Source organism: Corvus moneduloides, chromosome 1, assembly GCF_009650955.1.
Source record: "Corvus moneduloides isolate bCorMon1 chromosome 1, bCorMon1.pri, whole genome shotgun sequence".
In the NCBI taxonomy this organism is placed as follows: domain Eukaryota; kingdom Metazoa; phylum Chordata; class Aves; order Passeriformes; family Corvidae; genus Corvus; species Corvus moneduloides.
The window spans coordinates 24,414,899-24,520,461 of record NC_045476.1 but is presented as its reverse complement, the minus strand read 5'-3'; the positions used below and the strand labels follow the sequence as shown (position 1 = coordinate 24,520,461).

General features: G+C 39.4%; 1 protein-coding gene across 3 annotated transcripts; it reads right to left on the bottom strand.

The window, feature by feature from the left end:
• Positions 1-10,668: 10,668 nt before the first annotated feature.
• On the bottom strand, positions 10,669-98,711 carry TPPP (tubulin polymerization promoting protein). Of its 3 annotated transcripts, XR_004238815.1 has the most exons (6): positions 98,604-98,711; positions 85,532-85,762; positions 55,026-55,179; positions 42,523-42,713; positions 18,290-18,420; positions 10,669-15,483 (listed from the first exon to the last, which is right to left on the bottom strand). XR_004238815.1 is itself a non-coding variant. In XM_032102326.1 (5 exons), exons 2-5 carry the CDS (start codon positions 85,756-85,758, stop codon positions 18,408-18,410), a joined length of 585 nt encoding a protein of 194 aa, XP_031958217.1. In that variant the 5' UTR covers positions 85,759-85,762; positions 98,604-98,711; the 3' UTR covers positions 10,669-18,407. The 3 variants fall into 3 exon arrangements, 2 of the variants coding, with proteins under 2 accessions (XP_031958217.1, XP_031958208.1); XM_032102326.1 differs by having other exon boundaries at positions 10,669-18,420; XM_032102317.1 differs by lacking the exons at positions 10,669-15,483; positions 18,290-18,420 and adding an exon at positions 24,189-24,321.
• Positions 98,712-105,563: the final 6,852 nt, after the last annotated feature.

The following is a 105,563-nucleotide window of genomic DNA, read 5'->3' as shown; positions in this document are numbered from 1 at the left end:
GTTTGTTTGACTGGTTATACACATATAGATATATAATAGTAAAGAACTGTTATTCCTATTTCCCACATCTTTGCCTAAAAGCCCCTTGATTTCAAAATTATAATAACTCGGAGGGAAGGCGGGTCACATCTGCCATTCCAAGGGAGGCTCCTGCCTTCCTTAGCAGACACCTGTCTTTCAAACCAAGACAACTTGCAGTTTACTTGTATAGCTAAATATGGGTTTTTATTACAGGGAGCCAAATTAATATTTTTTCAGCACTCAAAAAGAGAGATCCCACTTCCTCTTTCCTCCATCTTCCTTGTCTAATCAAACACTGTTTTCACCTTCTGTTAACTCTGGCACTTGTCTGCTTGCATTGTGAACTTACTCAAGCTAAACACACAGATATTTTTGCTCGGTTAGTGAATTGAGTCATCTTAGCATGTGACCAAAGAAGTAGTGCCAAGCTGGGAAAAGGCAACTACACAATTGAGAGTACAGAGACAGAGATCTCAGCTGCAAGGTGACACCAATTTACACGCACACATATACTCACACTCTCTCCACAAAACCTTACTATTACTGAACTTTTTATTGTAGGCAAAGTTATTACTGGAGCGAGGCACTGTGTTGCTGTTGATTTTATTATCACACATTATGGCTACACAGTTTTTGTATTAAAAAAATCTTGTCTAGATTTGGATAGAATTTGTTTAGTTTTATTTTATCGCAAGTGATAACAGCATGCAAGTCAATCATTGCCGGTTTATTTTTAAATACACTTCATGTAATCCAGGACTGTATCGGTAACTTTTTCCTGAAAAATGGGAAAAAACTTGCAGTCATTTGTGCTGACTATAAAGAGCTTAGGTGAGAAAAAGCAGAGGGAAAGAGGTTTTATTGTTAATGGGAGACACTGTCAAAATAAATATTCAATACAGAGAAGCAGAGTTACACAAAACCATCAAAGCACCCATCGGCTCCCTTGGCTTATTAAATAAAATACGCACATAAAATACAACAGTTAGAAAGATATTCAGTAAGTGTGTCCCCTGAAATATTGATAAAAAATTTTCAAAAATAAGATAATGGGAAAAAATTCTTCTTTTACCTTCCCCTTAGGTGACTTCTTAAAGCTCAATTCCCTCTAAGGGCTTGAGGTCAAGGTCAACCCTTTATATCTTTTAAGTGCTATATATGTCAGAGTATAGCACAACTACAGTACTGTTTTCAGGGCAAAGAGCAGAGAACAGACCTGTGCTGAGCACTGACGAGATAGCAGGTTGCAACCTTAATAAAATTAAGCCAGGCTCCGCCCTTCCAGGATTGTGATACCTACTCCGTGCTGTTTCTGGGGAAGAAGAATAATTACTTATTTATCAGCACTGAAATGAAGCAGCATGCTCCTTAAGAGATGCATTCCAGGAAATATTTGAAGTCTGAAATTACAAGCAGATTTGGATTAGTTAGGGAAGTTTTACACTTTTATCCCAAATCCTTCTATGCTCAAAAATCCAAGATGATACAATATATGAGCATTGCAGTATAAAATACCTCTCTGCAGCACAGGGCACAGACTTTCCAAGATATTTATTCTAACTGAAAACCAGCTAGCCAAGGGTCAGCATTGTGGCTACCTCAGTGCAAAGCTCTGTTGTTGTGCAGTTATTCTAACTGGGAAGCAGGGTATGCTACTGAAAGTTAAGTCTGAGCTGGTATCAGTCAAGGCTCATATTTTCATATGGCACTGAGCTGCCCTCTGTAGACACACCAGCTTACTCAGAACTTGCTCCAGCTTTATGTGTAAAGCTGCCCTCTGTGATGGAGACATAGCCAAAGTTTCAGGCTTTGGACAGAAGGATCTGCTTTACAGTCCAAGTAAGGTTCCATTGTCCTGCACCATTATCTGGGTGAGTCTATTGCTCATGTAATGAGCCATTTATTAATCACACCATGGAAAGCACCATGTTGCAAGTTCATCACTGTTTGCTGTTTGAAGCAGTATAACCCAAGCACTTAGAAGAGTCCCAAGGGAGTCAGGGACTCTGAAGCCGTGAGAGAGGTCATGTTGCACGTATTTACTGGTAGTACCCAATTATTCAGTCAGCATTAACTTACTCGTAATTGAGATAAAGCAGATAAGTGGATGGGCACAGCATTTCAAAGGAGTTCTAACAGTCCACTAGCTCAGCACATTATTTGGTTTTGGTAAAATACATGAACCATCAGTCCAGTGGAAATACGAGAGATATGGACTATAATCAAGAAACTGATAAACAGAGAAGCAAAAGGAGAAAGGTGATTTTAAAGCAGCCACGCTACCATTAAAGCTCACAGAATTGTTAAATAAAATCTTAAAAAAGGGACCCACTGCTCATTGAAAAAAACACTTGGAAGCTTTGATAGAATATCTAGCAAAGGATATTTCACTGTGTCCAACTGGAGAGAAATCTTGATAATCCGTGGTGCACAAAAGCATAATGTACAGGATACAAAACTCACAACAAGTTGAAAACAGAGATACTGTTATTACTTTTACTGCATGTTAAACATGTGTATTAGCAGGAATTAGTAGGAACACTAAGAACTTTCAAAATGTATGCACAGAACAGGTAGCTAACCCCAATACCTATTTTATTTCTTTTCAGAAGGCATTATCCTATGAAGTCCTATAACGTGGACTTTCAGGTCTATGGAATTCCAGTCCATCAATATCATCATATTCAGATGTGTAAAGTGACTTGTAGGGTTTTAAACACCTGATAACAGAATACTTCCATGTGAAATCACCAAGTTAATACAGGTTTACATCTCTTCACTACTGTTTAGTATTGTTGCAAACTTTGTGATGAAGAATTGAAAAGACAACAGAAACACCAGGAAAACCACACCAGACCCAGATTTTGGGTCTATCAAGCACACTTAGGGGATGCTACACAAGAGGAAAAATAATGTGTCAGAAACAACAGACCTGATTCAAAATCAGTTAAGACGTACTCAAACCCCCATAATATCAAAAAGGATCAAATAAAAAAATCAGAAAGGAAATCCATCAACAAAGGAAGAATGCTTGCCAAGCACTAACACACAAGCAAAGACATAACTCAGCAGCAGCATTTACTATGTTATTGGTTTATGCAGAAGAAATAATGTATATTATGTTCAATGTATTTTAAATACCATCTCTCAGAAGGATGTTTTTCCCTCATAACTGAACTGAACTACAAGCAAAAGACATGGGTCATCTTTACACGTTTGCTGCCCAGCTACTTCTTTGGACTTTCCTAGAAAGTACATGAGTTACCTTCTAGTAAGAACCAATAGTTTAGAAAGTTTTTAAGATCACTTTCCATTTTCCTAGATGAATTGCACAATACTGCTCACCAACACATGAATGAACAAGAATCTGAAGTTCTGTTTCATGATTCAGGTTCTAACACTACACATATAATTACTGGCAATAAATAATTTTTTTAAACTTGAACAAATTATTTCTTGCAAGGTTATATGTATGCCATGACTTGTAAATGTTCTTGTATAAATGATAAGCTCTTCTGAATAGAAGCATTTTCCCATTCATCATCTGTACACATCACATCATCTTTTAGCCAAATTCACATTACAATCGAATTAAAAATAAAAATTTTAAAAAGTGATCAATAAAGAATCTAGGTGTCTGAGTGATATGTTTCTGTCTCTACCTATGTGTATATTTTATTTAACATAAAGTCCCTGGGATAAAAAATGTCTGTAATTGCCATGAGGAGGCTACTTAGATTCTGGGTTTTTATAAAAAGAGAAACTGAACAACATTCTTACAATAATTCTTACACAGAATTTTTTAATATGCTGTGGAAATAGGTCTAAATCATTATCATTTGCAAATCAAGATACAATGACATAAAGAAGATTGCCTAAATTCACTGGCTACATCAAAAACCGAGCTGAGAGCAGACCAGCCCTGCTCCCTGTCCCCGACATTTCTTATGAAACTACAGGTCCTAAGGAGGGATGGCTGCAATCAGGCTGTGTCTGTGGTCTTAAGCAATGTGCTACCAATGCAGAAGCATTTCCCTGTCATTTAACTTAATGCAGGACATGTGACAGGAAACCCTGTCACCAAATGCAAGTGAAACCACATCCCTCTGCCATTACTATGCACCTTAGCAAAGCAAGCCAGGGTATTTTGGTAAAGTTACATCAGCTAGAACAGGAAATTGTTTTTTACTTCTTCTATATAAATGCAGTGCTTCAGCCAGCTTTAAGAACTGGATGAATCCTTTGAAGTCTGACCTAAAGTATGGAAGCAGAGGTGCTCTGTTACAGTACACACAACTGGGAAAAGCTAAACTATCTAAGTGACCTAGTGACAGCAGAGCTGTGGGACCTCTAACAATTCCAAGAGATAAAAAGAATTTTTAAAAAGCCACCATTGTTCTCAGTTTGCATGATGTAAACATAAAAATCCCCATCTGTAAACACAGAGAAAGGATTTCCCGCAAGTTAGGTGGGGTATTCAAAGCTTGTATCTGAAACAAATTGAGCCAAAAATGCAAGAATTCTTAGGACATTTAAACTCTTATACAAGGGTATGTGCCTGTGTCTGTATGTGCACATGTGAGTAAAATCCTAAGTGCTTCCTATCTCTTAATTGTTGCAGAGGTTATAACAGTGTTTGTACAACAGCAGTTTCCTTCTACTAATATTTATGTATTTTCTTTTTGAAAGTATTAAACTCTGGAGCAGGGACAATCTTGGTTTTGCTGTCTGAATCACTGAATGTGCTGTCAATTGTCTTACTAGACATCAGTAAATTATATTTCTGATACTAGAATGAATAGAACATATTCGTTTTAATATTTTAATCAACATACACTGTGGTCTCAAGAGAATATCCTGTAACAATTCATGCAGCTTGCAATGAAACCCTCAGATCGGCAGGAGCTGGTCTGTGCAGACTGGCAATGATTAGATGCAGTTCATATGGAAGTTTAAAAATGCATTATTTTTCCAGCTAGCTAAACACATTTTAAATGGAACTGAATTATGTACTGACCAACAAATCTCCAGCACTGCGATTAATCAAATCTCATTGTGGGTGAAATGTTTCCATTAGGATCCCAAGTTTCTACAAGGAGAGATGTCTGGATCTCTTCTGCTCAGAGTACCAAATCAAGAAGATCTGATTCAAAACCAGACATCTGACACAAAGAAATGCTCATAAGGCTTTGCCTCTTGTTGAAGGATGGAAAAATATAGGTCAAAATCTCAAGTTCTCATGAAAAACTCTGATACCAGCTTTGTTCAGCATTTCTGTAATTATGATCTTGCTAAAAAAAAAATATTTTGCTAAACAAAGATCTTTGGTTACACCAAACTAAAAATATTACATTTCACATCCACATAGAGAAGGCGAGAGACTGTCTTTAAACTCTAATGTAGTTCCAGTCAGTGTTGCACCATTGTGAACATGTCAATCTTACAATTAAAGAAAAGCCCTAGTTTATTGCTCCAGCAGAAGTCCTTGGCTGCTTTTTGATTTCACAAACTAAGTGAATTAGTCAACTAGTTGAGTTGAACACTGGTTCAATGGGTTTTTTTCCTTTTAAATAAAATAACTTTTTGCTATACTGGTGAAAAAACAAAAGCAGGAATTTTCCTTAACTCCTGAAAGGATGCAAGTTAGTGACTTGTCTACATACCTGAAATATCTATTTTTTCAAGAGTCAGCATTTGCCTGAAACTTATCTCAGTTTTTTCTTTGCTGACAAAAGACCATACCCTCACAGTTATGTTAGCTGATTAGTGAAATACATTTTTTAACTGAGGCAAATGCTCCTTTTTCCCACCTGTCATTTCATTAAGTCTGCAACTGCTGTCAGCTGAGCTGTTTTCACTTGTTTAGCACCTGCTGAATCTGCATTCAAATTGAATGGCACAGTCCCGAAAGACGATGATGTCTCAACGATCCCAAGTGAATTTTCTGTGGTCAAGAAAAAAATGTGATTAGATAGGCTCCAGATTCATTTGCAAGGACTACAGGAACAAAACAGCTACTCTGCCTTAGAAATTATCAGTTTCCTGGCCCAACCTCAAGCACCTCCAGAGTTCATGACAATGAAGGCGGAACAATACCATCTTAATTACTCTTCACACTGGTCTCAATGTGTCTGACTGGGTTTTTAAAGAACTGTGTGACAGTAAATAGCACAATTAACACATATATGGCGTTCAATACTGAGTGCTTCCATCTACTGAGACATGCTATAGCAGGGAGCAGCAGACTACAGTGAAAATCTGGGTTCATCACAGGACCCTTGTCCTCCTCACAATCACTCACAGATCACAAATATTTGCTAGTTATGCTCCATAGCACTCTGGTATGTTCATGACCTTTCCTCATCTTAAAATACATTAAAGAAAAATGCTGTAAAGACTTTTGCTGCTAGAGCTGTTCATGTTTCCACACCTTGGGGCTAGGTGGATACACAGAATGACAGAAATAACTTAGAATCATAATGACAGAATACGCTGAGTTGGAAGGCAACCATCAGGGTCATTGAGTCCAACTCATGGCCCATGTTGAAGACAGAGGCAAAGAACGCATTATACACTTCTGTTTATCCTTGTTTGTGAGATGACCATCCTCATTCTGTAATGGGCTGTAACTGTCTTTTACCATTAACTTTTTTGAAAAAACTCTTTCTATTGCTCCTCCAAAGTTCTTGCCAGCTTCATCTCTAACCAAGCCTTGGCCACACTAATTTTCTCCCTACACTGGCAAATAATATCTCTGTATTCTTCCCATGTCACCTGACCTTGGTTCCACTGGACATAACCTTCCTTTTCTGTCCTTTTTCCAAGATCCACATACAGCCAAGCTGTCCTTCTGCCTTGTCTGCTTGACTTGGGACATTCAGGAATAACCCTTCTTTTTATAGCATAAAACTACTCAGAGATGCCATAAAATGAATTTTTTTTGAGAGCAAAGAAAAAGAACCAGAATGAATTCTTCAAATTACTGTATAATGAAACACTTTTATGGCACTTCTGCATTTACACCATTCCTGCACTAAGGCAGAATTTTTAATTCTGATTCAAACTAAGTGATCTTTATCACACAGCCAGTCTTTGGAAAATAAGAAATTCTGTTTTCCCTGGAGCGGTACGTTTGTTCATATACTCCACATTGAGTGTAAAGCTCACAGTAAAACAAGCTCAGATGGGATCAGGATAAAAAGTATGAATGAAAAGAATAGGGAGTGTTCATGCAAACAGCTCTGTAAATAGATTTTAGAGGCTGTAAATAGCAACAGGAGCTAGCTGACCACTAGGAGCCAACTATTCCTGTTTTGGAGTAGTAACCTACTTGCTTATCTCAGCAGCTAAGTGACTTACACATAAATCATGGATTTATACACCTAGAGAAATGCTATCATCTCCAGAACAAGCAGTACATTCCAACGAAGTTTACATGTATTCTAAATACTCCTTCCAGGAAATCAAGACGTGTATGCACATGAGATAAACACTTACCTAGAGTGGGAAAGGTCAGTCTGTTGTGGCAGTGGATAACTTCTTGGTGTCTGCCAAAGTTTAAGTTTTCTTTGTGTTTCAGAAACTTGACACTACCAGTGTCAGGAAGGTCAGACAGCCAACTGTAGAATTTGTGTGAAAGAGCTAGTCTAGAAGCCAATGACCTGTCATATTTTTAGTCCAACAACAAGTTGATAGATACAGGGTTCACTAGAAATATGTCATTGACACTGCAATATTCATCCAGACTGGCCAGTTGCACAGGACCTAGTACTGATTGAGTTGTCACAGAGCAGGGTCACAGCAAATCATTTTGACATCTTGGGCAGCTTGCCAGGTCTTGCCTAGGAGAACTTTTGCTTCCTTTGTTTTGAGCAGGTGAGAGGAGAGTTTGAGGTGAGGCCAGCACAATTTTTCTACCTCCTCTCTCTCCACTCAGAGAAGCAAATCTTCAACAGTGTGCCTGAAATAGTAGGAGTGATCCATGTTTTCTGGGGATGTGAAAGATACTTATGAGAGTGGGACAGCTGGTCACTGCTCAGGAGTCAAAGGTATCTAACTGATCCAAGGCCAGACTTTGTCCACATGGAAATGACCTATTACAGGATGCTGCACATCAGTGACCCACCTTGCCTCTACCGTACTTACCACAGCAGATGGAGCAGGACACTGTGTGATAGGTCTGTGACCATTGTGCTGGACTCTACTCATTTTTTGTTGTCTGACTTGGTTTATACAAAGCTTGTTTATCACACAGCCAATCTCACTGCCCAGCAGGCCCAACCAACTCCTACAAATTCATTCAACCTTGAAGCTCCTCTGTCATTAGCAAAGTTTCCCTTCTATTGGTCTTATTGCCATCTTGGTTCTATTACCCTATCTCATTTTCATAGTGAAGTCAGGCAGTCAGGAGCAAATTATGATGAACACAGGTAGTTGTTGCAAACATATACAAAACTGGAGAGAAACTTGTGAATCAGGATGATCCGCAAAGGAACGGAGTAGCTTCAGGCTCAATAAAAACCAAATCATTTTACAGAGCTGACATTCTCTAAATCAAAGAAGTCTATTGATTGTCAAAATGTTTGGGTTTTTTTTTAACTCTATACCCCAAGGTTCATAAACAGAGAAAAATCTTCCTCTGTGGTATACCAGTGTTTAGTCTGCATATGCAAAAATTCACCTACAGTAATGAGATAGATAGCAAAAACCAAGACATAATACAGTGCCACAGCTACAAGACTGAAAGACCAAGATTCCAGAAGTGAAAAAAAAACCCAAACATGTTCCCTTTGATTGCTGCTGGATGAGTTTTGCAGAAGCTCAGGAGGGCAAGTAAGAAGGGAGTGCAAAGGGAGTAGGAGAAAAGCAAGCTTGGTAAGTCAGAAAGGAAGAACTCAGTAAAATGAGACAAAATCAAACAATGAGGAATGTTTTGTACTCACTGATACTAATTTCAGCTTTTCCTCAGTATACATTTTTTTCATAGAAGACGTTTTAGAAATGCTACATGTCTTCTTAGCTCAGTGTAGTTTATCATAGTTTAATCAGATTTGATAAGTGTTACCACATTCAGTGTTACTTTTCTGCACATTCATGCATAGTTTGTAATACAGATCTTGCAACGAAGTTGAAGTTCCCATGTTATTTCACAGTCTTTGAATATGTTACGATGATGAAATAAAAGGAGGATCAATGATCCAAAACAGTAAGAAGAAAATGTCAAGTCTTTTATTCGTGAGAAAACAATACCAAAAAATTACCTTATCTTATAAAAATCTTGTCCTAGGCTTTCATAGCACTATGCAGATTCAAGTGACTACTTTGGTATGTATGTTAAGAAGTTGTTTGCCTTCTCATCACCATTCATTACCCCTTCCCTCTCCCCATCCTTTCTTTTTCACGGCATTAGAGCTATAAGGCAAAAAGGAGAAAATGTTACCTTCCTCACATGCATAGCTACTCCCCAGGTGGGATATGAAGCTTCGCAGTAAAAACTGGTTGTCCTGCCAACCCAGAGAAATGAACGACCACTGATAAACTGGATGTTCCTGTGAATATTGTAAAGACACATATTGACAGTGTATTAGTGAAAAGCTGAGAGTTATGTGTGCTCTTTGATCCTCTCAAAGATATCACTCACCCTTCCCTGTACGTCTGTCTTCAAAACTGTCACCTGAATAACACCCTTCTCAGAGAATCAGAGTCAGCTTGGCAGAAAGGAAGAGATGATGCACCATAACCCCAGACAGAGTGGGACACTGTGCTTACAGGTGGTGTGCAGGACAGCTGAACAGAAGCCAGGATGCAGGCAAGGTAGTAGGAAAGGCAGTTAATCCACAAAACAAAAAAGGCTCGAAAAATGTGTTTGTGCCATTAAGCTATTTAAACCTCCCTACCCTCCTACACTGAAGTTGAATACCACTGTATCAATTTCTATTTACTGGATTTGGCCCTATGCATTCATTTTGTCCTCTGCTTGTGGTTCAGGTCGATTCTTCAGTGTTTTCCAGGGTCTTCTAGTTCCCCATTTCTCTTTAGGGGTTTCTGAGATCCAGTGTGTCTGACATTCTTGTGTTTGTGTTACTGAGACTGCCAAAGCCCACTTAGCAAGGTATCATCAAACTTTCTGAAAAAAACACCAGATCACTGTAATTCTTATCCAAAATCTACTTAGGAGATATTTGGCAAAACCAGATTTAATCCCAGGTATTCCTTCATCTGTATAATGGTGACTGTTTATACAACTGCAGATCAGTTAAAATAACACAGGTCACTCTGGTGAAAAAAAGTCTTCTTTCCAAGCTTCTCAGAATATGACTCCATCCACCATCATATATGGCAGATGAAGCACCAAGAGCTTTGGTTTGTGAACTCCTTATGAATTAGGCACAAACACTTAAAAGTCTTCAGATCAGCATTTAAACAGCACAGCAACAATTTCTGTACCATGCCTTGAGGACAGAAAAGGCTACATGGATGGACAGAAAGCCTAGAAGCAGCAAAACAAAATAGAAAAACAGTGGTAGGTTTTGAAAGTCTTGCAACATGACATGTTTTGCAATGCAGAATAACCCATACTGATTTTGGCACATGAAAACCTGTAATATTATTTAAGTAAAATTTCAATCACAAAAGCACAATTTAATGTCAGATAATTTACAATAAAGCATTTTAATCTGAATGTAAGACATTGTAAAATTCATCAACTCAGAGTAACCCACAACAGTTTTCAGATGTATGCATACTCGAATAACTTCAGAACTATGCATGCTTTGAGATATATTTGTCCTTAACCCTTAGTAGCGTTCTAACAGCTTTATTAGTTTTACACTATCAGATATTTCTAAGCAAACCAACAGACTCAAAAGGAAAATATTCAGAAAAGATTTCATGCTCAGTTATGTCAAAGAGGTGACAGACTTGTAACAGACACAATTATAGATTGGTTGTGTATTAAGTACTTACATAGGAACATATTTGGATTTTACTGTTGTATGTTCATATAATGCACTCTGATGGTGTTATTTTATCAGCCAATAAGTGGCTACTGCCATCTACTGGAAAAATTATTAAAATACAGAAATTACATTATACTGCCAGCAAGGGACCTGGAGTACAATATCCTTTCTGGAAATAAATTCTCAATAGTTTATCAGATATAAAAACTGCTACAAGAATATTATCAGGGGCTGTTAGCTTAGATACAGATACATTGCAGATATGAAAGTATAAGTGAAAGAAATTTAGCTTAGCTCCATTTCAGAACTGCTGTTAAAAGTTTGCTTCTAAAATTCCAAGTGATTGTAACTGCTTTCATGCTCATACTCGGCACCACACAGCTCTGCTGACTGCTACTCTGTTGCCTTTCATCCCTGTTTCCACTTGACCTGTGATACTCAGAATCTAAATTCATACACTAAATGCTGCAGTATCTCAAGTATCTCATGTTACAGTATTCCCACAGAAATCAAGTTCTTAATTTACAGGTTGCATGACACTCATAAATTGGTTTCTTTTTTGGCTTTAAGTGGAAATTTTCCAGTTGTCAGTCTTACACATAAGGATCTAACTTTTAAAATTATTTTTAAATTTTTTTTTCAAGATACACTTTCCATTCTCTGATCAGATTTTTAACCAGGACCTTGGTTTTGCTTGAGGAAAAAAAACAGCAACCAAGTGTCCTGACATGGCACTGTCTGATAACTAACTGGAACAGAAGAGCAGCATCTGCTGAGTAACCACCTCTGCTCGCTACAACACTTAAGGATGTTTGGAGATTTCCTCACAAAGGTCCAATCCTGCCTGATCTTTATTCATTATCCCAATAAACCAAAAACACCGTAAGGTTAAATGCACTGGTATGAAATGATTTCATTTGCAAAACAAAAGACACTGAATTCAGCATGCCACTCAGAGTTCAGATTACAGATTTAATGCTGCACAGCTTCAGTTAAGGCAGTGCTGACAGGCAAAGTGTATTAACACTTCTGGTAATGATGTCAACACTGAGCTAAACATGGTGTCTTGTCGGCTTGGATGTGAGCACATGACTTGAGCAGACGTCAGAAAAACACCTCTCTCACATGGATGATGAGACTGTCACTACTCACAAATCACTGTATCTGTGTTCACTGGTTGGTAGGCGCAGCAGTTCTGCAGAGTAGAATGGTGAAACTTGCATGAAGAAACAGAAATGACAAACATTTATTTGTACCTACTTTGGATTCTTGATTGTTGCACACCACAGGATACCTGTAAAACCTTATTACTGAGAATTAAGAAATAAAAGAACAGATGTGACTTTATTTTTCAAATGCCACAATTTTTCTAAAGAAGAATAGTGGTCATCAAGTCCAGATTCCTACATTTGCAACAGAAAATCCTTGCCACAAGGACCACATGATGCAAGCATTTTTATAGTAACTGATTCTAGGGTGACACCTGTTTCTAACCACCTATTTCGCAATTTCAGTAAGAAATACTTTTCCTTCCCATTGTATCTTGAAGCAATATGGGACAACATGTTTTATGACCTGCTTTAGTTTCTTATAAATAGCCTTAATCTGCCTACAGCTTCTGTCAAATAACTTCAAAAAGGGAGTAAAAACTGTGGTATGCTGCTCATTTGGATAACCAGCTCCTTTGAGCTTTTATCTACTAGAAATATTTAGAAAAAACATGTTAAAATACTCCAGTTATACCACTGCTTTTTGGTTATTTACACTTCACTCTTCAAAATGTATTCAGTCCTTTAATCAATTTAATCAATTCTGACTTCATATTCATCAAAGTATATAGAATTTCATTAGTTATCAAAGCAAAGTATTATCTCTGGTAGACAATTGAAATTACCAAATAATTCAAAAGAGAAAATAACAATTAAAAAATATAACAGTTTTATTGATTTATATTTACGTACATCTACACATAAAGTATATATATGTACATACTAGAACTGAAGTCAGATTTAAATGGAAATTGGTGAGTACTAATTTACTGTACAATTTCAATCATGAAATTCAGATTTTTAAGAGCTTTTTAGAGGAATTGGGCACACAAAATTTACAGAAATTAAAAAAAAATTAGAAAAAGAAAGGAAAAAAAACCCCAACTTTGATTTTTGACTCATTCTTCACCACAATAGAGAATACAGATCTGAACTGAGAATTAGTCCCCAACATTCCAGATTTATTTTCTCTCTAGACACCAAACACAACACAGTAAGCTATACACTTGGCTTTGCAACTGGAAGAAGATTACAGAATTCTGAAAAAACTTCTCAAGTCTCTAAATTATTTTTGGTACTGTATCATTGACCTGCAAAACCATCCTTTTTTATTGAAATGAAGGCTTGTATCGGTTGAGTCAGGGAAATATATTGATACTTAAATGAGGAAGGACCAAGAGGGTTGGGGTTTAGTTTAGTAGAGAAGGCTCAAAGGTGATCTTGTCAAGTGTTTATGTTATCTGAATGTTGTATACAATTACAGAATCACAGAATGGTTTGGGTTGGCTGGGACCTCAAAGACCACCTGGTTCCACTCCCCCTTCCCGCCATGGGCAGGGATACCACCCACTAGATCAGGTTTCACAGGGCCCCACCCAATCTGGCCTCAAACACTTCCAGCAATGGGGCATTCATAACTTCTGTGAGCAACCTACTCTAGTGCTTTACCACTCTTTGAGTAAAGAATTTCTTCCTAACATCTAGTCTAACATCTAAACCTGCCCTCTTTCAGTCTAAAGCCATTGCCCCCTGTCCTGTTACTGCCTGCCTGTTTAGAACCACAGAACCATAAAATGATTTGGGTTGAATGGAACCTTCAGAGATCCAACACCACCCTGCCAATGGAAGGGTCTCTCACCAGATCTGGTTGCTCAAAGTCTTGTCTTTCTCTATCTTTCTCATTAGCCCCCTTTATACATTGAAAGGCAACAATAAGGTTTCCCTGGAGCGTTTTCTTCTGCAAGCTGAGCAACTTCTTTCAGCCCTTTTTTTTTTCCACAGGAGAGGTGTTCCATCCTCACTCTGATAATTTTCATGCCCTCTTCTGGACCTGCTCAAACAGATCCATGTCTTTCTTGTATTGAGGGCTCCAGAAGTGGGTGCCGTACTCAAGTGCGGTCTTATGAGACCAGAGCAGAGGGGCAGAATCACCCCCTCAACCTGCTGGCCATGCTGCTTTTGATGCAGACAAAGATATGGTTGGCTTTCTGGCCTGCAAGTGCACATTGCTGGGTCATGTCTGATTTTTCATCTACCAGTATCTATCCTCAAATCCTTCTCCACAGACCGGCTCTCAATCCCTTCATTCTCCAGTCTGTATGGATACTGGGGAATGCCCACACCAAGTCGTAGGACTTGGCCTTGTTGAATTTCATGAGGTTCACACAGTCCCACTGCTCAAGCCTGTCAGGATAGCTTTGGATGGCATCCCTTCCCTGCTGCATCAACTGCGCCACTCAGCTTGGTGCCATCTGCAAACCTGGTGAGTGAGAATCCCACTGTATAAAGATGCAGTCAGACTCTTCTCAGTGGTATCCAGTGGATGGACAACAGGCAAAAGGCATAAACTGAAATTCAGGAAATACCATTTAAACATAAGAAGAAAAAAACATTGTTATGGTAAGGTCAAACACTGGATCTGGTTGCATAGAGAGGCTACAGAGTTTCCATCCTTGGAGATGTTCAGAAATTACCAGACAAGGTATTAAGGAACTTGCTTTAGCCAACCATGCCTTGAACTGGTGGGGGATGGGGATTGGGCACATGGCCTCAAGAGATCCCTTCCATGACACCAAGAAACAGCCTCACACAGAGCAACAGCTGGCTCCTAGTCTGGTATGGCAAACCTCAGAAATAGACACAAGAGTGAATTCCATTCACTTACACAATCCTCAAAGTTGTTACCCTTTGTAGCATGATTTTATGATTATGTAGTGTCAGATATTTTTAGGTGTCCTTAATCTTTCTGCCTTTCTTTTAGCAACCCATACTGGTAATTGTTTACTGGAACATGGAAAATCTGATCAAAAATATTTTAATGAGTTTGAAATTGAGGTAACACATTTATAGCTGTTTTAATGCCAGTATTTTCAATCCACAGATTTTTTCAAAAACATTTTGTAGACTTTTTAACCTTACCCAATATCTTCCAATTCTCTCTTTTTCACCTGGCCAATAAATCTGGGGTTAGGATCTTCTTAATTTTCCCCCTAAATTAGACTCTTAAGAGAAATCTAGTCTTTTATCTTGAACACAATGTATCCTTCTAGCTTTACTATCACTGCATTCGGAATCGTTTTCTTGTAGGTCTTGCACAGGAAGAAATTCTCTGGGGCACATTTTTCAAAGGCAAAAACAGCAGGTAAGAAATCAATCATCAAGAAAAAATATTGTCCATTGGGTCCCACTTTCCAGCAATGCCTTTTGAAATCTCCTTGCATACACTTGAATGAGAGCTGCAAATGAATGTTAGAATAACAGACAGAGATTAATTTTTAATAGTTATGCATCATTCTTGACAGCTGAACAAAAACTTAAGCACACAGGAAATTAGCGCTTCATAAACAGCAGCTGCCCTGAGCAGAGGGAACGTGAGCACAACCAACAGCCAGTTGTTTTGGGGTGAAGATAACTGGCATTAGAATGAGATGTTCAGATGGTGAAAATTCTGGTACCTAGTACTGTGTTTGAGTCTCTTCACTGGCAATATTATGAATCTGTTCCTTTTTTTGCCTTACTTTATTTTAAGTAGATAATATGTTGACTGCAATAAAAATTTCTGAGACAAACTGCCTATACTGCTCTGAAAAATCCAGCATTTAGCACCTGGTTCAGAACTGTGTATGCTTGCAAAAACACATCTCCACTATGAAAAAATAACCTTCCCAATGCACGGAAATACTTGACAATATCTGTTTTAACATAATGAGTTCTCCTTGGCTGGTATGTATTTGTTGGAGAAATCCTACTAAAGATAATATAAACAGTTCCAGACATTATCATCTTAAAACCAGAATTAAAGAGAAACTTTTGAACACTGGCAGAACATCAAAATACTTTCTCCTCTGCTTCCTTCACAGAATAACAATAATTAATTTCTTTTAAAATCTGCATTATTTGTACAACTATGATTAATGGAAAAAATCCACTGAACAGAACATGGATTAGCCACATTAACCCTTCAGCGTATGAGCAGAATGCAATTTCTACACAAATGCAGGAGACTTATTTTTCTGAGTCAAACAAAAAAAAAAAAAAAACCTGCATAAACCCACTTTCTTTTCTTGTGAATCTTGTTTTTTCTAACTGCAACTTTCAACAGCTACTCAAAATCCTCTTTTGACTGTTTTATTGCAGGGACTTCTTGGCAGCTTTATATGGAGTCGGGTTTGTTTTTAATAGGAATGTAAAGGATTTGGATGCCAAAAAGATTTGGGGACAGTAACATTTCATTTTCCCCTGGTTAATGTCCAGTTGAAGGCACTCTGGGAACTAACTACACTATTTTAAACTTGTGAGAGTAGTTTTTGTTTCAACAAACTTGTATTGCAAAATTCTGTAATGGTAGATGTAAGTTATTATTCTCTCTATGTCTAAACAATATTAATTTTTAAAATATTAATGATCTGCAAATTTCTTAGTCTTCATATCCATTAATACGATGAACCATGGAAACATTGAACATGAAAAAAAATTATTGGATTAGCATTTCCACTGATGAAAAATAGTCCAGATGGGCTACATTACATGATCAAGCACTGCTGAAAATCAGGAGATCTGCAGAGGAAAATGGTACTGAATACCATATTCAATATACTTGGTATAATCACTTATAGTCATTACCTTATAGAACCTTTTCCTCTCATTCCTGTCAAAATTCATATGGTTAGAATAAAATGGCAACAAAATACACCTGAATTTAGGGTGAATGGGTAATGTACATAGTAAATACACTCTCTCTATTTTATCCACTTTAATACTTACAGAACTTGACTTGAGAATAGCATTAGACTAAAATCTGAACAAAACTTTGATAGATCTATGCCAAAAGCCTCCTGCCTGGCTTAGGTGGGATAGAGAGTGGTCTAAAACTGTCATCCAATCTCTGAAAGTTTTCCCTGGCCATAAGAAAAGAGAAGAAATCCTTCCCAGACTTACTAGCAAAAAAGTGTCAGATTGGTTGCTTTGAAGATGGTAACATGAAAAAAACCTGACTCTACTTTTAGAAGTTATTTTAAAGGCAATTATATTTATTTGACCCTGCTGCTTTTCAAGTTTCACTTTTGAGCTTTTGTCTTGCACCCTACTGTAAATAAAGACATTACATGTTAATCTCAAAGTAACTGATAATGGCTTTAATAGATTGATGAGTGTATTCTGTTAGCAATAAAATACTATCCAATTTCCAAAAACTGAAAAAGAATTTTAAAAAGCTTACATGGACAATCAGCCATATATTGTAATGGCGACAAAATTAGGCCCTAAACAGCTAACATAAAGAATGGCAGGTAGCCTAAAGTAGATCAAATTGAAAAGGTAAGATGTTTGAGCTAAAAAAAGTCTAATATTATAGGGAACAAGTATGTTTACTATAAAAAATTAAATTAAGGAAAAAATCTTTAAAAAACATCTCCTACTAAGCAGAAAGAACACTAGGAAACTGAGACAGGATGCGAGGAAATGGCATAAAGCTCTGTCAGTGGACACAGATCGGGTATTAGAAAAGAGATTGTCACTGCAAGAGTGGCCAAGCAGTGGCACAGGCTCCCCAGGGAAGTGGTCATGGGCCCAAGCCTGTCAGTGCTCAACAAGGGTTTGGACAGCACCCTGACATGCTGTTCAACTTTTAGGCTGCTCTGTGTGGAGTCGGGAGCTGGACTTGACGATCATTGCGGGTTCCTTCCAACTCAAGATATCCAGTGATTCTGTGGGTTTGGATTCACTATACAGGTATTTCAAGTGACATGAGTATAATCTAAATAAAGGTGCTATCTAATGTATAGGAATTAAGAGAAAAAAAGCACACAAGTCAGATGTTTAACACAATGATAGATACGAATGCCGCAACTACTTTGCCCTTTGAGTCTCTTTTCTTCCTTCTCCCAAACATCCCTTAAACCACAAACAGCCAAAGATACACTATATAACCTGCACTTCAAGTTACAGAGGAATATAGTAATAACCCATCTGCACATTAACATAACTACATACGTCCTGGCCCTCTGTCCCAATTCACAGTACCTGCACAGATTTTACACTTACCAGCTCTTAAGGCAGGAGATAATGTGAGAAGATCAGATCTTGTGAGGAGATTTGGTTTCTTTTCTCTTTAAGAAATTCACCACTACTCAGAATCAGGCTTTTTATCTGTTCTGTATCATTAATCCAGTTCCCTTGAAACCAACAAAAAGACTCCCTATTAATACTGAAAGGAAATACATCAGATTCATAGTAAACATAATGTAAATATTCTGGGAAGATCAAGAGAAATAAAACCAGTTAGACAATCAGTGCTCAAGAGAGTTTGTCTTTATATCAGTTTTTTAAAAAGCTGGCAGTACAGGCAGGAAAAAAGACAAGACACTTTCAAGGCTGAAGACTAAAATGCGACATGGTAACAGTTCAAAGGACTTTAAGGACTAGTTCACTAAACCTGAGTATAAGTTTGCTGTTTTAAACTGAAACTTGGTAAAAACTGATCGGCTGCATTCACAGACCATACACATATTACAGCTCAGAATGTCCCCACAGCAGTTTAAAAAATTCAGGAAAGCCATCATGTTAAAACGTATTTTATTTTCTGTCATAATGCAATTTTACACGAGAATACGATTACTTTCTCATCACCAATGAATAAAATATTTCAAGTGAACAGTTGACGAGGGGTAGCAGTGCTGCACGTACATGTGCCGAAGGGGGCCAGGCGCAGGGATTCCGCACCGGCTGGCAGCCGGCCGCAGTTGCTGGCGGGCCCGGCAGCCCCAAGGCCGCTGCTCCCAAGGCGCAGCCCGGATCGGTGACGTTTCCCGCCCGCTCTCCCGCCCGGCCCGGCCCCGGCCCCGCACTCCCCCCGGAGCACACAGGCTTCCCCCGCCCCGCACGGAGCAGAAGCCCCGCCGCCAGCCCGGAGAGCGGTAGGAGAGGAGCCCGCGCAGCGCCGCGGCTCCCGGGGCCCGCGGAGGGCGGATGCGCGCAGGGCTGGGCGGTGTCTCCGGCCGGGAGCGCCCGGGGAGTGGGCGGGACGGGGAGGCAGGGAAGGAAGGACCGGCCGCGGCTGATCGTGCCCCGCCCGTAGCCCCTCGCAGCGGGCGGAGTCAGAGACGAGTACGTGCTACCCCCAGTGCTCCCTCGGCTCTCCATCGCTGCAAACCTGAGCGATCGCAGTTACTGTAACATGGGAAAATTTAACTGGTGTCGCTTTTCCCCGACCAACAATTCATGCATTGATAAAATGACACCGCAGTGGTTCATGTCAGCAGACCATTTAACCCAGGATTGGGGTTTGGCACCACAGATAACTGTCCTCTCTGAATATTTAATCATAAGCACTGTTCTGTGTTTTGCCTACGAATGCAGCCAGTAAAAAAACCCAACCACACCATAAGAACACACTGATTTTTAGTTGCTGTGTACAAAATACACCAGAATAGCTATAGTGTTTCATTAAGTCCCTTGTCATCTTGCATTTTAGGTCGTAGTTTGCTTTCTGTGTTCAAGGGATGTAAATCTCTGCAAAATCAGAATGTGTAACTTCTTATTCAGATGTCTGTATATCACATAAAAGTACTGGAAGAGAGAAACATCCTCTTAAATTTGATTTCTTAATACAGTAATTAATAAGTAGTTGATTTTTGGGGGTGTTTTGTTTTTGTTGTCTTTCCTCACTGCTCTTCTTTCTCTTTTCCTCATTTGTAGTGCTATATCTTTCTACTTTGCACCATCTCTGGTGTTTATTATGTTGTGCAGTACAACAATTCAACTTGGTAACCCAGCAAAAAGTTCTTGCATAATTCTGGTTTTGTTATCTGTTATTCCGTGAAAGTTCATTAAATTACTACCAGAGTCAATGCAGAATAAAGCATCAGGAGAACATATCTGGAAGGAAGGTCAATATGGGAGGAGTGGGACCTAAATGTTTTCCAGCTTTAGGCAGTGGGTAAAAAACCCTCATGTTGCCTTATCTTTCTTCTTAAATTTGGCAGAAGGCTTGGAATTCCTGCATAAGAATTTCTATTGTTTCCCATCCCCTTTTAATCTGTTTCCAGGTACTGGCAGCAGCTGTTATTATTGGTTTCGGCTGAGCTGACATTAGTAACCCTTTACCTCTATTAGTAGATTATGGATCACAGAATCGTCATCGTTTGGCCTCTAAAGGATGACCTTTAAAGCTCATCTAGTCCTATCCCCCCACAATGAACAATGAACATCTTCAACTTTAGCAGGTTGCTCTGAGCCCTGCCCAACCTGGCCTTGAATATTATCAGGGATGGGACATCTACCACCTTTCTGGGCAACCTATTCCAGTGTTTTGCCACCCTCATGATAAAAAAATTCTTGCTTGTATGTAGTCTGAACCTACCCTCTTTTAGTTTAAAACTGTCCCCCCTTCCCTATCACAGAAGGCCCTGCTAAAAAGTCTGTCCCCATTTTTCTTATGAGCCCCCTTTAAGTACAGAAAGGCCACAAAAAACTCTCCCCAGAGCCTTCTCTTCTCCAGTTGAACAACCCCAACTCTCAGTATTTCTTCAGAGGAGAGATGTTCCAACCCTCTAATAATTTTTATGGCCTTTCTCTGGAATCACTCCCACAGGTCCATGTCTGTTCGTTGCTGGGGACCCCAGAGCTGGATGCAGCACTTCAGGTGGGATCTCACCAGAGCAAAGCATGTGAATCACCCCCCTTTACCTGCTGGCCATGCCGCTTTTGATGCAGCCCAGGATGCAGCTGGCTTTAAGAGCTAACTTAATTTAGATGTGCCATTGACATACTTCAGTCAATTTTTAATTGTTTCTTGAACTTTGAGTAATGTGAAATACAAAGGGTTTTTCATAATTCAATGCTTGAAAACCAAAAGTTTTCGAAAATGATGTAATGCTCTAACATCCCAGGGTACTTGGAAATAGCATTCCTAGATACGGAAACTACGCTCATTAAGGCTTATAAATCCTTCACAAAAGAAAATGTTACATGTGGAGTTAAATCATGGGAGGGGTAAAGGTCATGCCCGATACACAGACTGAGAGTAGGAGCTCCCAGTTTAGAAATATATACTTTGTTTCTTGTATCCTGGCTAGATTTTACTCTGAAAGCCTCCTGCACTGTATTAATACCCTTTCTTCACAGTTGTTCCTACAGAAATACTGTCATAGAGTTCAGCAGAGATAGGCCCAAGACTACCACAAAACTCAGGGAACACACAAACCACCTTCTCTCTCATAAACTACCTCTACATTAAAAAAAAAAAGAAATTGTATTTATGACTCATATGACACATGTTCTTTGTGGACAAAACCCTCATATATTTAGAAACTGAGTTTTTATTGTTCCGTAGCTTCTTTCCTAAGGAAGATCAAGCACAGGTCTGTGTACCTGATGTGTGTTTTCCTTGTACATGAGAGTGATTTGCATAATATGCACCTGCTATAAATACTTGTTTTCAAGGAAAAGTTGGAAGCATAGAGGTTATTTTATCCTGGAGAGTGGGTATGCAGGGTATTGAGCAAGTGTTGGCTTTATATTAAGTAGCATTTGAAAGACGTAATAGCTCTTTCTAGCATCTTTTTGCAATGGTTACCATATTATTAGTATTACCAGCTCTACCATTAAAAAAACACCAAAAAGCCCCTCAAACAGCAGCAAGAAATTAAAGCCTCCTATTTTTGTTTAATACTGAAAATGTTGTCCAAATTTTTGACATTCTGTAGAATAGTTTCATCATGCATTTTGTATTAGCCCTATTAAGCATTAAAATACGTAGAAGATGTTACCTGCCTTTCTTATAAATATGCTGAGGTTATGGATGTTCCCAGTCATGCCCCCACCCTGCCTGCCCTTTTTCTCTGAAGTAGGTGATGTGCCATCCTTGCTCCTTTCTGACAGGAGAAAATTACTCCTTTTTGAAATTCTCTGAAAAAAATAGTCACCTGAAATCCCTAGATCTCTCTCATAATGCAGTGGTTATTCTGGAGGTAAGAACTTTGGTTGGTTGGTTGGTTGGTTGGTTGATTGGAGTTTTCTTAACAACTAAGGTTAAGAAAGATGTAACCAATACCCACAAAATCTTAAAAGCCTATAGAAGACAAGGTTCCAACAGTGTCAGCTGTGCAGAGCAACATTGCAACAGTTACATTTGTGAAATGCGGGACTTTCAGTCCCTAAGTCAGTTGCAACATACCACTGTAAATAAGGCGGTGATTCCTGAGACATGTATCCTAAGAAGTGGGTAGGTTGCATGCAGAGGTGGTAACTTTACTTCTGCACTTGATCATCAGCATCTAAAACATATTTTCCTGAAGCTATTCAAAAGACCCTTTAGAAAGCATGCATGGATTTAGTCTATTTCAAAGTGAGCACTCGGAACAAACCAACCTTTGGCAGTGACCTGAGTGAAGTAGACTTAGAGCTTGGAAATGCATTTCAAACTTCTTGTCTTTCACAAAGACTACATTACACCAGTGGGTGAGTATGTAGAAGAACATATTGCCTCTGCATGTTGAACTGACAACACTTGAAGGAACTTCTCTTTAATAGCAACTGATTTCACAGGAACTCACAAACACAGCAAATCGCAGAACTCTTGGCAGCATCATGGGAATCCAAGGTGCTTCACATGGGGATCCTGAATAGTTGTTTCTGTTCCAGAGGTACTTTAGCTACTTACAGTTTTTTATTGAAAAATGGCATCAGTATATTATTACTTTTGAAGTTTTTCTGACTCAGGTGGGATAGCAATTAAGTCTATATGTGAACTGAAGCTGAGCAGTAGTGTTGCTGAAACAAATGTATCTGCTGCTTCCTATCACAAACACTAAGACGTTTGTACGGCCGAATGTCGAAATAAATCTAAAAAAACTTATATATATATTTGAACACTAAAAAATACCCCAGTTGGTAATCTTTCAGCTGGATCAGCTTCCCAGTTTGGTTAACTGTAGAGATTTAACACCTGTTATAGTCAAAAGATACAATGCAGAAAATGGTGTGAGAACTTGAAAAAGTGACTGTAAGTGGCAAAGGAGAAATAGCACTTAGGTTTCACATGCTGCTTTAAAAGCTGGTTGTCATGCATTACACTAAGATTTTTTTTGGGGGGGGGGTAATTAAAATGAAATTTGTGAGTTTTACTTTTTGTAACTTTTTGCGATGGTAATACAAAAATAAAATCACTATTTTTCCAGGTTTGTAACCAAGAGAGTATTTTCATGAAAAAAAAATTTGAGTGAATGAATGCCTTGCTGATGCAGCAAGGCTTTTGTTCCTGTATCCTTCCTTGTCATGGCAGAGATCCCAACTCACTCCTTGGTCCATGGCTCCTGGCCACTTAGTCCTGCACATTCCTTTGCTTTCCCTCTGGCACTCATCAGACAACTCTTCAAGTTCATTAATCTAGCAAAGAAGAGAGTCTTCTTTTTCCTGAAAGACTTGTTTTTTGGCAAGTTGACATATGACATGAGCTCACAGAGGAATCCAGAGAACACAAGAGTTTGTGCACGGCAAAAACTATGTGCATTGGCAACTCCTGATAGGAAGCATGGAGAATGAAAAAAACGGGAAAAGGACTGTCATCTCCCTCTCTTTCAGGGTACGTGAGCTTTTACATCAGGTCATCTTGACATGTAACAATCCCAGGTTGATGAATGCCAAGATTAAAGAGCAGAATTTGTAATTCAGTCTTGTTTATTTTCTAACTTTATGCTCATCTAAATTAAAAGGTTCTTTTGGACTACTCTGGCTTCTTTTCTATCAGTCTGGAAATATAAAATTATTTCCGACTAAGGTTGTTTTGAAGTAAGGATCAAAGTAAAACCCAGGAAATACAAAACAGTACTATATTTTGTATTTAAGCTTTTATATTACTGTCCTATCAGGATATGACATGATTCATTTTCAGATATTCACAGGTATTCACAAACCCCACTTAGAAATTGACGATACACACAAATGTTTTTGCCAAGATAGCTTTATTTCCTTTTCCTTGGAAATGTTGTCTTATCTTGTGCTCACAGTAGCATCAGGGAAGAAAACTAGATTCTGTTTCCCCTGGGAAGCTGTGCTGTTTCTAATTGCCTTTGGAGCTGCAAAACAAATCGCCATATTATTGCTTTGTAAACTTCCATCTGTCATCCATATTGTAGTTTATTGCTTCACCACTGATACAAAGGCCACAGTGAAGATAGCTACTTCTATTAATAGTTACTAGTGTAACTAACACTATTAACTGATTAGTTAACACTGTTAACTAACTAGCAAGAGGTATATTGGGAGTGGAAGTTAACTGTGAGACCTTCCTATGTTTTCTGTGACTTTTGTAGAGTTATTTCTGTACTATTTTTTGCAAGTAAAGTTATTTTTTCAATTTTCCCTGCTACCAAATTTCAAAGCAGACAGTTTGCATGCTTACCTTTGTGTGATTGAAATCACATAGTTTCATGTGTAAGACTAAGTTAAGGAATAGTCATCATATTCAAACAAAGTATTCGGAAGCTTTCCTAGTTGTACATGAAGTCCCAATGCTACTGACATCAGTCATCAACTTCGGCCCCAGAACCTATTGCCAAAAATTCTCATTGTTCAATACCAACCTGAATTTTCTACATGTCTTGCTCTTGCATGTTGCTGCTCTATATTTGTCATGCTTTCTTTATATTTCTAGATATTCTAAAGTATCATCAAAATAAAGTCAGCAAGTTTGTTCCTAATGCTTCCTTTATAGCTCTAACATATGCTGTCAATGGGAGATGAATTTTAGCAACTTACATAATAAAATAGATTTTTCAAAATGACCATCACAAAGCAATCTTTTCCTGACATATGAGTTTAAAAAAATTAAAATATTCTTTTCTCTGAAAAATGGCTAAATTTACATGACTTATCAAGGTTTTGTGTACAGTTACTATGTCGGCATCAATGTCGTGTCCTACAATGCTATCTTGAGTGCACTTACTTTTATCAACAACATTTTTTACCCACCTCAGTATTGATTCATGACATTACTGAAATAAAAGTTCATCAATCAAATCTGAAAGATTTCGTGGCATTGCTCAAACTTCCTGACTTAAACACTTGTACAAGTCCTAATTAAATCAATTCCTTTTGTAGATGATTGTCCAGTGAGTGATAAGTGAGTGAAATGCATCTCTGGTGCAATTTAGTACAGATAATGCATTAAAATTAGGTCTTCCTCAGCAACAGAATTGAACAATCAAAGGAACAAATGCATTAATTGAATTGTGATATTGCAATGCTGTCACACAAGTTTGAGCTTCATTCGAAAGTGAATAGTACAGTTAGATGAGATCAGGAAAAAAATGTAGGGAAACACGTAAAAAAACCTACAAGACTTCACTCACCATTTAAATTTTGCCTAAGTATTAGGAAGGATAATTACACATATAGTACTGCAGCCTCGCAGTGTGGTGAACTGGTTACATACAGCTTCATGGTTCAGCGCCTGGAATGTTTCTGGTACATCACATGTCTCATTTAAAAATAGCTGTCTTGCAGCACATTCAGCAGCACAGATGCAGCAGAGACATCTAACAAGTCTTGTCAGTTTCTTGTGCATTAATTCACTTTTGAAGGCACCTTTTCAGCTGGCATCCCATGTAATCAATTAGTCTCTTGACATTCACACATCGTTTGTGGACTCATTAAGACATTAATTTTCAACACCAGCATCCTATGTTCCTGCTAGCTTGTTTCTAAATCTGGAATGGGTTTGCAAGCATTTTGGGAACTGAGTATCACTAGTTAGCATAGGGGAAAAAGAATTTCTGATGTGCTCAGAATGGGTTTGCTGTTTTGAAATACCTGGTTTGTGCGTGGTTTGGCTGCATTTAAATTTCCATTCTGTTGGTTCTTTGTGTTTATATAACTGCATATTGTGCCTTTAAGTACCCCTCTGGCAATAAAAAACAAATTTATGTTTTGAATGCTAGCTTTGGCTCTATTATTTTGTTATGCCCAGATATAGTATTAGAATATAGTAATTACAATTAATTTTAGTATTCTGTTTTTAATATATTTCTGTGAATTTTTTTTATAACTTTCTATTTTTTTATATGTATGCTCACATAAATAGAGGCACAATATAATTTTTAGCTTGCCCAGTGTTTTCCAGTTCAGCAGTACTCCATTGTCTCCTCCTTACCTAGAAGATTGCGGCCTTCTGAGCTGCTCTCAGGCAAACCACCCTGCCATTAACTGGTCTAAATTAGCAGACTTATTTTAGCCATCTGATTTTAATTGTGGAGATCGTTAACTCATCAGGCTTTTAGTCCTACATTTTAAAAGCTCTCACAATGATTTACTTGTAATGTATTTACTTGTAAATAAAATAAAGGCTTTACATTTTTACCAGACCTATCACTGTCTGGAATACTTTTATAAGTCTCCTTTCTGTAAAGCTATGGGTAGCATGTAGAAGGTTAAGCAATATAAACTTCTAACAAGAAGTTGTGTTGTCTAGTTTCTATTCAGCTGAAATGACTCTGCAGCATGTGTTGTCTGTAGAACTTGCTCACATGGAGAATCCATACACTCTAGTATCTCTATTCTTGCTCCTCTTAACTTGTTTTATTTACATAACTTCCTTGGCATGCTCAAACTTAGGTGTCTAAGGTGGACCCATCAACTTATATTCAGGGCCGTCACCTTCAGTTATAACTGCTTTTTTTATATGAGCATGTGATTCTATAGGTATCTTTAAAAAGGTGAGTCAATAGAGCAAGTTATTCTGAATAAATGTATTCTGGGTAAACTTACATTACTTTTCCTATTCCCACCCAAAAGCAACAAGATAATTTCTAAATTACATTAAGTTTCATGTTTACAAATGTATAGCAAAGAGCAAACTAGACTTGGTTTACTGTTAAGAAGGAACTTAACCAAGCTTGAGAAGTTGGCAGACATAACTGAGTTCTGCAAAGACAAATGCAATGTGTGGTACCTTGGGTAGAACAAACCCCTGCATCAGGTACAGGATCTGACAGGTTATGTACCAGCTCTGAAGAAAATTTGGGTTTTTTCCAGGTACTGAGCTGAACGTGACTGCAATGCAAGTTGGGCTTTATTAATGAGAGCAGATTAAGAGAATAAATTATTTCTGTCTACTCAACACTTATGAGGCAGTGGTGTATCCCACTTTGGGGTTCCCCACGTAAAAAAGAGGTTATAAAACATAAGAGTCCAGAGAAAATGGTATAGGCTGGAACATACACTAGGAACAGGCTGAGAGATACAGTTTTGTTTACCCTGGAGGAAAATTGGGGAAAAGGGAGCAGGACGAAAATCTTAAATGCTATCTTCCACATGGGGGCATATGGAGAAGATTAAGCCAGATTTTCACAAATACACACAGTAAAATGACAAGAGGCAGCTAACATTTCCATGGCAACAAAGACAATTCCAGCTGGATGTAAAAGGATTTTTTCCACTGGTCAAGCACCTAGGATGACTTTTGAAATAAGACTCAACAGAACACCATGCAGCAGCTTTGTTGACACTGAAGTTAGAGAGCTCAGTTAAGCAAAAGTTGGACAATTGAGAACATGGAGAGGTCCCTTACAGCCTGAGTGATTTTATGATTCTAATTAAGATACAAGTAAGTTACATACAACATAGCATTTTAGATTTGATTTCTTCTCTAAAGATGGTGTTGGAAAATTTTCAAATTCATAACTGTCTTTCACTGAAACCCTGTTCTGAAGCTGTAATGTGAATTAGTGGAGTCACATGCAGAAATGTGGTGAAAAATTACACAGACAGTAAGTCAGGAAAAATTATGATTGACATCTCCATTTTATAAAATGGAAGTTGGAACACAAAGGAGATGACCAACACAACAAAAGTCATAGAAATTTCTGATAGTGTCTTTACTGAAGAAAAGGCTGCAGTCTTTAGTCATTTGTGTATACCTGTGGTGGGTGGCTGGCTGAGTTTTGTGTACTCTGGCCAAAAATTGCCTCTTGCTTATTAGCAGGCAGTGTATGTGAGAGTGCTTCAGGGGCACAGGGAGGTAACGGCTTAGGTAAACATAAGGGAATTCGGCTAACAACTGGAGGTAGTGCTGTGGAGGAAGACATGCACATGGGCTGTACTGAAGAGTTTCTTGAGCTAACACTGGACATAATGGACACATATCCTGCAGTGGAAATGACAGGGGACTGATCCACAAGCCCTTGTGCTTCCATCCTCCTGTGTGATAGGAGAAATGGATGTGACCTTTGGGTTTCAGCTCAAGGTCATGCACTAGGTATGGTTCACAGTTGCCCTGCTCTACTCTAGCAATATCATATTGTGCAGGCTTTGGGACAAAAGGTTTTGTCTTTTTAGCAGTAAGATCTGTTTTTTTTCCAGATGTAGTCATTGAATCTGCATAGAAGTGCAAGGAGACTTTCATTGGCAAAGTTAAATTTGCTTGTATCCTGGACTTCTCATTGAGGTGTTTCATCAATGATTTTCAACTTTGATTTTTAAGTTACTTTTAATTCTTTGTGATGACTTCTTTTTTTAATTGAAAACAGTTTCCAGGTGGCAGTTAGATCTCCTGAGCACTGCCCGTCTCCCCTAAGCCTTGTGCACCACCTACTGGATTCTTTTTAATATCCTGCCGAAGATTTAGCCTTTCACAGGTCCATGAAATACAGGATTTACTTGTTTCCAAAAGGAAAGTCACAACCCCATTACTTTGGTGAAAAAATATGTCTTAATTCATCACAAATATGGCTTAATTCGTGCCTTCTGTTCAACATCCAGTTGTATTTAGCAACATCATAAAGTGTTCTTACTTTAACATTTGGCATCAATAATCATAATTAATGGCATTCTGTTTGGCGCAAAATATCTGAGGGAAACAGCCACTTATTTAATAATTAAAATGGGAGTTGTTATATGGTCTGCCTTCTGAGAGAAGTAAAACTTTAGGTTAAAATGAAATTTTAAAGACAATCTCATAGTACTTCTAAAAAGAATTAGAAACGCCACTTGGTCCAAAATTATCTCAGGTAATGTTTAAATGAGATCAAGCTATAGCCCAAGAGTATGTAGAAGCCCAGACAGTAAGGGGCTAATGTGTACGTCTCAAACACGAATAACCAGACAGCCATGGAGCCAGCCAAGGGGGTTTGTCCAAGAACAAGATTTGATTGGAGAAGAGGATCATGTGGAGGTAGAGCAGGGACAAACATCATTGTTCTAGTCCCTGGAGGGACAATAAACAAAAGACGGCATCAGTGAAGAAACAGGCACGAACTGTGAACCAAGGGCCAATCCAGCAGGAGGATATGAGACCACCCAAGACCCCTGTGACCCTCCAACCCATGTCCAGACAGGTCTGGAAGAACGGACTGCAAATGGTAACTAATTTGCATAGAAAGCAAGAAACCTGTCCTCAGGGCAGGCAAAACTGATCTGTAAAAAGGTACTCCCATCAAGCCCAGGCATGCACTCCCAGGACTCTGCACATCCCATCGGCCAGACAGATGATGTCTCTCTTTCTCTTCCCCTCTTTAATTCATCTCTTCCTTTCTTCTCTTCCTTCTGATCCTACCCCTTTACCCAAAAGCCACTGCTGGCTTACAGCGTAGGTCAGGAACTAACATACCAATTTCCATGCTAAGTGTGTAATTCACTAATAGAACTTTGTGGGGCCTCTGACTTTTGTCATTCCTTTCGACCACGAGCCATTTACAAATCTTGGGTGCTTCCTTCCCCATAGGGTGGGACAGACAAGAAACTGAGAAGAGCAGAACGAGACACAGCTCAGCATGAAAGCCATTGTCAAGTGCTGTTTATGAGGATGATGAGAATGAGAAGGCGGTAACAAGCAAAGATTGCACATAGGACAAAATTATGTCATGCTGCTTTAAGGCAGGCAAGATTTACTTAAGTAAAAGAAGATTACATCCTTCAGGATGTCTGTGTCATGGCAATTAGCTAAAGCAGGATCCCAAAATCAACATACAATATCACTTCACACTGGTGACAGTGCCTAGGAACAGAGATGGAATTTCAAATAATGGGAAACATTTTATACCAATTATATATATATATATATATATGTATGTTTTACATATAAAGATACAAGAAATTTTAATCTTATTGACACTGAACCATGCCATAAATCAAATCCCTCCTGATGGGAGAGAATTTTCTAGAAGTCCTTGCAAGGAGTTTCAAAGATAAACCGAGACTTTTCCTTGAGTTTCAATGCTTCCAGATAGTTGTTTATTAAGTCTTATCAGAGGAACAGAGCCACTAGCGTGACCCAGGTACAGCATAGAGCACAGAAAGCAGGACTGAAGTCTCTAATTAACACGATTTACACAGCCTTTTAAACATAATGTAACAATGGTTACTAAAAACGTACATTATTTTCACTTTCCTACCAATTATTCAGTAACACGGGCAGGAACTGCGGAATTCTCTATCCAATCATTCCAAACTACTTTTACTGCAGAACATGGAGTAGTAGAAGAAGGAGAAGAAGGTTTAGAGAACAACAACAATCCTCCATTTTTATATTTTTTACTCTTATCTATTTACTACAAAGAGAAGCCCAAAACCTCTAAATTTTTCACCCTGTGACAATCTTACATAGTAATCTATCACCTAATTCACACCACTGTATTTTCTAATTCCTGTCTGATCGTTGGTAATTTTTTCCAAGGTTGGAGGTCAAAACTGTTGTTCAGGGGGGTAAGAACCCTTAAAAACAGGCAGAGAAATATTCTCAGCACTCTGGGTTTCTACACTTATATTTAAAAAACTGTATTTATACTTTTCATATTTTATACTCCATCTGGTCCAGTGACGTCAACACATGAAACTTACTCTCACTGAATAAATGTCAGTGTATAACTACAAGAATTTTTTCCATTAAGAAACTTATAAGAAATGTTCCTTTAAAGAGTTTGCTTTGCAGTAAAAGTTCAAATTAGTAGTACTAAAATAGAATAAACCCACCAAAATACTACTGAAAGGAAACATTTAAAAAATAATTTAAATTAGCTGGGGAAATGAACAAAATTGGTTGCCTGAACTGTTTAATGTAAAGAACTTTAATTTCTATCAAGAATTAGCAGACATGCACATGCCTTGAGACTCATTTCGAGCAGTTTAACGGGAGCTATTATCAGTTAAGAAACACAACAAATCAACGTTTTTGTAACAATACAGACAACAACAGATGTTAGGACCATTGCAAAGAAGGCAAAGTTGTTTCATGATGGTAGTGTTGGTGGACACAGCGAGAAATCTTGCAAATTTAAAAAAACAAAGCCAGCACCACCAACAAAACCAAAATCAGTTCCAACAACCTGTCTATGGCTGACCAGGATGAAGGGCTGCTATTAGGAAACATGCATATATTTAATGTGATACCCTGCAAGACAGCCTATCCAATGTCCAGTGCCTGGATCCCTATTTTCCCCTGCTGCTGGAATCTGGATATGCAAGTCTGTGAAGATCACAGCTATACTTCATCTGCTGGGACAGTCCCATGTCATCATTCCCTTCCCACCCAATGCAGACCAACACATACTGGATCCCTTGACTAACTGGGATGAGATGTGCAGCCAGCTGAGTAACTATCCTGCAGATTCTATCATCTCCTGCGTAGAGAGACACATCATCAGACCTTGTAGCCTCCCCAGCAGCTGTTACAGACTGCCTGGTCCCTTTGGTATGTGCTTCCAGCTGTCTCAGAGACATACATGTATCTGGCCCAGTCTTATGAATGCTTTGCTAACTGATGCTAAAGCCCCTGCTTGCAGTCTAGGTTCAGCTCAGTATCTGCTGGCAGCCAAATGGTGCTAGACAAGCCCTCATCTGGCCCAGCTGCTGGCACCACAAGCACATGGGTTCCTGGCACCCACAGCCTCCACTCTAGTTACTGGCACCACAGGTAACACTGGCTATTGTGACCCACGGTATGACTCCAGCTGGTAGCAATTAGACTTCCATAAGCACATACGTACACAGAACAGATAATCCCCTCACCCAAGAAAAGTTAGAAATTAAATGTAATAAGACAGGGCAGCTGGCACTGAGGAGGTCCAGGGCATCACCAAATAACTGCATGGACCAGGGACTACCCCCTTATCCCTCTATTTTCCTGTGCTTGTTCCTCCCCAGACCACCTACATCCCTGCCTTTGGTTCCTTCCATATATATTCACTATTGCTGTGGAGAAGAGATCACTGAGAGGGGATCTAATGAATAATTATCAATAAGTACGTGAACTTTCAATGTGCTTGTGTTAGTTTACATTATTAGTAAATCAGTGCAGTGAGTTAAATAGAAAGCTGAGTAAATTAAAAAAAAGGCTAACTAGAAGACCAGGTTAAGTCCCCTGAAGACTCAGATTTGGCAGAGGTAGCCTTTGCCTCCACACTTTCCTCTGTGCAGTCCTGGTTGTGGTAGAACAGCTGACAGAAGCAGGAAAGATCAGCCTGCACAGCACATACGGACACGAGAGCAGGAGTGCATAGTTATTGCAACAGTAGCTACACAGACTGAAAACTAGCCCAAATAATTGTATTCCTGGAGTAAAGAGAACACATCCTTGCAGAGGGGGGTTATTTTTCATTTTAAAGTCATGACGTGTAAGTGGTGTGTAGGGGTGAATGGGCATTTCTAGAGGCCTGACAGGAAAATAATAAAAAATCCCTAACTCTTTTGAAAATACAGATCTTCGTGTCTTACATTCTCATAGGGCAGAAGAGTACTATCTTCCCCTATCTTAAAGGCTTTTTGAATGGTAAAGAAAAATACTGATTTTTCTACAGGGTCTGCTTCACTATGTTTTTTACAGTTTTTCAGTAACCATACCTACTAAGAGTTAAAAGGAGTACAGGAGGGGGCAGTCCATGGTCTCGATGCAGGAAGAAAAGCTATATCAGGACACAGCTGTATTAGATTTCACTTAAAAGGCAGTTCTAAAGAAGGTTGTCTAGTGTGTGAGAACAAGGAATACCATTTCCAGTTTGAGAACAACTGGAGAAGAGACAGGGTAGCTGTAAACTGTTTAGTTATGTTTCCTTGCAGTTGCTCATCACTGGATTAGCAACTGACTGCTCATTTTGTTGATTAACAATTGACAAATTGTCAATTGACTGCTGCATTTCTAGAGCAGCACTGTGACTTGGTTTTTTATTGTCACATTATTAATTATGCTGTTACAATGTTCTGAATTAAATTAAATACTTCAGTCTTCCGCTTCTTGAATAAAATCATGGTATTTTTGCTACTGGAAAGCTGAGTAATATTGTTATTTATAAACAAAAGGTCCACATTTCCTTTTGGATGTAACATCATTAAAACAATGCTCTATGTAGCAAATTACTTTCCTTACAAGTAAAGTGTTTTCAACACCACTTAAAGAAGGTGAGAGCAGTAACTCAGGCTTTTGCACTGAGGATCAAGCTATCTTAGGTAGCTAGTCAAGAACAAATGGCTTAATCCTTGTCAGATCTCATTTGGTGGATCACCATTATCATGGCTATTCAAGCATCATATTAGAATTCTCAAAATATTAATGGTCAGCTTTAGTCATTATTCAAACTGTGAAAATAAATGGTAAAGAAGAAATAGATTCTGCTCAGAACCAGACAGCTGGATGTTCAGAGAGTACTTTGATGTAATTTATAAATTCATCAGCAATTAAATTAACATATAAACTGTAAAATAACTGTTGCTTACAAAGTTTATCAGCAAATACGATTTACTTCAATAAATCCCAGAACTGACATAGTAACACATTTATTGATCACTTTACCAACTAAAAATACAATTTTATACAGTCAGTCAACAGCAGTAACGTACTTTATGAGAAGCTATGCTTTAAAGAAATGGTGTTTAAAATATGGATTTCACTATAACTTTTCAAGCCAAGCTTTTACAGTGCTAATCAAAACAACTGCTGCACTTGAACTTTTCCCCTAAAACATCAACAATAATGTTGCAGACAAAGTAGCTTTTCCATTGTTAATGTGGGTTTAGAATTTAACAAGACAACTTCAAAAGGCTTAAAACATCCATAACATTGTCATTACTTTAACATTCACACAGATAAAGTGATACATTTAATACTTTCTAGCATTAATAAACAGTGTAAAAATATATTGCATATATATATATATATATAAATTTGTTTCCTTTTCCTGAAAAAACCTAGTACAAACTAGTAGTATATGATTCCCCCCTTCAAGTTTCTTTTACTTGTTTTAAAGATTGAAGAGTAGTAGTTTTAAATTAACAGAAACAAAAGACATGGAAATAGAGAATCACTGTTGTGCTCCCCCACAACCTCTTGTCATGGTTACTAAGCCTATTAACCCCTTGGTAATGGTGGTTCTATTTTTGCTAATACCAGGTAGAATTTTGGAACTGGCTGCAGTGGGGATAAGATTTTGCCCAGCGTGCTTTGCACTGAATGGTGCCTGGCCCCCTTCATCAAGTGGTTAAAAATCTTTGCTTAGGACATGTTTATCTACTATAGTTAAGATTAAGAAATGCTACGCTCAAGTTGTTCATTTGCAATAATGAAGATTCAGTGTTAAATTGATGAGAAAAAGTAAACTTGTAAGGTTAAATGATCATGTAAAATTTTTACCATGTTGAAAATTTCACAGTGAACACAGTAGGCTAATACAGCTGCATGTTAATATTTGCAAAGCCTGCAATTAGAAATATTGCAGGTAATTATTAGCACACAGCACCTTCCTGGTTGATGAGAGACAAGTGAAAATAAGAACAAAAACTAGTAAGCTTCACTGGAAGTTTTTATCATGGTGTACAGTGCTCCAAGGAAGACTATGTCAAGACCTATCTCCATATCCCAGCTGCGTAACGATTAAATTTTAACTAGTGCTCTAGGTAATCATAGACAAAACAGTTTTGCCTCCACCCTTTATGATCAGGTCCTGACAGCATGCACATCCAGATTTGTGCAAACAAAGAATCAAAACATCTAATTGAATTAGAAATGGATGTTAGAACAGCATGGACTGATAAACAACCTAGCAAAGGAATAAAGCATAATGTGGATAAATAAATTGTTCATGACTGAAGAAAATCAATCTCATTCAAAAATTATACTTCTGTATAAATATATATTTCCCCTCTAATATTTAAATCTGTGAAACATAACACCTTGCTAAGAATAAACTTCAATATACTTATCCAACATTGACCATTTCTCTGCTTTACAGAATGTAAAGACATATTACTTTGTATTATAAGCATTATACAAAAAAATTTCCCTGCTGCAAGAATTTGCCAAAGCCGATATATTCTGAAGCCAGTACAAAGATTAAAAACAAACACACTTTTTTGCACCCTATAACTTGTTTTTGTCTATGATCTTACCTTTTCATACACTACAGTGTTCATACACAAAAGTAGTTTGCCAACACGATTTTACACAGGACATCAGTTTGTAGGTTAACTGACTTTACACAAAGCCTTTGTAAAGATCTATTACATATTTAGCATGAATATTACAGACATACACAGCATTTCAGTTGCATTAATAGAACCCTATTTAACAGAGCCCAGGCTGTATTATTTCACATTATTTAATTACTTTGTTTAAAAATAGCATTTGAGCAAATGTAAGCATACAGAAACTCATCTGATGTAAACTGGAACTTAAAATAATTTACCACTGTAGGGATTCAGACTGCCATCTTTTTTCATTTTGTTGCTGATCTATAATGTAGCTCCTGATCAAAACGCAAAGATGGATGAACTGAGTGTACTTTTAGGGCCACATTTTTAATTTACTTGACTGTAACTTTATTCATGTTTCTGATCTTTTCTGAAAAATATGCGAAATAGTAGAAAAATTTTGCATGAAGATAACTGGAGGTAAGGGCAAATTATCATGAGCATTAAGACCTTTACAAATGTTGACATCAAAACTCACTTTGTACAGTGCCATAAGCTTTACAGTAACTCACAAAAAAGAGATGCTGTATAACTGTATTTGAAAATTAATTCATTGGCTATTTAGCTGCAATGGAATATGATAGTAGCTTAGCATTTTTTCCAAATCAGGTTAGTCAGTTCGGCATTTCAATGTCAATTTCTAAATGAAAGGTTTAAAGAGAAAAAAAAAAAGCCTCTTCTGTAGTTTTGCCTTCATGTATATCTGTGCATGAATACAAAAGATAACTTCTTTTTTAAAAAATTGTTTCAGACTACCAGAACTGCAAATATCTGGAAGAATGCTCAGCAAAGAGGCTGGATTTTTCCCCTTTTTATTTATGATCAGGCTTACTCTTGCCAAAGTCTACCTTGAGTGGATGATCAATTAGTTTGAATGAAATAAGCCAATTCAAATATTTTCTGACAACAAAGCCAAGAGCTGTATCTTAAACTTGTGTTGAAATCCACCTTCTCCATAGGGTTTTTGAAGCAATATACCAAGGTTAATATACTGAAAAACATGAAAAAATACTGAATATATTAATAGATTTTTCTCCCTGCAAAAATAAATTACATGGACAACTAAGATGTGGAGGTTCTATCTGCAACATTCTTTTACTTCCAGAAGCATTACTCTTAGCTGGGACATCATTCAAAGCATTGGTTTTGAGTTTAATGAGCAAGCACAAATGCAACTACAGGTTTCTTAGTAGTTCTAGGATTCTGAAGACTTAAAAAGAACAACCCTGACCATCACTTCCAGCTCATATTAAGTAAGCCAAATGGGCACTTTGGGGTTGCACAAAATGAGCAACTGACTGATTAAATGATATTTTATGGGCGAACACTCCAAATACAGGAGGTACACATATCAATTTGAGGTACTCCAGACTTTAAGAATTTCACACAAGTTTAAGAGCTGTCATTATGCTTCTGGTATTTAATTTTATAAAGGTCCAAGCAAGACTTGACTCCATAAGCAACGTATGACACTCCTGTTTCCTGTTCCCAACTCATTATACCACAGCTTTATACTTACTAATGGATGATGAACAACTGTTTACACTGTTTACACAGTCAGTGTCAGCTTGCTTCACAAAGCTGGGGCAAAGGAAAATATAGGGCCCATGGAGAGTATAGTTTTAAATGGTTTCTTGAGAGCACTCAGAGGAAAGCTTGCTTTCACCCTAACTCTCTCTCTCCTACTTCCTTACCATGGAGAAACTTCCCTTGTCACACCAAGTCTATGTTAGAATTGCTGAAGTGATTTCTCTCAGAACAGGGTAGACAGGTAAAACTGTAAAGGCCTCCTTAGATCGTTACCTTTGTGCTATGAAGGGAGAATGACAGTGTCCCCAACTGGCCAAGCTGAACAGCACTGGCTGCAGAACTAGAGCTTAGCCTTCATAAGATTTAAGGTTTTCATCAATATTTATACAGTTTAATCACTTAAGCTGGATCCAAAGAGTATGTGTACACACACACAAACCTACACAAGTCTTGTGCATTACATTACTTAATACCAACTAAGTGACAAGCCAAGAACATAATATTCACACTACAAACAACGTACACAAAGGTGTCGTTATTTTGGCACACACGCAAGGCTGACAGTCAGTTAAGAGGACACATACCAGTGCAACATGTTACATTTGCTCTATCATGAAGGTAAAAGGTTTGCTCTCGGCCAGTGCAAACAGAGAATTCTTATTCACAGATGACAGGCATGTGCCCCCAGAATACATGCATCACTGAAGGCAAGGTTATGTTTTGACTGTCATACATGCAGGCACAAAGAATTGAAATTCATTTTATAACTATGAAAAGCCTTACAGAAAAAACCTATCAATTACAACTTTGAAGTTTTGGTTTGGAGGAATATACATGAGGATTTTCTCTACAGATGGTTACAGATGGCTGGGATACCTATCACTCGCAAGCCAACCCATAGTAGTCATTTGCCTTTTTGTTCTGCCTAATTCCAGCTACCATAAATAATATTAATCGAGATAACAGAAGTGAAGATATGGATGTCTGAAATGGTAATGTGTGAAGAAAGCTTTTTGTAATGCTCAAAAATTGTCAGACGAAATTTTAATTTAGGTAAGGTCAGTAACACACATACTTCAAAGTATCTTTGAAAGACAATCTCTGTGCTGATGAAACACACAAGCTGTGACATGTGAGTAGTTTGGAAATCTCCCTTTCCCTCCCCTAAATGAAAAGGAGGTAAGAAGTATTATAGGTTTAAAAAAAAGGGGGCTAAATTCTGGCTACAGTCTAATATTCAACATTTCCCTTGGGATTCCAAATATTCGATTACAATTAATGACAACTGTTCATATAGGACTCATGAAACTATGTGTGTGTTGAATGTCTGCTTCTCAGTAATACTGTTGTGATAGCTTTGATAACCACGAAGAGCAGGACAACCATTTTTGGTTTTAATATTTCCATAATGATGGTTGCAAAACTTTCAACTAAAGCTCATGGAGTGACTAAAGGGAATTAGTAAGCAAGCACTTGTAAGAAAATCCCTTTTGACTGCTGCGTATTTTACTTAAAAACTAAGTTATTTTTAAAAAATTATTTGTAAGGACTATTTATTTGCCTCAGTAAGGATTTTTATTTCTTGTTCTTGTAAAGGTTTTGATGGTCAGGTAAAGCTTCTGTAGACATACTGGTAAGGATTGTGTACTGCCACAGCATTTAAATAAAATTTGAGTTTGTTCTTTAAGGCGGTTATTTCTAAAAGCCATCTGAACTTTCTGAGCACATTTCTTTTGGTAGCATCTTCTGTAATAATGAAAGCAAAGATAATTAGGAACAACAAGGTTTTATAGAAGATGTCACATAACACAGTGCTATGTAGTGTAAGATGCTGAAAATCAGGCTGGAAATTTAGATAGAATGAATTGAGATGCCCCTGCAAAAAGAGAGGACAGTAAACCTTATTAGGTTCCCATGTCCTTACTTCAGGCATGAATTTAGTTACAGTCTGCAGCATGGTGCATCGGAAGAGAATATGCTCTAAAACACTCTAAGGGCTGAAAATGGGGCACCTCCTGCACCTCCTCAGCTATCCCTTCCTGTCATCTTTGAGGTATAAGCTGTACTTACTGTCCTGAGAGTTGAGGGAATAGCAGAATAAGAAAATGTACTTTGCCTCATTCCCAAGCAGGCCTGAAACTTAAGAGCTAATAATCAAGCAAGTATTTACACTTTTAATTTCCTACCAATATTAGTGGAATAGTAAGAGTTAAGTAGGTAGTGAACCCCTAATACACAGCTGCATAAGATGCTTTTATTCATAGCCATTATCTTTCACACCAAGCATAGTAAAAGAGAAAAACCTTTACTAAGTACTATCTTCCCAGCCACAACTTTCCTTTGTAACTGTCATATCAGAATGACTTCTTTTCATGCACCACTTTGAGGTTTAAAACTATCAGACTGTAGAAACAAAGAAGAAACAAAGGAGTGTGTTCCTCAAAATACTGCCATCTGAACCATCTTCTCAGGTTCCGATCCCAAGCTTAACCATGCCATTGAAAGAATTTCAAAGTTTGCATCAAGTCCATATAAAGTGCTTTTGGTTCACGGCAGGGATTTTATACTGCACAAGCAGTGCAAAGTAAACTCTGGCAGAACCTCAGCTCATTCCATCAGCCTCTTATAACAGAATAGAGTAGCTCAATTTCTAGCCAGTGCCAGCTTGGATCTGTCCGCGCTCTCAATTCCCTTGCATGCCTCCTGTCTTGTGAGTGTGCTGATCTCTCTCACTTTGAACAACTTCAAACCTAATTATACCTTAAAATCTTCCTAACCAATCACTCCTCCTGTATGGAATCATGGCATTACTGACACTCTGTATTTGGGTACCTGAGAAAGCCTGTCCGTTGTGCACCTAAGACCTGATGTGCCAGACAAGGCAGACAGCTAGCAATAAACAGCCAGGTCAAAAGTGTGCCGGCAGGACTCTGCAGTAGACTGGACTTCACCTTTTAGTGAGGCTTGTCCATTACCAGTGAGTTATTAGTCAAGTCTTAAAGTCAAAAGGAAAAACAGGGACACTGATTTTGCCTGTAACTTACTGAACGATTCATCAAGGTTGGAGGCTCAGCTTTTTTATTCATAAAAAACCAGGACTATCCTGGAGCCATCTTCAGGTGCACAGGCACCAGTAATGAAGAAGGTTCTTTAGATTTAGACAGTTTACTCCCATGCCAGAATAATTTAGCCGCTGTTGGTGTCAAGTATCCTATTTTCTGCTTTGGAGTGTGACAGGTCCCCATTGGCTGCACAGGAGTGGATAACCCTTCATTCTTCAAGAACACTGGGTAACTCTTGGAAAGGGTTCACAAAGCTGAACACTTTGCATCCTGAGCATCTTTACACACATCTAAAATCTACCCAGGTAACCAAAGCCATCCGTGCGAAAAGCCATTTAAATCTTTACGACAGTGTGTGCTGAGTTTTGTCAAACTTCCCTCCCCCTTAAAAACAAACACCAAAATAGACTATAAACAAACAAAAGGATGTCCAAGTCCACAAGGAAGCCCTTAACTTTCGTTTGGCATTGTTTTGGTTTTAGGCTGATGTATGGGCTCAAAGGGTCACTGAGGGCAAAGTTACGAGACAGGATACCACACAATGTCAGTAGAACAAAACATGAACAGTTTAAGGGCTGAAAAACAGTGCTCCCTTTTCCATACATTGGCCAAATTGAGACTATTCACCTGCATGGCACATAACAGCACACACTGCTCACCTACATTTTATGTACTCTGAGTGGAATGCTGATAGGGGTGGGGAGAGAGCAATACATCTATTAAGCTTTATTCAGAGTTGAATGCGAAAATCAGTGCACAAGCTCTTTTTGAAAGAAAGCAAGGAAGAACTGCAAAGAGCTGGTTTTGAATACTGAACATCCTATCTTTCATAACTTTAGAGAATCAGAATAATACATCAGGGTACTTGTTCAGCTCTTGCAGAAAATTAGAATGGCCTTTTCTCTCCTTTTCAACCCATACTTTAAAAAAAGTTATTTTTATTCCAATTAATTTCTTTTGGCATTCTGGACCCCAGCTAGGTCACACTCAGCTGTCTGTACCTTAAACCTGTGGGACTGGTTCTCCTGGTAACAGTGGAAAGCCATTCCCAGAAATACTATTACTCCCAAGTCTGGCAGCAAGAGTGAACAGAGAATCAAAGCCCTTGGCTTCAAATGAATCTAACATAAAATGTAGCCCAGTTATAATGGTTTAAGGGTTTTTTGTGGGTAGATGCACCTAATTACATAGATATTAATTGTAAATGTCCTTACTCCAAGGGGCCATAAGCTTTCCTTACGTATGTTAGAGCTTAAAGGGACTACGTGCGAACACATGTGCAAAGTAACGTTCATTTAATAGCAATCTGATTGGCAGTGTTCAGTCATAAACAATATTTTAAAGCATTATTAGCTTAATGCTCCCTTCACTTCCAATGCGAGGCAGTGCAAACTTGAAAACAGACTGTGAAAATCCTTTACTAAACTTTCTTAGTAATGTCTTGTTCTTTACCTCTCAGGTTAGTACAATAGCTCCATCCAAATCCAGCCAGTCAGAACCGTGCTACAGTACACACAATAACAAGCACAAAGTATAGACAGGAGGGAAGTTAAGGGCTGGTATTTTCCAACTCTTTCTGTTGACATAAAATACTTTAGGAGCCTATACTGTCCTAGAAATAGCTTTTTTTTCAGTTTTTCCATGAGTGGTATATGACAATCACAGGCTAGCACCTAGTATATTACTACCATTTACTTCCCAATAGTATATTGTTGAATGGTTTAAGAAAAGTGCCAGATCCCATATAAGACATTTAAAGAAAAACCCCAAAACAGTAGTCAAATAAAACTGCATTAAGTAATGGGATATTCTTCAGACAGACTGCTACAAAAGATCCTCTTTTCAAGAGGTTCTCTTTGACATAATCAGGGCAACTGAACATTAGGAATGTTTGAGATATTTTGCTTGAATTTACAAAGTGTGGTATAACTGCTCTTGACTTTGGCTTTGCTGTTTTTTCGTTTGGGTTTTTTCTTCTAAAGCTCAACAAAATGATATATTTTTTTTATACCTACATATTTATTTATTTTTGCCAATATATGCATGAGGAATGTAATGAAGTGGCATTGTGCTGCATGTAGCTCAGCAGATGTTGAAATCAGTTCCAGTTCCTGAAGACAACTTCTTGACAACATAGTCTCAACATTCACAAAAACCGAAACATGTGGGATTCATAACGTCATCCTTACAAATATATACTCTATCCCCCTCTGTGTTGTAAACCCTCAGCCTTACTTGTTTCCTTGTACTTTATGATCGTATGTGCCTGCATGCTTATAACCAGATACATATCCTGAGTTATCCACCAGATCTTCTCGGCCAGCTCTGCCTTTTCCTTTCCCACTGGCATCAAACCTCTCTTTGTGAGAACCTGTGAATTTTGAAGTGTCTGTAAGGCGTGAAACAGTTGGAGATGCAACGGTTTTCTATTGGAAGAAAGAAAAGAAACAAAACAAAAAGACACATCAGAAATCAGTTACTCTTAATACAGATACTTTTACATGCTACCAAGATTTAAATCTTTGCTAATGACAAAGACTATGCAAATACCTACTCATTTCCAGGATAAAAAAGATGTGTGTTTCTTGCCATTACATACAGTGACAATAATAATATAGCAGAAAAGGAAATAGCGCAAATTACGTCAAAACCTTTTGGAAGAGACCTTCAGTATGAGATACTTCTGATTAATAATCAAGTTCTAAGTACCAAAGATACAAAGAAGTCATATCCTGATTCCACATTTTGAACCATGTTCAAAATCCATTATGTCACCATCAAAGCATAAAAGCCTGGCTCCACCAATATAGAAAAAGTATTCCAATACAACTAGAATTCATTTCTTCGAAAGACAATTTTATTCTAAACTCTAGGATTCATGAGTGAAGTAACCAACTGCAAGGACTGAAAGTGACTTCTAATGTCAGCAAATTAGCAGTCTATGAAATGGCATTGAGCAAAGACTTTCCTTCCACTGAGTTATATCAAGCTCCTCAAAAATCAGTTTTGTTGTCATCAAGACAAAATTTGACTACACAAACAGAAAAAAAATGTATTTCACAACAACATAGAAGCATGCTAACTTGTGTGCTTGGACTAGGAGCAGCCTCTTTGATCCTTAAATCTGTATTTTAAAACCAGGGGAAGAAAAAACACACAAGACTTTTGAGCTAAAATGAATAAAGACTGCTAAAATCTGGGCATCTTTTTTATGTGCACCACCTGTCACTGTCTGAAAGAAAATGACCCCTGGAGCATTCTTTCCTCAAAACAGCATTGCTAAACGCTCTTTAGGGACTTCTGCCTTGTAGACTTAAGAATACAATTTGCAGAAGTGGTTATTTTTCTATACTGAACAAATAGATATCAAGACAATGCTTAGGAAGAAGTATTGGTCTAATATATACAGTTTACTTGTTCAAAATGACCTGGTAGCACCTTATAACCAGGAAAATTCCAAATGCAAGACAAGGGCAGTATTCAATATGGAATTAATTAAACTTAAAACATACTTACTTTCCTTGCACTTAAAAACCACTACCTTACAGAAAAACAGTTTTATCTAGATGTGCATACACTCTCTACTGTCACATCCACAGAGAACTCTCAGAAACTCTAGCTGACTGCCTTTTCCTTTACCAAATTCATTCTCAGGACGCGCTTCTATTCTGAGAATTTGTAATGGTAAACTTAATCACTATTTGAAAAAGAAAGACTACAGGTTCTGCTCCTATGTTTCGAAGGTGTGGCATGAAATATATGAAATTTTCCTCAATACATAAACTACAATAAAAATACATGAGAATTTTTGTACAGTAACATATTTAGTAACATACATACTAAAACTTGTGTGAGTGGATGGAAATGCACACATGTTAACATGAAAGAAGAAACAGTAAAATGAGGATTAATAGAATGGCTCATGTCAATAATGAAGGATATTCCCAGAAAACTATTCCCAGCAGTAAACTTGAGAAATCTGGTGTTTATATCAAGACACCTGCATTCTGGTAAGACCACAACACAGATGACTTATCAGAAAATCAAGTTGGATCTTTACAACAAGATGATAGCAGCATGCCACACAAGCCCTTCCTTTTCCTACTAGTCTGTAGGGAAAACAGCAACATGTTTCAAACCAACAAGAAAACTGAGGATGGGCAACAGCTTGGTAGGTTAAAAAATAGGACCTTTTTATCCCAAAAAAACAAACAAAACCTAAAACCCCAGCACAACGAACATACAAAACCAGAGCAAGAACAGTGATCCCACATCCTGTGGTCTTTCAGACTGAGATGGATCAGGCGGCTTCCTGCATCACATGACTCACGATATGTGAAATGAACACTAAGGCAGTAGCTGCAAGGCGAATATTTTTTCTCCAAATTGCTTTCTACTGAGTAAGAACTGCAGCCGTTTCCTAAGTTGCATGTAAAGTCACTGGTGTGCCCCTTCCAACACGTGACAGACTATTACAACTGAAGTCCTGTTGATTTGCTGTTGGCAAAATTTCTATGAAATGGGAGGCTCACTTTGTATCCAACAAAATTCAAGCAATGTTAACTCCTTGTACATTATGCTCTCACTCCCTGAAATGATATATTTATATAAAAGATCAGAGATGAGATGCCACCTCATTTCTCCTTTTTTATTTCTTTTCCATCATTCTTACGATGAATGCGTATACATTAAAAAGAAAATACTCCTTTCTTTTTAAGGTTGTGTAAACATTTTTAAGGCTGTGCTAAGACGCTTTCATTCAAAAAAGCCTTTGTAAATACAGAGTAGAATATACAACAACTTCATATCCACCTTGGGCTCCTCAACCAGAAGCAGCTAGTGGTACTATATATCACAGAATCATAGAAAAGTCCGCTGACTGAGCACTACTGAAAAAAGCCTTGCTCCACCATCTTTGCACCCTCCCTTCAGGTATTTATACACATGGATGGGATTCACCCTTGAGCCTTCTCTTCCCCAGGTTAAACAGTCCCAGCTCCCTCAGCCTTTCCTCATAGGAGAGACAGTCCAGTCCCTCCATCATCTTTATGGTCCATTGCTGGACTTCTTCCAGCAGCTCCATATCATTCTTCTCCTGGGAAGCCTAGAGCTGAATGCAGCACTCCAGATGAGACTTCACCAGGGCTGAGCAGAGGGGAAGGAACACCCTGTTTGCAGCCAAGATACCAGCAGCATTCCATACAGCAACAACACCACTCAGATTCATGTTCAACTTGGTGTCCACATTAACTCCCAGGTCCATTTCAACCAATCTCCTTTCTATCTGCACAGCCCCCTGCATGTACTGGTGTGTGGGGCTCTGTAGGCACCTCATTCAAGAGATGGGACCATCACGGTTATCACAATTTATTACTTGAAAAATCAACAAGGCATCAGTCTCAGAGTCCATAGATTTAGTAACAAGTCGCCATAACTGCAGACAGTCACGAGTTTCAAAGTTACATGGCAATTCATAACTTTCTGGTCCAATAAGCAATTAACACAAAGCTTCATTTTGACTTTGTAACCTATCACCTTTGGTATTTTTTACTGCATTGTGTCTGTTTCTCAACCAATAACTTGCTAGCTCACGTACACACATGTACTTCTATTATAACATCTAAATTCTTAACTTAAACTATAAAATCACATTACTATACTTAAAAACCCTTCACCATATCACCCAATACATATTCTTACTTATAACTATAGAAACACAGATTTATAATTCTTCTGCTTAAAGTCTGTGTAGCTTTGCCACTACACCAACCCAAGCTCTTTCCAGGGGTGTAAATCAAACTCATTAGTCCCTGTGGAAGTTTCTGCTCTTCTGTTTCCCACAGGGCTCTTCCTCGCCAATTGCAGGACTTTGCACTGCTTGCTGAGCTGGCAGAAGTTCCTGTCAGCCCGTATCTCCCACATGTCCCTCTGGATGGCAACCATCCCATCTGGATGACCTATTAGCCACTCCTCCCAGTTCTATGTCATCAGCAAACTCACTGAGAGTATACCACACCCTGTCATGAAGATGATTAATGGACTCAGTGGACCCCTGGGGTACACCACTGTTTTCCAGCCTCCAACTGGACTTTGCACTGTTCACCACCACCCTCAGGGCCCAACTATTCACCCTGTTTTCAGTCCACCTCAGTGTCTCCCCTTCCAGCCCCTACAGCAACAGCTTGAGGGGCTGTGAGGCTCTTGTAAGAGACCACATCAAAGGCCTTACTGAAGCCCAGGTAGACACTATACCACTCTCTTCTTCCCCTATCTCCTGGGGCAGTAATTTAATTGTAGAAATTTACAGGTCAGTCAAGCATGACTCTCCTTTGGTGATCAGCCATGCTGATTACTCCTGATGACTTTCTTGTCCTTCATGTGCCTGGATGTGATTTCTAGGATTAGCTGTACCATTACTTTCAGTGTCTTAACGTGAAAGGTTTATCCATAAAGATTCCTCTATGAGCTGATGACTTATTTTTAGTGAACGGCCTTCATGAACTGAATGTGCAACCAACTGTTTTTATCAAAATGTTTTTTTCTGTTTCTGAACAACAAAACCAACTATGCAGATTAAAGTGGATATTGAGCAAAAGGCAGAAACAATTGAAAGGGTAGCTGTGAGCTCATTCTTCTCTACAACCCATCTTCTCATTAATTCTACAAGGGTATTGGGAGACAAATAAAAAAGGTGGGGGGTGGGGGGAGAAAGCTGACCATCCTTCTTAAGTGAAGAAAAATGTAGGAAGAAATCTAGTGAAGAGCACAAAGGGCTGGATGAGGACAGTTTCCACATTAGTGAGTTACTACTCCCCTTTCTTTTTCACAATTAATCACATACAAATGATTCTGTCCTTTATAAAGCAATTCTGCTTGAAGTGTTTACTATCTAGAGTAAGTTACATAATGTCTCTAGTTACATTATTCTAAAGGCAATAAATTCCTTGGAGCCAACCTCCTCCCTTTTCTTTCTGTGAGACCATAGAAGCCTTCCTTTTCCAGCTCTTACTTGAACATACGATTAACCATAAAGTTGGCATATCACAGAAGGTGCCCATGGACTTTAATTTTTTATTTAAAAAAAACTTTCTCATAGGGAGAAAGTTTTACTTAGCACAACAGAATCAATCATTTAGTGCTCCAAATTGAGTTTATTCATTTTTTGTGCATTTTTTGTTAGCAATTCAGTATATTTCCTCGCTTTGTGTTAGTGTTGACTGAGAAGTGCTGCTAAGAGAGCAAGGGGCTTGGAGCATGTGACATACATAGAAAAGATGACGGGAATGTGTTTATCAAGACTCAGAACAAAAAAAAAGGAGAGACAAATCTTATTCCCGTCCTCAACAGAGTGATTATATTAGAAACAGAGACAGTTCAGGAGTAAACAGTAACAGACATGATTTGGAAGACACGAAATTCCAACTAGACACATAAGAATTTTTCACCACTGTGGTTGGTCAAGCCTGGAAAGAGTGGGGGATTCTCTGTCCTTGAGGAGTATCAGAACTTAAAATTACCAAGTCACAGAACAATTTAGGTTGGGAAGAACCTTTGAATATGAGTCTTTATCTAGATAAAGCCCTGCTTACAGCAAGGCTCAAACAGGCTTACACAGAAACTTCTCCAGTCGAGTCCTGAAACCCTCCGAAGTTCCACAGCCTCCATGGGCAACTTATTCCAGTGTTTGACCACACTGCAGGTAAGTAAACAAAACAAAACAATCCAACATCTCATCCAAATTACACATTACCAATATTCCAACTTCTGTCTCTCGGAAACAGCCCTCATACCAAAGACAGGAAGTGAAAGCTGTAGTCTTTGAACCCTGGAAACCTTAACAAATACCACATTCCTCCCTTGCCCTTTCTTGAGAAAGACAACTCTGTAAACTTACACAGATTTTGTCTTCTACTTGAAGATAACTAATGAATCAAGAAGCAGTTTACAGAGCAAGCAACACAACCCATTTCATCAATTTGAGAATTTGAACTAGTTTCAGAAATGTATTATCAGTCCTTAGGAAACTGAAATGAACTACAGTAAAGAGGAAATGAGAGCACAGAAGTCAAGAACATGTATTTTATCTACAGTAGTACAGAAGTATATAGCAGTTTGCTGAAGGAAAATATATCCACTGAAAGTTCTGCAGCTGCACTGGATTGGCTTGTTTGCAGCAGGAAAACTGCATGAATTTTATGGACTCAAAAGACCCCATAAAATCAACTTTTGTATTAAAAGGCTAGAAGCATCATATGAATCTAGTGCCACAGTCAAGAAAATAGGGTAACAGTGTGAGACTGAAAGATTTCCCGCACTTTCAGGACTTTTCCTTCCAGAACAAAGTTGAGGCAAAGAAGAAGAAAGACGATTCAGTGCTGCCAAGGTAGCGTTCCTCATTTTCTGTCAGCACACAGTACCACCCCTTCTAAAAAGCTCACAGTTCTCATCCCAAGCAAATGCCACAAAAGCTTTGCACCTGGCACAGTGCAGTGGGCTCCACGAGCAGGGCACTGCAGTGCAGCACCACGCACTTGCAGCTGCACGGGGCTCACTTCTGCAGCACCACACCCCTGGCAAGCTCACGGGAACTCTGTGCCAGGCGGCTCTGCACACAGCATGGCACCATTCCCAAAAGGCTCTCCACAACCAATTCCTGGGAAGGAAAAGCACCGAGAAAACCTACTGGACTTCAGGAATATCATATATTCAAAACAGACACCGAGTGCCCTCACTTTCACAACAAACTCTTGGCTCCACTGAAACAACTTTGCCTGAAGACGTTTTCCACCGCTTGCCACCACTGACAAAGATGCAGGTTTGATTTAAAGCTGTTCCACAGCTTAGGCAGAAACTTAATGATGCAACACCCTGCAGCAGGGTTTTCTGGTTGGTTTTCTTTCCTGAATTACAAATGTCCAGATAGTACAGAAACAGTCCCTGCCTGCCTGAGGGACTGACTGTGCCTTTTCAGCAATCAGTGCCGGGACTGCCTGCACTGCCAAGAAGGATGGTGACAGGCAGTAGGTGAGCTGCTCATTACTCCTCACCACAACATCTTAGCCACAGCACTTCTGGCTACACTGTCACCTGCAGTCAGCTTTCCTCACTGAAACTGAGTGCTTTCCTACATCTGCTCCTTCAACCATAACAATTCAGTATCTAACACCACATCTTCCTAGAAAAAAGTTGCCATGGAGATTTCTTTATGGAATTAAAATGTTCTGGGAGCCTGCAGAATCAGCACCACCATTCACAGTCTCAGCAAGGCTTAGAAAATTATTGGTCTGCTGGTAATATCCACAACCTTCGTAAAAATGAGAAACAAAAAATGACTGTAACATGGAAAAAAAAGTTCAAAGGGAAAGTTTGCCCTTTTTTGGGGGGGAAATTGTACCAGAACTCCCTACCAAAATTGTATTTACTTGGTTTTTACATTCATGGGAATACATGCACATTCATTAAAAGTCTGCACAAAGTCAGAAACCGAGATCAAGCTTCAAATAAAATTTGCATTTTGTTCGTGTTCCTTCAGTTTAGTGTGTGCACAGACACACTCACACAAAAAAACCCAATAAGCAACTCCAATAATGCCAGAAAGTGACACCATTTTAACTAATCCTGGTGAGGACTTTCAATTGAGTGGTTCCCAGTAACGCCACTCAGGTGATATAATATTCCAAGTCCAAACTCTATATACTGTACATAAACCTTCTTACCAACTAGGAGTCCAGCCAGAGCTAGAGCAAAAGACATCAAAAAGGTGCCTTACATAGGCACTTCTATGTAAGACTCACTTCTAGCAATAAATTTACATTAATCTCTCAAATCTGCCTGACTCAGGTGTAGCTCCAAGAGAAGACCATGTAATGTCCAGCCGTAAGGGCAGATCAGGTGTTGCCCATTTGGCACCTACAAGAGACCCTGTCCTTTCCTCCTCTGTAAGATTAGCCCCTTAACTCCAGTTCTCCAGCATTTCAACAGTGCAAGTCATTACATGGTCTCAACTCGTGGGATCTAGCAGCCTGATTAACATGACCTTCCACAAAGCTAAAAACAGTGTGCCAACACTTCCCTGAGGAGGAGTTTTTCATTCATATTGATGCGAAGACAAAACAGAAAGGGAAGTATATTATTACAGAGTTACTTTTTTATTTTAAGTGAGGGTGTTGCTGAATCCTTCTTACAACCAGTCTTTAATGAGACTTGTTCCAAAGCTAGATGCTGTCAAAATAGACTACAATCCTTCATAGACTACAATCCTTCTTCCTCATTTTTTTTCATGTATTTCCTGAAGAGCCTCTATTCATCCAGTGCAGCCCTCCAGTCAGAAGAGCTGTGTTAACACACCTGCATAATCCCAATGAATCACATCTCTGTGACTAATTTGCCCTGCTTTCCCCATACTATATGCTTTTGTGTGCAGACATAAGAGATGGACCATGTCCTGCTGCATTTACAGAAGGGCAAGAGCCTCCCTTGTCAGGCTTGTCACCCAGACATATCTGCTCTGCCCCTTATGATCTTTCATCTTCAGGTTATGGTAACCTTCCATACCCAGTCTAACAGTCTCCTCAGCAGATCAGTAAGCTTAGTTTGTAAAGTTACTCTTGTTCCACTTTGTTAAATTTATTCCATCCCTGCTGAGTAGCCCTCATTTCTCTGGTCCCAGAAGCCAAAGCCCCATCTTCAACAGAAGCCATACAGTCCATGTCTGCCCAATCTTTCCTCCTCCCTGGATTGGGAAGACAAAATCTGAGCTCCATACCCATCAGCCTCACTTCTAGACCTCTGTAGTTCCTCTTTATATGTTCCAGGTTAACTCCAGAGCAGTACTCTTGGTACCCACAAGGAAGAGGAAGAAGAGGTCCATGTTAGGAGGCTGGACAAATATTGTCCAAGCATCTGCAACAATCCCAGATCCCGGCACCTACCAAGCAGTAAAACTCCTGAGACATCGGGTGAGATCAGAAAATACATGCCTTAATCATCCATGAGAAGAATCTTCAGTGATCTGTGATTGGTACCCATTACTCCTGACTCCAGGTACAGCACTGTTGCTAGAGTATAGTGTCACCCATTTCGGAACAGGGAAGTGTAATAACACATGAGATATTGGGGATGGCAAAATCTTCTGTGACTGTTCACTCAACTCGTTTCCAGATTTTCACTAACACACAGCTCATGCTAAGGCCTGATGTAACCACAAATCTGTGGCCAGCTCTCATTCAACCAAGGATCCTTAAAAGAATCTGTCTGTCCCCACAGCGTGAGACCATGCTGGTCACCACTACCACTCATTTTCCCTCTTTTGTGTGAGCACTAAATTCAGGCTCAGCTGACTCTGATCGGTCTTGTTGATCCTCACCAGTGCTCAGGATACTGTATGTATTCTGAAATTGAAGAACTGCAGGTGGAGCGTATCTATGACTTTTTGCTGCCAGACGCCACAAGCTTTCAGCCTTCTCTATCTCAATAGTCTCTGTCCACTTGGTCTCCAGCTGTCACTCCCTCCTGACCTTGTGTAGCTTGGGTTTTCCACAAATACCACATCAGTCTCCTCTTCATCTTCTCCCGCCATCTGGAATCTCAGGACCTTGACCACAGCACGTCTCCCACAAGAGTGGCCACCACTGCCCTGACCTCCATGAAGACAGAGGAGCTCTTTGAAGCATGCAACATGGATATAGGACTTCTTCCTAACGGAGCCAAGGACTCTGATGTGCTAACAGCAGTCCTGCAGACTTCTTCTACATCTTAATGGATGTCCATGTGCTGGACAGTATGTCCTGCAGCTTTTTCAGAATACTACTGTATAGTCCTCAAGCAGATCCACATAGTCTTAAGTGGAATTTCTAGGCCTCTTTGCACTTCTGCTGCAACAACTCTTTTGTCTCATTTACCACACTCTGTGGGCTGCACTCTGGCTTCCTTGCTCTTGCCCTAACAGGTACATTTTGGTGAGAATGTGATCTTGCCCACATCAACATCTCCCTGAGCACCTATCACCCAGCTTTTAAAGTGCTGCTGCTGCTGTACTGCCCTGCCACCCATACTCCTCTCACGGTGAATCTGACTGGACTGAGCCCTAAACAACCTGATCTGGCTTTAAGTAAGCCCTCTTATGAACAGAAGGTTTGAATGAGATCATTCCAGATCCCTTGCACTTGAAATTGTTCTGCATTTCTATGTCAAGGACCCTGATGAATATACACTGAAGTTCAACTGGTTTTATTTTAACAGCAAGCAATGAACAAAGCAAGGATCTGTTACCCTGGAGATGTAGAAATGCATTCAGCATTGTTATGGCACACAGCTTTTGGAACAGGAAAAGAAAGAACCTCAGTTTTGCTCTTTGCAACCTTTGTGTAGGAATGAGGCCAATTAAAAGGCCCTAGACATCATTTACATGACTGTTTACAAGATGTCCAAGTTACATGGCCTGCACTGTATATTCTATTGACAGATCACTACCAAGGGAGCTAATAAAGCCACTGGCTTCATTAAACCTTATCACTTTTCTGTTGTTTTTCTTCCTGTGTGACAAAGTCAATCATACATGTTCTGTTGCAAGATTAGAAAGTGGCCTAAAATTCACTCAGTTTCAATGTCTGGCTGCTGAGCCTTCTCAACCACATCAACCACAAGCAGGGATTTTTGTAATTCTACAACATTCTGTAGGAGAAGAAAAAATAAACAGAAAAAGATAAAAAATCTTCTATCACTTCTATCACAACAACATGCACTAAAATCCTGACTGTCCAATGTGAAGGTAAACTTTCCAACTGTCCTTTTGCAGGAGTGCTTTCTCCAGGCTGACATTTAGTCCAGACATACTGCCCCTGCCGCCTGCCTCCCCAAAATACCCAACACAGAACATAAGGAGCTAAGACTCAAAAATCCCCACATGCTGCTGAAGTATTCTTATTCACAAGCTTCACTTAATCACATTTCCAGCTCGTTCCCTAATATGTTTAGAGTAATGTGTCAGTAATCACATAAAGTTTTCTGTCTGAAACCTGAACCAAATCTACATGACCTATAGCAGAGTTTTACAGAGCAGGGCACACACTACATGGCATGACTGAATTACCCTAGAACTTCTACGAAAAGCTTAATGTAATTTTGTCTAACCATACAGAAAGCAGCACAAACTAAAATTTCCACAATATCGACTTCCCAAAGTAAACAAAGCATTAGAAAGCTTGTACAGAGATTTCACATATGCACTCCTGGGTTGCAGAAGGAGAGTGGCCATCTATTCATTTACTTACTTTAATGTCTTTAATTGCCAAGTTTGTGGGTCACTTTTACCATCCAGGAACTAAATTAGCATGACAAAACAAACATGAAGCTTGGTTTTACATACACACACACACATGCTCCCAGCCTGCAATCTCCCTCCTTTTTAAACTCTGCCTCCTGCCCCTTACTTTTCAAGATAGCAGAAGATATTCTGATCCCCCTTTCTTCACTTTAACTCTCCCCAGAACTGCACATATTGAACAGTCAAGCTTCACATTGCTGGCTCATACTCCCCCTTCACTCTTTTCCGCCTGCTGCTTGCACATACTTATACCTCTGCAGAGCCTATATGACACTACTCTGCATCTGCAAAGCTCTCTCATCCATGTCCCCCACACAGAAAGAGGCTGTTCCCTTAGTGGTAGACACAAACCATTTCAATGTCTGCCTGCTGAAATACCAAAAATGGAATCAGGAGTGAGGCCTAGAATAATGTACACAATTCAAACCAAGAATCCCTGAACAGATGAAGCTGTTATTCAAATTTACTAGAGTAAGTGAAGAAAAAAAAAGAAGGTTCAATATTTTAAGTCTGTATCAAAATTACCACTTGTTTTAAATGAGAGTACAAGAGTAATAAAATAAAATCTTGTAAAAAGCTGACTATTTTACAACTCAAAAGAGATCTTTCCACTTGATACTTACACTGATCATTTGCAGAGAACCAGTTTCTGAAAAGATTGTATTTTTGTTCACAGCTTTACAGGCAAAATTCAGAAGCATCACAAATTTTAAGCAGATGAACTAAACCAACAGAACTATTCAAGTATAGTACTGAGTATCTCCTAAAATACTGGAAAAAAGCTTGCCTAGCCTGGTCACCTAAAAGGACAACCAAGCTTATGTACAGCATGCTTTATAGCTTCCTTTTCACATACAAAGCTTAATACCAATATTTTAAAATTAAAAAGAAAGAATATTATAGCTCTGACAGACTTGGAACAAACAAGAAACAAAGACCAGACCACATGATAATTATTCCCAGATTTCCAGTGTTCTGGGATTCACATGGTGTAATTAAACGCATTTTAAGATGCCTTTGCTTTAGTCTTTTTGGTATGTCACAAAACATCTTAGAACTTTTTTATCAAGGCTCTAAACTTAATGTCCTTCTACACTTTTTGATTTGGATACACCACTCTTCATTAATGTTTCATTGTTCTAAGCATACACAAGAGCTCAGGATATTCCTGAGGTGCTACTAGGTGGTAGTACAATTCCTAGAAGGAGCAATGACAGTGCCACACAAGAATACACAGTAGTGCAATACTCAGCTGTTGCATAGTCTTTGCTCCCATTCTGCTTAGCAGTTGCTGCCTTCGGGCTCACGGAGAAATTGGATTTGTGGATTGTAAAGGGAAGCAGGTGAACATAACAACACTGCAGTAGAACAAAGGACAGGTAGAAACAATCTGTCCATTAGACCAGTAACATACCGTTACTCCAGTTAAACCTGGGCCTTTTCCTTCAATTAGTTTATATATTTCTTGAAGTGCTTCCTCATCACTTTTGCCTTTAAATCGCTTCTTGGAGAGTTCTTGAAGAGCTTCCTTAAACTGTTCAAAAGTAATAGTTCTTACAGACTTTCCCCTGTTGAAACACACAGCAATTGAAAGAAATTACAAGACAGTACAAAAAGCATTCCAAGAATAGCAGAATGGTTTCAGTTTACCACAGTGAACAACAGAAAACTGCAACAGAACAGGAAGACCCATGCAGCCAATTTATGGTGTCAAATAGAACATATCCCAGGAATATCACTTTTTTTATATGTACATCAGTAGACAGCACTTCATAGACTTCCCTTGATGAATGTTCAGAAATAAAAAGGAAATAAAGGGACTGGGTCTACTGTCAAAATGCCTGCAGCTCATCAAATTAAATACAGTCTCATTTGGTTGATCACTTATAAAGCCTGCATGTATAAGACAAGAACTGAAGCATCTTAGGTAAGTCTTTTTATTTACTACTTTTTTATTCCACTTTGAATAACTGGTTATCATATTATTTACAAGTCACCATGTATTCACAAGTAAATTAATTCTACTATTGCATAAAGCAAACAATTGAAAAGCATTTAAAAACTTGAAATTCCTCCTCAATCGAAGACTGACAAATTTTCAACTGACACATTTGAATTCAACACCTGTTTTCCTTCGTAGACCATCACCTTCAAAAAACATTCACAGATACACAGAAAATACAATACAGTAGACCAGTGAACTCATGAATCTCCCAGAAATCTGGAGCTGAATACTTGCTGTAGTTTTCACTAATAGGAAGACCATATTTTCACATTAGTAAATTACTTACCTATATTTACTTTTAACTGAGAGGATTTTGCTGTACAAGTGTGTGGTGCAAAATCTGACTAATGGGAAATTCACACTTTACGAACACCAATTTATACCATCATTCCTGCAGATCTTTTTTGGTCCATCACACCAAAGGGTTCAGTTGATAGAACTCTTACAAAGCATTCACTACAGAGATGTGTTTAACCAAAATGAGGTTAATGCATGTTTTTTTTCTAGCATTTTAAAATATTTAGTTCAGGCAGGAGATAATGTTGTGGAGTATACACTGTTCTACTCAATTCCCTAATATTAAACAAGTTTTAGTGTTCCTCATTTTAAAATCCATTTTAAAATTTTAAACTCACAGCATTAGTGAGTTTACTCACCATTTAAAAAAACCCAACTATTTTAGTTTTTATGAATTACAGCAGACACAAACCACACCTTTCCCTGTATTAGTAAATTACATATTCTCTGATCTTTTGAACAAGAATTTACACCCCAAAATTTAGCAGATCAAAACAGAACCATTTTGAAAAAGATGTTTTGATACTTATGTTGATATAATCTTAAATAGTACCATCTTCAAAAGCAGAAAATGTTTACAACATTACAAAACTCTCAAAGTTAAAGTAATATTTGAGAGTCCACGTTGCTGGGAAACATGCTACTACACAAGCTTTGTTTGCTGCTTGAGCATTTCTTTTTATGCCAATTTAGAGAACATTTCAAGCAAATCAGGGGAAAAAAATAACCAAGCACCACCACACAACCCAGACCAGTCCTTTCAACAGAGACAGCTGTTTATATAGGAATAAACAGTAGATGCTAGGATAGTGTGTGCTTGCAACAGAAATCTCAGGCTAGAAAAGCAGTATATAGAAATCTAATTTAAATTCAAGTGTCAAAAAGACCATTATGAAGGGAATTTCAGTGATATGTCATGGATTTATCTTTGATCTTCTCTTACACACCTTCAGTGGTCAAATCCCTCTCAGCTGGAGGATGCCTCCACTAATGAGAAGGGGAAGGGAGATTTCTGGTTTAGCAACCAACAACTATAAAGGGATTCCGACTCAATTAACTAAACAAAAAATGAAATTTTATCCCAGGCTTTTAAAACAAGGAGAAAATGGCTATTCAAAACAAAATTCTAAGGGAAACACTTTACATAATTGCAAACACTAAGGGAACCCTTTATATAATTGTTCATTACTAATAATTCTTTATTTTCAATGCAGCCCAACATACGTAGCAAACATCAGCAACCCCCACAAAATAAACTTGATGTGTTTTTTGACCAAACATTGCTGTTTGCAACTACTTGTCTGCTTTAGGTAAAGCATGTGCTGGAGTATCTCACAGGATTAGCTAGTAAAAGAACATCATGACACTAGAAATGAAGAATATAATCCAGCATTTCATTAATCAGAAAGACACGTGGAATAAACTGCAATTAGCTACCTGGAATTTCTCCAGGATTCTCATTAATAGGATTAACATCCCTCTTCTGATTAAACATGTCCAAGAACTTTTAAGTAGCTCAAGAGGTCAAGACTTCATTTTGTTTTGCCTCTCATATAAAAAAAGAAAGCATTGGCAATCGCTGCAAAGCTTCAGCACAACAACACCCTAAGGCCCTAAATTCTCTACAGACTCACAGCCAAGTCTAGCCACACAGGCCTTGCAAAGGCAGTTTTCTGCAGCACATAGGTTTAGTTTGGATCATCAGTCAGGATCATCGCAATGGGAAAGAGAACGAACACTTTTCAGCAAAACCAGCAGAAATTCGTGTTGACTTGTTTATTTTTCACAGAATATTCTGAGCTGGAAGGGACCCACAAGGATCATCGAGTCCAATTCTTATGTGATCAAACTCATGACCTTGTCACTATTAGCACCATGCTCTAACCAAATCAACTGATCTCAGAGTTTTAGTAACACATGAAGATTTTTTTGGTTCACATGCATTAAATAGAACAGCATAACTTTTTTTGTGTGTGAATTAAAAGGAAAAATACATAAATATGGCTGTCAAAGGGAACAAAGAACACTTGGTCTAAGATACAGGTATACCTACTGCTCACATTTGGTCTTTTCCCTGTCACTTACACGGGGCAAAGAAATGAGTGGATTTTTCCCCTTCAGCTTAAGGTATAAGGCCAAACTGGACACATATAGACAAATGTAGTATTGCAGCTAAAAGAGAAACAAATGGGCATTGTAGCTGATATTCTCTACCAGGAGCAACATTAATTGGAGTGATGTTAAAAATAGGATTGAGAGTAAAGGACTTTTACAACTGTATCCCCAGTTTTTTAAATAAAAGAGCTTTAATTTTGAAATGTGTTATCTTTTTCTACACTCCAAAAATACCCCCTCTCACTCCCCCATCTATTACAATATTATCAAATCCACTTGTATAGCATCGTAATTAACTCCAAAACTGTACAGTTGCAACATATGTCAAGTCTTGTGGAAAACCCCAAGAACACAACGTGCTCTGGCACTTTTGGTATGTGAGGTATGGTACATGTATGCCATGTACCAGCATCTAAATTACCTAGCAGCAATCCTACACCCCTCCTGTCTCTAGAGACAGTCTTGAAGAGCTCTGAGCAGTTGCTGTCATCATGACTACTAACTACTACAGCATGCTCCCCTCGCTTCTGTTTGTACAGTCATGGGTTGAATGTATAGGAGACCACTGATGGAGTAGGTAGAAATGACAGAGGAAAAGTCTTTCAACCAACCTTGATTTACACTCTCTCCAATCCAGGTCCACAAAAACACCCTAGGGATAATTACTTGGGAGTACTATTGGATGGAAAATTGGACATGAGCCAGCAACATGCACTCACATCCCAGAAAGCCAACAACCATGTCCTGGGCTGCATCAAAAGCAGCATGGGCAGCAGGGCGAGGGAGGGGATTCTGCTCCTCTACTCTGTTCTGGTGAGAACACTGGAACACTGCATCCAGCTCTGGGGTCCCCAGCACAGGAAGAACATTGACCTGTTGGAGCAAGTCCAGAGGAGGGCCACAGAGTTGACCAGACAGAAGGAACACCTCTGCCATGAAAAAAAGTTGGGAGAATTGAGGTTCTTCAATCTGTTGGAGACATGGATCCAGGAGACCTTACTGCGGCTTTTAGGGGGCTTACAAGAAAGGATGGGGGCAGGCTTTTTAGCAGAGCTGTTGTGATATGACAAGGTAATGGCTGTAAACCAAAATAGGGTAGAGTCACACTAGATATAAAGAAGACATTTTCAGGAGGGTGGTGAAACACTGGAAGAGGTTGTCCAGAGAAATGGTAGATGGCCCATCCCTGGTCAGGTTGGATGGGGGTACGAGCAACCTGATCTCATGCAATATGTCCCTGCTCACTGGGGGAAGGGCGAGGTGGTGGTGTTCACCTAGACGATCTGTAAAAGGCTCCCTCCAACTCAAACTATTGTATGAAAAATTATAATCCTATGAACACTGCATAACACACAAGGCTGTCCCCAGTTAATTTTCACCTGTTCACATTCAGGATACCCCTTCCTTATACCAGCTTTTCGGACCTCATGAACTAAAGAAAAAAACCCCAACCCATAACCCCCCAAATAAACTAATTCCTTTCTATTAAGCAACTGCTACAAAGAATCAGCTTCTTTGTCTATATTTGTAACTTTTTTTAGAAGCTCATTATAAATACCTCGTTTCCATGGGAATAGCAAAACAAATATATTCAGTTCCATTTTCCAAGTGTTACAAGTTCAAACAACTTGTCGACAATTAAGTATGCCAAGGGTGATCGCTCAGCTCTTAACACTCATCTCTTAGGTTTAGCATTCCAGAGAGTTAGCATAGAAACAAGAGAAAAAACTGTACATTAAAAAAAAAAAAAAAAAAAAAACTAAAAAATCAGACATCGGAACGAAAATTAAAACTGACCAGAAAATAAAACAAAATGGAAAATAGCAACAAACAAGGGAAGGAAGGAGGGAAAAAAGGTTTTTACAAATCTAGGTGTCATAAGGTTGGCCACATCAATGAAAAGAACAAAATATATGATGGACATTAATACTAAAATATTTTAAAGCCCTATACTTCATTATGACACAAAGAAACCTTTACGTTTAGAAAGGATACATTCTTACATACCATTCTATTTTAAGCTTTGCTTCTTACAACAAACAGAATTACTCTAATGCATCATCCTTCAGTGGTGGAAACTGCGTTCATGGCACACTAATGACAACCTCCTGTATCTATGCCTACACTTGGGAACAGAATGAACATACTCAGAAGAATTTTAGGAAGCTTCCCATCACTTCCCCTTCCTTGGTAAGTCTCTCCACATGTGGCCACTACATATTGGGAGATTCTGAAGTTTGAAATCCTCAGTTTGCTCTTGGGAGCCCAAGCTCACCTATACAAAAGCATCAGTTCTGTGTCTAGACATTAGCAGAGTAAACAAAGTGCGAAGTATCAAACATTGACCCAAAGTAGATTGGAACAGCAAGTGATGCAGTTTTCATTTGCAAATATTACTACTAACAGTGCCTTGAGTTCTTAAGTGTGAAAGTGTACTGCTGCAAATGGATACTTGAATACTACTTGGATTAACAGTTGTCCACAACTTCAGCTGAAAAGCTACACAATTACACTCCACACACCCAATACACAAAATTCTTGGCTAGTATTAGAGACCTTCATCTCCAAAGCACTAAAACAGCTCAGTACTAATACAACAGTCTACAACTTAATAGGTCCTGATGTAATTTCCAAGCTACCCAAAGTCATCCTAAACTCCCATCACAATAGGACGTTTTTCTATTTTCTTACATTGAAGATAGGAAGGAAGATGTAGAATTACTGAGAGAAGCTTCTATTTTTGTTAGCATGCCAGGGAGGATTACGGCAGGATACAATAATCAGGACTGTTCTGCTGTGGAAATTGTCATCCACTCACAAAGGTCTAAGGAGTATAGTAGGTCTGACAAGGCTCTAAAAACACCATAACTAGAGGTGGGAGCCCAACAAATGTTTTTCCATAAACTCTAACAGAAGGAGTTTTGTTTGTAAGGTTTATTTATTCTAAATTCACCAGGGACTTGGGTGTCTTGATCAACTGAGCAGTCAAGTAAAACTCAACAGCATCTTTTCTTGTAAAGCAGAACAGGACTTTGAGTACTTCCTGTATTTATTCTCTTACCAAGGCAGTCTCATTCATTCAGAAAACAGAATGAAGGACCAGGCTGGCAAGAGAATGCATGAGCAGCTTATTTATCACAGTTTCTGACTTACTGGCACAATAAGACTGATCAGGCTATTTCTGATTTGCCACTATTGCTCCCACATCTACACAGGCAACTGCTAACCAATATTAAACATTTCTAAATTATCAGAAGTAATCATTGAAAATTATTCAAATTAATGATATAAAGGCATCATCACTGAGAACAAGACCATTAGTCAGGCGTTTCGTCCTAAGGGGGGTAACCAAAGGCGTATTTCATAATGATATTCAGCCCTGACTTCAAACTTCAGCTGTTTCTCTTTTATCTTAACAAGCCATACTAAAAAACTCACTACAGCTGAAACTTACTGATTTTCACACAAAGACTTTTCTTATTGTAGTGGTTTGGTCTAAAATACTCATTACTGTTTATCTGCTGTGAGATAAGAATTAGGAGAAATGCAAAACAGGCACCGAACTTGAAAGAATATAAAGAAGTTTATTAACAGACCTAAAAGAGAAAAAAAATTATACCACCTTCAGAACTCTCCTCCTCCTCCCACCTTCCTCCCTTCTCCCACTGACAATGTGAAAAGACAACCCTTAAGATGTTCAGTCTGTTTACCACTTCCATAATAACCTTGTTCAGTCCATTTAGAAAGAGAAGTCTCTTCTTGCTCATGCTATGAAAACATTATCACAACGAGACAGCCGCCCACTTCCAAATATTGTTCAGTCCATTTAGGAAGAGGAGTCTCTCTGCCTGCGTGTGAGTCCTTTCCCCCGACTTGCAGCTTTTCCCGCAACTGCTTCCGAGGGTCCACTCTTGAAGTTTTTTGGGGTACAATTTTAAGGTTGAGCCGTTCAGAAACAAAAACAGAGGCCCTTCTCCTTCCCTGGGAGCAAAGGGTCTTCATCATCTTCATCGTTAGGACTATCTCTGGGAGCATCTCTAGGAACTGAGGTTTTCTCCTTTCCCATTTGGAGCAAAAGTCCTCATCTGGTTCATCTCTACGGACTGAGGTTTTCTCCTTTCCCGTTTGGAGCAAAAGTCCTCATCTCTCCCTGTCCAAACTTCTCATGAAATTACAGCTGCGTCAGCATCTGCCTATCTCAGCACAGGTGCTTTTGCTTACGAGTTGAACACTCCACCCCCCAGATCTTCATGAAATTACAACAGGATACTCTGATATATCATAGCTTCACAACAGAATTTCAGCTTTAAGCATCTCCTCTCTCTCTTCCCTCAGGTTTTCAGCTCTTCACAGCAATAAAAGGGTTACTCTCACCTCGGCCTTGCAGCTTTGCAGCTGGAATGTTGAATGTTTCTTATCGAAGTGGAGAGGGGGGAGAGCCGAGCCGCTCTGGCTGCCCACGGCAAGGCAGTGGGGGGGGGGTTCCATGGCTGGAACAGGTCCATCGACCCAGGATGGCCGTGGCCCGGCCCGACCTGGCCCAAGCAGGGCCTGGCCGGGCCCGCTGGCCCCCACACGGGGCCCGCAGCCACCTGTGCCAGCACTGGAAACGAGAGAGAGCTTGGAGGGGGAGTTTGCCTATTCTTAAATGTGGATCACAGAGGTGATCACAACTTTAAGTGGCTTAGAGAATTGTCCATATTCAAACTGGCCAGCTGATAGGTTCTATCAGTTCCCAGAGGAAACTGTAAGCACCCCTTAGCAAGGACGTCCCTTCCGGGACTATGCTTGCTAACCTATGACACTTATTTACCACTTTACAGCAGCAACTTTATTATTATTACTGTTACAGCCCAGAGCATTCACCCCTCTTTGTTTAGTAGAACAGATATTTTCTCTTACTTGCTACTTGTAAAAACACCAAATCTTCATGATATGGTCTATAAACATAATGTATGTCAATAACAATTGCTAGTGGTATTTGTACTGTACACTTTGACAATCATAAGGTACCACAGACAAATTCAAATTCCTTGAAGCAAAATAGGTTTGTACTGGTCTCTGCAAAATACAACACTCATCTAACAGATGTATATTTTTCCAAAAATGTCTGCTGTAACACTATAATCACAAAGTTCAAGGCTGTTTAACCAAGAAGCAGATTATGCTGCAGTGCTGGTGGTTTATTTTTTTCTGTTTGTGGTTTACAATTTTCATTTTCTCCTCTCTTATACAGCTCTGAATTTTTGCTGGCTATTAGCATGATAATTCATAGCCAAGAAGCCCTGAACTAAAGATAGGTCCCTAAGTAGCTAACCAGCCTGGTAGAACCTTGCAATCTAATGGAGTATTTAAGATATCCTGTGAAGGTCTGGTTTTTGCTACGTATCAGTCAAGAATAAAATAAAAAACCTGCTAGATATATAGTGCAAAAAAAACCTTAAAAATGAAAAAGAGAACATTTTCTTGGATTAAACTGAAAAATGTATGATTAACCCAAAGCACAGGCTTGTGTATAAATTTTACAAATACAGCTGAAGACAGATGAGCAAACGAAGAAAGCTACTTTAATACTGTCAGGGTATTTGCACTGCACTAACAGCTCTAAAGAGACGTGGCTAATAAAACAAAATTAAGGTAACAAAACTTCGGATATCACCTCACATCAGACTTCTGCCCCAATTAATGGGTAGAACTGGGATACTGAAATTAGACATCTGTGTGTTGGTTCAAGCAGGAGTAATTTGGCAAATTGTGAGGAAAGAGGCATAGAAGATACCTTCAAAAAAATCATCCTAGGAAGAAGCTACAACAGATCTTCAGCTGAAATAGTGGTCACTTTTGAATGCAGGGCTATTTAACACTAGCGGATTCTTCGGAAGAGTACAACTGACAACAAAGACATCCAGATGACCTTCACAATTAGTCTCTCTAAGATAGACAGCATCTCAGCCAAGTCACACTACAGGATTTGGACTAGACGGCTTCATTTACCATGACCACAGGGGAATGCCATTATCAGTTTTTCAAGAAAGAAAAACAAGGCAAGCACAATGCAGTACAGAATTCTCTCACTATATCACTGCAAATAGTCATGACTTACAGAAACCTCTCTGGGAGTGGGCTACAAGGGCAGAACACCTCAGATCATTCACTCAGAAACTGAACCTGGAATGGCCAGTTTTTCCTCCAGGTGCTTTTGTCTCATTAATGAGCAAGGGTAAAGCAGCATATGCCCAGTTTATTCTAAGTATCCAAAACTGGGACAGCTGCTACACTATGAAAATCTGAAGCAAGAGGATGTCAATGGCTCACTAAACCAGCAGTTGATACCTTTATTAGACTTCACTGCAACTTAAATATTTTAGGCTTCTCTTATGAAAACAATTTCCTGAGACTTAAGCCAACATTTCTCTCCTCTTGACTTTTTTTTCTATCCTATGTGCTTCCTATGTGCTTCACTCATGGCGAAAATTCATTTCCTTTAAAATAAAACCTGAAATTTAAGAAAAGACAAGCCCAACAGCTATGACCCTATCAGAAAAAATAGTACTGGGAAGGGAACGAAGGGGGACTGGAGAAAGAATATGATTTGGCAAAAACATTAATAAGTAAAAGCTTCCAAAAGAAAGCAAATCCCAAAATGAGTTAAAGGGGTTGAAGAGATTTAGGGGGATTTGCAAAGGATGAGGAAAAGAGAAAGTCCAAGCAGACAGCAGGTCTGATAGTTATATACGGCTTAGATTAAAAGATTAAATTAGATTAAAGAGAGTAGCAGAATCCAATTATTTCACATTTGTTTGAGGTTTTTTTCAGTTTAAGAGAACAAAAATAATGTTACATTTGAATATTTAATAATGAAGATTCATTTAATGGTTAGCTACTGATAAAAAGCTGTATTAGGAAAACTCTGTGAAGCCTGAAGAAAGCACATACCCCAACTTACATCAAAGGAGTTTGCAAGTGTATCTGGCATGACAGGCATGGACCAGAGTTTGGAAAGAGAAACGTGCTACCAAGTAGTCTGAGAGTACTTCAGCTTTTCCTTGTTACAGAAGAGAGATCATCCATCTTCTGGCTGTCAATCCTGTGGACCCTACACAAAGCATGTAAAAACTGTATACACACAACAGATAAAAGACAATAATCTTATCACTCCTTAGAATGCTGTCTACTCCTGTGAAAGAATCCAATAAATGACATAAAACTTGCAGGTAATGTTGTTCAGTAACATAGAAATCCATCCCTTGGGTGTATGAAGGACTGATACCATTTGACAGCACAATTTGGGTGGAAGTTAAGACAGTAAAGGACATGGCAGGGGTGAGTGAAACTAGCACGAATATTAGCCAAAGTACAGAAAGATGTAGGAAATTAGGAGCAATTTAAAAAAGAAGGCAGCAGATAGGTCTTCGACATATGGTAGGGGACAAACTAGTGCTGAAGCAGAAAGACAATGCCTCAAAATCAGGCTGCCGGCATATATGCTGGTTTCTTCTCTAGAAGGCTCAATTTATTTGCTGTTCTCTTTGGTTCTTGTCATCTTAAGGATATGCACTAGGCTAGGCATACACACAGACCATAGGGAAAGGGAGCAGAAACTAAGCACAGTGTAATAACCCAATACAGTGCACAGCTGCCAGAGACACTGCTGAGCACATCCAAAATACAAAAATCCAAGAGGATGATCTCATAGTGCTCATTAAGTCAGCCTCAAACAAAATAAATTAATGCAGTTAAGAACAGTTGAAGATTTACTAATCAGTCTTAACAGCCAATCACTTCGTCTCTTCCCCAGGCTCAGCTTACCACACAAGCTAGTGGTAAGAAGCTATTTTCATATAATAATACTTACCATTTTATCTTCAGAGAGCTGAAAAAGCTGATAGAACCACTGCAGTTTCAAAAGCTCTTTCTGCTGTTGAAGTGCAGGGGCTTAGGGCAAAGGCATAACAGCTGAGAGGACAGGGCGAAGAACCAACATCACCTGTACTTCCTCCACCAGTTAAAGAAGTGCACATAAACACACTGCCTGATAACCCAGGGAAAGAAAAGTAGGATACACAGATAAGGCATCCTCCTACAGGTCGGCAGCAATCCCATGTGAGCTGACATGTCTCATTCATGTCCCAGAACAAAAAAAAAAAAAAAAAAAAAAAGAAACAGCACAAAAAACCCCAGCATTTGGGTTTATTTTGATTTTCTCTCTTGATTTCACACTTAGTGTTAAAATATTTGGTTAAAAATGAGACCAATCAAAGTATAAGAAACAACATCCAACACAAACACTGTTGAAAGAAAACTAGAACATTGTGACAAGCCATGACCAAGAGTAAGGTCAATGCTGCATGGCCAAACATCCTCTAAGCACAAAGCGCATGCATTTGATCCCAAGCAGTTAATCCACAGAAACTATACAAAATTGTTTATAAGTATGACTAGAAAAAGATTCGCAAGGACAGCTTTCAGATTACTAGCTATTTTTCAGGACTTCATTTGTATTACTAACCTGAATTTATATAAATACATGACACTCAGAGATAGGAAAAGAGACACAACCTAATGAACTTCCATGTTAGCACCCTCAGGCTATTGGTAACCTTACTGCTTTCTCTCTACATACAGCATCAATATTTTGACTGAGTTGACATTCAGGGAAGACATTACCTTTTTTCATGAATCAGTTAACCAAGGACAGGATATGACATTTGACAGGGGAATAAAAAGCAGAACTTTTACAATAGAAAACAGAGTTGCATAAGACAGTGCTGGTTTTATTAATGAGACCCAGAACAGAAAAGCTTCATATCTAAGAACTAGATATTGAATGGTTATATGGTATGACATCCTACTCAATTTAAAGAAAATTCAAAGTCAAGGGGATAAAGAACAATGGCATTATTAAATAGGACTGGACATAGTAAGTAACACCTTAACTCTTAAGTCTCAAGATACTAGAGCTTAAATTATGCTTTCATTAAGAACTGAATTGGACTTTGAAAGTAAACCATTGCACAAGGGACAGAATAATAACTGAAGCCAACTCTTTATCATGGAACAAGTAAGCATCCAAGCTTCTTTCTAGCAACATACTACCCAAAATTTTTTCTCCTCTCAGTTTTTCCTTAAAATTACATTAAAACAAAAACCCTAATTTTATGTGCTACTAACTTTCCTGGAATTTCTTTCTTATTTTCCTCCCCAGATTTTGTGATGCTTCAGTAAAAAGCCTGCTGTGTATCCTTACAATGTCTAATATTATGAGGGATTTTTAATTTCCAGACAGGAATTTAATAACTACCAAAATTTTGAGCCATTTTTCCTACACTGAACCAACCCACATCAGAGCAGCATGCAAAGTACAATGCAAAATGGTGGCAAGGCAAAGGGTGAGTATTGCGAGGACAAGTTTTTAAATCACTATGAAGCTCAGGTAAAACCACAAGTACAATTTGAACATTTTATGGCTTGTTCTTATGGAGAAAGATGTCTGGATCACTGTTTCAGTGAGGCCTCTAACAAAACTCCCATCCTAATTCAGAAATTACACTGGTCAATATAAAGAAAAGAGGTCCCTGGCTGATGACAAGAGAAATGAAGGAAAAGGGATGAATAACACAACCTTGAATTCATATAGAGCATATTCACTCTACTGTTCAGGCATGGCAGCTGTTTGTTAACCACCATACTGTGCCAGCATACAGCAAGGTTACTTGTGTTTCTTGGCCAAGAAATTCAGAAAGCGGAGTCTGATAGCTGAGGTACCCAGCTCCAAGACATTCCTCCCTACCTTCCAAGTAAATATTTCCAGTTGCAGACTGGTTTTCAGTGAGTTTTTTGTGAGAAAAGTACAATACCATTTAATGCTATGCATAAGAAATACTATACATATTTTTCAAAAATAGCTTTGCATAGTTATTTCTGAAACATAATTTAAACATTAAGCAACACAGCTTGATCTATTTGGGAACTGCAGCCAGCTCAGCAGACAAGCTCAGCAGTAAGCAACTCATTGCTTACTAAAATGCTACTATGGAAGCCAGAGCAGCAGTTCAAGGTGGAATTTTCCTTTAGAGTTTAATACACAGAATTTAAAACCAAAAGTTTTATCAGATTGTCTCAATAAGAAAATATCATTGTCAGATGGTTTTACAACAGCAACATTCCAGTTTTTCAAAGGATTTTACAGAGCTGGATTGTTTTCCACATCAAATCACATCTAACCACAAAGGCAATTTCTGAACCCAGTGACAGCTCACTGATAGTGAACTCTCTAAGTGAAAAAGTGTGTGTTTGTGGGAGAGGTTGTTCCAGTGATTCTGATGACAGGGAGAAAACACAGATGTGTATCTGCTAACATTTTTTGCTGGCAATATGAGAAGGTGACAGCATTAAAAATAGACAGCTGGCGTTAACTGATGCCAGCATGATCTCAGTCTGTAAGAGTCATGGACCATGGTTGGAGATAGAAAGGTGTGAAACCAAGAATGATACACCAAGTGAAAAAAGAGAAACTAACTACAGTGTTAGTCCATATCCATAGGTCACATGCAGAGAAAGCCACAAAACTGTTTGCCATAACCAAAAGCCAAGGACCAAATCACGACCTTCAAGAAAGAAGAATCCAGACTGCAGATATGCAGAGAGAGATTTTCCCTTTCAAAGAAAACAAGAAATATAATAGAAATAACGAAGAAACTGCATATTTCTCCCCTACTGGAAGATTGCCTTCCCATATGAAAGGGAAAATTGGATTGTCACAGCAAAGCTCTAAATATACAGTCCCCAATCTTGGAGAATTTCCCATTCTATGTCTGTTTCTTGCAAAGGAGATTTCACTCTTTGTTAAACCTACAACTTCCACAATTATGTCCTGCTCCCCATGTCCTTCTTATCTTCATGTCTTCTGAAACAGCAGTTAGAGATGTAATTGTCTGCACTGGCAGCATTCTCATTTTACAAAACAAAAAGCAAGACAGAAGAATAGGTAGACTGTGGCCAAAACAGTCTCCCAATCAGTTTACAAACGAGAGTAGGAGAGTATTTGAAGAGGTATCCTCTTGAAGAGAACAATATTATCTTTAAAAAGTGTAGATGGGCAATATTAAGGCTAAATTATAGAGCAGCAAAACCCATGTAACACTTGCACATGAGAGCACCTCGTTTCTTCTACAGATCCACAAGTCTAAAGCCAATTACATATGTCTACCATTGCCAATGCAGAGAATATTCTTTAGTAAGTTCCTCTGCTATGCCTTTATCATTTCTCCTTACCAGATCTTGTGGAGACAGACATCTACCCTTGCACAGCTTAGGGAAAAAATAGCTAATGCATCTGACCACTTATCTTGTATACCTCAAGAGCCATCTCTAGGCATTTTCCATCTCAACACAAGGTTGCTGCAATTGACAATGCAACCCTCAATCTGAATGAAGACCCCCCTACTAATCAAAACCAAGAACAACTGTAGGAAGCCCAAACATACCTCACAAGTAATGAAGGCACGCCTGTGAGCTCAGAGACCTAAATAATTCAACATAGGCAAAGCACTGATTGAAGAGAAAAAAATACAGATTTTGCAAAGCACAGAGTTTTATCCATCTCCTGACAAAAAAAAACCCCAACTCCAGAGAAAGAGAAAGCCTGCCAAACAAGTAGTTACAATAAAGCTACATTCAGCTTCAGAAAGAAGCCATTTTGATTCCTTGGATGAGAGAGACTGATCCTCCCTCTCTGTGTCCAAAGCGGGGAACACATTTTCCAGATGGAACACTCAGTTGTGCCACAGAATCTGTAGAACAGTCCATGCCAATAATGCCTTGGCACTTTGTGAAAGCTATAAACAGAGAGTGACCAAATTCTCTATGGGGATCTATCACCTCCCCTGGATTAAAGATCTATATATCGGTCTTTACAGTGCTGACTCATGTGCATTTGAAACCAATCCAAAAGAAAGGCAGAAAATTATGACGGTTGATACCAATACAGATATTCTCTCATTTACATCACACTTCTCTATTCAAAACATGCAAAAGTTCACAATAAATGGAGGTTTACCCACATAGTTGCAGACATCATCATCACAAACCAAAATGATAGGAAACGATTGGGAAAACTCCAGGACGTTGGAATTAATTGTGGAAGCAGAGAGGAGACTATAAAAGAGCAAGCTTTTGGAAAACTGTGACTTATTTAGACCAACAGCTACTGAAGGAAGGTATCAAGCCAGAGCTGGGTAAAATGTGCTGCCCTCTTGATTTTTGCTATGTACAAAAGGGTACTTTCTGTTCATCTTACAAACATCAGTACATTCTTACACCAGCAATCTCCAGCAGCTCTCAGTTACTTACATTCAGAAAATGCGGCTTCACATCCATTTTTCTTGGATTACTATATCAATTCTGAAACTAGTATTATTCTGAAACTAGTATTTTCTTCAAAGCCTCTGATTTCACCAGCAGAAGCAACAAAGTATTACTCCAAACTGTCATCCACTGGCATGTTGGTGGAAGAATATTTAATGTATCTATTCGCACAATGTTTTGTATAGAAGGGCAAGTTTTCTAAATAGTGGGCATTTAATGGTGCAACTAGTATTAGACTTCTGTGCTCTTATTCCAATGAATGTCAGAAAACTGTCTTACTTTCCAGGTATATACTAACTTATCTGTGGTACAAAATCTTCTGAATGAGGACCAGTGATGAATTTCCAGGGGATCTAACTCAACATATGGGGTCTCACCCTCCACCAGCAGTGCCAATAGGGTAGATGCTGTTCATAAGCAAATCAAGTATATCCTCACAACCTATAAAGCACAACTGCAAACTGGTTCTTGCGAGAAAATAAGATGGTACGAAACCAACAGATTAACACAATGCCATGTATATATACACAGTTCAGCTCTATGTTTTGTGTTGCATATACCAGCCTGTGCAGGTCTACTCTGAGACCTCCCAAAACACACAAGTGACAAACATCTTTGCAAGGTTACATATTGGTCATTTTTATTACAGAACTTCTACATTAAGAATGTTTATACAAGTAGTCAATTTAAACTACCTTAAGTACTTGATGAATGTATTTATGGTTATTTAATGTCTCATAGTAAGGACAGCAAAGCCAGTAGGAATTCAACAGCAAATGTTTCAGGCTAATGCTCTCCTTCAATTACTTAGCAAAGTTTGACAGGGCAGAACACAACCAAAGCAAGCTTTATTCACTCCTGAACATCTTATCCTACACCTACAGAGTACCCTATACCTACACGCCAACAAAGCCCTGAGATCGCAGCTACAAAAACTACTATATGTCTTTATATCTTTCTAATCCACAGCACTTACAGGATGTCCACCCCTTTAGAGGCATTAGAAGCCAAATCCTCTCACACTTCAAAGCTCAAAAAACCCTCCAGGTTTTCAAATGGAGCTCAACAAAGATGACAAGCAGAAATTCTAGCCAGAAATCTTCTGAGTACATGCAAATCAGGTACACTCTATGCTTCATTTTCTTAAACAACAGCATATGACAATTAATAATGCTGTTGAGAGGTTAGTCAATAATATAACTCCTTTAAAAACCACTATATATGCTGCAGAAGCTGTGCTCTTCAGCAAATGACTTCCTCTAAGATTAAGAGATCACACCTGGGGCAAGCACATATAGGAATCTAATCAACACTTGGCCTAAGTTATTTGGGTAACTGGTCAGAAAGTATGTCTTGTCACCTTCTTTATCTCAAAGCTTTGACAAATGGAGTTGAACAACCTCCAAAAAGAGCAAATGTCGTGTTAGATAACATCAAGTCAGTGCCCCTAACATTAAAGAAGTCCAGTTCTCTAAGGGTAGTCCTTAAGTCTGACTGCTCTTTTACACCTCTCATGTTTACCACAGGTTACCATCACTTCACTGTCCACCTGGACTATGGCTATCACAGATTAGTACTCAAAGACAATGACTGGGTGACACAGTATAGCATCTAAAAGGGAAATAAAAGGAACCATCTTCCAAGCATGGATGAGATACTGTATTGTTGGGCAAAGAACACAAAACTGTATCAGGAAAGGAATTATCAAAATTGTCCAAAATGGCCAATGTTGACTGAAGCTGCAGGCAGCTGGATTTGCAGGTCAAACTCAAAACCAGAATGTTTAATCAGCACACAGAGGTCATCCTATTCAGTACAGAAATCGGAAAACCAAGCAGCTTACTTAACTGCCTAGTACCCTCTCTATAGCTTTCTCCATCTGGTTAGAGGAGTCCCAATAGGCCACAGTCTTTTGTCTTGGGGGGAAAAAAAAAAATCAAGCTAGTTCTGTGCATTTTAGATCAAGAGATTTCCCAGCCATGACATTCACTTCAGCATAATGTAAAGCTCTCCCATTACTCTCATCTGAGGAAGTGATGAAAAAAAAGCAACCTGTCTGGAAGAAGACAGCACAGTTCCATCTTTTCTGTAAAGGTAAGGAAATTATTTCTATTTGATTTCCCAACAAAGTCTTGGAAAACAAAGTCATGCTATTTATGTATTTTTAATAAAGGATGAACTGCTGAAACACATGGCAAATGCACTGGCTCTCTCAAGGATCTACTAAACTGAATACTCTTCATTGTTCTTTTTAAACTAGTACCAGGACTTACTGGGAACAAGAAACATTTAATCAGATTATAGTCGTTAATTTTAGATTTGCATTCACACCATTCATTAATTCTAATTATTAGCATTAAAAATATCCTGAACTCAAATCTCAGACATTCAGTTCACTACCATTTTCATCTGACATCTAAAATTAAAATTCTTTATTTCTGCATATACATAGGACAATCACCTAATAGAGTGGCTATCAGTTACCATATGAGGTATATATTTTCTTTTACTGCAACTACCTTTCAGTACCTTCTCATATTGTTCTGTTAGATTTGAAACCTATGTCTCAACCTACAAATCTCTTTAGACTAAAAAAAGGCAGAACTTATAAATGCCAAATTATTCCCTTTTTCTTATTTTTCCTATTTATAGGCTCTTTTAAGAATGCCAGCTCACCTGTTAAATTTTTTTGCTGAAAACAAAAAGGTGCCAAAAAAACCCAAATAAAACATCCTCCCTAGAAACGCTCTTGTAGAGCTGAAAACACTTATCAATGCATACTGCTTAGAAACCTACAAAACTTTCCATTGACACCATGCTAAATGAGAACAGTCTGACACATGCTCATCTCCACTTGGATTACAAATGCCCCAGGCATCTTTTTTCTTACAGCATCCATGACAGGAAGAAAATGTAAACAGCCTAAATTTGGAAGAAAGGTTGCTTACTACCTGTTTCAAATTGCAACACAGGAAGAGAGCCCACAAGGAGTATCAATATAGGGCTCCTTGTATTCCCCTAGTGACATGAACTCTCTTAGTGTGCAGCAGCAGTAGCTGCTGTGCACAGGAAGTCATGGGAGAGGTGATGGTAAATACTGCAGTCATCACTTTTAAGGCAGCCCATACCACAGAGGCTTGTTCTAGCAGAAGCAAACACACAACACCTTTTTGTGAAATACAGACTGCATATGATGATGAATAAGAACTGCCCACCATCTACTCCATGATCCTCTCATCAGTAGCTTCTCATATTACTCCCACACCGGTCTGGGTCACATAAACCCTCCATTCTCAGCACGATCAGTTCCATTCAGAAGTTTAACAAACACCACCCCACAATGAGTAACAAACACCTCAAATATCACAAAGCAGCTAAATCCATGGTTAATTGGTACTGCATTGGGAATTGTAATGAGTATATCTGGAGATCCTGTATAACTGAGATAGATTCCAGACAATAAGTACAGACCCATTTTGTTTTCTCATACTGCTGTAATGAACTACTATTGCATTACAGTATCACTGTATTATCTGTTGTTAACTGAAAGAAAAACAACTTACCTTGTACACAATTATAATGATATAAAAGCTATCAGCTGCATCTTTTAATACCATTAAAAATGTCATATTGAGAGTACAATAACTACTTGTTAGCTTATTTTCACTTTTAAACAATATTTGCAACTGAAGAGCATATACTAAAGATCCAAGACATCTGGGCAATGAAGCAAGTGCTGTCATGAGTCATGAGAGTCACAGCCTGGTGCCAAAGATCACCAGTGTTCTGCAGCTGCCGATGCCCATGACCACAAATGGCACTAAGCGGTACAATGCTCTGCTGTACCAGCAGAGACAAACAGATGAACTAGCTCCTGCTCACCAGATGATGGTAGTGGCTTATTCTTTTCTTTAGAGTCTTCTATGTTTCTGCCTAGAAAACGAGCACTCTAGAAATCTTTTTGCTTTTCTGAGCGTCCTAGTGCCACAATCTGAAAGATCTCCCACACTTTCAGGACTTTTCCTTCCAGAACAAAGTTGAGGCAAAGAAGAAGAAAGACGATTCAGTGCTGCCAAGGTAGCGTTCCTCATTTTCTGTCAGCACACAGTACCACCCCTTCTAAAAAGCTCACAGTTCTCATCCCAAGCAAATGCCACAAAAGCTTTGCACCTGGCACAGTGCAGTGGGCTCCACGAGCAGGGCACTGCAGTGCAGCACCACGCACTTGCAGCTGCACAGGGCTCACTTCTGCAGCACCACACCCCTGGCAAGCTCGCGGGAACTCTGTGCCAGGCGGCTCTGCACACAGCATGGCACCATTCCCAAAAGGCTCTCCACAACCAATTCCTGGGAAGGAAAAGCACCGAGAAAACCTACTGGACTTCAGGAATATCACATATTCAAAACAGACACCGAGTGCCCTCGCTTTCACAACAAACTCTTGGCTCCACTGAAACAACTTTGCCTGAAGACGTTTTCCACCGCTTGCCACCACTGACAAAGATGCAGGTTTGATTTAAAGCTGTTCCACAGCTTAGGCAGAAACTTAATGATGCAACACCCTGCAGCAGGGTTTTCTGGTTGGTTTTCTTTCCTGAATTACAAATGTCCAGATAGTACAGAAACAGTCCCTGCCTGCCTGAGGGACTGACTGTGCCTTTTCAGCAATCAGTGCCGGGACTGCGTGCACTGCCAAGAAGGATGGTGACAGGCAGTAGGTGAGCTGCTCATTACTCCTCACCACAACATCTTAGCCACAGCACTTCTGGCTACACTGTCACCTGCAGTCAGCTTTCCTCACTGAAACTGAGTGCTTTCCTACATCTGCTCCTTCAACCATAACAATTCAGTATCTAACACCACATCTTCCTAGAAAAAGTTGCCATGGAGATTTCTTTATGGAATTAAAATGTTCTGGGAGCCTGCAGAATCAGCACCACCATTCACAGTCTCAGCAAGGCTTAGAAAATTATTGGTCTGCTGGTAATATCCACAACCTTCGTAAAAATGAGAAACAAAAAATGACTGTAACATGGAAAAAAAAGTTCAAAGGGAAAGTTTGCCCTTTTTTGGGGGGGAAATTGTACCAGAACTCCCTACCAAAATTGTATTTACTTGGTTTTTACATTCATGGGAATACATGCACATTCATTAAAAGTCTGCACAAAGTCAGAAACCGAGATCAAGCTTCAAATAAAATTTGCATTTTGTTCGTGTTCCTTCAGTTTAGTGTGTGCACAGACACACTCACACAAAAAAACCCAATAAGCAACTCCACTTCAATAATGCCAGAAAGTGACACCATTTTAACTAATCCTGGTGAGGATTTAATGTCCAGTCTTTAATGAGACTTGTTCCAATTCAGTTGTAAAAAAGTCCTCCTCAACTTCTAGATAATGGGAAGGACACATCAAGTAGGCTCTCCCAAGTCAACCCATTGTTGTTTTTTTAAGGAAAGACAAACAAAAAGATTGAAGAAAGATAAAAACCACATCAGATGGAGCACACTTCCATTCATAAACATCACATCTCAAGCAGACCACATCTAAATTTTTGGTAGTTTTACGCACACAGGCAGATTAAATATATCTAATTGCAACATATATAGTATATTAATTATGAGATGAGGGATTTCAAGGTCATGTTGACATTTTAGGAGTAAACAACATACATACACACACACTTTTTCCCTATAAAATTTCCACTCTAATTTCAGAACAAGAAGTTAATTTCTACTGCCTATACAGGAGCACAAAGAAATTTATTTTTATCCCACAGGTCACCATGTACCACAATCAGCCCTGTGACCATCCTGGTGGCCCTGCACCAGGCCTGTTCCAGCTTATCAATCTCTTTCCTACACAGGGGAGCCCCAGACTGGGCACTGAGACACAGTCTCAGGAGCCCAAGCTGAAGGCAAGGATCACCTCCCCAGACCTGCTGACCACACACTGACTCACGCAGCCCAGGATGTCGCTACCCTTCCTTGCTGCCACAACTCACTCTCACTGCAAGGACTGCTGTCACCTCACCTTCAGAAGTTTCCCATCTGTGCTAGTTTTGGCTGGAGTAGAGTTAATTTCCTTCACAGTGACTAGTATGAAGTGGTAGTTTGGATTTGTGGAAAACAGTGTTGATAACATAGAGATGTTTTTGTTATTGCTGAGCAGCATTTACACAGTTTCAAGGCTTCTGCTTCTCCTATTGCTCCTCCAGCAAAGAGGTTGGGGGTATGCAAGGAGCTGGGAAGGGACACAGGCAGGACAGCTGACCCGAACTGACCTATGGTATATTCCATACCATACGGCATCATGCTCAGCATAGAAGCTTCAGGAAGGAGGAAGTGGGGGATATTCAGAGTGATGGTCTTTTACTACTTTGCATGATGGAGCCCTGCTTTTTTGGGGACGGCTGAACACCTGCCTGCCCATGGGAAGGGATGAATGACTTCCTTGGTGTGCTTTGCTTGTGTGAGCAGTTTTTGCTTTTCCTATTGAACTGTCTTTACTCAACTCATGAGTTTTCGCACTCCTCTGATTCTCTTCCCCATCCCACTGGTGGGGGAAACAGAGCGGCTGCATGGGGCTAATTTTCCAGCTCAGGTTAAACCACAACACTGACACCACCACCACCTCCAGAGCTGCCTCCTAGACTGCTGGCCCACTCTCCAGCCCATACCTCAACAATTTGGTGATGATGTGACTGGGGTCAAGTCCTTGCCATAATCAATGGATACTAACTACACCCCTTTACCCACAGTGTCAGTCATTTCATGGGAGGTGAATGATTAACCTCAAGCAATGAGGTCAATCAGGCACAACTTGTCCTTGGCAAATCCATGCTGGTTGCTCCAAATCACCTTCTTGTCCTTCGTGTGTAGAGAAAGGACTTCCAGAAGGATTTACTTCACAACCTCCCTGGGGACTGAGGTTATGCAGACCGGCCTGAACTTTAACTTTCCTCTCTCTGTTTCTTCAAGCATGGGCTGTATTTTTCCCACAAACCTTCTCCCTGCTTCCGTCTCTTGTGTACCTCCTCCTCATGGTCCAGCCCAGTCACAAGCTCCATGTATACTCTTGCTAGCCTGCTGCCACGCTTACCCGACTTCCTGCACATGAGAATGAAACGTTCTCGTGCTCTGATGAAGCTGCCTTGAAGATCAACCAGCTCTCCTGGGCACTTCTACTCTCCAGGGCAGTTTCCAGAGAGAAGATGAAGAGGCCAAGACCTGCCCTTCTGAAGTTCAGGCTTGTAATTCTGTTGTTAATCTTGATCATTCCTTTCAGGATCTTAAACTTTACAACCACCTGGTCGCTGCAGACAACGCTGCAGTTGTCCTCTACATCTTAATCATCTTCCACTTCAATCCATGAAATCAAAGTCTACAGTAACAGTATGGAAAATACTTGCTTGTTACTTAGTTTATTTAGTCAGTAAAACTAAGGAAGATTTCACATAGCTGCTTTTATAAATGAAAAATAGGTAGTTTTAAATGATGGCACAATAGGCTGACCTGCCAAAAAAAAAAAAAAATCCAAAAACAACAACCGACTGCTACTCTAAGCCAGTAGAAGTTCCTGTAGCACACAAGTGGAATATGCCACAAAGTGTGGCAAATACCAAGTAAGCTGCTATATATAGTACCATGTATGACATCATGCAGCATTCTGTATCAGCTGGGAAATGAATCACTCACCACTGTACCTATAGGTTTTCATGTGATGTCTGCTCATGCAAAATGGTGTTTTTAAAATCCTCATCAGCAAACATCAATATGGGTATAAAATTTAGCCATTATACATGCATAAAACAAGCCTGTGTTACAGCAAGTGAACTTAAAACCATCTTCCTTCTCATATGCAATCACTGTTTTACTTTTAGAATTTATGCCTCTTGGCAGAAGAGGGAGAAGAGCTGTTTTGTCTTTTTAAATAAAAAGCTTTTGAAGTATAAAGTGCAAATGGCAACATTACATTTGGCTCTTTAGGCAAGAAAGGCAGATCTTAATTTCAATTAAAATATAGATGTGGCAAAAAAGAACACTTTCTGTTGAAACTTACCTTCACTTCTACCTAAAAACACACAACTTCACAATTTGTCTGAGAATTACCAGAACAGATTTTGCCCTGCATATTGTTCTATATCTACTTAAAATGTATTTCCTGATGCAGACAAAGTACAAAAGTTAACTGTTATGCCTACTTCATGCATAAAGTAGGATTACAAAAATCCTTTTCTATGTCATTATCAGAAGAATGTCTCCAGCAGGGATGTAAAACATAGCTTGCAACTACTGTGTGCTTCATTTATATATAAAGACCACTTCATACCTATTTACGTACTTCAAAAATTTAAGAGAGGCTTCAGTAAAAATCTCTGTTGAAGACTATTTGCTTCAGAGAAACCTCGTGGATAGGTATTTGTTTTGAATGAGCTCAGATGTCAAATTACTAGTCCTTTCAAAACAATAAGAAAGCAAGAAGCATCATACTTGTTCAATACAAAGAAAAGACAACAATTATATTACAGTTGACAAATGAGGAAAGCATGTACTCATTCTTGCCAAGAGTTTTCTTGTCAGCTTCTCAGAGCAAACATTACCCATTTCAAGTCTTGCAGCCATGGTGAAGTACTGCTGCATTAAGGCCCAGCTGTTCTCAGGTGGAAGCACTCCTGCAGAGACCTGACTGATCCAGGCTGTGGGAATTAGGCTAAACAGCCAAGCATGCAAGACAGCAAGGACAGAGCACGGGTGGGTCTGCTCAAAAGTCAGGGAACAATAAAGTGTGTTGTGAATATTCTCCATGGGAACAAAACCTTCCTTTCTCAAAAAGATGGAGGAGAGTTTTCTGGCCTTTATAATACATGGCTTCCTCAGCAACAAGAAAACATGTCAAAGCAACATCAAGAACTACTAATGGAATTTCAGAAGACAATTATTCTGTCACTTGATCTTTTACCAAGAATATTTTAGAGGGTGGGGAGTAAGGTATATTTACAAAGCTTCTGTAGCTTAACTCATCTTCAGTAACAAACCAGTATAGAACTGTAAAAATTTGTTTAAAATTTAACACATAGTAACATCAAAACAAACAAATGTTTCCATGGAGATGACTACCTAAATAAATGCTCACAACAGATCCAAGGGCTGACGTCACCCAGGCCTGCCTGCAACCATAGTAACATGCCAGTGTAAACAGAAATATTTTTATTTTTCTATCTAATAGTGTCATAGAATTAGCAGTTTTATGGCAGTGCTTAAAACATATTCTTGCAGTGCTCAGTGGTAACACTTCTAAAATAAGAGCAGAGGTATTTATATCAGGGCTATTACTATTACCATGTTAACTACATACAACAAGTGAAGTATGTGTATGGCATAGCTAACATATCAAATTTCCCAGAGCAGTTGTTGACCCCCAATAAACAAAGAAATTTAGAGTTCCTAAGGCAACATGCTGGAATGCTGGTCAGAGCTCAGTAGCATCTATTATTCTTGGGTGTTCTGCTTTCCTTAATACAAAAATCCTGAAGTTCTTAGACTGTTGTGCCTCATCATCTTGCTGGAATAAGAATGCAGCCACATGTTACTTTTCATAGCAAGTGCAGAACCTTTCAGTGCCCTTCTCTTCTGTCACCAATGACCTTGCTTTCTCCAAGGCAACAAGATTCACTAAATCCATACTTGCACTCTGCAAGCACAATACAAGACACACAGCTGACAAACTTTTGGAACTCCAGAAGAGTACCAGAAAAGAAACAGTTAATGAAGAAATTTTCCAAGAAAGCAGGCAAGTGTTTCAGCTACTGAAAAGATACCCATGGAATTCCCACTGTCATGAAGAACATCCATCTTCAAATGCTATTGCATGTCTGCATATTGTATGTCTCTAAATTCAGTAGGCCCGGCATTGCATTATCACTTTTCATTAAAAAAATATAAAAGAAAGATATCTATATAAGGTTCAGATAGTATGTGAAAAAATTAATGCTTTGAATGATCTAGTATTACTAAGATATTTATATTAAACACCTATATTTTTGCAGAAACCTGAGCTACAGGGAAATATCATAACAAAAAAAGTTGGAGTACTAGTTTTGGTCCTGTCACAAATACTTCAGATAAAGTAATTAAGAAGCCTTCCATTCCCATAGAACATGACTGTGACTTTTCTTTGTCTTCAAGTATGGCAGAGAATTTATAGACCAGTTAAAAAAATTACTTCCCATGAAGTATTTTCAGGCTTGTTTTTAACAATCATATGAGCCATTTTTTCTGAGAAGAGGTTGCTCCATTTTCGCCATTTACAGAGAAAAAGTTTTCCTGGTACCAGTTAGCAGAAGGGATTTTTATATAACTTTAAGCTAGCTTTGAAATTAAAATTTACCCTACAACCAGTGTTACTGTTTTATGTAGTCCAAAAAGCATACAAAGAAAGGAGTACAACATCTCAGGTGTTGACCATGAAACTACAAAAAAGAAAGCTTACTGCATAATACCTTTACAGTTATGTACACTTCTGTTGGCTTTGCTGCATTTTTTAACAGATGTCATCCCATAAGATATGGTAGAACTTTGTAATTCACTCTTCACAATTTCTTCTGCTCTTCCAGGTGCAGGATGTATGGAAAGTTAATGACATTTTAAGAGATGGCTTTATTGCATGCCTGATAACCTAAAAATAAGGAAAGTTTACTCTTCTACTTATTATAGAAACTGCAGTCTATTCCAGCTGCATTAGAACAATCCAAATATTTGGCAAAAATGCAGGTGTTTTTACTTTGTTCTCTAGGGATGCAAATCATAAATATTCATACATGCAGCTACTCTCATAAGCAGGCTTTAGCTTTTCATTTCAAGTAATTCCATTGTGAAATTCTTTGCTGCCTCATTTCTTGTATTTTCTGAGCTGACAATTTTAAAAAACATAAACTTATATTACAGTCCACCAAATTGGAAGAACTTGTGGGACCCTATAAATTACTGTTAAACAGGAATATTGGGGGGGGAAGATCACCCAATTTACATATTTTCTTACCAAAGAACACAATTATAGCAATAATTCTTTCATGTCTACTACTGCAGATTCTTCGCATTAGACTATTCCTTCTTCTTATCCTCAAGCACATATAAATGCTGTGCTCACAAGAAGGCCTTCAGTAGAACTTTTATGCAAGATAAACAGACAAATTACGTTTATGTCTGACCTCACATCCTCATGCATTCTGCACTTTTTTTCTTATTTGTAACAAAAGCTCAATGGAATTTCTTCAACCTTTGTAACAACAGTAAACTTAACTTTAAATGAACTAATGAACTGAAAGACAGAACTAACTCTGAGAGACAGACACATGGGTCCCAGCTTTGAAGAAGTATCACAGACTATTTAAAACTTTCAGATGGTTTGGCAGAGGTGGAGAGGGGATGTTAAGTCTACAAAAATGTTCATTACTTCAGAGATAAAATCTCTCCTGGAGCAGAGAAAGTTGCCAATCGGCGAATAGAACATTATCTTTCAGTAGCTCTTAGGTAAACATATCTCTTATTAATTTTCCTTGTTACTTTACCCTATCAGCAACGTTTAGTTCCTACTTATTTTGCCAGTATCTGTAGCAGAATAATAAATGAAGCCTGGGAAAGTTAGCAAGACAACAAATGTGGGCTTTATACATAGTAACTCATAAATCCAAAGAGCATTTCTACTAGATTAATTATTTTCTAGTGTCTGAACAACATGTGCCATTGTCATAAACTCTAAGTATAGCTTGCTGGAAAACAACCCTGCTAAGTACAGTGGCTTCCCAGTAACAGAATCAACAGAAAATACGTTTGGAAATTCTAACACAATGCTAGATGGCAATTGGAGTTGAGAATGATAAACACTTTTTCTTATGTTTGTTGTTCCCTGGCTAGCCTACAACTGCTAAAATCCACCAGCCCCATCCCATTGAACCATCACTGCGGCTCACCATCAGAATCCCAGGCTGAGGGTAATCCTTTGAGACACACTTTAGCTTAAGAGCCCAAAACCAAGAGTGAAGCACAGAGCCTCCTGGTAACCATAAGCAGAATTCTTTTTGAGGCATGGAAACTGCACTTTGCACTTTTGGGGGGAGTTGGAGATTCTTTTACAGTGTTTAAGGTTTTACATTTAACACAGAGGGGGAAAAACCTGGTCTCTCAAAAAATCGTAAAGCTCTGCTTGGAAAAAGCTGCTTGTAAAATAAAAATGAGTTTATTATGTGAGCATGCCTGCTTTGATGCACTACCAAATCTATCATTATCCTTGAGCTTAGGGTTAAATATGAAGTAAAAGAGAAAGCAAGGAAAAACAGCTGTCTGAACATGCTTGAGAACGCCTGTATACTCAGCTTATGCTTAACCCTCCTAAGTTAAAGCATATTACTAACACAAGTTCCTACAGCCATTAGATCTTTCCTTTTTAAAACCTAAAATACTGTATGTGAAATGAATGTGATCTAGACTAAAAAGAATTGCTGACACATGCACTCAAGAATAAAAATGTAAAAAAACCACAAAACCCCAACAGTTAAGAAAATGTGGAAGTATACCTACTGAAAGCATACACTTGAAAAATACAGATCCTCCTAATAAAGATAGCAGATCTCAGCTATTGTAGGTTGTCCCATATGCCATTTAAGCAATACAATTTAAAAATAAAATCATTTTAAAAGGGAAGAATATATAAAATACATGTTATATGTACATGTAGAGGTAGGAAATGAACAAAAAGTTAATAAACAATTAAAACTAAGATACTTTTGCATTTGATGCAGTTACTACTAAGCTATTAAACACTATTGTGCTGGTTTTGGCTGGGGTAGAGTTCATTATCTTCACAGTGGCTGGTATGGGGCTGTTTTGGATTTCTGGTGAGCACAAGGTTGATAATTAAGAGATGTTTTTGTTATTGCTGAGCAGGACTTGCACTGAGCCAAGGCCTTTTCTGCTTTCCATACTGCCATGCTGACAAGGAATGTGGGGGGTGCTTGGAAGGCTGGGAGGAGACACAGCCAGGACAGGTGACCCCAGCTGACCTGAGGGATATTCCAGACCACAGGACATCATGCTCAGGGTATAAAGTGTGGGGAAGAAGGAGGAAGGGGGGAACATTTGGAGTGATGGTGTTCGTGTTCCCAACTTGTTACCATGTGATGGGGCCCTACTCTCCTGGGGATGGCTGAACACCTACCTGCCCATGGGAAGAAGTGAATTAATTCATTGTTTTGCTTTGCTTGTGTGCATGGCTTTTGCTTTTCCTATTAAACTGTCTTCATCTCAACCCATGAGGTTTCCAGCTTTTACCCTTCCAAGTCTCTCCCCAGTGCTGCTGATGGGGGAGTGAATGAGTGGCTGCGTGGGGCTTGGCTGCTGGCTGGGGTTAAACCAGGACAACTGGATAGAGGAAAAGATGGCATGCGTCTTCCGAGAGAAATGACAACACTTAACAGAGGTCACGGGAGCAAGGTCTGAGGAACTGCTGAGCTAGCCCTCCCCCACCAGAGACAAAGACAAGAACCCCCAAGCTGGGAGTGCTCAACAGCAGCAAGGGGATATGCTGACATTCCCCGGGAGCCTCAGGTACCCGCCACCTCACAATTCACTCCTGCGGAACAGGACTGGATTCCTTCTGCCCCAACAGTCACCAAACGTGATACTTCTTTATATCTGGTAACAATGCATATCTGTTTATGTCATATCATGGGATTGTCCTATCACTAAAGAGCCCAGAAACTGATATGAAAAAGTAGCACTAAGATTGTATTTACCTACAGGAAATAATAAAACAAAATTTTAAGCTGATGAAAGTCAAAGAAAATTTGAAAATATAACAGATCAAGAAAGAAACAAAACCCCACAGCCTAAACATTCATTTCAAATAAGCCAGTTCTCTGATGGTATATCTAACTCCATCAACACAACTTTCAAGAAAACACAAGTAGGGACTGATACAAGGACAAGAGGGTGGGAGTGTGCATATGTAGTGTTTTCATTTATCTAGATAAGATCCCCAAGGAGCAAAAAAACAAAGAAATCAATCAAGTAAGGTCATTCTAACTATGTATGTCACACTGGACAGGTTTCAAGATTAAAGGTCTTTACTTCTCTGCCTTTCTCCACTTTGATGTAGTCTAAAGGGTCAGTGCTTGTAGCAAGATTTTCCAATTACCTTGTAAGAAATGCAGCTTGCATCTTCTCCCAGCATAACACCAGAACAGTTGACTGCACAAGCCAAATAAGTGTTCCTACAAGCTACAAGTACAACTAAGGGACTCCTTTAAAAATAATGTTTCTCAACACAATGAGGTGGGAAACAATTTAAACAGTTACAGTGGTAATAAAAAGCAGAAAAAAACAAGATTATCATATCAGATGTCAGGGGAATAGGAAAGGTGAAAATAATCCAATTCTACACATAAAGCAAAATAAAAAAAAATTATTTGGGGCTTCATACAAAATATGCCATAACAGATTAATTCCTTGTTAACATCTTTCCTTTAATATCTTCTTTTAGATTTGACGAGTTTCTAAGCCTGCCTATGTTTTCAACTGTAGAGGAAGTTTCACTAAAGCTCCAGTCTGGTCACAAAAATAAGATCAGACCACCAAGACAATCCTAATTCATCACAGCCATGGGTCACCATGCCATATTCACCAGCAGTTTGGCATGGCCCTACACTTCGAACCTGAGCTGGTGTTGTGATGAATATCATGACTGTTGTTAGAATATTGACTTTTAGTACGTATCCCACCTTAGCCTCAGTCCTCTGAGGCCAAACTTTGGCAAGATCTTCCTGACTTCATTCAGATATCTTTCAGGAAACAGTGACAGCACTTACTGCAGTTTATTGGAATAGCCTGCATTTGTCCTGATCACACTATACCTCTTTTTACAGTATAACACCTGTGAAACCAAAGTCAATTTAAGATAGCAGGTCAGAAGCTGAAAGCTGTATCTTCAGACCAAGGAACAAAATTTTGTAAAGGAACAAGAAAGAGATTGATTTTGACAAAGAGTGTCACACAACATCTGTAAGCAACAGAAGGTAAATTTATATAGTGTCTACAAAACATGGTGGGGGGAACAATGAAATTATGGCTAAAATGAACTTACTTGATTTTACTGAAGACAATGTCAACATCTGTGGTTGTCACATTCTTCCCATCTATGATATGACAGTCCTTACACAGCTTTGACCAGTTCTTCCCATGCATTTCTTTTCCTGTGGCTCTTGTATCACCATGGACGGCAAATTTTCTAAAGGCCTCTTCCAGTGCACTTATTTCTCCTGCCGCAGCTCCCTCATGGGAGTTTGTTGGTTTGGCCGATTTGTCAGCCATTGTGCTACAAAGAAAAGGAGGGCAAACTTATTACATTAATTTGCACTAGATTACTTTCTGTCCATCTACATGCTACAGTCCATGTCACAACTTATGAAGAACAAATGGTCTATAAAGTTAGTGAGAACTCACTGGCCTCCACCATCAAACATCAGTCTAAACACAGAACTATGTAACTCTGCCCATCTAGGAAAAAATTCTAGTACATTAAAAAAAAAAAAGAAAAAGGTAGGCCAAGAAACTAGGGACACGACGACACAAAACTAGTTTCACCATCATACATCAGCCATCAAAAGAACACTTAGTATTTGCTTCCTTTCTTTTTTTCTTAAATGCAATCACCACAGTCACTCTGTTGATTTGAATAGAATTAAGTCCTTTACACTGTAGGCATTACTACGTACTTGTATTTCTGAAGAAAAAATAAACATTCCTTTATTTTCTGGACTTTGGCTTTTTAATTATTTTTTTTTTTACTGAAAAGCTAAGTATTTTTGAAATGCAGCAAAAATATTAATGTTAGGGCTAGCAAGTACAAGACAAGTCTCATATCAAGACCATTTATTTCTCAAGTTTATGTGCAAAGAATTGTAGCTGTGGAATTCATTTGGAATGAACACATCCATGATGCAGGAATACTGAGAAGGGATGTCATTACTGCAGACAAGAACTTTCAGACTACTCCAAGTACATATAGTATACGTTCGCCTTTCAAATGAAACCTTGAACTGAGCAACAGAATACTATTTTCAGGTGTCTTCATTAAAAAAAAACCAAAAAAACCCCTAAAGTGCCAGAAGATGTCACAGAAACCTTTGCCTTCTGCCCACACACTCCTGGCATGGCAGAAGCAAGAGGCACTAGAAAGCCTAGGCACAGGGTACGCTGTCTGCCTGCCCCAACATCTGCATAAAGACTGCTGCCACAGTCACATCAGTGGTGCTACTACAGATTTTAACCCATAAAGAGATGCTTCAGGTATCAGAAATCTGGCAAGTGCTAGATAAGTGCTGGAAAGCCTGTCATACTTACCTGGCCTTTCTTCTAAAGTCCCAGCTGTACGTGGGATGTGATTAACATATGCAGAGATTGGTAGGTATTTCTAGTTAAGGTTTTATTTCCTCATCAGATAGGAAGTTCTTTGGCCTTATATACTGTACATCAGTACAAACACCTCAGGAAGGGAATGGGTTCTAAAATTCTACCTCTTCCTATATTGCTTAAATGCTGTCACTCAACCAACCATGACATACCATTTCCTGCATACTGTAACAGAAATAACCTATAGCTACTTGCTATGCAGCAGTTATTGTTAAGCTTTTTGATTAGAAAGAATATTTTAATTAAAAACATACTGAAAGGACTTTTGTCCTTCACACTTGAGCAAACACAGCATGGCCAAAGCACTTCTGCCTATTCTGGAAACATTTAAGTAAATGCTTAAATCCCTTGTTATATCTTAAGCCTGGGGGTCCTTCCGTTTTGTTTACACAGTCAGCAGAAGTTTTGGCCAACAAACCAAAATGCTAAATTAAAATTAATACGACAGAAATGTACTAACTGTAGCCTGAGAACTGTATGTGCCCCTATGAAATAAAAAGAGAAGCAGAGAGGGGAAAAAAAGAGTTTGAAAATGTCAAGTTCATAAGTAAGTTTAAAAAGTAACCAATTCCCATTTTTATTTCCTTTGCATCCTGCCTACTATCTAAAGAAGAGGAATTTTACCTCAAAAAACTTATCTGAAAGCATCCCAACACTGAAACTCCAAAACAAAAAGCATGCACAGTAAATTGTAAGCTACTACACACATTACAGATGCATACATTTTTACCAAAGTATATCTAGATCAAATCTTCTGTTTCATCAGGCTACATTCTTTTGCTACCAAAACAGTAGTAAAAGAACATATGAAAAAACCAAAAAATACTATAGACGCAACATATATAAAAGACTAGTTCATTAAAAATCAGATCATGAAGATCTATGATGTACCTCTGTATTCAAGGAAGCTTGACTTCCAAAACCAGAAGTCTCTTCCAAGCTTGTTCCATTTCAAATCAACTGAAGCTGGAATACAGATCCAGAAATTTTCCAAGCTAATACTAACTGGCTAGAGAAAGAGCACAGATCAGCGAAAAACAAAGTCTGTGTAGGATATTAAAAACCGAAGTTACCTTCATATACATGCAACAGGACAGAAAAGCATGGAAATTTGCCATGGTAAGGTATGTACGGTTTGCGTCATTTTGTAATTTTATCTTGCGGCAAATAAACTTTCCAAGAAATTTTCAGGGATAGCTCCTTCTTGCTCTTAGCAATTCTCTTAAGAAGCTATACTCAGGGTGAATATCTTTAAAAGATACAACAATAGCACGGTTTACAAGCTATAAACAAGAAAACATCTGTGCCACTCTGTCTCATCTGAAATTGGAAAATATAACCACGTGCCTACATTTTTAAGTATCTCCTGAACAAAATCTTCCTTAGCCAGTGTCAGTGCCTTGCTGGCCAATTTTGCTTAATGCTTTGTTGCCTATAACCATAACCCAACTTTGCACAGCACAGCAGAATAGTGTTTTACTGTCTTGTAGAGTCTTTAGTATGATAGCTGTATCAATTGAAAGTATTTTTAACTTACTTTCAGTAGCTAATAAATTAAAACTTTATAAACTTTCTATAAGAAAAATGCTCAAAGGAACATATTTGGCCTTCAGAAAGATAGTTCCAGACTTATTTCTCTCACTCATTAATAAATGAACTTTGTATTGGGATGTTTTGAGTACTTCTGGATCAGGCAGAACAGACACTACAGAAAAGGATTTAGTTTTGAATGGTGAAATCTGGTACGCAAAACAGACTTATTTCAAATAAATCCTCGCCATCTAAAGCAGAAAGTCAAGGAGAGATTAAAACCAGGGCTCTGTGGTGGTTGCCAAATATTATCATGGACACTCCTTGTTGAATCATAATTACAGTTTACCTGTTAAAATCCTATGTAATAGCATGAAATGTATTAAAAAGAAGCTACCTGGATTTATGAAAAAATTACCTAGTCTCAATTTAAACTTTTCTTTCTTAACACTACAAACAACACAGTGTGAAGAGAACTATATTAACGTACTATAATTAGAAGGTAAAGAACTGCACCACACAGGATATGAAATTAGACTTTTAACGGGGTCAGCTCCTTTAACTTTTTTTAGTGATTAGAGATAAGGAAGCAGATCATGTCATGTGGAAGAAATGACCTCTCAAACAGAAATGAAGAACAACGTGTTTGACAAAAATTCAAGATCAAATGCTGTTTTGAGTCTTCCTTACCCTTTTTCCCTGGACAAAGAGATCAAAAGGTGCTTGGTAGATTCTGCTAGAAGTAAAGATTAGCAGTAATTTGGGGCATAGCAAGATGATAGATGAAAGAGACAAAAGAAAGCGTTACTCTAGAATACCAAATCTAAAACTCAGTAAAACAAAATTAAGCTGCTGTTTAAAAGCATGAGCTGTGTAGATGCTGACTACCGCAATTACAGCTAACCAAAGAAATGCCTTTCATCACCATCCAAGAAGTTTAATGTGTACACAATCAGATAATACCAATTTCCAGAACCAGCAGAAAGAAGTAAGGTGGGACTAGACACCAATACCACCCTCTCCAAATACTGCATGCTCCAACCAAGCAGGTCCACATCACCAAAAGCAGTCAGATAAGAAAGAGGTATAAGCAGATGCTAGAGTATAGGAGGTTTGTGAAGGAACAACTGTCCTCCACAAAAAATGAAGTTTCAGAAACCCACAGAATACTTGTTAGGTGTTGTGTTATGAACTGCTACAGTCTGTGTCCTTTAGCAACACAAAAAAAACCAGTTCTTGTCCCTCCCCTCACTCTGCAGTAGGTAAATAATACAGCACATTATATAGAGATTAAGCCCGGGATCAAACTAACTCATGTTAACTGATGTTAATCACTGACATCACGACTATCTATGCTAAATAGACTGAAAGTGCAGATCTGTGTTCTCAGCACATGACAAACCCATTAGAAAAAGTTTTCTAGTATCATCAAACTTCCTTTTAGCCAGACTAGAATATATACTCATCTGCAGACAGACAGCTGGGTGACCTCCACTAGATAAAGCCATTTATTAACCTGGATTCTGCCATAAAAGATGGGACAAGAAGTTACTGTTTCTGTGAATTTCACTTGTCAATTTTCTAAAGCTGTGTGAATACCCAAAGCCTCAGTACTGACCAACTGCCAACTCTACTGAATATTTACATTAATTTACACTCTTTAACTTATCAACACCCTCTCCAGGTGTCAACAAATTGCAGGAATTCTGGTACAGCTTTGATTTAGATTTGTGGGAATTGCTCCTAGAAGTAATCCATCTCTCAGCAGCTAGGAAGACTTATTAAAATCCAGAGTATTTTTTCCAACAATTTCAGAAGCTTATGCAACTCTTTGAATATGCACGTATCCTACCAGGTCAGAATTCATCATAGGATCTTGCCTGCCCTGTCCCTGACAACTAATTCATGGCTTATTTGCTCAGCAGAAAGCTTAGTATTTCTAACACAGTTACCATTGCTGCCATGCCACAGATAGAGAAACCAAAGGAGAGGGATGAGGAAACATGTCTGCTCTGCTGCCAGTATTCATAACATCATGAGGACCCTGGGACCCATATTCTACACCACTTTAATTATTAAGGTCACATAAAACAGATACATGAGTGTAATGACTACTCTAAGAACCAGCGTTCTCTGGCTCGATAAAGGAAACATATTCTCACCAGCTACAAATCTATTTAAGCCACTTTAGGATCTCCACACCAAAAAAGTGTTTTCTGGGGAAAAAAAAAAAAATCTGTATCTATATCTGTATATATATCAGCAGGATACAAAAATCTGAATGCCTATTTTTTGGGGCTATACCACATACTTTTTCATCTGCTTTGTATAACCTCTAATTGCTTTCATTTGCAGCAAGTTTTAAACAATGTTAAAAAACAGTTTTAATGGAAGTCATCTCACAACATTAACTGCCGTGGATGAATATGAGTGCAACTGTCTAAGACAGAACAACAGACTAGAACACTACAGCATTATTACAGCCTCGGATACATCCATGTTAATGGAAAAGACAGTGTATTTTAAAACTCTTCATTCTTTAGAATACTTATCAACCAAGAATTCACTAAAATGAGGTCAAAAGCCTAGTGTGAACCAAGGGAAACTTCCAATTCACATTTTAACAGCAGAATCATTCAAGGATCAAGCGGACCTCTGACTGCTAAGATTGATGAATTTGCAGAAAAGATTCAACAGCACAATGGCACAGTTGCGATGCAATAACGGTACCACTAGTGTCTCCTCTTTCCTGTAACACTCACCTTTGCACAGGCCAGCCTTATTTCTCAGGTGTAATACCTTCCTCCCATGCAACCCCCAACACAACAACAGAAGACCCCAGAGTTATGTTTACACGGAGCATCAAGGCTACCATCTAGCTAACAACCAAAGTCTGCAGTGTAAATTCCTCTGGCTCCTACAACCTAAAATGCACTATCTGCTCAGGCTCTCAATCTCAGCCCTGATACCTCCCTAATTTCTTAATCCTTTCTACCATATGCCCCAGATGACTAGTTTTATATGTTAAGTGTTACCTGTTTTTACCTTCCATTCTGCTCATTTTTCCTGCCCATCAAGTGTTGGTAAGCATGCAGGTGCTTAGGATGCAACTTCTATCAGAATCTGTTTCTGCACTGTTGGTAAAACTTATTCAGTGCACCACAAATAGCTGTCATCCAAAATTTCTTAAGACCTTCTAGCCAATCCAAGCAAAAAAAGAAAGCAACTTTTCAATGAGCACAGGAGGTGTTATTTTTATGAGTTAATTTAATTCATAATGAATTATGAAGCAGTGCAAGGCATTTGAATTTCTCTGACTGCCTCTGGTTTGTTTTAGCACTTGATCCATCTTCCCCTTGTTATAAAAACTTCACAAAATTGCAATGAAAGGGAAGTCTCATTTATTTTGTCTGTAATCATTTATGCCAAATAAAAACAGGAGAGACAAAGTACAGCAGATGGAATCTTTTTCCCACATTTTTGCATAAATATTCAAGCTTAGGGAAGGATAAACAGATGGAGAAATGCAACACCTTCCTAATAAAAAGTAATGCCTTAGACTGCTCTTAAAGCTTCCCTCAAGCTTCCTTCACAGCTACGTGTAGGAACAAGAGTTAAAGCATTTCTCTTCAGAGATCTGTTCTGGTTATATTTCTCCATATGTGATGCGGAAGTGAATGACAGCCATCCATTTTCCCTAGCAGAGAAGACAAATGAGCAGAGACCACTGCAAAACAAGCAAAGCTAACAACTTTATCTACAGTTAAACCCATCTTTACCTAAAGAAAATTAAATCCTTTCGCAGGCTTTATGAGGAACTGCATGGCTGAACCTCAAGTTCTCTTAACAATATATGTGAATTTAGCACTATGGACAAGGGCAAGGCTGGCCAGATCATGCAGATACATTCAGACTTTCAGCAGGACACACACAGAGTAACAGAAAAGGTGCCTACTTAAACTGTTCAATGTTTCTTCTCAGCAAAACAGTATTTCAGACTGTGAACATATGCCATCACATATGCCATTAAAGGATCTAACTTAGAAAACACATTATCAAGCACAGAGATTACTTTGACTCCTGACAAATTATTGTTACTGTTGTATTTCTAAAAACTATTGCTATTCAGCTAGTTACTTCTACAGTATCACTTACACACAAAACTTAGTTCTTAGTAAATTACATTCCTCCATTTTAAAGAACCACTTCATAAATATCACCTCTTTATATAAACAAAGCACTTGTACACAGACACACAAACTTTTATCAGTAACGGTTTTATTACAACTTATTTCTTTTAAAAAACATGTTTTCCTGACTTAAAAGTATACAAAAATTCTCCATCTACCTAACTCTTAACTAGCTCTACAATATCCTGTAATACCACCATGTCACTTACACAAGGTTTTAACTATGAAGGTAAAAGCATAAATAAGACATCCACAACATATACATGTACTGGTGAACTCTTATTATGTTGGGTTTTCTTCATTATGCCACTACTCCACTCGGGAGTTCCACTTTCTAAGTACGTATCCTAAAGCTCTGCCGGGCTGCTGTCAGTGGTAGATGAATAATCTGGACACAAACATTCTGCAATTTCACACACAGGCAAGGGTACAAGCCAGTGTCTAGAACCGCCTTCACAGGAGAAAGAGAATATGACACCAACTAAGGCACAACAAAAGAGGAGACTCAACTGTTTAGATGAGGTATTTTTTCATGGTGTATCAAAAAAAGACTTGGGAATCACAGATCCTAAAAGAGTGGAAGACAACAGCTGCTCTTCACAGTAGTTAGTCATACAATTAATTTACAGCTCCAAATAACATGCTGGGCCTGTCATCACTTTAGGATTAGTTGACTACAGGTTCCACTACAACTGTAGAGCTGGCTTAGCCTCATTTCTTCGCACACTGTACATTGTATCCTCCCACCACCTCCACCCAGCCCGGACTCTACCCTGAACTTCACAGAATCCTTTAAAAATATTTCCGGAAAAGCCATAAATAATGAAGATCCACTCCATGAAACAGGATCAGAGACTGTACAGAAAGATCACTTCAAACTCCAGTAAGATGGGGGACTTTGAGTACCACCCATAAGTAAAAGTATCTAGAGAACCATACTGATGTTATTGACAGAGACAGAATTAGATCTAAGAAAAACTGAGCTAACAGAGACTTGAAAGCACTGTAAGATTTAGTAGCCACAAAGCACCACCTCTGATCAAAGAAATGAAGATGATATAAGAGATGCAAAATCATGAGACAAGAAGTTTTATCATAAGACACGTTACAAAGTACATTGGCGGAATTCTTGAGAGATCCAAATAGCTCTGTAGAGAAACTGAATCACCTACTAAATGGCTCTTTACTGTCAAAGATATCAAAAAACTCAACAGTTGAAAATTCAGGCTACGCCAGTGCAATTCAGAAACATGACTTTCTTATGAAGAGACAATCAACCATGCCAGGTACTAAAGGTAACTTCCAAGAATAGCTGAAAATTCTTTACTTCCTCATGTCTGCATATTAGGCTGCCTTTAATACAGAAGATAAATTTAGTCAAGTATCTCTGAAACACAGACTTTTACCAAACATAGCTTACTGCTCTTGGGTACCTAACTCAATATAACTAATACATGAATCAGATTAGGTGGTCTAAAGATCCCTTCTGTTCTTAAAATCTGCTACTTCACTTTTATCTGAATCCACGAAAATAAACCAACCTTTAAGTACAGATTTTTGGCAACCACCCACAGCCTGGTACAAAATAAGAAGGGAAATACATCGTTTGCTAAATCAGTAAGTTCTTTCACATCTATAAGCTCCTCTAAGATGAAATATTTGGGTACGAGTCCTTTCAAGACTCAAATCAGAAGAGACAGGCCAAAACAGGTCTGTTTTTAAAATAAAAATAAACAGTGTCATCAACAATGAAAAAATAATTTTGTGAGCAAGAACTCTTAGCACTTTCACTACTACTGCAAGAATTTTCTTAGCATTGATCCAATAAAACTCCATTTAAGAATCTGAACTAGGACTGCAACCCTCAGAGATTCAAGCAAAAACTGTTATATCGTTGATTTTTTTTATTTCAAGTTTCTCTGTGCTCATTTTTTCAAATGCTCCCAATACATGAACATTGACACAGAAGCGTATTCCTGAGATTACCCAAACTGAGCAAGAATTAACTTCATATGATTATTTAAAACAGTTACACTGCAGATTCTTTATTATCTTTTCATCAGCCACCTAATGCATTGAACCTTTGATCTGTACATTCTTGGTTCCCAGCTCTTGGGTTTCTATCCAGGACAAGGTAAACTCATACCACAAACTCAGGACACTGAGGCAGGAGAAGGGTGAGGAGGAAAAGAGGGAACCTTAAGACAACTAGCTAAAGTAAGAGTCTAAGCTTCTCTACAGCTGCCTCAGAGTCCTGACAGAGTTAAGAATCCCTCTTAGCAGCAGCAAAGTGAATTGGCCACCCACCACACATAACTAACAATCAAGAAAAACTTCCCATCTGTTTTGATGGGACATACCACTGCAAGCCAAGAAAACTGAGAGTAGCACAGAATCCGTCTGTTCTGCTCTGTCAGCACTTGAGATAAACACCCACTCAGGAAGAGTGTCCTGAAACCTGAGCAGGATATGCATACTTGTCCTGTAACACATGTACAGTCCCTGGGTACTTAAAGACCATATTTATATAGGGGTATTTTACCAGTAACATCCTTTCAATGCACAGTTCTCTTCAGCACTATTCCAAAGTATCCCAACAACCAGGTTACAATGAAATGGGAAGTTCTTGCAGTACTCCTATGTATGGGCAATTTGGGATGAGCAGAGTGATGCATTCATTCAGAAATATCTCTCAGCTGAAGGTGTAGTTGTTATTATGTATTTCAGGGGGGTCTAGGCACATGAGTGGGATGAGATGAAGAAAGAACTAGAACAGCTTATAGAAAACACTGAGGAAAAGGAAAAACATTATGATTTTTTCCTGTACAACCGGAATCTGAAATGAAACTCCATTTCAAAATTCTAAATAACCTTAAATTTAAAAAATTGTAAAAATTAGGTAGCCTGAACAGAAAAGTTTTCATATTGGGTTGATGTCGATTTTTTTTACCTTAATTTTCAGCATTTAGTCAAGTTAGATACATTTCAAAATCCCCCAAACCCAAGCCATCCATATGTCCCAAGGATATTCCTCAGAGAAAAGTGGGAGTCTTACATAAAGTTCTACAATCCCCTTTGCTCTTACACATGAGAACAAGAAAGTACACAGCGGGATAATGCACACACATACCAATGCATCCTTCTTAACATCAGCTTGATTCCTCTTTTGCACCACTCTTCTCCACCACTTACAGTTCCTTATTTTGGATCATAATATTTAGGGGGTCATGCCCAAGTTTTTGTTCCATTATATTGGACACAATACATTAGTAAAGGTCCCTGACCACAGCTCCCAGACACTACGGCAATACAAGTAGTAAGCAAATACTTCCTTTCAACTAACTGGCAGAGGCTTCTAAAAGCTATAATGCCCACAGTAGTCATGCCAGTACAACAGAGAAACAGGAGGTGTGGAAATTATACCCCTGCACTTAATTTCAGTTACACACTGCATAAAAATGGTTTCAGGGGGAGGCAAAAACAAACCTTGTTGCTTGCTGAAGAGACTCCATTCCATTTATGCAAGCCTGCAAGCAGTATCCATGTACAAATAAAAAGGACATGAGATCACTGAGTGACTGACTATGCCACAGAATGACTGTTCTTGTTGTAATATATGAAATATATATATAATAATATATAAATATAGAGAGATAGAGGCTTGTGAGTATGGTCATATCCTCACACTGGAGACTTACATAATTTAAGTATGCAAAGCAAGAAAATTATCTGATATTGTCTTCATTTGTATCTTAGCTTATCATCTGAGAGCAAGTTACCAAGGTTAAATACTGTATGGCTTATTCTCTGAAGCCCTATGAGATATATTGAGTACAATTAATTGTTTCTATCTATAATGAGAATACCCTTAACATAAATTGACATAACTGACTGCCTCACTCCTTCAAAGAGCCTTATTTTATTTTTTCAAATTATGCTCAATATACAAGAAGTAAAAATAGCTTCTACCACACAGATGCCTCCAGAAAGTAACTGGAATGAATACATCTACCATAAAAATTAAATTAAAAGACATTATTTCTCACCACAGTCAAACCACAGATTACAAATGACACAGAAACGACTACTTGGTGGATGTATATTTCCATTTATAAATATCTTTTCTTAGATTTACAAGGGTCAACTGCAAGCACTGCAGGAGATTCCTATGTGAACTTTATCTGCAATTTGATCCTTGCATGGCATGCTCTCTAAGCATTACACTGTACTATAATTTAATACTGGACATACACTTCAGCAGTTACAAATGACAGACTATTTAAACGCATGTAACTGTGACACAGAGATGTAAAAAGGTATTCAAAACAGCATTTTAGTTTGGACTGGGGAGATGAAAGGTTGAGTTGGGAAAGGGTCTCTAAAAATATAAAGAAGTGGCTCATCACTAAAGGATTAGAAAAATGGTTATTGCCATTTTAAAAATAAATTGTCCAGGTTTGATAAACAGTGATGCTACTTTAAGCCTAGGACTATGAAAGTATATAGGCATCTCTTTGGTTTTCATCAAAATTTTCACAGCACTAGAAGAAATAAAAACCAAACCTTAATGTTTTATTATCATGCTAACCCTTTCCAGCCGTCTAAAGCATGCTATTTGATGATGCTAGCTGAAAAAACAGTGGGAAGGCTCAATAAAAGACAGCCTCACATCATGTGTTTCATTTCAGGCTAGGGCTTGGGTTTGCTCCTCCTCTTCTTTTCAAATAAACATGAGCAGTTATGCAACCCTCTGTAAAATCCGAAAAAATTTGTCCCCTCCCAGACCTGCCCATGTAGAGCCTGCAAAACATAAACAGGGAATCTGGTTGTCAGCAGCATCTCCTACATGATTCGAAGCTGTCAGCGTTTAAGATGCTATTCACATGTGTGTTCAGCACCTTGTACTCAACTTCCCCTTGGAAAAATTTCACCAGCGTACAACAGCTTTTACCCAGGACCGCAGAAATATTTGCAACCGCTGGTAATCTGACGAAGGAGGGACGGGGAAGGCGCGCAGGCAGGGGATGTATTTATTTTCAAACGAGCTTGCCGGGGTCACAAATTAATTCACATGATTTGTCTCGTCCTTGTTTTCCACCCCGGAGTACTTGGCTGTTTACGTACGGGTATTACCCTGCAGGCGCTAAATAGTCTCCCACACCTGATGCTGGTTTAGTGGAGGACGCTATACAGGAGCGGCTCTCGAAGACGAAGCCCCTCCAGCTACCACTCCGGGATTTAAAGGGGAAAAAAAAAAAAAAAGGAAACGGCAAATCGCCTCTCCCCATCGGTCTCCATAAAAGGGGACAGCTGCCTCTATGCGAGCGCATGAAGCAGCAGTAGCTGGGGCGGTCGAGGCTTTGTAGAGTGCGGAGCAGTCGGTGTGTGCGCGCAAGGTGGCTCCTTCCCGGCGCCTCCGGGAGACGCCCGCGGAGGCAGCGCGGGGCTCACCAGCCGCTCGTAGCCAGCCTCCAGCATCGCCCAGCCACGGACCTGATGCCACCGGGAGCCGGGAAGCCGCCCCGGGTCCCACGCTGGCTGCGGCCGCGCGTTCCCCTTCGATGGCGACCAGAGGATGCGGCTTCGGAGCCCATCCCCATGGCAGGCAAAGGTGCGCAGTTCCGCACTGAGCCCCGCTCCCCGCCGGCCCCTTGCCCCCGGTTCCCGGAGGGACGCAGGAGAAGCGCAAAACATCGGGAGGACAGCACGGAGGTGAACCCCAAGGAGGGATGCGGAGCCCCCGCCCGCAGCGCCCCGCAGGAGTTACATAACGACGACGGCGACCGCGCCGGGCTGGGCTCGGGCGTCCCTCCGGTGGGGGCGGGCACCGGGAGGTGGCACCGGGGCCGCCAGACCCCCGGCAGCGCCGCCAGCGTCCCCTCCTCTCGCGCCTTCGATAACCGACCGGCGATCGATTAGCGGCGCGACGGGAAGGAGGTAGCAGGCACGGCACACGACATGCACCCCACCCACCCCCGGCGGAGCGGTGCTAGCGCGGCCCGGGAGCGGCGTCCGCGCACTCACCGCCGGCTGTGGAGGGCGGCAGGTCAGGCTGCGCTGGCCGGGCTCCGTCCGGCGCGCTCGGGAGCAGCCGCGGGTGTCCGCAGCCGGCGCGGCCGTTGCAGCGGCACCGCCCCCCCCGCCCGGCCATTGGCGGGCTCGCGGCACCGCCCGCCCGCCGCGAGCGCCCATAGGCGGCGCGCGCCGTCCTTCCGGGGCCGCGCCCGCCCCCCGCGCGCTGGCTGAGGGGCGGCGGGGCGGCCGGGCGGCCGCCGCTGCCTTACATGGCCCGCTGGTGCGGCGCGCTCCCGCCGGCGCCGTTTCCCCCGTTATTCCCGTTATCCCCGTTTGCCCCGCCGCCCGGCGCGCAGCGGCAGGTGCGCGGCGGCAGGTAGAGCCTCGCCCGGCTCGCGCATCCTGTGCCTCCCCTTTCCGATACACCCAGGGGTACCAATGTCCTCTGTGTCCTGCCGCGCTCCGGCAGGTTTGGGTCTGGATGGCCGCTCGGCTGTGCTTGAAGCTGGGGTTGTCGACGCAGATGAAAACCGTGTGAAAGACTGGGCTGTGTGGTGCAGCGGGCATTCCGTCAAAGCCTCACCTTCCCTCAGCTTGCCTCTCGCCTGGAAGCAGCCTGAGGCCGGCACAGCGGAGAGGGGCAGCCACCAACCTAGTCTAGAGCAATCCCATCCAAAATCCTAGAGCACAGACACAGTCCAGGAGTCAGCAGGAATCTAGTGAGCCGTTGTGCACCCTCATTTGTGAATTTACAGCCCGAGTCCAATGACCCCGCAGAGCTTGGTGGACTGTAACTTGATTACTGCTGTGGTGGAATGAAGTTAAAACGATCTGCCTGCAGTCGTGAGGGAGGAGAGCAAAATGCTAATGTGCAATGGATTCTAAATTTTTCAAATACAGGAGATATATGGCTAATTTTTTAATTGGTCATATAACTATACGTGCCTCAGGATGCAAAGTAGTTTACAAACTATTATACAATTATCTTATAATCTCTGATTTCAGTAACTTAAGGCAATTATTGAAATGACCCAGAATGTCATTTGAAGGGCTTTAAAGGACCCTTCATGTTAGGATTGAGTCTGGCTGTACTACGAATGAAGGTTTTGTGGTAGTGTAAGGCAAATGCAGTTGTAATGTCTCATAAGAGCACAAATCAAAGTCATCCACAAACACCTCCAAGTCCTTCTCCACAGGGCTCCTCCAAATCCCTCCATCCCCCAGCCTGTACGGGTACTCAGTAGTGAAACTAAACATGTGTTCATGGTAGGTACAGACATACAAACTCATTTCTGCAGTATGTATGTGCATATACACACATGGGCAGCTACACAGATCAGTACAGCCAGAAACACTCAGCACTCACACAAGCACAAACAACACCAATGGCTTCATCTTGTGGCCCTTTGGCTAATCAGGATGAAAGTCCATTGTTAGGAAATGTATCCATATGTATAATGTGGATTCCTCCAGTTGCTGACCATAAATACTCAGTCTATCCCTGGATCCACAATGTACCCCACTGCTCTACCCTGGACATATGAGCTCCTAAGACTTGCAATCCCACAGTAGTTGCTTTTCACTTGTCACCCACAGACACACACCATGGATCTGCTGCTACCTGGATCCCCAATCTTCTCATCTGCTGTACGCTCACAAATGAACCCCTCTCCAAGGGCTGGTAGAGACCTCCTCACTCACATGCGCCAGGGTTCTCTCAGTAGCTGGGCTTAGACACGCAGTCTATCCAGTAACCAGCCGTGGATCCCAGGTCTCCCCAGTTGCTGGCATCTGGACACTATTCCCCAAATGCCACAGTCCCACTCCAGCTGCTGGTACGGATTTCCTTGCACACAGCAGCACATAAACATGCACACTGTGGATCTCTCCTGGGCAAGCACCACCCAGTATCTTACACAGGCCCTCCTTCCAGCCCGGATCACTGTTGTCCCCAGCTTCCTCCCACACAAATACACACACACATGCAGTCTCTCCGCTGACCCTCAGATTTTACATCCTTTCCATCAGCTGGCAGAAACTTCTTGGTCCTTTTGGAAGTCACCTTCTCCAATTGCCTTACTCCCAGAGACATACTTCCTTCCCAAGCCTCTTAATCTCTTCTCCACATAGTTTGGTTTGGTATTTGCACTCTCACTTGGTCCAGTTGCTTGCACCACAGACACATACAACCCTTGATCCACAGCGCAGTTGTTGGTACTTGTTTTTACTCACTCCAGTCTCTTCAGTTGACGACTTTGCTGATTTGCAAGCCCTATAATCCCTTGTCTGATTTCAGTTTCTGACAGACATCCATACAATCACATCCACACAGAACACAGTCCACTCATTCACGAAAATAGTTAGAAATGTAATTTAGGAAGAAGGAAGGACAGCAGGTGATGATCGGGTGTGGGTCATGGCCAGACAAACATTCTGCCCAGCAACCTGTTTACACATGGGCAACTGCTTTTGTCCCCTTAGCCTTCTATGACCCATTTTCTCCAAGCCATGATGAGCCCTCCCTTCCTCTGCCTTTGGTTTTGTCCCCTACACCAGTCAAAAGATGTTGTGTGCAATCCTAAGATTCCCTGAATGTCAGTGGAGGTTCAGACTTGATACCTGGAAACATTTCTTTACCAAGAGGATGGTCATACCCTGGAACAGGTCTTCTGTAGAGGTTGCTGATGCCCCATGCCTGTCAGTGTGTGAGGCATTTGGACAATGTCCTTAAAAACAAGGTTTAACTTTGGATCAGCCCTGTAGGAATCAGGCAGTTGGACTTGATGAACATTCTATTCTATTCTATTCTATTCTATTCTATTCTATTCTATTCCCCTGCATCCCACAGTGTGTGTTACACCCTCTGGACAGTAGCCCTGACTTCAACCCTTAAGTTTGTCTGGAGAGCCTTTCCAGACTCATGTGGTGTGTTTCAGACCTGGATGATGATTGTCAGTTCTCTTTTGTGACATTCCTGAGACTGGGGCAGGGAATCTTTTTTTCTGAGTTCCCCATAAGGATGAAGGCTCCCCTGCCTGATAGTGTTGTCCTGTGGCAAACTTAGAGTGTGGAGACAAGCTTTTTATCAAAGAACCTAACAACACATTATTTCTGGTCACACTTTGAAGACCCTATGTTCTCAGATGGAGAGAGTTTTAGAGGTTTAATTTAGCAATTTAATTTAACTGAATTTAGTAATTTAGTTCCTAGTCCCAAAGTCATACTAATGAAAATGTGGCATCATGAAGGTTTGGCAAAGACAAATGAGTCACGAAAATAAATCAGTGATACCTCAGGGCATATATGGGCTGCCAACCTAAACCACATCAGCCTCATTTCCACTCTTCAGTTCACAGTCTACCAGGTACCTTCCTCTCCAGTGGCCATGATAGAGATGAGATAAAATGTCGGTTCCTTTATTTCAGTAAAGGTTCCTATTCTTTCAACTGTTGCTTGTTGTTCAAGATGCTTGTCTTTTACACCTCCCAAAGTAATTTTTAGAAAATTCTAGTATAAAATCACAAAAGCCCATTTTTGGATTATCTGTATTTCGGTTACATGACAAGGTTTTGGTAGCAAGCAGGCTACAGGGGTGTTTGCTGTGAGAAGACACCAGAAGCTGCCCCCGCGTTAGAAAGAGTCAGCTCCAGCTGGCTGACGGACCCGCTGCTGGCCAAAGCTGAGCCTGGTGGCAGCACGCAGTGATCGCGTATTTAACTAGGGGGAAAAAATGCTGCACAACAGCAGCAGATGGGCAAGAGAATGGTACAGACAACTATTCAGACCCCAAGGTCTGGAGGGAAAGAAGAAGCAGGAGGTGCTCGAGGCACCAGAGGAGAGATTTCCCTGCAGCCTGTGGTGCAGCCCATGGTGAGGCAGCTGTGCCCCTGCAGCCCATGGAGCAGACATCCACCCCGCAGCCTGTGGAGGACCCTGTGTTCAAGCAGGTGGATACTCCCTGAAGGAACCTGTGAACTGAATAAGAAAAAGCCCATGCTGGATCTGGCCTGTGTGACCCCATGGAGAGGAGTCCATGATAAAGCATGTTTTCTGGCAGGACCTGTGACCCCATCTGGGGGTCATCTGGGGACACATACTGGAGCAGTCTATTCCTGAAGGACTACACCCTGTAGAAAAGACCCATACTGGAGCAGTATATGAAGAACTGCAGCCCATGGGAAGGACATGTGTTGTATAATTTTGTGAAAGACTGTCTCCCATGGGAGGTGCCCCATGCTGGGGGAAGAGTTTGAGGAGGAAGGAGTGTCAGAGACAAAGCATTATGAACTGACCTGAACCCCTGTTCCCCATCCCCCTGCACTGTTCAGGAGGAGGAGATAAAGAAGTTAAGAGTGAAGCTGAGCCTCAGAAGGAAGGACCAGTGGGAGGAATGTGTTTTAAGATTTGTTTTTATTTCATATTATTGTACTTTTGATTGGCAATAAATTAAACTGATTTCCCCACACTGAGTCTCTTTTGCCCATGACGGTTATTACTGTGTCATATCCTTGTCTGTGTCTTGACCATGAGCCTTTTGTCACATCTCCTGTTGAGGCAGGGAAGTGATAGTGGGATTGGTGGGCACCTTGCAGGCTAGCCAAGGTCAACCCAACATATTATCACATTATCTTAATAAAAGTAATGTAACTTTGGGTTCATCGTAATCCTGTGTGGAAATTAACTTCTTCTATATTTTAAAGCAAATTTGGCAGTTCTTTGCATTTATTTTCATTTTTAGCTCAATAATACTGTCATTGGGTGCTATGTGTGCCTTGGACATTTTTTCAAAAAATGAAATAATGTGAATGCCAACATGTATGTTGTGGATTTCTACAGTACACTTGTGTTACATAATACAATTACACTGTTATGATTAATTCCTGAGAGTTCCCAGAAGCCCTCTCTCATCCTTGCACAAAGAGTGATTTTTCTCAGTCCAGAAAAGAATCTATTCAGTTGTACACTGATGAGACAGTAGCGCTCTGCCACAGAACAAGGCCTTGCAGAAAATCCCAAGAGTAGTCCAACCCTTGATTATCTTGGTCTCCTCAGGAAGTCTATTCTCTCACAAGAGAAAAGACCCTTGACCACAACCTGGAGATCTCACTATCTTATCCTAAGATTAGCTGCATTTCCCCAGGAGGTTAGTACAGCTGTGTTTGTAGGCTGTTGCTGTGGATGAAGTATACCATCTTTTCTTCTAGGCACAGGCTGATTGTGTGGGTTCCCATGAGACCTGACCTGATGATTTTTCAGTGTGACCTAGCATTTTAAATTCTCTTTTGCTCTTCTAAACAGACTAAATGATTGATCAAATGTCATTGTCTCAGACACACTCTTGTTAAACACTCCCAAGCTACTGCAGCAGGAGTACGTATCCTTAGAACCCAGGAATGGAGCAGAGTGCAGGCACTGCCTATACTCTGGGTCTCACTGGGACTTTCAGAATGCAAAATTCCTACAAGCTGCAGTTTAAGGATGAACTTTCTTGCCTCTGGTCTGATGGCAACAGCTGTCTTTCTACAGAGAGTAGAAAACTTGCTCTACATTTTCCCTTTCCAGAGTTACACAGTAAGAAAAGCACAACCAGACTTCATGTTGAATTCAAGAATATTACTGATTTTAATTAAGACTACAAGAAATACACAAATCTATTCAAAATAAAACTGTACGTATTTCCCACTTCATTCTCTCCATCAACTAACATGCCACTTCTTCTGCTTCAAGACAAAGTTTTGTGGGAGGAATGCAGATCTCTTTCCTGCATTTGACACAGCTTCTTTTCAAGCTTCTATACTTAGTGCCATTTCTGTTATTTCTATATCTATCCTCATATGAATTCTGTTAAAAGTTTTTTTTATTTTAAATTTTTTTTTTTGCTATTTCGTCCTTCCTTCCCTGGTTCTCCGTAAGACAGAGAATTCTTTCCTGCTTAGACAGCTCCTTTGCTAGCATTAAGCCAGTTCCACCAGAGTTGGGAAACTTTGTGGCCAACATTTGGTCCCAGATTGAGAGGCATGAGATGTAATGCTGACAAAATGGTAGATTACATAAATCTTATGTTACTCAATGAATCAGAAGACACATCCTGTCTTCAGCCAGAACTAGTGAAGAGTAAATAAAAGGATTTCTTGAGCCATCAGGCCTGGGCAGGGAAATGTATCACCAAGATCACATAATATTATGAAAGGTCACTTTAGTTCACTTGTAAATTTCAGATATGGTAAGTCTGAATCAGAAATTTTTGTGAATCAAAGAGCATTAATTTGGTTGAAACTTCCATCAAAACTATGGAATAATTCTTAAATGCCTAGTAGTCACTTCATTTAGGAAAATAGGGGTTGTTCGGTTTTTTCCTTGTTTTAACCACTTCTTGGAATAATTACAAAAACTAAAAATCAATCAAGCCTACTCCATCTTGTGAAAATTAAGTACAGCTTTCCAAGTTATACCAACAGTCATAAATATTGTCATTTTTATATCTAAGTGCAACATACATATTGTCAATATGTCATACTATGTTACACACAGTCAATCTATGTACAGCTACGTGTATAGTCGTAGTCACTTACAGGAGGGCAAAACTAGCTACCTGCCAGATACCCACTGGCAGTACAAATGTATTTCTAAATATACAAAATTGCAAGGAATATTTAATTGCATGAACAGTGTGGCAGAAGTTCAAATCGGTAGCCAAGCATAAAGGGCCATTCTCATGCACAGAAAGTTTGACTTAGGACATTCTGTATTTCGCCATATGCAGTCCTGTAACTTTGTATAGAAGCTAATCTGATTATAGTTAAGGAATTAGGTCTGCTCATCAATTTTACTGAAATATAAATTATTGACAAAATCATGCCAATATGGAAGCCAGACTGCAGGAGATGTGCAGATGTATTAATGAAATAACTTGGTCACTCTATCAGTACAGAGTATAGTCCTGCAAATGACTGACCATGATAAAATTTT

What these genes read in the sequence shown, in the direction of transcription:
- TPPP (XM_032102317.1), bottom strand. Translation starts at nt 85,758, where the DNA reads ATGGCTGACAAATCGGCCAAACCAACAAACTCCCATGAGGGAGCTGCG. An exon ending in ATTGTCTTCAGTAAAATCAA is followed by an intron (nt 55,180 to 85,531) that starts GTAAGTTCATTT and finishes GTGTTTCAACAG; the next exon opens with GGGAAAGTCTGTAAGAACTA. An exon ending in CAGGTTTAACTGGAGTAACG is followed by an intron (nt 42,714 to 55,025) that starts GTATGTTACTGG and finishes TTCTTCCAATAG; the next exon opens with AAAACCGTTGCATCTCCAAC.